Raw genomic sequence first — 144,179 nt, 5'->3', positions numbered from 1 at the left:
TATAATTCTTAGCACCCATGGATCTTGAATATGGGTGACCCAAGCTCTGAAAAAAACCGAAAGACGTCCTCCCACAGGAAGGGGGGCCACAGGGAGCTGCCCCGCGTCAAAATTCCGGCTTCCTCTTGGTGTCCTCCCTGGAAGCACCACGTCCGGAACCTCTAGGACGATATCTGGGACGCCTTTGCTGGGTTGGGCGTCTATAATTAGAGGCGGAACCTCTGCCTCTAGAGGGGGCACGTCTGCCCCTGGCAGCTTGAGGTAAGGACTTCCCCTTACCTTCAGCTAATCCCTCTATGATAGTATCCAAGCCCTGCCCAAATACTCTTCCTGGCTCAAAAGGGAGCGCGCAAAGAGCAGCCTTGGATGCAAAGTCTGCACGCCAAGGCTTTAGCCACAGGGGTCTGCGGGCCGCAGTAGACAACGCCATCGACTTGGCTGAAATTCTCAACTGATGGCGAGAAGATTCTGCCAAAAAATCTGCGGCCCTATGAATATTCTTCATGGAAGCCAAGATGTCATCCCTGTCCACACCGGAATCAATATCCCGCTCCAAGGTGGCTAGGCGGTTACGAAGAAAATCGCCCACAGTGGTAGAGGCTATGGCTACTGAGGCTTGGGCAGAGGAAGCAGAATAAACCTTCTTTAGGGTGGCGTCAGCCCTGCGATCCAAAGGATCCTGAAGATTTGATCCATCTTCAAGGGGCACCAGGGTTCTACGAGACAACTTCGCCACGGCTAGATCCACCTTCGGGGGAGGCCCCCAGGAATCCCACTGAGTTGAATCCATAGGGAACAGGTGCTTAAAGATCCTAGATAATGAATGTCCTTTTTCTGGCTGCTTCCACTGCTGCACCATGAGGTCGGTCAGCGTGGCGTCCGCATGGAAGGCAATATGTCCCCCAGAGGCAGACGTGGAGGCTTCCCCGTCAACATCTCGGCCCACTGTAGACCGGATGGACTTCAGCAGCCTGCCTGTTTGTTCATAGTGGAACACAGGTCTGCTGGAAACTACAGAGTCGTCCTCGGAGGAAACATCCTCTGCCACCCGTAGATGTTCCAGGGGAGGGAGGGACGAGGAACGATGCTCTGTGCATGGTCTCTTGGCGAGCTGAGACAAGGTAGACTGTATGCCTTTGAGGGAATCATCCTGCAAAAAATAAAGAGAGAGTACAAGCAAGGGAATTATCCTTACCCAAGCGATGCCCAACTCACCATCTCCTTGACCCAGGCCATCATATCTCTAGGAGAAGGCTCCTCAGGTGGGAGGCTCTGCAACCACGACAACGGGCCCACTCATAGCCTAAAAATAATAGGCGGGTTATAGGGCCGGTAGTACCCCAGAGGGATAACCTCTTAAGCCGCTACCTACCATCAGGGAGCGGTGTGTCACAGTCAAAACAGGAAAGGTGCTTCCTTTTGGCAGTAGATTTCCTCCTATAATCCCCAGGGGGGGTAGTAGAGGAAGACATATCCTACAGAGAGACCATAGACCATGCAAAATTGTCACCAACATATTCTACCAAATATCAAAAGAAGGGGTAGATCTTACCGTGTCCTAGACCGGACAGCAAGGTGACAAGAAACTGAAGATTTGGTTTGGAGGCAAAAGGAGACTTGAAGCTAAGCAACAACCTCTGATGCACAGCCTTCCGCCTTAGAAAGGAGAAGGTAACTAATAACCGGCCGGCCTGACCTTTAACCCGGCCGGCCGGAAATGGGAGGGGCCATAGTCACATGAACCCTCCAGGAAGAGAAAAAGGTTACCCCCCCCCCTCTTCATACAGCCCCAGCAGGGGCGCCTACCCCCTCAATTCCTGGCCCGGACGTGCGTGCAGGCTAGATTCTGCACTAAGCAGAAAGCCGGAGAAAACATCCTTCGCCGGCGCCAGGACCTTCAATGGCGCCGCTATACTTCCGGGCACAACAGGAAGTGTGCGCCCGGCAAATGCGGACGCAGGAAACTCTCCGCCGGGAACTTTAGTTCCGGCAGAGCACGTCCGCGAGCGACAGCGAGAGAGCCCCGCGGCAGAGTGCCGGGCCAACTCACCAGCACGAGATGTGCTGACAGGTGAGCCAGAGGGAGAAGGAGGGGAGGGGGGGAGGGAGGGAGGTAGGAGGGAAGGAAAGGAGCCACGCAGGCTAAAAAAAAACTTTTTTTCCCAGACAGGGGAAGGAACCTTCAATCAAGAAGGTCAGAAACTGAAGAAAGAAGAATTATGCTCCAAAGGTAGGTAACCCATAGAGCCTAACATAAGAGGACACAAGTCCTCCCCACCTGTCCTTGACCACACAGGACAGAAAAAAACACGCAGAGGGGAGGTTCTTGTGCCCTCTTATAGGGCCAGCCACGCTTTTGATTGGCTAATTAAAAATCCGCCTGTCCTACCAGCACACAGGGGCAGAAATACCCCACATTGTGCCGCTGGTACGGACGACAGGGAACCCCTTTAACCTAGGCCAACTCCACTGCAGGGCCGATGTGGCCTTGCTGCTGTTACAAAACTATAACTCCCATATGTTATTTATGTTGTTAAATATTTTACTAATTTTTTTGGTTTTTTTCCCCTATTTTCCTCCTCTAAAAATTATAATTTTCTGTCAATTTTCAAATTTTCTTAATATATAAAAGTGAATTATATCAACCAGAATGTATCACTAGTATACATCACTTGGATAAGTAAAAGCATTCTCAAGCTATTACTATACAAAGTGACACATTTCAGATTAGAAAAATTGATCTGTACCATAGAGGACAAAATACTGGTAAGCGGTGGCAGCAAGGGGTTAATGCTCTTGATGCATATGTGAAATGGGCACATAAAAGGGTTATCCTCCCCGCCTTCCCTCCCCCAAAAAATCATATATGTAAACGTATTATTATAGCACTATACCTGAGGTCTGTGCCATGTCAATTCCATATGATGGTGGAGGTGGATAAGCAGGGCCACTGCCTGAATGAAAACAAATAAGAAAGTTTTAAGAATTCCAGACCACATTAGGTACTTAAATTAATATGCAGAGATTTACTATAAAACTGTATCATGTCTATGTAACAAAGAAATATTCATATTTCCATAAAATAACTTTTAGTTAGTACTAGTATTATATACAGGTATATTACACATTCTTGTTAAGTTTGATGTTTGTGGTGTGAGTGTAATTTTTTTTGTGTTTTGTTTTTATGACGTTCACTCTACATTAAAAATTATATGGTGATTTTTTTCATCAGGTTGTTATGGTTATGGCAATATCCTATTTATGTAGGAGTTACCATATTCTTTCACATATAGATATATATATTAGAGATGAGTGAGTAGTATTCGATCGAGTAGGTATTCGATCAAATACTATGGTATTCGAAATATTCATACTCGATCGAATACTACTAGCTATTCGCAGTAAATATTCAATTCAGAAACAGCGTTGATTGGCCGAATGCTATACAGTGTATAGCATTCGCCAAATCAACGCCGGTTCTGCAGCAGTCTCCATTGTGGTCCAATCTTAGACTCCGCCTCCTCACAGACAAGCCTCCGGCAGAACCAGCATTGAATGGCCAAATGCTGTACACTGGCCAATCAACACTGGTCAATTCATTCCTATGAGAAAAAGTCAACTCCCTCATTGATTTGCAGCAGGCTCGTCTTTGCTAGTCAGGAGAGCTGGCAGCTTGTGGTTACGAGGGAGCTTACTTTTTATCAGCGCACTGCAAGTGCTGTGCAGTTAAAGCGCACGGACCCTATAGCATATAATGGGGTCCGTGTGCTTTAACTGCACAGCGCTCCTCCTAAACACTCTCCTCCTGCTACTCGTGGACTTGGTGACTCTCCTTTAGTCGAATAGTGTTTTCCCCTGAAATGAGCATTTTTTCCCATAGACAATAATGGGATTCAATATTCAATCGAGTAGTCGAATATTGAGGCTCTACTTGAAACGAATCTCGAATCTCGAATATTTCACTATTCGCGCATCTCTAATATATATATATATATATATATATATATATATATATATATATATATATATATATATACATTTGGGGGGGTAGATTTCCCGTGGGCTTTCTTTGTGTGGTGTACCATTTAGTGATGCATACAACTTTTTTATTTCAGTATTTTTTTTTTTTTTTTTTTTTTTTTTGTGGGAGCGAGGTGATGGAAAATACAAGTCTCTCCTGTATTTTTTTTTTTCATTTTTGTTTAACAGGATAAATAACATTACCATATTTTTCAGACTATAAGACACACTTTTTTTCCCCAAAAATTTGGGAGGAAAATAGAGGTTGTGTGTTAGGATTCAAATGTAGTCCAAATAGGGGAGGCAGAGGAGCAGAGTGGCCACTGATAAAAATTTTAATAAAAAGTGATCAAGCAACAGACATTTCCCAAAATAATATAACTAAAAAAGTACACTTGGCCCACAAAAAAAAGATGCCCTGTGCGTCCCAGTACACCGAAATATATTAAAAAAAAAAAGTTACAGGTGTTAAAATATGACAACATTCAGAAAAAAAAAAAAAAAATTTTGCAAAGTTTTGGATTTTTGTTAAGGAGTTAAAATGTAAATAAAGCTGTATAAATTTGGTATCCCCAGAATGGTACCGAAACATACTGTAGATTTCAGCTGATATGTCATTTTGGCTGCACAGCAATGCCATAAAAAAGAAGCCTGTAAGAAAGGCGCCCAAATGCACTTCTTCTCCAATGCTACCCCATTCTGAATTTTTTTTTCCAGCTTTTTCCAGTACATTGTATAGAATAGTAAATGGTACCATTATGAAGAGCAATTTGTCCCATGAACATTAAAGAGGACCTTTCATGTCCTTCTGTACATGCGGTTTTAAATACCGCTAGAAAGCCGACTGAACTCAAAACACTGTTGGTTTTCCCGTTATGCGTCCCCGGGCTGGAGATATTGGTGCTGTTAGTTTCAGGACCGATCTTTGCCCAATGTCAGAAGGGCATTCTTGACAGTCTACCTCAGGGGTCCTCAAACTTTTTAAACAGTGGGCCGGAGGCAGAGCAGGTCGCACAGACATCGGGAGCGGTGCCCTCCAATAGGTAAAGTGAGGTATGCTCCATGCCCTGGCCCGAGCTCCCCAGGAGCTTCATTATAAATGCACGCCTGCCGGCGTTGTCGGCGGGGCCAGACAGAAGTGCTTGGCGGGCCGCATGTGGCCCTCGGGCCGCAGTTTGAGGACCCCTGGTCTAGCTGGTCAGTAAGGAACGCTCCCTCTAACAGTACAGGGTTATGGATGAGTACTGTTGAGGGCATCCTGGAGGATCTTGCCCGGTGTACTACACCACTGGAATCATACGGCTGTTATACAGTCTCATGTACATGACTCTGCAGAAACCTTAGCTCACATGTTTCTAGTAAGCTTCTGGATCTTACTATAGCCTCCTTATTTGTTTGGAATGGTTGTCTGTGGTACTAGGTCCAGTGATAATATTATTTGTATCCCCTTTACCAAGCTCTGACTCATGTTATTAATATATTTTTATTGGCTCACTATGTTTATATAGTCATTATGGCTGGTATCACTGGGTTGCTAATGGTGATACTGCAAACCTTTGTGTTATACTATTTTATATATTGGTTAACTAAAGTGTCCCTCCCAACTCAAATTTTTTTTTTTTAAATGTCTAGATTTACACAAAATGATTGCACTATACCTGCAATCTGTAGACCTCCAGTTGCATATGGTGGTGGGTTCAGATAAGCTTCTGCAAACCCTGTATTGTAAAAAAAAAAAAAAAAAAAAGTATAACAGTTTTAGGAGGACTAGGACTAATAATGGATGTTCACACTGATATGCAAAGCCTTACGATGAGGTAGCATCATGTACATGTAACATACACTATTAACATTGAAAGATAATATTTCCATAGCATGATAGAACTTAAAAAGAGTCCGTCACCAGGGGACGCTTAATAAACCAGCAACTCAGGTCAGGCTCACCTGAATGTAACAACTCTTTCCCCATGGAAATTCATATCTCTGTTGTGGATATTAATTTATTTCATAATATGCAAATGAGCACGGGAACACGGTGCATTTTAGTGCAGTATGGGGAGTAGCAATTTGGTGTAACAGTGCTGACCTCAGGGGTCCGGACTGCTCATATGCATATCGGGGGAAAAAGGCGAGCCTGACTTATCTAATATGCTTCACCCTAGTGACAGACTTCCTGTAACTTCAAATGTCTAGAAAATCCCTTTCTACTATAGATAGAAATGCAATCCTATAGAGAATGAATTAAGTCACCACTGCTCTATTCAGGTGGATGGGGATACCTTGGCTAAACGTATTAACACAGGACAGCTAGGAATTTCATCCTAAAGTGCCAGGTCTGTAATATCTGAAGAAGTACAGAGAAGCAATACTTCTGGATGCAATTATGAAAATAAAGGGTTACAATCATATATTTTTTTATTACTTCAATTTTAAGCCCTCCTATGGGGCTTTAACATGAGATCATTTGATTGATTATATATTACACTGCAATACGTCAGTAAATCAGCTGACTTTCTATTAAGCCATACCCCAGGGCTCCTGGCATCCATTACAACAAGAATGCTCTTGCGATTTTGTCATGGGAGTGTCATTTGGGTGCCGGAGAGAGCATGATAGAAACTGTAAGTGGATGTCTGCAGTGTAACACCTACTGGCTATGGCTCTGGATCAAATCCCGATCTGACATTCTATTTAAACATCTGCACTTGTACAGTGAATGATACCCTGGTCCTCCTACATGCTCTTAACCCCAGCATTCCCACGGTTTGCTGGATATGCCTTACAGAAGAGGGCACATTGTACCACACCTTTTGGAGCTGCCCCTTGATACATGTTTTCTGGGCAGAGGTTAACTGATGAGCTCTTTCTCCAGGATGTCCCACTGGATCTTTTTGTCTATTTACTTAATTTGCCTCCCCAACAACTCTAAACTCTTGTTGTATCTTTGCATTGCAGTGAAAACGCTTGTGGCCCTCCACTGGAAGAGTGTGTACCCGCCTATTGACCCTGCCCTTGTGGCCCTTATCAAGGCTGTGCACAGCCTGGAGTACCTTACTGCCAATAACACATCGGATGTCTTCCAGTCGGTCTGGTCCCCTTGGGACACGTACTGCGTTCTGCATAGTCTCTGATATCTTTCTCCCTTCCCTCAACTTTTGTTGTCCCCCCAATCCTGTGTCTCTAGTTTCTCTACTGTCTTGTGTCCTGTTAGTCCTTGTTCAGTCTGGTTTTTCCTAGTTTTTACGCATTTTAAGATGCTTTTTAGAGATGAGCGAGTACTGTTCGGATCAGCCGATCCGAACAGCACGCAGGCATCGAAATGAATGGACGTAGCCGGCATGCGGGGGGGTTAAGCGGCCGGCCGGCGTCAAAGCGGAAGTACCAGGTGTTTCCATTCATTTCAATGCATGCATGCTGTTCGGATCGGCTGATCCGAACAGTACTCGCTCATCTCTAATTTGCTTTTCCCTGAGGTTATCCCCCCCTCCTTTTTTCTCCCTCCCCTAACTATTTTTGTACTTACATATTTTCTGCATACATTTTCCTACAGTTTGTATTCAAAAACTTTGTAAAAACTTAATAAAAATTACAGTTTAAAAAAAGAAACGGGTTAAAGAGGAAATGATCAGTAATGGCGCATTAATACTTCTTATGCTATAGTGATGGGCGAACTTTATGAGATTTCTTTCACAGTTCACACAGATTGAAGCACAGAGTGAAGTTGACTATAACAATCTGAAAAAGAATTTGCCTTTCTTGGCTCTGCCATATCAACCTTTGGCAGTCTTCTTGCCGGTTTGTCTGCCATCTTCTTTTCCCCCAGGTCACTGCTTGTATGGTTAAGCAGCTGCACAAAATCAGCACAATGCAGCTGTAAGATCAGTATACCTGCTTTTAGGCTAGCCAGATGATCCATAGGGAGGGCAGGTGTATTACTGTCCATGCCTTCCCAATTGCTATGTACATAGCGGTCAATGAGTGCTGGATGCACAGCTATGGGAGCTGCTATGATATGTCTCCACTTCTGGCCCCGTGGTCACATGAAAGCTAGGACCAGTGACGTGTGTGAGCTGCTGGGTCTTAGGACACCCAGATAAGCTCTATATTGTTACACTGTAACAGTTATAGTAGAAATCAGCAAAAAAATATCACCTTATGAAGGGCACAATGTAGAAAACTAATAATAAAAAACAAAAAAAAATAATAATTAAAAAAAAAATCCACACTCACTTCACTGGATCTAGCCCCACCCCCAGTGATACAATACTGGTCACCTATATAAAAATTACAATAACAGAGAGGGCAAAAATGTTTAGAGCGATTTTTAGTAGCATCTGGTGCTATTAAAGAATAAACATGAAAAAAAAATTTTGGTTGCCTTGTTTTGCCAGAACGTTCCAGTCAGAGCACAGTAGCTGCACGGAGATCGTGCAGCTACTGAAGCTGGGAGCCGGCTGTAACTTCAGCCACAGCTCCCACAGAGATGGCAGGGAAGGTTTATTCCCTTCCCTGCCATTTCGATCGCTGTGTATACAGCGCTGAATGAGCACTGTATACACAGCTATGGGCGCTGCCATGATGCGGCCGCCCTCTGACCCGGTGGTCACGTGATCCGCCAGGAGCAGCGTCTTGCAAGAGCTGCTGGGTCCTACAGGACCCCAGATCAGCTCAGTAAGCTGTATATACAGTGTGCAGGAGGCTGGATTCCTCTTGCAACTGAGGCTAAATGTACCAGCCTCAGTTGCAGGGGAAATCAGCCTCTGTAACAAAAAAAAAGTGATCAGATGTCCCCAAAGGTCCCTTATGACGTTATGGGGACACAATCTGAAAAAAATAATAAAATAAAACTATAATAAAAAAAGTTTTTAAAAAAATGTAAATAAAATAAGAATAAAAAAAAAATACGCTAATAAAACGTTGTTATTAAAGGATATAGCCCCACCCCTGACGACACCATACAAAATAAAAATTACCGTAACAGAGAGGAAAAACTATTTAATAAAGTTTTTCAGTGACACTTTGTGTTATTAAATAAAAATAAAAAAAAATGAAAACCAGACACAATTTCCCTCCTATTATGTTTATATTTTCCCAGATATAAAAAAAATGAAAACACATTCGAAAATAAAAACAACATAAAAATAAAGCCCTATGTGTCCCCGAAAAAAGACACAAAAATTAGTTGACTGAGACATACGGGAAAAATGTTACAGCCCTCAAAACCGCACATACAAAAAAAAAACGAAAATGTGTCTGGTCCTGGACCACAAATTGGCCTGGTACTAAAGTGGTTAAATTTTCTCAGATATTAAAATAAAGAAAAAAATAACTAAATAAAAATATATCCCAAATTATCACCAAAAAAAAAGACTCAAACATTTTTTGGGTTAAACCCAAACCAAAGAAAAAAAAATGTTATGAAACCTCAAAAACGTGTCTATGAAAACCCCCGAAAATGTGTCCTGAACCAGGAAAACAGACCAGTCCTGAAGTGGTTAATGGCCATAAACATACAACCGTACAAGTCATGATTTTGCATAAAAAATATTTTCAACCATGAAAAAACAATATGTGCAGTTATATAACAGTCTAAATAAACGCTAGATGTGTTAGACATTTATACACCCACCTGGTTGTGAGGAAGGTGGAGCAGATGGCGGGTTCCCTTTTTCTGGCCCGTACATGATTGATTAGTTTTGACCTATGTGAAGAGGGGTAAAAAAATCAGAATTTGAAAAATCAACATTTGATCACTTAAATGAGTGACGGCATATTGCTAGGATACAAGTGGTACTTCCTTATATAAATGTATAATTCAGTGCATGAAGGGGTTAAAAGGAGTCCATCATCAGGAGCATAGGATATAATCGATTTTTTTTTTAACACCTATCCAGATTAGCAGAACATAATCTGAGATATTATTAGTTAAGGCGGGAATGTGATTTTATTTGCAACATGAACAAACTGCTGCATTTCAAGTTGAAATTATCGACCCAATTTTTAACTAATCATAGCTCAGCTTATGTAAATTTTGACATCACGTGAAAGCTGAGAATCTCATCTTTCTTATTATACAATTTTTCTAGGTGATATAAAACCATAGATACAGACATTTGAAGTGACTGCCCCCCTTTGGTAAATACTTCAGTTCTGCATATTAGCAATATACCTGTGTATGGACTTATCTAGTAACAGCTCAATTAGAGAGTTGCTAAGGACAAAGTTATAGTATGTTTTATAATAAAAAGGAATTTAGATAGGATAATAAAGTAGATTACAAAAATGGTATCACCAAACACCCCCCGACACAATAGTGAAAAAATAAAACGGGAGTTATACTCAGGGATGTAATTAACAAAGACTGGGCCCAATAGTAAGCTTTTGATTTGGGGGCTCCCTTCACGGCATTGTGCCCCCTTTCCTGGCCCCCACACAGTATAATGCCCCATTTACACACACTATAATGTCCCAAAGTGGTCTCCACACACTATAATGCCCCATAGCAGCCCCTCTACACAGTATAATGTCCCATAGTGGCCCCTCCACACACTATAATGTCCCATTGTTGCCTCCTCCACACAGTATAATGTCCCATAGTGGCCCTTCTACACAGTATAATGTCCCATAGTGGCCCCTTTACACAGTATCATGTCCCATAGTGGCCCCAACAGTGTACTTTGTAAATAATACAAAAATTTCAGGTTCAGCAGAACCCCAATTTTTTGTGGTACACCATCCACAAACTATTATTATAATCTGGTGTCTTTTCACCGCATCTCATAGCAACCAATACAGCTGCTAAGGTGGTATTTACATCCCCGGCTAGTCATTAAAATATGTCTTTGTGGTGACTGTATCCTCTTCATGACTGAGACATAAATCCAAAAATTAAATATTTACAGTTGATGAGGATATGGTACATGAAAGCCCCCTCCCCCATGCCAATTAGCCTTCCATCAATTACATCAGCCTTTCACTAAATTTGACAGATTACTCACTAGTAAACTGTTACATTTTAAATGAGATTTCCTAGAGGAAAAAAATCCCACAAATTGTATAGTGATTGGTGGGACTATAAACATAGCAATATAAAATAACAACTAGGGTCAATGGCATCAATATCCATAATAATTCTTCTCTAGCATCTTATGCTGATGCCAAAAACTCACAGATGAAACACAAAATATTAGATCTCACATTCCATCAGTTACAAACTCTAACCCTCATAAATCCTAATATTCCTCTAATAGAGCCTGTTACCCCAGCCCCGATATTGATACCAATCAACTTAGGGGGACGTATAGAAGGTACATCCCAATCTGTTGTGAGATTAGTGATTACTCTATTCAGCACACCCACAACACAAGACAAAGTTTGCGTCAATCTTTCAGGTACCACCATTCCAAACAGTAGCAAGGATTCTAGTCTTACTTTGGACACTAGTTCCACATTTCCCAGCTCATGTACAAGAACCTTCTTGGCAATGTCGCCTGTATCTTTTGCTTCAACACCTTATGCCCATCAAGATCTTTAAGTAAAGTCACCCATAGAGGTAGACCCATCGGCCTTATTGGAAGATTCATTTCTTACAATCTACAATACACCAATGCATACCACCCAATATGATTTTAGATCTTCCACCCGTGTTAATCCCTCAGGCTTCATATCACACCCAGAGAACATATGTCTGCAATAACACCTCAAGTGCATAATCCAGTTCAACTTCACAATCACATGCGCCCAATAAAACAAGATTTCATACCGATCGTGACCCGCAAGAAAATTACATCAAATAGAAAGCCAGGAGGGGATGTAGGTGAGGTAGAAACTGGGTGCATTAAATCAAGTGGCACCAGCCCTAAAAAAAAATCAGGTGTGATAGACAACTATATTTTCAATTTCTCCCAATATGCTCAACAGATATAGCGCAATATAAGAATCTGATTGACATTGCAGATACATATGGAATACTTAGTAAACATGAGAAACAATCCCTTACCGTAACCAATCCAAAGATAGCATTATATCACCATCTGCTCAAAAGCCATAAGGACCGGGAGAATCCACCCAGTTGATCCATTATATTGTGTATCAATTCTTAGACATGCAATCTTTCCAATACATAGACCATATGCTGTAGTGGTATGTTGTAAAACTACTATCATACCTCAGAGACTTGGCAAACTTGATCTGCGAAACCTGAGTATATGTGGGTAACCATGGATGTGTCTGCCTTGTACAGTAATGTAGTAATAAGGGTGTGACAACAGTCCGTGAAGTTCTAGTGAGAGACTTAACAATGCCACAGACACAAAGGGATTTTATTACATCTAGTATCCATTTCATTTTAACCCATAATCTTTTTCCATTTGAAGAGGTAATACTGTATATTTACAAAAAAGTGGAACTGCCATGGGCACTAGGTTTGCAAAATTGTTTATGGGGGAATCTGAGAGTTGTTATATTTACAATACACATTGGTGGACTGATAAAATCATTCTTTACCGTGGTTATATGGATGATCTTATTTTCATGTGGCAAGGGACACAAGTTAACCTTCAAAGATTTGGATTAGAACTCAATAGTAACAATCGAGTCACGAAAGGGATGCAATCCCCACAAAGACATCTTAAAGAAGTGGATTGTAATAATCTTTTAAATTTTGCAAACAGCCATTATAAGAAATGGAAAACGATTCAGTCAATTTAATGGGATCGGACATAACTGCTCTAAGGTAAATGATTATAAAACCCAGAGCAGGGTATTACCGACACACTTTATAAAGAGATACCCATACAGGCTTATGAAATGAGATAGTGATAAAGCAGAGTCACTTACTGAAATGGAGTGTTTACAACCTTAGAAAACATGATGATAATATGTCTTACCAGCTTAATTTTATCACTACATATAATTGCATAAAATTATAAGGCAGGCACTGGAAATAAAATAATCCATTTCCTACTTGAAAGAGAGGATCCCACAAGGACCAATAATCACTTTCAGAACTTGTACTATCAAGGAGATATAAAAATATATGACACAAAAAAGTCTTTCAACCGTAACGTTACTGCTGTATAAGGCCTTTGAAATTCAAATCTATATGTCTTGCGTCCCAGACTTTATTTATCTATTAGAGTGTACCTAAGGCCTACAGTATGGCGGTAGGGCCTCCATGTGTCTGAGGGTTCGACTAAACAATCACAGGCATAACTGAAGGCTATATTAAATACAGCGCTATCATAAAATTGTGAGCTGAAGGGGTTCATGATCACACCTATCGAACAAACACCATCCAATGTATACGAAAAGCATTACCGCTTACAAAAGTGGAAGATGTATTGGATATTTCAATTAAACACACTGGCCTCATTGGGATTAAATAAAACGCTCGACAATGTCTATTATGTATGGGAATATAGCTTTATATACTTAATAACATACAATCCTTTACTTATACACCTATTAGTAACCAATAATTAGTAACCTATAATTACATAACCACTGTTTACTTATTTATACTAATGAGATCCCATCTCTTATATATGGCTAAGTATTTACATATGTTATCATTGATACTTTTTACTGATATATTTATTCATCTATTTATTATACCATTATGGTTATAAAGTCTTGCTTTTATTTATACTCTTCAAATTGTTTTCATCCATATATTTTACAACAGTTTATAATTTTTTAGTTTATTTTTATAATATATTTATTATTATTTTATTTTTTTTTATTTATTTTTTATTTATTTATTTTTTAGATATATATATATACAGTGTATCTGGAAAGTAAGTACCCAAAATGAAAGGGTGGATTTTAGATGGTGCTGCAGGTGGACCGAGATGTCGGTTTCCTATCCCTCACTGCACCATGTGAAAGGAGAAAAACAAAGAAGAGAAAGTGCTTTAATGGGAAATCAGTTTAATCACTGTTACTCATTACTAGAATTGCTTGAAGTGGTGGCCGCCTGCCTCAATGCACCAGGAGATGGATTGCCACACCCGTTCACAGACTCCTGGCATGGCGCTCACCGTGACAAACACAGCCTGGATGCGGTTCACGAGCTCTTCGGAGGTTGTCACAGGCGTTGCGTACACAACATACTTGACATGTCTCCACAAGAAAAAATCAAATCCAGCGAGTGAGGGGGCCACAGCATAGGTCTCCCAAGTCCGATCCACCATCGGTTGTTGATGTGTTCATGGATGATGCAGTCAGATTAGGGAGGTGCTCCATCTTGCTGGAGCCACATCCTTACCTCATGTTCAAAGGCACGTCTTTGAGCAACAGTGGCAAATCATCCTGCAGAAATGCCAGGTAGTTGTTGGCGTTGAGTCTCGGTGGGAGGAAAAAGGGTCCTAAGATGTTGTTTCCCAGAATTCCCGCCCAGACATTTGCAGAGAACTGATGCTGGTTCTGGTGAATAAAGGGGGATCAACAAAATGCCTGAAAGCGAATACGCTTACATTCATTGTGTCGGTCTACCTGCAGCGCCACAAAGGTGCATTTCTGGTCACATGTTCATTAATAAAAAAATGCCTCATATACTGGCTAAAGTCCACCCTTTCATTTTGTGTACTTACTTTCTGGAAAAAAATTAATAGTGGATAAATATACAGTATATATCTATCAACTCCCCTCCTCTACACATACAATATAATGGTTCATAAGTATTAACCCTACTCCCAAAGGGCAATGACTCCAAATAGTTTGGCTATATAGTCATTTATAAATATACGTAGTAGCAATTTCTCCACACAGTATTTTTAAAGTATAGAAGCATTGTTTCCAACTAGACATATCTGTAATACCCAGGGACCCGCAAGAGATTTTGTCTTGACTGACACTTTGTGCCATGGAGCACGACGCATGTGTGAAGAGCTCCTGGCAGCATACATTACTCTGTGCATGCGCGGTTTAGCTCTGGATTGGCTGGTGTGTATGACACACGAGTGTGCACATGCAGGGTGATACCTTAGATACCTTAGATACAGCCCTACTAGCAGTCTATTGACTGTGACGGCAGGCTAGTTGAACCTGATGGAACTACTATAATTGTAAGATTTACTACCAACATATTCAATTCGAATAGCCCCTCAATATTCGACTATTTGAACGAATATCGAATCCCATTATAGTCTATGGGGAAAAAATGTTTGGAATGCAACTGGGACAGCAGGGGAAGTATGCCTGGGGGCATCTAACACGCCCAATCACAGTATTATCCCACTATCACAGCCTAACAACTAGACAATTTCCACATTCAAAAAAACCTCTATGAAAGTGGAAAAATACCTGGAAACCTTCTTTCCTCCCCAATTGTATGGACAGAAACACAAATTTTAAGTTAAAGAAACATTACCAAGCATCCCTTTAAATCACATTGCCCATGACAACCACAGATGGAATAGGCAATGGGAAATCCAACATACCCACCCTTAACACAGTGGATGTGTGTGTGTGTGTGTGTGTGTGTGTGTGTGTGTGTGTGTGTGTGTGTGTGTGTGTGTGTGTGTGTGTAGTTCATCACAAGGCTGACAGACCCAACTCCAAATGCTGCAGCACAAGCAACCAGCAGTCAGCCTCAGATTGTCTCTTCTTCAAGTAAGACACAAGATTCTTTGGAACCAGAACAGGAAAACCCAGTGATTGCCATTGCAGCAGTGCCTAGGCCATCTTTCAGAGCAGTTCATTCAGAGACTGAATTGGAGAAAAATAAGAACATTTACTGTGATCGAGTCTTCATGCACATTAGTGGGCATGGACAACCTAACGTAGAAGATCCGCATGATGAGCTGGCCTCATTACTGAACAAGATCAACCAGGATAATCAGCACTGGAAACAGCCGTCAGATCTTACCGAAAGAAATCACCCTCGGTTTGGAAAGAAGCCAACTAAGGCCGGGGCCCCACGGGCCGTAAACAACACAAAATCGCGGCGTTGTACAGTGCAGGCAATCTCATTTGAGCCTTGTAGCAGCAGTTTTAGGCCCTTAAATTGAGTTAAGCCTTGTAGCAGCAGAGTTTTAGACCCTTTGGGTGACCCCTAAAAAATCAGATTTCAGGCCCTTGGGGAGAGCCCTAAAACATCAATTTTCAGGCCCTTGGGGGGAACCCTAAAACATTAATGGGGGTTTTTAAGTATTAAATTACGGTGAAGGTGGTGGTGTTGGAGGAGGAGGAGGACGAGTAAATTGTGTGCTGGCAGCACTACACCCTGCACCCCGCTTGATGTTGTGGCACTGCTGGCTGCCCCTCGCAAAGTATATAATTGGAGTCGAGGTAATGTGGAATTGATCCCCATCAGGATTTCGACATCCATGTCCTCGCCCGCTTGTGCTACTGATGAGGGGCACTGCTGGCTGCCACTCTTCAGTACTTGGACTGTGGACTGGATGCCCAGCTGGATTTCCACATCCACATTCTTGCCCCTGTCCCTTGCTGTTACCCTGATGCATCATTGGCAGGTTCAGTGTATGTGTACGATGTTCCTGCAGTGTAGCTCTGAAAAGAGCTGTTGTTTCAGAATGTTTTCCTGCCTAGAAAAAGCTAAAATCTCTTTATCACCCTCAGAACAATCTCTCCCTATCTCTACAAACCGCAACTGAGACAAACATGGCTGACACTATTCTTATGAATCAGAGGTCACCTGATTTCGGCAGCCAATGACTTTTTCCTATTTTTTCAATGCCTACGTCGTTGTAGTTCTTGTCCCACCTCCCCTGCATAGTTGTTGGTGCAAAAAAAAGCGCCAGGGAAGGTGGGAGGGGAAATGCTGTTCACTGATCGCTAATCAGCTGTAATTTCTTTTGGGAACTTGGTGGTATACATATATAAACAGGCTGATTGTTTATGTTAATATACATGATATAGATCACTAATCTTGGAACCGCTTAAATTTGTGCAATATGACTTTTTGTAACCTTTGGGTCACACAAGCATGAGCTGTAAGAACATCAGTACACAAGTTGATGAAGGAGCAGTTGTTCCGAACCACATTACTATCTGGTTATTTATTTTGTTGAAGTAATAAATAGATTCCCGGACGTCTGTCTCTAACTGATCTGCTGATCTCTACAATTACAGCCACAGCAGTGCCTGGAGGAAGTTCAGTGGCCATCAGCAGAACAAACAATGGCCATGGACAAGTCAATGCCAAGCTCAGGTAAGTAGTACCGAAGATGCTGTGGTCATACATGGGTGGATGGCAGAATGGAATCAGTATCAAAAGCGTGGTCAACAATAATCCACAAGCAATGTAGTACTTCTGTTGTCAGCTGGGTGGGCTCAGAGCAGAAGAGGCAAGTGGCCCCTGACCAGTGGCGTAACTACCGTGGTAGCAACAGTAGCAGCTTCCACAGGGCCCGGGACATTAGGGGGCCCGGTGACAGCCGCTACCGCTGCGTTTTTTGTTTTTTTTAATAGGCCGTTACCGGCTGGAATTACTCCAGCCGGTAACGGGCCCCATATACTTACCGATCCTGGCAGGGGCCGGGATCGGTAAGTGACACCACGGGCCCCACAAGCACTGTTATACTCGGGGGTCTTTTCGGACCCCCGATTATAACGATCGGAGGCCCGGAGAGGTAAGAAACATAAAAAACACTGTTACTTACCTCTCCAGGCTCCGCGCAGGCTTCGGCCTACTTGCATGACATCATATGACCCGCGACGCAGGGCCCTGTCACATGACGTCCCGGAAAATGGCCGACGGAGAGGAGGGGAGTCGGGAGAAAGGTAAGTAAGAGAGTTTTTTATGTTTGTATCCCCCCTTGGGTCTCCGATTATTATACTCTGGGGTCTGAAAAGACCCCAGAGTATAATAATTGTTCATGGGTGTCCACTATAGGGACATAATACTATGTGCAGGGGCCACTATAGGGACATAATGCTGTGTGCAGGGGCCACTATAGGGACATAATACTGTGTACTGAGGCCACTATGGGGCATAATACTGTGTGCAGGGGCCACTATGGAACATAATACTGTGTGCAGGGGCCACTATGGGGACATAATACTGTGTGCAGGGGCCACTATGGGGACATAATACTGTGTGCAGGGGCCACTATGGGGACATAATACTGTGTGCAGGGGCCACTATGGGGACATAATACTGTGTGCAGGGGCCACTATGGGACATAATACTGTGTGCAGGGGCCACTATGGGGACAATACTGTGTGCAGGGGCCACTATGGGGACACAATACTGTGTGCAGGGGCCAATATGGGGGCCAATATAGTGTGTGCAGAAATGCGCGGGGGGGTGGCGGCGGTGGTAGGGGTCAGTTGGTCGAGGTCTTCAGCGTCGGTCGGGGGGGGCATGTCTAAAGTTTCCCACGGGGCCCCGCCATTCCTAGTTACGCCACTGCCCCTGACCTCTTGCCCCTGCCTGGACAGTATCAGTTACACCTCCCTACCTGCTGCTCCTTGACTCCACCCACTTGACATTAGAGAGATTATTTAGCAGATCAAGTATCAAAATTAACTATATTGATTTGTCTGGAATGGTGGGAGTTATAGAAAAATGATCAATGTACCAGGATCAGTGGAGAGCATCTATTGAAGGATGTCAAGAATTGGTGTTAGTGGAAGGAGTGAAATGTCTCCTTAAATGTTTGTGAAGTGTACAGCGAGTGCGTGTAATGTGTATTACGTATATGCAGGTGTATGATCTAACTTTGCAGAGCATTTTCACACAGAGTGGGAAGAATCTATCATGCCTTGTAGATCTTCTTGCTTACAAGGCATGAAAAAGTCAGAATTTTTTGCACATATTGGGGTTTTGTATTTGTATTGTTCTTTTTTTTTGTTTCTATGCCCAAAAGTGCTGTGGTCACATAGTGAAATATAAAAATCCCTACAAACGCCGTACTGAAATGACCGCTTTATGCCAGTTCAGTATAGTAGTACACCGTCCACGCTTTCTGCATCATTTTTCACTTGATGCGGTGATTTCCTATCACATGGCCATGGTCATTGTCATATAACCCATACACGAAACTGTGTTTCAAGAATAAACACAATCATGTGAATAAGGTCTTTAAAGAGCCTAGCTATGTAAATAATCCTTTTCATTCCATACTGTGGGGGAAAGCGCGACGACAGTCATTGATTCCTGCACGGTCTCTGGTTTTTAAGGGCTTGTTCACATCAAATTTTCAATCCATTTAAAGGGAGTTTATCTCCAAGCATATTCAACTTCACATTACAATGATAAATACAACATTTTTATAGAAGCAAGTACTGTAGATCTGCAGAGAAACTACCGTATATACTCGAGTATAAGCCGACCCGAATATAAGCCGACCCCCCTAATTTTACCACAAAAACTGGGAAAACTTATTGACTCGATTATAAGCCTAGGGGGGGAATGCAGCAGCTACTGGAAAATTCCAAAAATTAAAATAGTCGGAGTTTTTGGGTGCAGTAGAAAGGGGAGGGGGTGTTTTGGTTGTCTGTCTGCCCCTTCCCTGAGCTTGAGGACTGTTTTTTCTTCCCCCACTTGGAACTCAGCCTGGCTGAATATAGCTTATCTGCCGTGCTCCTATTAACCCCTTCCCAATGGAACAGGAGCACTGCAGATCCCCTATATTCAGTAGACCGGGCACTTTCAGACACAGGGATACCTGATGTGAATGTGTTTCACAGTAATTTTCTACTTCTGTATGCATTCTAGGTAAAGAAGGGATTTAGAACTTTTATTTTTTTATTTTTTTTAAATCTTCTTTTTTTTTTTGTCCTATTTTATGCGAGATTCTATACATTAATATTGTGGCTGGTCATAGACCCCCCCCCCTACCCTAAAAATAAATAAATAAATAAATAAATAAATAAATAAATAAATTTTTTTTTTTTTTTTTTGCTGACTCGAGTATATGCCGAGGGGGGCTTTTTCAGTACTAAAACTGGGCTGAAAAATTTGGCTTATACGCAAGTATATATGGTTCTAAATCTTATGTAAATATAGCAGTTCGGGCACTGGGGATAGGCCCTATACCCCAAGGAGCACTGCTCTTGCTACTCAAGTAGGATGGGTGATGTCATAGCAGTGGGAATATAAACTCTCACTCCACAGAGTGGCAAAAGCAGCCTTCATCCACGCACCACCTGCCGCATTTGTAATGTAAAAGTTGTTTTTCTCCAAACCTACAATAGTGACATTCATAACAAAGGTAAGTCTGTATATCACCGTAATGTGCTTTGTCACACGGTAACGGCAGTTACATATGCTTTGGCGGAGGTGGTAGACCCCTTTAAAGTATAAAGTGCTGAGTTATACAAACAAGTATTTTTGCTGACAGCTGTCTAAAGGACTAATAGTAGTGATTAGAAAGAAAAGCGCCAAGGGCGACATGAACTCTAAATAAACTTCTAATAACTAATGGCCCTATATTATCTGTAATGGCGCTTCATTATGTTACATGTATAAAAATACAAAAATCAATAGTCTAAGTTTATGAATTACATATGAAATTAATAACTATTGAATAAACATAAAACTATAAGTCCCTATAATTACCTGAAAGATGAGATCTAGTGACTGAATTTCCTTGTAGTGACAACAGTACACTTGAGCTTCCAGTATATCAGCTAAGAATGCAGTATTGATGAAAAACAGGTAAAACGAGGTGGTGTTTAAATATGCAAATTTTCTTCGAATTCTCGACATCATTGCTTTTTTGTTACAAGACAGGTTTTCAACTTAACCTTTTAATGACCAGGCCTGTTTTTAACCTTATTGACCTAACAATTGTTATCTTTTTTATCCTTCATTTCATGCTATATATATATATATATATATATATATATATATATATATATATATATATATTGCCTAGTAATGTCAGGCATTTGGGGTTATTCATTTAGTTTCAGTAACTCCCTGTGCCTCACATTAATAACAGTTAACCCCATCATGTCCCTCATATTAACCCCTGTGTGCCCCATATAAGGGTTACTAATATGTGAGACACATGAGGGGACTAATGAAGGACCTTAATTATGAACATACCTAATTATTACCCCCATATGTCCCACATATCAGTAACTCTTATGTAAGGCACACAGGGGGTTAATGTGAGGGACATGATGGGGTTAACTGCTATTACTATGATCCCCATGGAGTTACTAAGCTGCAATGCACATGGCCAGACTTTTTATCTGCAATGGTGCATTGCCCCCCCCTCGGCTTATACTCGAGTCAATAAGTTTTCCCAGTTTTTTTGTGGTGAAAATTAGGGGTCTCGGCACATACATACACACACACACACACATATAGAGGGTAACTAGCAAATACTGGGCCCCATAACAAACTTTTTGTCTAGTCCCCCCTGCCCCCCACATGGCATAGCGTTCCCTTTACTGGCCTATATTTACACACACTGTAATGTCCCACAGTGGCCCCTTCATCAAGTATAATGTCCAAAGTGACCTCCACACAGTATAATATCTCATAGCGACCCTTCCACATGATATAATGTCCCATACTAGTCCCTTCACACAGTATGATGTCCCATTGCAGCCCCTCCACACAGTATAATATTCTATAGCAGACCCTCCACACAGTATAATATTCTATAGCAGAACCTCCACACAGTATAATATTCTATAGCAGACCCTCCACACAGTATAACATTCTATAGCAGAACCTCCACACAGTATAATATTCTATAGCAGACCCTCCACACAGTATAATATTCTATAGCAGAACCTCCACACAGTATAACATTCTATAGCAGACCCTGCACACAGTATAATTTCCCATAGCAGCCCCTTCATCCAGTATAATGTCCCATAGTGGCCCCTATGGTGTTCACTGCAAATACTGAAAAAACCTTGGTTCAATGGCATATGAAGATAAAGTAAGAACTATACCATGAAAACATGTTCTTAGGCCTTAGCTATACATAATTGTCTGTAAAGTGGACATTTTTTTCCTAATTGCAAATCACTCTATTGTGTAAATTGGATGTAGAATTCTCTTTAAGGACCAGGCCCAAAAGTATGTTAAAGACCAGGTCTTTTTTTCAAAACTGACATGTGTCACTTTAAATGGCAATAACTTTGAGACGGTTTAACTTACACAAGTGGTTTTGAGACTGTTTTTTTCGTAACACATTACACTTCATGTTAGTGGTAAATATTAATCAATATTTTTGTATTTATTTATAAAAAAAAAATAGGAAATTTGATGGAAATTTGGAAAAAATTGCAATTTTCAAAATGTGAAATTCTCTGCTTTTCAGGCAGATAGTCATACCACCCAAATACATGAATAAATATTATCTCCCATATCTCTGCTTTATATCGGCATCATCTTTTGATTGTCTTTTAATTTATTTTGGACGTTACAAGGCTTACAAGTGTAACAGCGATTTTCTAGATTTGCAAGAAAATTCCCCAAACCAATTTTTTAGGGACCGCTTCAGTTCTGTAAGGAATTATAAAGGCCTGTATAATAGAAACCCCCATAAATCACCCCATTTTCAAAATGCACCCCTCAAATTATTCAAAACAGCATTTGGGATGTTTGTTAACCCTTTAAGTTTTTCATAAGAATAAAAATAATATGGCAGTGAAATTTAGACATTTCATTTTTTTTCATTAATACATTCATTTAGACCTAAAATTCACGCATTCACAAAGGGTTAAAGGAGAAAATGCATCTCACATTTTGTTATGCAATTTCTCCCGTACACAGAAATACCCCACATGTGGGCGTAAACTGATTTTTGGGTACACAGCACTGCATGGAAGGGAAGGAGCGACACTGGGTGTGTGAACAGCAGATTTTGCTGGAATAATTTTCAGGCACCATGCCTCATTTGCAGAGCCCCTAGAGTACCAAAACAATGGAAACCCTCCAAAAGTGACCCCATTTTAGAATCTACACCCCTCACAGAATTCATCAAGGGGTATAGTCAGCATTTTGACCCTACAGTTGTTTCACACATACTAACATTGGGATGTGTAAATGAAAAAATTACTAAAATGTCATTTTATCCCCAAAGTTTTAATTTTCACAAGGGGATAAAGGAGTAAAAGCCCCCCACAGTTTGTTACAAAATTTCTCCTGAACACGGCAATACCCCATATGTGGCCATAATCTGCTGTATGGGTACATGGTGGGGCTCAGAATGGAAGGAGCGCTATTTGGATTTTGGAGGGCAGATGTGGCTGGAATAGTTTTCTCGTGCCATGTCGCATTTGCTGAGCCCCTAAAGTACCAATACAATGGAAACCCCTCAAAAGTGACCCCATTTTATAAACTTCACCTGTCAAGGAATGAATCAAGGGGTATTATCATTTTGTGCCTAAAATGCTTCCAAAAAATGAATGTCCAAAATGAAAATTGAAATTTTGAAAGAAATATGCCATTTCGGTGCCCAATACGTTGCACCCACTTTGTGTTGTCAGAGACCTGCACTCCTAAAACTATTAAGGGGCCATCCCGAGGGGCAAAAAAATATATATGTGGGTGTAAACTGCTGCTTGGGCATACAGCAGGGCTCAGAAGGGAAGGAGCACTGCGCTTTTTAGCTTTTGGGGTACAGATTTAGAGGAACTTTCTGGGGGCCATGTTCCTTTTGGAGAGACCTGGAGGTAACTGTAAACCCCATTTTGTAGGGGCAAGTTTAGGGTCTCTGCAAAAGTGTCATGGCATCCAAAAACCAAACCGTCTGTGCTCCAAAAACCCAATAACCCTTCTGTGTCCGTCTGTGCCCTAATATCAGTTTATAACCACATATGACATTACGTCCGTTATCCCGGGTACACCAGTGTCATACATGTGGCATAAACTGTAGTTTGGGCACACAGCAGGGCGCAGAAGGGAAGGAGCGCTATTTTGGTTTCTGGAGCACAGTTTGGTTTTTGGACGTCACTTTTGCAAAGCCCCCGAATTGTCAATAAAGTGGAATCCGCAGACATGTCACCCCATTTTGGACACTACCCCACTGATGGGATTTATCAAATGGAGTAGCGAGCATTTTTCACCCTTGAGTGTTGCACTTATTTAGTTTCCAGAAATGAAATCGCAACTGATAATGAGAAGTTAAAAATGAGAAATTTCCAGAGATTCGCCATTTCAGTGCCCGATATGTTGTGCCCAACTTATGTCAGCAGAGACACTCCAAAAACTGGTAAGCGGGTATCCTGGGCGTTTCAGCTCTGCAAAAGTGTCATGGCATCCAAAAACCAAACTGTCTGCGCTCTAAAAACCCAATAACCCTTCTTCCCTTCTGTGTCCGGCTGTGCCCTAATATCAGTTTATTCCCACATATGACATTATGTCCGTTATCCTGGGTACACCAGTATCATACATGTGTCATACATGTGGCATAAACTGCAGTTTGGGCGCACAGCAGGGCGCAGAAGGGAAGGAGCGCGATGAGGCTTTTGGAGCACAGATTCAGATGTTTGGTATCTGGACTCCATGTCATGTTTGTAGAGCCTGTAAGGTACCAGAAAAGTGGATTCCCCAAAGGAGTGACCCCATTTTGAAAACTGCACCCCTCAAAGAATTTCTCAGGGGATGTAGTGAGTATTAGTATCCGGACGTGACTGCACAGCGGATGGCGAAGAGGGAATATATAAGCAGTGCGGAGAACATTGCAGACACCAAATTCCCTACTATGTCCCAGTAGCTCCTATGATTGGGGGAGTCACTCTGGGGTCATTTTGGGGGTCACTTCTGGTGTCTTTCCCTTGTAAGCTGTAAATCTGGGGTGTCTCCTGATGTACACTCACACAGCTTATACATTCCCTTCCTGACGCCGCCAGTTGTATTCTAATAATTTGGCGATTTTGGGGTTTTTTGTCTTCACATTGGTAGATGCTATATTTTCTTTATTCTTTTGGTGACGCGGCCATATAAGGGCTTGTTGTTTGCGGGATGTGATGTATTTTGTAATGACACCATTTTTGGGTGCCTACAACATACTGAATACATTTTATTAACTCTTTCTTGCTGGATTTAAAAAAAAAAAAAACAATCCTGGCATTGAGTTGTACCCTTTAAATTTTGCGCCATGCAGCGTACAGTATAAGTGACATGTGTCCTTTATTCTGCGGGTCGGTACGGTTACGGCGATACCTCATTTATAGTATTTTTTTATGCAATACTAATTCTGCAGAACAAAAACACATTTGGGGACATAAATCAGTGATTTTTGCATCGCCATCTTCTGAGAGGCGTAACATTTTTATTTTTCGGTTGACAGTGTTGGTTGAGGGCTTATTTTTTGCGGGACAACCTGCGCTTTTTATTGGTATTGTTGTGGGGTGCATATGATTTTTTGATCACTTTTTATAGCATATTTTGTAAGGTGATATGGTGAAAAATCATTACTTCCGGCGGGTTTTTTCTGTTTTTTTTTTTTTTTCAGATGTACACCGTATACATTAAATATTATTTCAGTTTTATTGTACAGGTTGTTACGGACGCGGCGATACCAAATATGCATTGTTTTTATTAATTTTTAGTACTTTTTTTATATAGTTCATTTTGTATAGAGAAAAAGGGATTTTTGGTCTTTGTGACCGCGGGGGGTGCCGATCACATTCAATTGCCGGCGGATCCCTTTCGATCGCGCCGTGATGTTTCACGGCACGATTGAAAGGGTTAAAACGTTCAGTCGGAACTGAGTCCGACTGAACGTTGTTGAGGGGATGGTTAGGTGTTAGTAACACCTAACCCCTGCCCTCCCCCGCCCCACCCCCTGCCTACTGAGTCTCTGAAGACCAGCCGTAAATTTACAATCAGCTGGTCTTAGAGACCAGGACTGCTGGCCGTAAATTTACGGCCAGCGGTCCTTAACCGGTTAATAATGATTTAGCAGAAAAAAAACATTTAACATATAATATAATAATAATATCTCATTCACAATGGATATGGTTAGTAAAGCAGATTATTTATTCTCAGGAGCTCATACAAGGTATCCACTTATACAATGAATATAACTATATTGGTGTAAAATATATTTATATTCCAAGGGATAAATATTCTTCTTTTTCTGCACAATTGAGGGATCACATTCAAAGCTTTTTGTATTTGGATAGGTGATGGTTGCAGCTGGGACAGTAATGGTCAACATCCTTACAGCTGTCCATACAGAAAGGAATCAGGCAGCATCCTAACCAGCAACTATGGAAGAAAACACAATGAGATAATACAGAAAGCAAGAGTTCATAGAAAACAAGTCATCCAGGTATTGGTTGGGATTCATTCATATGAGGATATTGTTTATCAAACACATGACAGTAATACAATAGGTAGTTACTAGTTAAGAGTCTAAGCATGACTAATCCACTAATAGAGCATAATTCCCAAATCCCCTAGATTGTCCTGGAGGTTCTTGAAAACAGGAGTTATTTCCTGGACGTCCAAAGAACTGGCAACTCTCCCGGGCCTAGGTGAATGTTCCGGCATCAGCTGGGCTATCAGTCTCTTTATATATAGTACTAGAGGGAGGACCCGGCTTCGCACGGGTATATTACAATTTATGTTTGTGTAGTGGCCCCATAAGAAATGTCCAATTTTGCACTGGTGTATTTTGTATGTGGTTTGTGTGTATGTCCATAAGCATCATGTGATTATATGTATCTCATTTTGGATATCAGTGAAAAACCTGTGATCAGTTGTTATGGATACCTGGAGTAAAGCTGTATCTAATCCTTCCCCGTGTAGTACTGTGTTTAGACGCAAGTATCTAATCCTTGTTGGTGTGGTACTGTGTGCAGATGCACATATCTAATCCTCCGGCGTGTGGTACTGTGTGCAGATGTGTGTATCTAATCCTCCCCCATGTGGCATTGTGTGAAGAGGCACATATCTAATCCTCAGGTAAGTGAAACTGTGTGCAGACGTGCATATCTAATCTTACGGCATGTGGTACTATGTGCAGACGCACATATCTAATCCTCTGGCGTGTGGTACTGTGTGCAGACAGGTGTAACTAATCCTCTGGCGTGAGGTACTGTGTGCAGATGCACGTATCTAATCCTCCCCCGTGTGGTACTGTGTGCTGAGACGCGTATTTAATTATCTGGCATGTGGTACTGTGTTCAGAGGCATGTATCTAATCCTCCAAAGTGTGGTACTGTGTTCAGACGCACGTATCTAATCCTCCCCTGTGTGGTATTGTGTGAAGAGGCACGTATCTAATCCTACGGCATGTGGAACTGTGTGTAGACGCACATATCTAATCCTACAGCATGTGGTACTGTATGCAGACGCGTGTATCTAATCCTATGGCGTGTACAACTGTGTGAAGATGTGCGTATCTAATCGTCTGACATGTGGAACTGTAAGCAGACGCACGTATCTAATCCTACAGCATGTGGTACTGTGTGCAGACATGCTTATCTAATCCTCTGGTGTGTGGAACTGTGTGCAGATGCGCGTATCTAATCCTCCCCTGTGTGGTATTGTGTGATGAGGCGTGTATCTAATCCTACGGCGTGTGGAACTGTGTGTAGATGCGCGTATCTAATCCTTTGGTGTGTGGTACTGTGTGCAGATGCGCGTATCTAATTCTTCCCTGTGTGGTACTGTGTGCTGATGCGCGTATCTAATTCTCTGGCTTGTGGTACTGTGTGCAGAGGCATGTATCTAATCCTCCAAAGTGTGGTACTGTATGCAGACACACGTATCTAATCCTCCCCTGTGTGGTACTGTTTGAAGAGGTGCGTATCTAATCCTACGGCATGTGGAACTGTGTGTAGATGCGCGTATCTAATCCTACAGCATGTGGTACTGTGTGCAGACGCGTGTATCTAATCCTCTCTGTGTGGTACTGTGTGCTGAGACGCGTATATAATTCTCTGGCTTGTGGTACTGTGTGCAGACGCGCGTATCTAATCCTCCCCTGTGTGGTACTGTGTGCAGATGCACATATCTAATCCTCTGGCATGTGGTACTGTGTGCAGATGTGCGTATCTAATCCTCCCCTGTGTGGTACTGTGTGCTGATACGTGTATCTAATTCTCTGGCTTGTGGTACTGTGTGCAGAGGCATGTATCTAATCCTCCAAAGTGTGGTACTGTGTGCAGACACACATATCTAATCCTCCCCTGTGTGGTATTGTGTGAAGAGGTGCGTATCTAATCCTACGGCATGTGGAACTGTGTGTAGACGCGCGTATCTAATCCTACGGCATGTGATACTGTGTGTAGACGCGTGTATCTAATCCTCCCTGTGTGGTACTGTGTGCTGACGTGTATGTAATTCTCTGGCTTGTGGTACTGTGTGCAGAGGCATGTATCTAATCCTCCAAAGTGTGGTACTGTGTGCAGACACACGTATCTAATCCTCCCCTGTGTGGTATTGTGTGAAGAGGCGCGTATCTAATCCTACGGCATGTGGAACTGTGTGGAGATGCACGTATCTAATCCTACGGCATGCTCTGGTGTGTGGAACTGTGTGCAGATGCGTGTATCCAATCCTTTGGCATGTGGTACTGTGTGCAGACGCATGTATGCAATCCCCCAGCGTGTGGTACTTTGTGCAGATGCGTGTATCTAATCCTTCGGCATGTGGAACTGTGTGCAGAAGTGCGTATTTAATCCTCTGGTTTGTGGGACTGTGTGCAGACGCGTGTATCTAATCCTCTGGCATGTGATACTGTGTGCTGATCTGTGTATCTAATCCTCTGATGCATGTATCTCAGTTTGGATATCAGTGTTGTATTGTGCATGTGGAGTGACCGTGTGTATTGCAGTTGGAATATGAGTGAAAGACTTGCAGGTTTGTATTGGCTAAGGGGGGGGCATTGTGTTTGGAATGCTGTATCTCAGTAACGGTACATCCGAGCGAGTTGGAGTCTCGTCTTAAACCTTCCCGGATACCTGAAGTATCTCTGTGCCAAATTTGGTGAAGATCGGTCCAGTCGTTTGGTTCACATTAGAGCACAGACAGACAGACAGACAGACAGAAATTCATTTTTATAATATAGGGAGACTAGTAGGAGGACCCGGCTTTGCAGGGGCATATTTCATTTTTTGTTGGTGTAGTGACCCCATAAGAATTGCCTAGTTTTTCACTGGTCTATTTTGTATGTCGTTTGTGTGTATCCATAAGCGTCATGTGATCATGTGTATCTCAGTTTGGATATCAGTGGAAAAACCTGCAATTGGTTGTTATGGATACCTGGAGTAAATCTGTGTGAATGTGACCTTGTGTAACAGTGTCATCCGCAGTGCCCTGCCCCTTTAAAGCTGACATACAGCAGTGAAGAAAATGGCTGGGTTGATCTGGAAACCTGGGGTAAAGCTCTGATATGTGGTACTCTGTGAAGAGCCGTGTATCTAATCCTCCGGTGTGTGATACTGTGTGCAGAGCCGTTTATCTAATCCTCCGGCGTGTGGTACTATGTGCTGATGCGCGTATCTAATCCTCCAGCATGTGGTACTGTGTGCTGATGTGCATATCTAGTCCTGCAGTGTGTTGTACTGTGCGCAGAGGTGCATATCTAATCCTCTAATTCGCGTATCTCAGTTTGGATATCAGTGTTGGATTGTGCATGCGGAGTGACTGTGTGTATTGCAGTTGGAATATGAGTGAAAGATTTGCAGGATTGTATTGGTTAATGGGGGTCAATTGTTCTTGTAATACTGTATCTTCGGAACGGTACGTCTGAGCGAGTTGAGACCTCATCTTAACCCTTTCTCAGACACCTGAAGTATCTGTGTGCCAAATTTGGTGAAGATCGGTCCAGTTGTTTGGTCGCGCATAAAGAACAGACAGACAGACAGAAACTCATTTTTATAATATAGAGAGATTAGTACTTTAAGTGCCAGCCACATCCAAAAAAGAGACGTGGTCAGCATATTAACTGCTCACTTCATGAAAAAGATGGCATGATAATGCCCAATAGGGGCACAGGAATGCCTATATAGGGACTGGCCTCGCCTACAGGAGGCGTGGCACTGGTCAAAATTTTTTACTGTGCACTTTATGCATGGTTTTCCTCAACCTCTCTTGCCAAAAGCTGGCAAGTATACTATAGCGGGGTGAAGTGGTAGCAGTCTCAGCCAGGCCCTACTAGTGTTTAATGATGCCTGATAAAGTCCAAAGCCCCCATCATCAGAAAGCAAGGCATTCACATGGTGATTGTATACACATGGTAGAGATTTAGTGCAAGGGTATAACTTTTTTTAATAGAAATAGTAAGCACAATCACATAGCTTTTTTTCTGCCTATGTATTCAGCCTCTCCATTTAGCACTTACCCAAGAAAAAGCAGGGTGCCAAACAATGCCCAGACAAGGAGCCCATTCTTATACTCTATACGTGACACTATTTGCTGGCGACAGACAGGACAGGTGCACGATGCTGGGGTGTCAGCAAATGTTGTTCCCACCATCACTGTTGTAGGTGCAGGAGCGACAACCACTGTGATAGAGAGGACAAAAAAAAAGGTATGAAAAACTTACACAGAATAATTTCACTACATGGTTGTATCCAGCCGTGACACTCAACCAGTAATAAAGGAAAACAACAGGTGTAAAAATAACAACAGATAGGAAAAAGTTTCCTCCTATACTCCGAAGACATACTGATAGGAAATATAGATTTTTGGGGGCCACATGGTGGCTCAGTGGTTAGCACTGCAGTCTTGCAGTGCTGGAGTCTTGGTGCTCAAATCCTGCCAAGGGCAAAAAAAACATCTGCAAGGAGTTTGTATGTTCTCCCCGTGTTTGCATGGATCTCCATCCCATATTTCAAAAAAAGACATACTGATAGGGAAAAAAGTACATTGTGAGCTCTATGTGGGGCTCACAATCTACATTTAAAAAAAAAAGGAAATATAGATTTTGAGCCCTACTGGGTACAAAAAGTGATGACAATATCTGTAAAGAGCTGCGGAATGTGTAAGCACTATATAACCAAGAGAAATAAAGAAAAAAGTAAAGAAAAAAAAGTTTACATACTACTGTATGTATCTTTATTACTAGAGATGAGTGAGTAGTATTCAATCGAATACCTCCCCGCCATAGGTATGCGTGTAAGCGGCCGAACACCAAGGGGTTAAGCACATCGAATATTAATGTAAGTAAAGCAATAGTAGACTTTTTAGGCTACGGCTACACAGCGCATTTTAGATACACAGCAGGAGTTGTGACCAAAGTTAGTATACAGACTTAAAAAATTGCCAGCCAGATAAATGATTTATGATTTATAAACATGCAATATCTATACATATATCTTCTGTATAGGTTTACAGAATCGGACAGGTCAGGTCACTCATATATATGTAAAAGGGACAGAAATTATAACTGTACATGGGGGATAGCCACAGCAACCACCACTGCAAAGAAATGCTTTCATTAAAACACAATAAAATCACAAGTGGGGACCCAAGTGGCTTAAACGCCATGGTTTGGCCACAGCGGAAACATCAAAGAAAAAAAACACAGTGTTTTATTGTTACTGCAAAGTGGATGGGACAGGGGTCTTAGCCTAAAGGCCGGGACAGATGAAAAAAAACATGCCACTGCTATCTAATGCTCACCATCCCTTTGCAGGTGGAAGCCCTGTGCCGCACGTTACATAAGCCGTTGACATATATTAGTGATCTCACCGGTTCATCTCCCATGGTCCCTGATTGGCCCCAGCGGTCAGATGCAGTGTAGGATAGGCAAAGGCTCGGCGCTCAATTTTTTTAAATTAAAGTACCTTTTATTGTTGCATATAATATTTTATGCAATGGATAAAATTATTTGTGAGGTGCAATGGGAAAAAGAACACAATTATGCCATTGTCTTTTGGGTTTGGCTTTTCCACTGTTCACTAAGTGGTACAAACGATATATTAACTGTATTCTGCAGATTAGTGCAATTAGGGTAAGTTCACACGGTGGAAAAGGTTTCCATTGTGTGGCTTTTTCACGAAGCAATGACGGGATGCAGTGCATTGGCGTTCAGTCGCGGCATTCCACTCCTTGAGTCTTGAGCCACGGAGTCTTTGGCACTGCCAAAGCCCACCCAGTCCCTTTGTGTTCCCACACAATATAATGCCTCTTAAGTGGCTCCTAGGTGATATAATGTTGCCTTAAATGAGTTTTCTGTCCAAAACCCTTTTTTTTTTTTTTTTTTTTTTAAATGTCTGTTAGTGCTAGTAATGGGTTAATAGGTACACCCATATACCTTTAGCAGTGTTTTCAGTTATGTCTGTGTCTGTTGGAGCTCCTGGCATCCTCTGCATTTGTTTACTTGGTGTGGCTTCCTGTGTACCTTCCACACTACCTCCCTCTCACTGTCCCACCTCCTCTCTCACTGCATTATAACCACCTCCTCGTCTCCCTAGCTAAGCTATCCTGCCCACTACTAACTCAGCCCACCTCCCCATTGCATCATACTTAACTATCCTCCACTCTTGGAGACGACTCCTCCTTTCTCCTTCCACTCTCTTCCACTCTCATAGTGTGTGCACAGACTAGAAGTACCTGTGACACTTGTGCAGTAGAGATGAAGTGCCATTCCCAGAAAGTCAGAAAGTGTCTCTAGGGTGGTCACGTGACCGTCCCAAGGATATAGGGAGTTTTTTTTAATAGAAGTCAATTAGAAGTTAGGCAGGGGAAGAGATTTAGTTTAAGGGTTAATTCTGAATTATTCCAGACAACCCCGTTAATGCCCCCATACAGTATCATGTTGCCTTGTGGTCCATACACAATACCATGCACCCTTGTGGCCATACAAAGTATCACATTCCCCTATTGGCCCCCTGACAGTATAAATCCCACCAGTGGTCCCCACATCACATAATAGCTTACTTGTGTCCTGCACAGAGCATCATGTTCATTTGTATCTTCACACAGTACAATGTTCTACTTCTAGTCTCATACAGTTTCATGTCTCTTTTGTGTCCCATGCACAGTATAATTTCCTCCTTGGAGTCCCTACAAAGTATAGTACCTGCGGGTGCTGCTACGCCAATGACAGCCTGTGGTTGGGTTGTATAGGCTACTCCAACACCTCCATAAAAAAAAAAGTAAAAATTCAAAGACAACTAAACAACACAGGATACTTACACTGATACACAAAGATTCATTAGGAGACTTCATAATGTCCATATAATAATTAAATGTTAATTATTCCAGAGTAAGAGTATCCTGGTGCCACAGGACACAAAGCAGAGTGGCTCTAAGTGTTACTATAGCCCTTAAGACAAGGCTCAGCAGGGGGCTTTGTCCCATTCTACTTACCTCCTGGATCCTACTATGGGCTCATTGTTAGGTCGGTTGCAGACAGCCATGCTGTAACTGGTCGGCCTTGAATTAAAGGCACAGGCCGCAAATGGGGGACACGGGGATGTCACCTGTGTACCGCCCATGCACAGACCATACTTCTGCAGCTCCTTTCATGAAATGAATAGGAGCCATTGAAGAAAGGGCCGCACAATAGGACAGGAATAGGACCTTTTCTATATTTTGCATCCCAAACTGTTGGCCCGCACACGGGACAGTGAAATTCACGGTCGTGTGTACAGGCCCGTTGAAATGAATGGGTCAGTGTGCTATCCGGGAAATACAATAGATAAGCATTTCTTCCAATTCCTCTACCATTAATGGTCATGTTATAGTCTTGACCACTCAGCCCCTCCCCCAATGCTACTATAAAAACTGTAGGGGCTGTTGTTTGGTAGTCTCGGTATGAATGATGAAATAGATGCCATGCACCTTTTGAAGTAAGAATGATGGGTATATATCAGTGCATAATATATAATGGGGCTCCCCATCCAGTGAGCGATTCCATCATTTGTAACCACAGCTAAGTATTACATCTTCTCATGTATGAAACACTTATTATTTTATTATATTCTGGTGTATATGTATATTCTGTATATTCCCTATAGTCTAAATTCCGAATATATTCTAGTATGTCTTTTGGAGATTTTAATTGTCTTTTCAGGTTACTTGGTGTAAGGAGACAAAAACTTCAAGAGATTTATGTGTGGCAAGTGTCTTCTATTTTATATATTTGTTTAAGAAAAACTATGTACTCGACCACCATATACTAAATAAAAAACACATATGAACAAGTAACTATAGCACTATACCTGCGGGCTGTACAGGTTGTGGTGGATAAACGGCTCCAGCTCCTGCAATAATAACAGGCAAGAATGAATTAGACAATAAGGGATATTATCGCTGACATGCAGAGATTTACTGTCAGCTGCTATCACATTTATGTCTCCATTCAATTTTAACAGTTTCATACTATGATACACATGTGGGCAAAACTGTTGGTACCTCTTGTTTAATGAGAAATAACAGAAATAACTTGAATCTGACAAAAGTAATAAAAAATAAAAATTCTATGAAAATGAACAAATGAAAGTCAGATATTGCTTTTGACTTCAACAGAATTATTTAAAAAATAAAACTCATGACCAACAACCTTTTGAGGCAATCGCTGCAATCAAACGATTCCTGTAACTGTCAATGAGACTTCTGCACCTCTCAGCAGGTACACTGGCCCACTCCTCATGAGCAAACTGCTCCAGTTGTCTCGGATTTGAAGGGTGCCTTTTCCAGATGGCATGTTTCAGCTCACATCTCAGGTGTAGCAGAGCTGTGCGCTCAACACTGTTACATCTGAGATCGGACTGTGGACCGATCTTAGACTCCGCCTCCTCTGACACTCAGCTCTGCTACATCTTGGGTGTAGCAGAGCTCAGCACACACTCAGCTTTGCTACATCTCTGGTGTAGCAGAGCTCAGCGCACAGCCAGCTCTGCTACATCTCGGGTGTAGCAGAGCTCAGCGCACGTCCAGCTCTGCTACACCTGTGCGCTCAACACTGCTACATCTGAGAACGGACCACAATGGAGACTGCTGTGGACCGATCTTAGACTCCGCCTCCTCCAGCAGAATCAGTGTTGATTGGCCGAATGCTGTACTCTGTATGGCATTCGGCCAATCAATGCTGGCCAATGCATTCATATGGGAAAAAGTGAGCTCGCGCATATCGCAAGCTGACAGGGATCCCGACCAGATAGAGCCCCAAAGAGCTGTTTGAGTGACATTCCCACCTAAATAAAGGTAATCCCTAGCTAACCCTGCCTGTACATCTGTCCCTGTCTCACAGTCACACAGTTCACAGTCTCATATGACCTGAATCTGAAATCGACCATTCGTATAAAATGGAGGTCACCTGATTTTGCCAGCCAATTACTTTTTCCGATTTTTTTTTCGATGGCTCCGTTGTCGTAGTTGCTGTCCCACCTCCCCTGCGCAGTTATTGGTGCAAAAAAAGCTCCAGGCAAGGTGGGAGGGAAATCCAATTTTTAGTGCGTTTGCCTCGTGGTATTCGATTGTAATCAAATACCTCAAACAGCCTGATATTCTATCGAATATCAATTCAATCAAACGCCGTTCGCTCATCTCTAAAAAGCAATGTCTGACTTTCATTTGTTCATTTTCATAGAATTTTTATTCATTATTACTTTTGTTAGATTCAAGTTATTTCTGTGACCGTTGTGGGTTTTTCTTTCATTAAACAAGGGGTACCAACAATTTTGTCCACGTGTGTATCATAGTATGAAACTGTTAAAATTTTGTTCATGTGTATAGATCCAATGAAAGCTATCACTGATCCTCAGGATATGTGATAAGTGTCTGATCAGTGATGGTCCGGCTGCTTGGACCATATCAATGTATCAATACTTCCACTAATTTTGAAGATTGTGAAGCAACTGTTTCCAGCCTTATAGGCTGACCAAGTCCGATAGCCAATATTAGTCCAATATGATAATACATTAAAGGTCTTTTGCAGAGTTTGCAGAGTCAGGAGAAACATGGCTTCTTTTTTCTAACAACAGCACTAAACATATCATTAGGTTATGTACTGTTTTGCATCTCAATTCCATTCACTGCAAATGGAGCTGAACACTAATTTTGTAGCTAGTCAGCAGACTAGGTGTTAGGCTTGGTTCACATCTGTGTTCAGTATTTTGTTTGGGGAGTCTGCTTAGTTTTTTTTTTACCCAATTGCAAAAGATTGGGTCAACTCTGCTACATAGACATATACTGTATATTGCACTTTACCTAAGGGCTTTGTCGCGTCAACGCCATATGATGGTGGAGGTGGAGGGTAAGCAGCGCCACTGCCTGTATGAAAACAAATATAAAAATTGTATGAATTCTAGACAACATTAGATTCTTACAATGATATGCAGAGATTTACTATGAGACTGTATCATGTCCAGGTAACAATTAAATATCAATACTTGCTTGAAATGACTTTTAGATAAAACTTGCTGGCATTTCCCTATTGGTATAATTGAAGCAGAAAGTCCACAGAGGAAAACACTGTGGACTTTATGTGAGAAGCAATGCATGAAAAAATGGTGTTGAGTTTCTGCTGCGTTTTTTCCTACGTCACTTTCTTGCTGCAGCCTGCTATGTGGGGCCTTAGCCTAAAGTGGTTTTCTTACAAACTTAAAGGGGTATTCCCATGTCGCATACTCACCAGTCTTCGTTGCTGTAAAATCTTCTGTCTTCCTGCTTTTTTGTGTCATTGGTGGGCCGGGTTACATATGCAAAGCCAGCGGCGAGATGCCGCTGGCCCTGCGTGCACGCTCATAGATGGTGAGACCAGTCTAGCCTTCACAATGCGAATACGGACCCGGCATCCGCTGTAATAGAGAGGCGGATGACGGGGAGGGTTAGACGCCGGCACAGATGCCTGCAACATCGCTATGCTCCTGCCCTGCATGAAGCCAGCAGCGGCAGGAGCGATGCTGTTATTCCCCCCCCCAGAATAGCAGCATCGCTCCTGCCGCTGCTGGCTTCATGCAGGGCAGGAGCATAGCGATGTTGCAGGCATCTGTGCCGGCGTCTAACCCTCCCCATCATCCGCCTCTCTATTACAGCGGATGCCGGGTCTGTATTGGCGGCACCCTTACCCCACAAAGGGTAAACTAACCCCCCCCCCTCCAGGCTCGCTCCCTGCACTTAGCCCCTCCTCCCTCCCCCCTGAGAGCAGCAGATACATCACTTGACTTATGACCAGATAAGTCAAGGGATGTGTAAAAAAAAATGAATAAAGTAAGATAGTGGACAAACAAAGCAGTTTTGCTGAAGCAGTGTATTTAGGAAAAGTCTTACATTCACATTAACAAGCAGTATAGATAGGATCCTTGTGATGGGACAACCCCTTTAAGTATATATATATATATATATATATATATATATATATATACATTAGCATACAAATAAAAGTTAACATTTTGCACAGTTTTAGAATTCTATTTTTTGTTTATAACGTTTTCTATCTTGAGGTGATAGTCTTTTGTCTTGATAGACCGCAAGTGGATACGACCATAAATGCAGGAACTTTTTATGGTCTGGGACTTGTCAGAAACTCAGCCATGATTTCCTTATTGAAGGACAATGAGGGAGATTTATGAAGACTGGCATGATCAACATCAGTCTTCATATTCTTATCGATGGCAGAGGGTGCACATAATATTTAACACTTCATATGTTTGCACATAATATATGCCTGGAGGGAAATCCATGACAGCTCATTTCTGGCATAGTTTTCTAGTATAATGTATGTAATATGGCAGGGCTAATGGTCTAGCCAAATAATAATTTTGAATTATTTTTACTGTCCTTGGAAATTATTTTCTTTGCTGCCTTTATTGTGCCTACATAATTTGTTTTTCCAAAATGCTTTGGAAAAAAACCCTGATGCATTTCTGCTGTGTTTTTTGCACAGCCTTTATTAACTGTGTTCCACAGCATAGGGCCTCAGCTTTAGACAGGTTAGAGTCAACTAAACCAATCTGCAGGGGTCAGATGTAGAGATGAGCGAACAGTGAAATGTTCAAAGTTCGATATTCGATTCGAGATAAAACAGAGCTCTGTCAAGTCTGCTACATCTGAGATCGGACCACAATGGAGACTGCTGTGGACCGATCTTAGACTCTGCCTCCTCCGGCAGAACCAGTGTTGATTAGCCAAATGCTGTACACTGTACGGCATTCAGCCAGTCAACGCTGGCCAATGCTTTCCTATGGGGAAAAGTCAGCTCCCACTCAACTCTGCTATTCCGGAGATGTAGCAGCGCTGTGCGGTCAACGCTGCTACATCTGAGATGTACAGAGCACTGTCAACTCTGCTATTCCGGAGATGTACAGAGCTCTGTCAACTCTGCTATTCCGGAGATGTAGCAGTGCTGTGCGGTCAACACTGCTACATCTGAGATTGGACCACAATGGAGACTGCTCTGGACCGATCTTAGACTCCGCCTCCTCTGGCAGAATCAGCGTTGATTGGTCGAATTCTGTACACTGTACGGCATTCGGCCAATCAACGCTGGACAATGTTTTCCTATGGGGAAAAGTCAGCTCCCGCATAACGCAAGCTGACAGGGATCCCGACTAGCATATAATGGGCTGCCATGAGATAGAGCCCCAAAGAGCTGTTTGAGTAACATTCCCACCTAAATAAAGGTAATCCCTAGCTAACCCTGCCAGTACATCTATCCCTGTCTCACAGTCACATAGTTCACAGTCTCATATGAACCGGATCTGAAATCCACTATTTGTCTAAAGTGGAAGTCACCTGATTTCGGCAGCCAATGGCTTTTTCTGATTTTTTTTTGATGCCTCCGTTGTCATAGTTCCTGTCCCATCTCCCCTGCCCAGTTATTGGTGCAAAAAAAAGTGCCAGGAAAGGTGGGAGGGGAATCTAATTTTTAGTGAGTTTGCCACCTGGTGTTCGACTGGAATCGAACATCTCGAACAGCCAGATATCTGAACGAACATATACACGGTCAAACACTGTTCGCTCATCTCTAGTCAGATGGTATATTGTGTTGGTGACAGATTCCCTATGACAAATATTTTCAGCTATGAAAAATATGTGCAGAATCTAAGAACTTAAAGATGTTCCTAAACCCACCTGGTTGTGAGGAAGGTGGAGGTGGTCCATACATGGTTATTTATTATCTGCATAAGAAGAGAAAAAAATCAGAATGTGAACAATGGTTGGTCATATATTTCTAGGATACAAGTAGTACGTCCTTGTGTAAATGAGGAAAATTGTGATCTAGCTTGACTGAAATGGGACCAATCATGTGTAAACATTTTGCTTAACTAAGGCCTCCTGCACGTGATTGTATTCCATCCCAGAAACATGGTCTGTATGAGCCAAATGTGTGGGACTGACCAAGGCCGTGTGCATGGAACTCACCTGCATCATAGTGAACAGCCCGATCACTACTGTACTAGGCCTCACAAACCACATCACACCTTGTGTCTTCTCTGCCACATACAACATTATGAACAACTTACAATAGATATGATAGTACATGTATGTAGTGTGTTTGCGAATTTTATGACTTACAACAGTCCAAAAAATGGATGGGACTTAGGAAAAATTTACACAAGTAAAGGTTTTCCTAGGGATTATTTGTAGTGTCCCAGTGGGATAACTGGAAAATATTTTAAGAGTATTACTGTACTTGTGTATTTTACTATGTTTACACAACACATGTCCTGTAACTTTAATTGGGTTGAACCTTTGAGCTGGAGTTGACAAGATTCCTTAAAGAGGACCTTTCATCAGATCGGGCACAGGCAGTTTTATATACTGCTGGAAAGTCAACAGTGCGCTGAATTCAGTGCACTATCGGCTTTCCCGATCTGTGCCCGGTGTAAAGCGCTATCGGTCCCTGTACCGTAGCGCTTTACAGTCAGAAGGGCGTTTCTGACAGCCAGGGACGCCCTTCTGCCCAGCAGCGTCTATCGCACTGTACAGTGTGAGCGGGGAGGAACGCCCCCTCCCCTCCTGATAATACTCGTCTATGGACGAGCTGTGTGAGCAGAGGGAGGGGGCGTTCCTCCCCACTCACACTGTACAGCGCGATAGGCGCTGCTGGGCAGAAGGGCGTCCCTGGCTAACTGTCAGAAACGCCCTTCTGACACTAAAGCGCTACGGTAACGGGACCGATAGCGCTTTACACCGGGCACAGATCGGGAAAGTATATAAAACTGCATGTGCCTGATCTGATGAAAGGTCCTCTTTAACATTCTAGTTGGGGTGAGTGAGGTGAGGTGAGGAAAGTACCATCAACTAGCCTCAACTGTCCTCAGAAATATAATTAAGAAATGTCAGTTACTGGAACAGAGGAGGTCAAGGTAAGGGATTGCCAGAATAACAAATCAGAACCTCCGATCGACTGCAAAAGACCTTCAGGAAGATTTAGCAGACTTTGGAGTCGTGGTACATTGTTCTACTGTTCAGCGATACTTGCACAAATATGGCCTTCATGGAAGAATCATCAGAAGAAAACCTCTCCTGCGTCCTCACCATAAAATTTAGCATCAGAAATTTGCAAAAGAACATACAAATAAGCCTGATGAAAAAATGGAAAAAAATCTTCAAAAATACATTAGGAATGGGTCATCTTTAACCCTTTCCTAACATCCACCGTGCTAGTATGGCGGATGCTGAGTGTTTAAAGATGGCAGCCGCTCGGGAGCCGCCAAATGTGCCGGGTGTCTGCTGTTTTATACAGTGGACACCCAGCACTAATACCTGTGATCAGTGCCCACATTGATCATGTGCATTAACCCTTCTGGCCCCTCGGTCAAAGCTGACCAAGGCGCCATTTTACCAGCGTCACGTGGGGTCACCACTTTGCCAGGGATTGCTAGCACCCAGAGCAAGCTTTGGGGCCAGCGGCCCATTGTCATGATAGCCGAGAGTCTTGTGAAGGCTCCCAGGCCTGTCTGTACTCTATGTAATCTGCAATAGAAATGCCAGTATTTTGCAATGCATTGCAATGCATTAGCATTGTAATGCATTGCATTAGTGATTAGACCCCTGGGGTTCCAGACCCTAGAAGAGAGTCTAATAAATGCATTAAAACAAAAGTTTATAAAAGTAAAAATGATTTTAAGAAAAAAGTTCAAATCAACCCCCTCTCCCTAGAACACATATAAAGTACTTAAATAATGTGAAACACATACACATTAAGTATCCCTGTGTCTGAAAATGGTTGGTCTACAAATCTATAAAAACATTTTCCCCATATGCTAAATGCCGTATTGGGAAAAAAAAAAATCAAAAGTATCAAGCCGCTATTTTTTCACTGTTTTGCCTTTGATAAAAATTTTAATAAGTAGCGATCAAAGAAATAGCAATTCCCCAAAATGGTATAACTCAAAAGTACACCTGGTCTCGCAAAAAAGACGCCCTATACATCCCCGTACAAGAAAGTTCCGGGTGTCAGAATATGGCAACTTTTAGAAGAAAAAAAATTTTGACAAAGTTTTGGATTTTTGTTAAGGGGCTAAAATGTAAATAAAACCATATACATTAGGCATCCCTGGAATCGTAGCAAAAACATAGAATACAGCTGACGTCATTTTGGCTGCACAGTGAACGCTGTAAAAACGAAGCCTGTAAGAAAGTCGCACAAATGCACTTTTTCTTCAAATCCACCCCATTATGATTTTTTTCAACCTTCCCAGTACATTGTACAGAATAATTAATGCAAGCGTCATGAATAAAAATTTGTCCTGCAAACATTAAGATCTCATATGGCTCCGAGAGCGGAGAAATAAAAAAGTTATGGGGTTTTGAAGAGGGGAGTCAAAAACGAAAAATGAAAATTGAAAAATGTGGGAATGGGCTAATGTTATTCCTTTTGAAGATCATTTTATCTTCAACTTGTTTAACTGTTCACAATAACAGTCATTTTGACCAGGGGTGTCCAAACTTTTGCATGCAAAAACACAGCAATAAATACATAGATTTCATGAATTATTTAGAGGGCGTTCACACTACTGTTGGATTCCGTCAGCAGTGTCTGTGGCTATTGTCCGTTACAAGATTTTAGCAACTAACTGAACCGTCAGAAATTTCCATTCATTTCAATGGGATTTTATCTGGTGTCTGTTAGTGTCCATTTACACCCAAGTCCAATTTTTTCCAGCGGACAAAAAAATCCTACATGCAGGACTTTTCTGTCCGTTAGAAAAAAATGGACGACAAGTGTCCGTCATTTTTTTAACATTGAAGTCTATGGTCAACGGACTTATAATGGACAGTAACTGATAGCCATCTGTTACTGTCTATTTGTGTCCGTTATGAAAGGTGTCCGTTTTTGTTTTTTTTGAATGGACACCTTCATAACAGAATCCAACAGTAGTGTGAACCCTACCTTACACAATTATGAACTATAGAACAATCTGCATCGAGAGCTCATCATAACGGATAAGTCCCTATAATTACCTGAAAAGATGAGATCTGGTGACCGACTTTCCTTGAAGTGACAACAGTACACTTGAGCCTCTAGAAATATCAGCTAAGAATGCAGTATTGATGAAAAACAGGTAAAACGGGGAAATGTTTGAATATGCAAAATTTACCTAGATTTCCTGGCATCACCATTGCTTATGACTACAATGCATTTTTGGAGCTTAACCCCTTAATGATCAGGCCTGTTCTAACTTTAAAGGGGTCATATAGAACTAGAACGTGGCTGCTTTCTTTTTCTCCAGGAAGTGACCACACATCCATTGGTTACATGGTGATGCTACAGCTCATTTCCATTAATAGTAATGCCGGACAATGGCACAAGTGTGAACGCCCCCTTAACTTTTAGAAATTTCTTTGAATTATCGTTGCGAAAGAATGTAAAAAAAACAACAGTTCCGTCACTGTTTTTATGTTTTTCTTTCACTATTTACTGTACAGGGAAAAGAACAGGTTAGTTTTGCACTACATACAATATGTACAATATAGTTTTATTTATACATTTAAGTAGCAAAATCTGCCATTTTTACCCCATGTTTTGTTAGAAGCAGGTCTACATCTGTTTCCAGTAATCACATATTATCTAGACTTTACTGATAAGGAAAGGAATAGGGCTTCTTCCATACTCAATAAAGATAGTACTTCTTTTCTCTGTTCACGTAGTAGTGGTATAAGCCAAGTACAAAATGTTTGCTTCTAACACAGACAAGAAATGTAGGCGCTAGTTGCTGTGGCTACAAAATCAAAAAGTTGCAATAGCACTCTGCTAGCACCGAAAGCATTACTGCAAATACCTACTGTATATATGGATACTAGCAGGAGGACCCGGCTTCGCACGGGTATATTGAATTTTTTGTTTGTGTACTGGCCCCAAAAGAATTGTCCAGTTTTGCACTAGTGTATTTTGTATATCATTTGTGTGTGTCCATAAGTGTCATGTGATCATGTATATCTCATTTTGGATATCAGTGAAAAACCTATGATCAGTTGTTATGGAGACCTGGAGTAAAGCTGTGTGAATGTGACCTTGTGTAACAGTGTCATCCACAGCGCCCTGGCCCTTTAAGGCTGACATAAAGTAGTGAAGAAAAATGGCTGGATTGCTATGGAAACCTGGAGTAAAACTCCAATATGTGATACTCTGTGCAAAGCCGTGTATCTAATCCTCCGGTGTGTGGTACTGTGTGCTGATGCACATATCTATTCCACTGGCATGTGGTACTGTGTGGAGTGGTGCGTATCTAATCCTCCAGCGTGTGGTACTTTGTGCAGTGGCACATATCTAATCCTCCAGCGTGTGGTACTGTGTGCAGATGCGTGTATCTAATCCTCCGATATTGTGTAGAGATGTGCATATCTAATCCTCTGTCATGTGGAATTATGCGCAGACGTGCGTATCTAATGCTGCAGCATGTGTAACTGTGTATAGACGCACATATCTAATCCTCTGGCGTGTGGAACTGTGTGCAGATGTGCGGATCTAATCCTCTGGTTTGTACTGTGTGCTGACTCGTGTATCTAATCCTCCAGCATGTGGTACTGTGTGCACATGTGTGTATCTAATCCTCCAGCGTGTGGTATTGTGTGCAGTGGTGCATATCTAATCCTCCGGCATGTGGAACTGTGTGAAGATGGGCGTATCTAATCCTGTGGCATGTGTAACTGTGTATGGACACACGTATCTAATCCTCCGGCATGTGGAACTGTGTGCATTGGCGCGTATCAAATCCTCCGGCGTGTGGTATTGTGTGCAGTGGTGTGTATCTAATCCTCTGGCATGTGGAACTGTGTGCAGACGTGCGTATCTAATCCTCTGGCGTGTGGTATTGTGTTAAGACGTGCTTATCTAATTCTCAAGCTTGTGGTACTGTGTGCAGACGTGCATATCTAATCCTCCGGCGTGTGTTACTGTGTGAAGACACACGTATCTAATCCTCTGGCATGTGATATTGTGTGCTGACCTGTGTATCTAATCCTCTGGTGTGTGGTACTTTGTGCAGACACACGTATATAATCCTCTGGCATGTGGAACTGTGTTCAGACGTGTGTATCTAGTATCTTGGCATGTGCAACTGTGTGCAGATGCGTGTATCTAATCCTCTGGCATGTGATATTGTATGCTGACCTGTGTATCTAATCCTCCAGCGTGTGGTACTTTGTGCAGATGCACATATATAATCCTCTGGCGTGTGATACTGTGTGCTGACCTGTGTATCTAATCCTTCAGCGTGTGGTACTGTGTGCAGACGGTGGTATCTAATCCTTTGGCTTGTGGAACTATGTGCAGTCATGCATATCTAATCCTCTGGCATGTGATACTGTGCGCTGACCTGTGTATCTAATCCTTCAGCGTGCGGTACTTTGAGCAGACATGCGTATCTAATCCTGTGGTGTGTAACTGTGTGCAGACACGCGTATCTAATCCTCTGGCATATGGAACAGTGTGCAGACATGTGTATCTAATCCTTTGGCTTGTGGAACTGTGTGCAGACACGCATATTTAATCCTCTGGTGTGTGGAATTGTGTGCAGGCACGTGTATCTAATGCTCTGATATCTGATACTGTGTGTTGATCTGTGTATCTAATGATGTGTGTATCTCAGTTTGTATATCAGTGTTGGATCGTACATGTGGAGTGACCATGTGTATTGCAGTTGGAATATGAGTGAAAGACTTGCAGGTTTGTTTTGGCTAATGGGGGGGTCAGGGTGTTGGGAATGCTGTATCTCTGGAACGGTATGTCCGAGTGAGTTGGATTCTCGTCTTAAACCTTCCCGGATACCTGAAGTATCTGTGTGCCAAATTTGGTGAAGATCGGTCCAGACGTTTGGTCGCGCACAGAGAACAGACAGACAGGAATTCATTTTTATAATATAGAGAGATAAAGCACCAAAGAGCTAATTTTTATGTATCCTTTGTTGAGTAGGTAGCTCGGTAGCAGCAATGGTGCGGACCCAACCAGAGACAGGGACACAACGTATGGTGTAAATGGTTTATTTAGAAAAACAGCAAAATAAATACACCATCACTTCAGGTACAGAATAAGCAAAATAAAATACAGCCTTAACTTCCGGCAAAAAAACTCAAACAAAACCCTGCTCATCCAAGCACTATCTAAACAGTATAATTCTAACTATACATGTGGCTTACTACCAATCACATGAACAAACAAAATAGCACCATATGGTCTCACCGGACTCTCAGTATTTCAGGACAGACCCAGGCGCCTCCTTTTACTCTCAGGATCTGCCCTGAAGTGCAGTCTCTGCAGCCTTTTATGGCCCAGTAATGAGGCCAGAACCCACACCTGAGGCTGAGATTTACTTAAGACCCACCCTGGACCACACATATGTCAGAATCCTGGGGTTGATATGGCGGGACTCCAGCACCTTGTATACAGTAGGTATTTGCAGTAATGGTCTTAGTGTTAGCAGAGTACTGTTGCAACTTTTGGCCTTTGCAAAGGTATTTGCCTCTCTCTGCTCTTCATTAGCAGAAAAGGCATGTTGTGGAATGAAGTAGAAGACAAACTTCACAGGATGGGCTTTTCCTCGTTTAACAAGCTGATCTTCCCCAGGCCACTCTCAAAGTACCTAATCTATCAATTACTGTCAGCCACAAAAGCTCGGATTCCTCTCCTTTGGCTACAACATATTCCACTGTCAATCACACAAGAACAAGGTAAACCAAATCTCCAGATTTGAGGAGTTGACCAGCTGGATTAAACACCCCCACTTGTCCTACCTGAAAATGTAAACTCCAAGCTCAGTGCTAAACGGACCCTTGGACCCTTATGTTTTTTGTATTTATACTCTGTCAGTATGTCTTCTACCCTGCTGATAATTCTTGACCATTCACCACAGCGCTCACACAGGTTGCCTTCTTCTTTCTGACCTTTGTTTATACATGCGGTCCATTATGTCCATGTCTGTACATTTTTGATAAATACATACTGGATGTTATTTATCTACTATTCATTGTGCAAAGAACTAAAAAAAGGCATTTTGAATTGCTCTCACATACCCAGCAATGCTGAAATTGTATTGTTAGGAGGGTAAAGCTTCACAGTTCAAGTCAGCACAAGAGATGACCTAATTCCTTGCAAGTGATCCTCCTCTTCAAAGATGGAATGTAGAGAACCTTTGCAGAGTCAACAAAGTCAGAATAATGAGGTATGCCTAAATCTGTGAGCCTAGTCTAAACAGAAGGAACAGGGAAGAAAAACAAGAAAGGCACTCTCTAGGTTGTTGTTGAGCTATTCTATATTAGAGATTGTTTGTAGTATCAAGGAGTCGCAGGCTTGACTTCTAGACAGAGTTCCACTGCCAACCAAAGGAACATAGCAAACCATAAGGCAGAAAAAAGGAAAAAGCAGTCCATTAGCGCTGCTCCTAGTTGCATGAAACACCAGGAACTGTCCATACCTGTGCAAGGTTAAGGGCAATAAACACGAATTTTATTTAATCTTACAAAAGGCCAATACAAAAAATACATTTCTGGCCCCTTCAACAAGAATAAATGGAAGCACATAGACATAGCATAGACATAGCCATATATCCTAGAATCACAAATAAGCCTGATTGGGCCATAGCAAATAATACTTAATGGTAAAAATGCCCAATCACTTGCACAAAACTGTAAATTTTCTGAAACGCCAGTATATTAGAAATGGCAAGAAAACACTTACCCATGCTCTTACCCAACACAACTCAATATCTAAGGCACCTAAGTTTTGGAGAAGGATAGGGCAGGATTGCAGAAATTTAGGATGAATAATATAGGCCTATCCCTATGATCTAAGATCCTAGGAAAAAGCCATCAATACTATAAACTAGATAACGCCTTTAATAATAGATTTAGCAGTTAAAATCTTCCCATAAACATGATTGCAGATTTTTGTCTACGTTCTGGGACTTTTAAGAAACCCAGCAATGATTTCCTTATTGTAGACAGATTATGAGGCAGGGACACTACATATATGAGAAGATAACCAGCCATAATAAGTAAATCATGACTGGGATTCTCACAAATCTCAGACCATTGAAAGATCCTTCTTTCATGCTCTTATCCATTGGCCCCCTATCAAGACTAAATACTGTTACCACTTAGGCTATGTTCACATTACCGTTATTACAGTCCATTGCTGAGCAGTGGCATTACTAATGTCTTGTGGGCCCCAGTGCAAACTTTTGAAACCCTGTAATAATAGTTCATGGCTGCTATAAAACAGATGGAGTGTGATGCAAACAGTGAAGGGGCGCCACACAGTATAATATGCTCCGCAGTGGCGCCCTACACAGTATAATATGCTTCACAGTGGCCCCCACGCAGTATTATATGCTCCACAGCAGCCCCACACAATATGCTCCACAGTGGCCTCCATACTATATAATATGCAGAGGCCCCATATAAAATGCTCTCAAGAGCTCCCCTTGAGCCGCTACATGTGAACTCTTCCGATTAATATTTGGGAGGTTCGGTCCTCCGCTTTGGTGCTATTATTATACTCTAGAGTCTCCTCAGACCCCAGAGTATAATAAGTAGAGGCCCCAGGAAAGTGGTTAAAAATATCAAACACTTATTCTCATCTTGCCTCACCTCTACTGAGCATCCTTGCTCCATCTTCTTTTCTTCAGCATCTTCTTCTGTCCTTTTCCGGTCTGTGACTTAAGTAACACACTAGACACTGCTTGAGACTGTGATTGGGCCTCAGCAGTCACATGGGGCAGTGACATCTAGGGTGCATGACTGTCTGGATCAAATTAAAGGGGTTGGCCGCTTTCAGTCCAAAACTTGAAGGAATATTTCTCTTAGATTGCAAATGACTACTTAGATATGGGATCTGTGTCAGTGAAGATGTAGAAGACTTGGTTGACATTGCAGAAAGGCAGTGTGATAAATTATGTACTTCAACAGCAGAAGAGGAGGAGGAACATACAGAATCCTACTGTGACTGAGATGAGCAAGAAAAGTAATAAAAAAAACTTCTCCTTTATTCTCAGAAGGTACAACTACCCTGTGTCTACTGGTAATGCTGCCAAGACTAGAAGTAGTGTTGCTGTTGCCACCCTCAACTTGGATTTTTGCAGTGGTAATGGAAGTTTTTATGTATTTTTTAACAAAAACACAATGCAAAAAAAAAATAATAATACCAAGAGACCTTGCCATTAAAGGGTGACTGTGTTAGTCAAAACAATGTAAGACACTCTGTGGACAGTCACAGATCATAATGCAGCAACTCTAATGGCAGATCAGACAATGTATTACAAATAACTCTATTGCAAATAAAATTTAGAAACAAAATAAGATTTTTGGAACTGAAAGGGTGACCTTTATGTGTAACACAGGAAACAGTGCAGAACCTCTCCCCCTACTCCAATGATTGCTCCTTGCTGTCTAAAACTGATCAAATCAAATTAAACTGTGCTCCACTAGTTCTACTCCTGTAATTCTCTGGTACTATTGCAATGTCGATATTCTTTTTCTGATAACAAAGTAGTACAGTTGCTTTGGATCATGCAGTGATACAGTGTTTCCCCGAAAGTAGGACACCTCCCGAAAGTAAGGCATGCGGGGGGTTTCTGTTGAATTGCCTAATATAAGGCACCCCCTGAAAATAAGGCATGCCCAAAAATCTTTGCAGCCAACTGAAAACTGTGTGATGTGCTCGGTGTGCACAGGAAATCCAGCTGCTGCCTCTGCTGTTGTGTCCACTGTCCCTGCTGCTGTAGGATGAGCTCTCCCAGGTCATCCCAGAGGCAGAGGCAGCAGCCGGCAGACAGAAGAGGCAGCTTTCCTGTGCACACCGAGCACAGAGTACAGCATCCAGCCGGCTGCTGTCAGTGAAGTGAGGTCGCTAAGCCCCACCCACAAAATGCCTGCTAAGCCCCGCCTCCAAATGCTCACTAAGTCCCGCCCACCACTGCCGAGACAAACAGCAGCAAAGGGAAAGGTAAGTATGATACCTTCCCCCCTCCCCTACACTACACTACCTACAACCGGCAGTCATGCTGATGCTCCACTAAGGAAGTGCTGGCATGACTGCCGGTTGTAAAAAGACGTCCCCCGAAAGTAAGACAGGTCCTATATTTAGGCCGACAATTTAATATAAGACACTGTCTTATTTTTGGGGAAACACGGTAACACTGTATATCCAAATGTTGTTCAAATAAAAAAGTAATACAATGTGTTTATGGGGTAATTAGAATCTCTAGGGGAGTTACAATGTGCCCACCTTAAATAAGGGAAGTGGGGGAAATATAATAGCCTATGGCTTACCATATTTAATGCCTGGAAGACTTGACAGAAGTGGAAGTTTTTTTAAGAGATAGAAGGAGATGTGTCAAAACAAAAAGGGGAACTGAAAAGAGTGAAAAAGGAAATAGATTTATAAGAAGAGGAAATAAAGGTTGTAGCGGTAATGTGCCTGTAAATCCAAAAAATAGTGGAAGAAGTAAGATAGTACTGAAGATACAACCATCAGGTAAACAGGGGGAGTGGTGTTTAAAGACAGGGGGAAGATATAAACTCATAAATGACTGAGAAGTCTATAGGAAACTAAGAGAAAGCCTCCCAAATCAGTATCAGGCCATACTAAGAAAATGTTTGGGGAAACAGAATATTGAATATGAAAGAATATGATTATTTATATGCAGAGTACCCAAGATTGCCAGCTTTTCCTGCTGCTGATTGCCTGCTTTTCCACAACATGTGGACTCAGCCTTCATGTCACTTGCAACAAAAATTACTGCAAGTGGAATTTTACACTCCCCTCACCATTTTTGGAGGCATAAATGATGACTTAATATCTATGCAGCAATGCAGTGGAGCAGATTTCAGGCTAGGCCCAGAGTGTGCATTCTTTGGAATAATATTAGTCCAGTTTCGTCTTCCTAGATATTTTCTGACACAATTAACAGTTATTGGATTATTAAGGAATAGACACCAGATGGTTTCCACCTCCTTTACTCAGTACTATGCTCCTTTTACTACAAACGTCTTCCCTTCACACTTCTAGCCAGTAAAATGATAATATTTTGTCTGCCTGCCACTAGAGGGAGCTCCCTCTATAAGGATATAGAGCTCAATAATAGATCAGTGAGCAGTGAGCACTCCCTAGTGTCCACACAGAAATTTTCTACACACCCGAGATTTGGTTAAGAAAAATTACGAAAAAAAATTTCATACAAATTTAGACTTCTCTGGTGCAAAAAAAATTGAATAAAGCAGACAATATCAGTAACTGGGCTGCTAGGTTAGATAAAGGGGGTATCGGGGGTAACAGCCTGCTCCTGCTGCTCACCAGGAATACATACATGAATCCCTATTAGTAGCCTCTAGAGATGAGCGAACACTAAAATGTTCAAGGTTCGAAATTCGATTCGAACAGCCGCTCACTGTTCGTGTGTTCGAACGGGTTTCGAACCCCATTATAGTCTATGGGGAACATATACTCGTTAAGGGGGAAACCCAAATCCGTGTCTGGAGGGTCACCAAGTCCACTATGACACCCCAGGAAATGATGCCAACACCTCTGGAATGACACTGGGACAGCAGGGGAAGCATGTCTGGGGGCATCTAACACACCAAAGACCCTCTATTACCCCAACATCACAGCCTAACAACTACACACTTTCCACATTCCAAAAAACCTCTATCAAAGTGGGAAAATACCTGGAAACCTTCTTTACTCCCCAAATGGATGGACACAAACCCCAATTTAAGCTCAACAAACAGTAACAACCACCCCTTTAAATCACGTTCCCCATGACAACCACGGATGGAATAGGCAATGGGAATTCCAAAAGCCCTCACCCTTAACTGTCATTTTGTGTGTATGTGTGTGTGTGTGTGTGTGTGTGTGTGTGTGATGTGGTAAGACCTTCCAAAATTCACTTTTCTAGCCCTTAACATGAGCCCTTCCAAACAAAGTTACAGGACCTTAAGCTGAGCTACCAGCAGAGATTGAGGCCCTTGGCATGAGTAGAGCCTTGCACCAGCAGTGTTTTTGGCACTTAGGGTGAGTTGAGCCTTGTACCAGCGTGTGTCCCTTAACATCAGGCGAGCCCTAAGTTCTGCACTTTGCACAAAAGTTCAACATTAACCTTAGTAGCCTTAGTAGGCCCGAGAACCAGGAACAGGTCTTGCAATGGCTGTCGGATAACGCTTAAAGCACATTGTCCACCAGCCAGTCAGCCTCTACCTCCTCTTACCCAACAGTCTTGTCCTCCTTCCACCCAAAATTCCCAATCTTCCCAGAACAATAACCCCAACTGTCCCTGCTCCCCAGAGCTGTTCTCCCTTCCTTTGACTGTACCGCAACCTGCCCCTCCATTTCACGATTCCACGGACCTAACAGACGAGTATCTGTGTCCAGATGCTCAAACACTAGAGTCTCCTCCATCTCCGGTCGATTTGGTGGCGGATGACCAGCAACCCACCCTCATCGACGACGATGAGATGCAGTTGCTGTCAGGGCAGCCAGCTGACATGCGCATTGTGCAGGAGGAGGAGGCGAGACAGGAGTTGGAAGAGGAGGTGGTGGACGACGAGGACACCGACCCCACCTGGACAAGGCGGATGTCAAGCTGGGAAAGTAGTGTGGATGTTGAGGCAGGTGCAGCACCAAAAAGGGTAGCTAGAGGCAGAGGTCAACAGCTTCGCCGAAGCCAGGCCAGACCCGGAATGTCCGAAGATGTTCCCTTTTGTACCCAGCCCAGAAAAACTCCCCCATCGAGGGCACGTTTCTCGAAGGTGTAGAGTTTTTTCAAGGAATGCGCCGAGGACAGATATAGTGTCGTCTACACAATTTGCCTCTCGAAATTGAGTAGGGGCCCTGAGAAGAGCAACCTGTCCACCACTTCAATGCACCGTCATTTGGAATCCAAGCACTGGAATCAGTGGCAGGCAGCAACGGCAGGACAAATGTCGCCCGCCGTTCATGCCACTGCCTCTGCTCACAGTGCTGGCGATGCACTCCAGAGGACGAGCCAGGACATCACTTCATCTGCCTCCGCCACTTTGTTGACTTCTCCCTCATCCTCCCCTGTTTCTGTCTTATCGCCTTCTCCTGCACCATCAAAGGCACCATCAGGCGCTTCTTTACAACAACCCACCATCTCTCAGACATTGGAGCGCCGGCAGAAATACACCGCTAACCACCCACCCACGCAAGCCTAGAACGCCAACATCGCTAAACTGCTGGCCCAGGAGATGTTGGCGTTCCGGCTTGTTGAAACTCCCGCCTTCCCGGACCTGATGGCAACTGTGGCACCTCACTATGCCGTCCCTAGCCGTCACAACTTCTTCCGGTGTGGCGTCCCCGCCTTGCACCAGCACGTGTCACTCAACATCAGGTGGGCCCTTAGTTCCGCGCTTTGCTGCAAGGTCCACTTGACCACCGATACTTGGACAAGCGCATGTGGTCAGGGATGCTGCTTATCTTTAAGGACAGGCAGGGTGAATGTGGTGGAGTCTGGTCCCAGGGTGCAAACTGAGGTACCCTATCTCCTCTCCCAGGCCAAAATTCATGGCAGGAGTAGACTGAAACCCTACGACGCTGCAACCTCCACACCAGCTACTAGCGGCAAACGCTAAAACACTGGTGTGGGGAGACGTCAGCAGGCGGTGCTGAAGCTCATCAGCTTGGGGGACAGACAGCACAGTGCCTCCGAGGTCAGGGATGCCATCCTGGCTGAGATGGCATTTTTTTTTCCCTGCTACACCTGGGGCCTGGCATTTTTGCGCCTGTGATAATGGCTGGAACCTGGTAGCAGATCTGGAGCTTGCCAGACTCAAACACGGTCCACGCATGGCCCACGTTTTTCAACTTGTTGGTGCCATGTTTCTTTGAAACCTACACCATTGTGCATGATATACAGGTCAAAGTGGGGCCATTTTCGTAAGTGAGAACTAGCCTCTGCTAGGCAGAAAACATTCAGAGCACACTCCTCTCATCTTCGCACCGTTGGCTGGCGGAGGAAGACGAGGGGGTTGGAGTGGCTTCTGATGTCCCTGTCCCACACGAGGCTAGAGGGTGCACTTCAGTGCATCCCATTGCTTCACCACAAATGGTGTGAAGGGGAGTGGAAAATGGAGGAAATGGAGAGTGACCCTTACAGTTGGGGCCAGCAAAGGCATGCCAAGTAACACACTGGCACACATGGCTGACTTCATCTTGGGTTGCTTTTCAACACATATTTCACATCATGAAGAACAAATAATACTGGATTTTTACAAGCCTCGAACCCCGGTCTAGGTCTAATGTCTGTTCCTTTCTTATATTAGGGGAGAGGGAAAAAAAATTACTTCAGTGATACGTTTAGCGTACATAGACTGACTATTAATGTGCATCCCACTTAGTGTTGTTAGGGTTACACACCGTCACAACCTGGCTAAAGCTTCTATAGCTGTTAATAAAGTCAACATAACTTTACGGTATCCAAAAAGACAGCTGGTACCGACAGAGAGCAAGACAAATGTCAACCAAAGCTGTGAGCTCTGAACACCCACAGTGACTTTGGCGTCATCATCATTACAAGGGAGCGGGTGGTAATAAATAACTTGGCAGTGCCTAAAACCCAAAAAGCTTATACAACTATATTTACATTAAGATACACAAATGAAACTTTTTAGTAGCATGTCATGAGACAAGCTGATAAGATCTTCCTTTGTGCAGTGCTATTTGAAAGTTAAACCCTGCCTTTATTTTAATTCTGGAGAAGGTGCAGACATTAGATTTAGAACATGTTGTCTTCATTGTCCAAATCCTCTATATAGGTAATGTGTTTTTCGGGCCGAGCTGTCTGGGAACGAGCTGGTGCAGCACTGACAACCTGGGTGAATATGGCAAGAGCCTGAGATGTAGGGTGAATGAATCCCCAAATTATTTGGGGAATTTCCACTCAGAAACTGGCACTATATACCAGTAGCAAAAATTGTGGGTGCACGTAACCCCAATATATTCTTTGAATTCCCAGTCAGACACTGGCACTATATGGCAGTAGCAAGAAATGAGGGTATTTGTAAACCCAATATATTCTTTGAATTCCCAGTCAGACAATGGCACTATATGGCAGTAGCAAGAAATGAGGGTATTTGTAAACCCAATATATTCTTGGAATTCCCAGTCAGACAATGGCACTATATGGCAGTAGCAAGAAATGAGGGTATTTGTAACCCCAATATATTCTTTGAATTCCCAGTCAGAAACTGGCACTATATGGCAGTAGCAAGAAATGAGGGTATTTGTAACCCCAATATATTCTTTGAATTCCCAGTCAGACAATGGCACTATATGGCAGTAGCAAAAATAGTGGGTGTATATAGCCCCAATTCTATTGCTAGGGGACTTGCAGGGTATTTCTGAGGTGAAGGTGGGGGGGGGGGGGCACACCGTTGGAACGGGGATTTGGGGTGTATATATGGGGTATACGGGAATACACTGTCAGTGTATTCCATTCAGGATCCTGGGAAAGCTGGGTTGCGGCGATTGAGCCCGTCAGTGCCACGTTACACTGACAAGCTTCTCCCTGTAATTTAGCTCTTATAAGAGCTGTTGGTTGTCTTCTCCTTCCTATCCTAGCCTGTCCCTGCCTACTCAGAATCTAAGCCCTAGCTAAATGGACGGAAACCTCCGTCCCCAGTGAATTGCAAGCTCAGAATGACGCAAACCTGGGCGGCGCTGTTCTTTTAAATTAGAGGTCACATGTTTTCGGCAGCCAATGGGTTTTTCCTACTTTTTTCAACGTCACCGGTGTCGTAGTTCCTGTCCCACCTACCCTGCGCTGTTATTGGAGCAAAAAAGGCACCAGGGAAGGTGGGAGGGGAATCGAGTAATGGCGCACTTTACCACGCGGTGTTCGATTCGATTCGAACATGCCGAACAGCCTAATATCCGATCGAACATGAGTTCGATAGAACACTGTTCGCTCATCTCTAGTAGCCTCCACATGGTAAAATACAGATGACACACAGTTGTGTATATAAGCTTTAATGGACAAGATCTAAGACAACTATATTCCCCACAATCAATGCAGCAGTCAGTAGTGGATGTTTCTCTTCTCAACCAAAAGTCAATAGGAAGACCACCACCCACTCTAGAAGACCTTACACATCCATTCAATACATACAAAGATGACTCATTCACTGGGTGTCATGTAAAACTTCATTTCACCTCTGGTGGCGCTGCAGGAAAATTGTATATTTCCTCACTCATCACATAATTTATTGTAAAACGTAGCTATTCATGTTAAATATATTGTTTTAAGAATTTTTGATTCTGTTTCAGTAGACATCTCAGGTAGGAGTACTGTGATTAGTATCTTCTATATATACTGTACATAAGGGATGGTCCTGTAAGGAGGTCAGATCTTATAGGTATCTTTTCCACTCTCACTGGTATATCTGGTGCCTTGATCAAGAATGAAGCAAACATTCAGATGGGCTCAGACTGAGAAACAATTGGCATATTGGTTCCAAACAGTCTCACCAGTGGCATCTCAAATGGTTCACACAATGTTTCTTAGCAGCAGCAGGGGCTATCTCCCTCTTAGGCTGCTTTCACACAGTCAGTGTTTGGTCAGTGATTTTCATCATTGATTGTGTGCCAAAACTAGAAGTGGATTCATTTTAACACATTGGTGGGCCCAGTACCAGGGCCACCATCAGGAATTTTGGGGCCCCATACAGCCTAAGTGTCTGCCCCCCCCCCGCCATTTTAAAACGACCTTATTTTGCGTCATACCAATTATGTATTACATTTCCCTTTATTTAGCAGCATTACGAGGCTTCATCAGATTCTATTTGCAGGTAAAATCTGCTCTGTGTGACAGCGCCTATAGAGAGCCAGCACCATTTATAAGAGCTCTCCTAATAAATCCTCAGGGCTTATTCACATTGCGTTTTTGGCCTCCCTTGCCGGGATACGTTGGTAACCAGTCAAAATCAGCTGTCAACTTATCCCTGCACGAAGAACTGGCCATTAAAAAAAAAGGGGGGCCTGCAGTTCTCCGTGCAGGGATAAGTGGGGAGCTAATTGTGACTGGTTACCAACGTATCCCAGCAAGGGAGGCCAAAAACGCAACGTGAACACTCCTTTACAGTGAAAGTCCCACCCCCAAACAGGCTGCTATGCTAGTAACATAGCGGCCTACATCATTATTATTCTCCAGCTAAAAACTTATATATTATATATTATTGCCCCAGTTCCCTCTCCGCAGTGCCGCACACCCGATGTCCCAACAATCCCCCCCGTCCACCCTGTAACATCTTTCCATTGCCCCCTGTACCCATACCTCCCAACTGTTGAAGAACCAAAAGAGGGATAAAATGTGCGGCGCGCTTTGCGCGCCGTGGGAAATTTAGCCCCACCCACTGTTATGTTGACTCCGCCCACTCATTAATTTTCATGTGCCCGCACACTGTATAATCCTCCTACAGTCACCCGTAAATTATATGTCCCCCCTCCGTCTCTCCCCCAGCTTCATATACACCCTTCATCTGCCCCCAGATTCATGTCCCCCCATCTCTGCCCCCAGATTCATGTCCCCCCATATCTGCCCCCAGATTCATGTCCCCTCCATTTCTGCCCACAGATTCATGTCCCCCCATCTCTGCCCCCAGATTCATGTCCCCTCCATCTCTGCCCCCAGATTCATGTCCCCCCCATCTCTGCCCCCAGATCCATGTCCCCTCCATTTCTGCCCACAGATTCATGTCCCCCCATCTCTGCCCCCAGATTCATGTCCCCTCCATTTCTGCCCACAGATTCATGTCCCTCCATCTCTTCCCCCAGATTCATGTCCCCCCATCTCTGCCCCCAGATTCATGTCCCCTCCATCTCTGCCCCCAGATTCATGTCCCCTCCATCTCTGCCCCCAGATTCATGTCCCCTCCATTTCTGCCCACAGATTCATGTCCCCCATCTCTGCCCCCAGATTCATGTCCCCCCATCTCTGCCCCCAGATTCATGTCCCCCCATCTCTGCCCCCAGATTCATGTCCCCCCATCTCTGCCCCCAGATTCATGTCCCCTCCATTTCTGCCCACAGATTCATGTCCCTCCATCTCTGCCCCCAGATTCATGTCCCCCCATCTCTGCCCCAGATTCATGTCCCCTCCATCTCTGCCCCCAGATTCATGTCCCCCCATCTCTGCCCCCAGATTCATGTCCCCCCATCTGTGCCCCCAGATTCATGTCCCCTCCATTTCTGCCCACAGATTCATGTCCCCCCATCTCTGCCCCCAGATCCATGTCCCCTCCATTTCTGCCCACAGATTCATGTCCCCCCATCTCTGCCCCCAGATTCATGTCCCCTCCATTTCTGCCCCCAGATTCATGTCCCCCCATCTCTGCCCCCAGATTCATGTCCCCCCATCTCTGTCCCCAGATTCATGTCCCCCATCTCTGCCCCCAGATTCATGTCCCCTCCATTTCTGCCCACAGATTCATGTCCCTCCATCTCTGCCCCCAGATTCATGTCCCCCCATCTCTGCCCCAGATTCATGTCCCCTCCATCTCTGCCCCCAGATTCATGTCCCCCCATCTCTGCCCCCAGATTCATGTCCCCCCATCTGTGCCCCCAGATTCATGTCCCCTCCATTCCTGCCCACAGATTCATGTCCCCCCATCTCTGCCCCCAGATTCATGTCCCCTCCATCTCTGCCCCCAGATTCATGTCCCCCCATCTCTTCCCCCAGATCCATGTCCCCTCCATTTCTGCCCCCAGATTCATGTCCCCCCATCTCTTCCCCCAGATTCATGTCCCCTCCATTTCTGCCCACAGATTCATGTCCCTCCATCTCTGCCCCCAGATTCATGTCCCCCCATCTCTGCCCCCAGATTCATGTCCCCTCCATCTCTGCCCCCAGATTCATGTCCCCTCCATTTCTGCCCACAGATTCATGTCCCCCCATCTCTGCCCCCAGATTCATGTCCCCTCCATCTCTGCCCCCAGATTCATGTCCCCCCCATCTCTGCCCCCAGATTCATGTCCCCCCATCTCTGCCCCCAGATTCATGTCCCCTCCATTTCTGCCCCCAGATTCATGTCCCCCCATCTCTGCCCCCAGATTCATGTCCCCCCATCTCTGCCCCCAGATTCATGTCCCCCCATCTCTGCCCCCAGATTCATGTCCCCTCCATTTCTGCCCACAGATTCATGTCCCTCCATCTCTGCTCCCAGATTCATGTCCCCCCATCTCTGCCCCAGATTCATGTCCCCTCCATCTCTGCCCCCAGATTCATGTCCCCCCATCTCTGCCCCCAGATTGATGTCCCCCCATCTCTGCCCCCAGATTCATGTCCCCCATCTCTGCCCCCAGATTCATGTCCCCCCATCTCTGCCCCCAGATTCATGTCCCCTCCATCTCTGCTCCCAGATTCATGTCCCCCCATCTCTGCCCCCAGATTCATGTCCCCCCCATCTCTGCCCCCAGATTCATGTCCCCTCCATCTCTGCTCCCAGATCCATGTCCCCTCCATTTCTGCCCACAGATTCATGTCCCCCCATCTCTGCCCCCAGTGCCATGCCGTCCTCTCCATGTCTGCCCCCAGATTCATGTCCCCCCATCTCTGCCCCCAGTGCCATGCCGTCCTCTCCATCTCTGCCCCCAGATTCATGTCCCCCCATCTCTGCCCCCAGATTCATGTCCCCTCCATCTCTGCCCCCAGATTCATGTCCCCCCATCTCTGCCCCCAGATTCACGTCCCCCCCATCTCTGCCCCCAGATTCATGTCCCCCCATCTCTGCCCCCAGATTCATGTCCCCCTCCATCTCTGCTCCCAGATCCATGTCCCCTCCATTTCTGTCCACAGATTCATGTCCCCCCATCTCTGCCCCCAGTGCCATGCCGTCCTCTCCAGCTCTGCCCCCAGTGCCATGCCGTCCTCTCCAGCCAGCCGCATATGTGTCAGCGAGAGAGGCCGCAGCGGCGAAGCGAGGAGCTGACACAGGTCAGCTCCTCGCTTCCAGCTCCTCGCTTCAGCCGCATGTGTGAGCGAGAGAGGCGGGCAGCGGCGAAGCGAGGAGCTGACCTGTGTCAGCTCCTCGCTTCAGCCGCGTATGTGTTCAACTCAGATCTGCGTCCTCTGGACGCAGATCTGAGTTGAAACAAGCAGGACATACAATGACTGCTGCCGGCGCCAGAGGCCCGGGCCCCCCCAATTTTTAAATTTGGCCGGGCCCCTGACGCCAGTAGCAGTAGTACTGGCCTATCGGCGGCCCTGCCAGTACAAACGTTTGAGTGGACCCCCCCTCCCCTTCATCACCATCCACTATTATACCCATCTGAAACCTGGCAAAAACGGAAATTTTATATTGTCAGAAATGTTTTATACGTTCATCTCTAGTAGTAATTGTTATTGCTGTTATTATAGTGTGTAATAAATATCACTAGAGAGGCGGGCAGCATATTTCACTCTATAAAGATCAGGTATGGACAGGACAGGGACAGTCAAAAAACGTAAACTTTATTGATGACTTTGTGTATGTCTTGTGTAAGTGTTTGGTGTGACTCTTCTGGTGCTGCAACCTGGACAATGATAAACATTTGGATCACAGCACCAGAAAACTTCTTGGTTATGTTCAGAGGGTTATTAAATAAGAATACCCCTGTGATTAGGCTCAGATGGGTATTACATTACCTAATATATATAACAATCAGAGAACAAAAGTATAGTAGGTTCTCTGATAGCAGAGGGGATAACATGGACAGACGTCCCTGCTACCCCCAACCCTTCACATGCAGGTTAGGCAGAGACAATGATGATTTATCATTCTCTGTGCAGTCTGCAACTCTGCTCCATCCCCCTCCTTCCTCCTTCATGCTGCTCTAAGATGCTGACTAAGGCAGGAGAGGGGAGGATATTTTGGAGCCCCATATCTCATAATCCAATATGGCTATGAAGAATCTCGTCTTTAAAATGATACCAAGATCATCATGATGGTCCTTCAGATTCTCAGCGATTTGATGTTAAAAATGTTGTTGTTAATTGAAATCTACATTGGGATTTCAATGCTAGACAGTGTTTTAATCAGCAAATCGCTCAGGTCTATCATAATGATCTTGGTATGATTTTAAAGAGGAGATTCTCATCTTTAACCGGTTAAGGACCGGGCCCAAAAGTATGTTAAAGACCAGGCCTTTTTTTTCAAAACTGACATGTGTCACTTTAAATGGCAATAACTTTGAGACGCTTTAACATAGACAAGTGATTCTGAGATTGTTTTTTCGTAACACCTTGTACTTCATGTCAGTAGTAAATTTTGGTCGGTATGTTATGTCTTTGATTATTAAAAAATATGAAATTTGGCGAAAATTTGGAAAAAAATGCAGTTTTCAAACTTTGAAATTGCATGTCTTTCAAATAGAAAGTCATACCACCCAAATTTTTTCATAAATATAATTAACCATGTCTTTCATTTATGTAGCAATCAAATTTTAATCACTCTTTAATTTTTTCAGATATTATAAGGCTTACAAATCAAGCAGTAATTTTCAAAATTTTCAAGAATATTTCCAAAACACATTTTTCAAGGGACCAGTTCAGTTCAGAAGGGAAATTGAAAGGCCTCTGTAATAAAACCCCCCATAAGTCACCCCATTCTAAAAACTGCACTCCTGAAAGAATCCAAAACAGCAGGTAGAAAGTTTTTTAACCCTTTCAGCATTTCACAGCAATTAAAACAAAATGGAGGTCAAATTTACATTTTTCAATTCCTATCACTAATATATTCATTTAGCCCTAGAATTTACACATTTACTAAGAGTTAAAAGAGGAAATGCACCCCACATTTTGTTGCACAATTTCTTCCGAACACGACAATACCCCATAAGTGCTGTTACCCTAATGTACGGGCACACAATCGCTCTCAGAACGGATGGAGCGCTAATTGGATTTTGTAGGCCAGATTTTGATAAAATAGTTTGCAGGCACCATGTCCCATTTGCAGAGCTCCCAAGGTGCCAAAATAGTGGAAACCCCCCAAATGTGACCCCATTTTGGAAACTAGACCCCTCAAGGAATTTATCAAGGGGTATAGTGAGCCCTTTGACCCTACAGGTGTCTCACAGATTTTTTTACCATTTAGACGTGAAAATGAAAAATTACTTTTTTCATAATAAAATGTTACTGTAGCCCCAAATTTTTCATCTTTACAAGGGGTTAAAGGAGAAACTGCACCCCATATTTTGTTGCACAATTTCTCCCGAACACAACAATACCCCATATGTGCTGGTACCCTAATGTACGGGCACACGGTCGCTCTCAGAACGGATGGAGCGCTAATTGGATTTTGTAGGCCAGATTTTGATAAAATAGTTTGCAGGCACCATGTCCCATTTGCAGAGCTCCCAAGGTGCCAAAATAGTGGAAACCCCCCAAATGTGACCCCATTTTGGAAACTAGACCCCTCAAGGAATTTATCAAGGGGTATAGTGAGCCCTTTGACCCTACAGGTGTCTCACAGATTTATTTACCATTTAGACGTGAAAATGAAAAATTACTTTTTTCGTAATAAAATGTTACTGTAGCCCCAAATTTTTCATCTTTACAAGGGGTTAAAGGAGAAAATGCACCCCATATTTTGTTGTACAATTTCTCCCGAACACAACAATACCCCATATGTGCTGGTACCCTAATGTACGGGCACACGGTCGCTCTCAGAGCGGATGGAGCGCTAATTGGATTTTGTAGGCCAGATTTTGCTAGAATACTTTTCAGGCACCATGTCCCATTTGCAGAGCTCCCAAGGTGCCAAAATAGTGTTTCACAGAATTGGCCCAGCAAATTGGAAAATGACATTTTTTGCTATAAAATGTTGCTTTAACCCAAAATTTTGCATTTCCACAAGGGGTTAAAGGAGAAATTGCACCCACATTTTGTTACACAATTTCTCCCGAACGTGACAATACCCCATATGTGCTGGTAATCTAATGTACGAATGGATGGAGCGCTAATTGGATTTTGTAGGCCAGATTTTGCTAGAATAGTTTGCAGGCATCATGTCCCTTTTGCAGAGCCCCCAAAGTGCCAAAACAGTGGAAACCCCCAAAATATCACCCCATTTTGGAAACTAGACCCTTCAAGGAATTTATCAAGGGGTATATTGAGCACTTTGACCCTACAGTTGTTTCACAGAATTGGCCCAGCAAATGGGAAAATGACATTTTTTGCTATAAAATGTTGCTTTACCCCAAATTTTGCATTTCCACATGGGGTTAAAGGAGAAATTGCACCCCACATTTTGTTACCCAATTTCTCCCGAACGTGACAATACCCCATATGTGCTGGCATTCAATAAGTGCTTTAGCATCTTCTTAGAGTATCCAGATTTTTTGTGAAATGTTGAAAAAGATGCAAAAAAATGTAATTAGTATTTTTGTTCCCCAATGTATTCATCTAGGGGTATAATTTAGGGAATTTAGAGTTTATAACAATAGGAATTTGCAGGTTTATGCAAAAGATGGGGCTTGGTGGCAATCACAAAATTAGAAGTGGAATTTTCTGGGGAAGAGATCTAATAATGAAGAACAGTGTGGTATCTCTCAAAGCAAGGGACAATACACAGGCCTGGTTTTGAGGGGCATGAGGGACAATGGTAACGGGTATCTCTGCGTCGCCCATTTTTGGTGCAGACACGGCATTTTTTTTGCGCGTTAGCTCGTGTTGTTGTGGAGGGAAGTAGACTAATAAAATGCCTTTCAGTGAGTCGTTTGACATCTTCAGACTGGGGGGTCTCTATGGGGTCCTGAGGGTCAAAAAGGAGGTTGTGAATTATTTTTTCCTGGAAATCCAGATATTTGTCGGTGCCTCCCTTCTTTTTATAAAGTAAAAAGGCATTTTGGATTCCAATTTGAAAGAGGTAAATGGCCACTTTTTTATACCAGGTTTTGGTTTTTCTTTTTACTAAATAGGGCTGTAAGATTTGATCACTTAAATCCACCCCCCCCCCATGTGTTTGTTATACTCGGACACACTTATTGGCTTATGCTTGTCTGCTGTTGCCCCTCTTTCCCTCACTGCCACTGTTCCTGTGGGGTGTATTGTGCTCAACAAATAGACATCTCTCCGATCTCTGTATTTCACCGCCAACAGCTCCTCACAAGAATAAGAACAGGACTCCCCCTTTTGTATGCCCTTCCCCACTAGCTGCTGCGGAAAACCAATTCGGTTTTTGCGCATGGTTCCACATGCTCCTGTGCTTGCACAATGCAAGTGTCTAAATAGGGCCACACCTGAATAGAAGTTGTCACAATACAAGTGGTACCCTTTGTGTAGCAGGGGCTGCATTATCTCCACCACTATTTTACTACTGATGGGAAAATTTGGGGGGCATCCTGGGGAATTAATTTTTTTATCTCGTCCCTCATATATTCTGAAGGCGGCGGTGTAGCCAGAACTGCTTTCGCAAAGCTTATATAGCTTTATGCCATATCTTGCCCGTTTGGAAGGGAGATATTGGCGAAAGCTCAGTCTACCGTGAAAACTAAGGAGGGATTCGTCCACACTGACGTTTTGCTCTGGGGTGTAATGTTGTAAAAAGGAGTGGTTCAAATAATTTATGAGGGGTCTCAGTTTGAATAACCGATCACGGTTTGGATCATCACTTGGGGGGGCCTGTGAATTATCACTGAAGTGAAGGAACCTCATTATTCGCTCATAGCGAAGCCTGGACATGACTGCCGAATATATTGGGGTTGACTGTGCGGGACTTTTTGACCAATATGATCTGATTGAGGGCTTTTTTACAATACCCATATTTAGGGTGAGGCCCCAAAATTTTTTCATTTCCACCAGATCTGTGGGTGTCCAATCTTTGGCATGGGCAGAGGAAGGTTTTTGGGTTATGTACTGGGTGGCATATAAATTCGTTTGAAGGACAATTTCATTGAGGAGGTCATCGCTTATAAATAAACTAAAATAATTCATGTGGGTAAATTGGGAATCATCCACTGTTATGCCAGGAGATGCAGTAAATGGGTGGACTCTAGGGGCAAAAGATGGAGCAGGTGCCCACTGGAGGGAACGCACATCAATTAGTGGGAAAGTGTCACTGTCTGCTGCCGCACTGCTAGTTCCGGCACCTTCACCATCTGAAGAGTCAATGTCATCAGGGAGAACGTCCCCTGAAGACAAATCTGAAATGACACTTGTATTGTCATTTTCATTGTCTGCAAATGTTTCAGTGTCAGACGCATCTGATGCATCTGACCAAAGAATGGCGTATGCCTCCTCACTAGTATAAAACCTCCTCGCCATAATGTCACTGATTGCGAGCCCTCTTTGGTAGAGTGGCTGTAAAGCGCCGCAGAATATGTTAGCGCTATACAAGTCACAGATATATATATATATATATACCTATATGGTGGGTATATATATGTATATATATATCTAAAATTTATACGGTAGATATATATATAGTGCTAGAGAGCTGATTATTGTGAGCCCTCTTTGGTAGAGTGGCTGTAAAGCGGCGCAGAATATGTTAGCGCTATACAAGTCACAGATATATATATATACCTATATGGCGGGTATATATATATGTATATATATATATATATCTAAAATTTATACGGTAGATATATATATAGTGCTAGAGAGCTGATTATTGTGAGCCCTCTTTGGTAGAGTGGCTGTAAAGCGCCGCAGAATATGTTAGCGCTATACAAGTCACAGATATATATATATACCTATATGGCGGGTATATATATATATGTATATATATATATCTAAAATTTATACGGTAGATATATATATATATGGTGCTAGAGAGCAATTTATTGTGAGCCCTATAGGGTACGGTGACTAACACTTTCTGTAAAGCGCCACAGAATATGTTAGCGCTATACAAGTGACAGAAATATATATATATACCTATATGGTGGGTATATATATATATATATCTCCCTATCTAGCTCTGATATACACAGATATATATATATATATTTATTTTTTTATATATATATATATATGATCTATATATAGATTTGGGGATAGGGGATTAGGAATTAGGGGATCGATGGGTTTGGGGGCAGGATTGGGCAGTGGAAACTGTGTATATGGGTGTTTTTTAGCAAGCAATGTCTCAAGTCTCTCTCCTTCTTCTCTTCTCCTCACAAAGTAACAATGTGTAAGGAGAAGAGGAGAGGGAGGAGACTTGAGACGCTGCCTGTACTGTAAATAAAAGAGATCGCTGTGACTTGCTGTCACAGCGATCACATGACCGGGGACCAATCAGATCGGTCCCCGGCATCTTCACCAAGTCCCGGGCTAGAGGTAGGGGCGGGACTGTTACCAGGGGGGGGCGCGATCTGCTCCGAAATGGCACCTAAAGACCGGACGTATTTCGACAATAGTCCGGTCTTTAGGTACCAGCACATGAGGCCGTAAATTTACGTACGGCGGTCCTCATGTGGTTAAAGTGAATCCAAGATAATCTTCACAGCCCTAACTAATCCTGAGAAATCGGCATTAGTAGCAAGGACATATTACATACGTCCTCTGTAACTAAAGTGCCACTCACAGTTTAATGTCCCCCTCCTACCACACAAATATAATAATAATAAAAAAAAACCTCTGATACTCACCTCTCCTTGCTCCCCTGCTGTATCGGTTTTGAGTCTTCAGGGAGTTGTAGGCACTTTGTAAGTGACATCATTACATCAGACCTACAGCTCCAGGGGAGGAGAGGATGAATGATGAAGTAGGGAGCGCACGGCTCCCTGCTTCTTTATTCTATGCAACAGGTGCAGTCTGGAATGACAGCTTATGCAGGCTGTCCAGTGGCGTAACTACCGAGGTAGCAAGGGTAGCAGCTGCCACAAAGCCCGAGACATTAGGGGCCCGTCAACAGTTGCTAACGCTGCGGTTTCTTTCTTTTCTTAATAGGCCGTTAGCGGCTGGAGTTAATCCAGCCAGTAACCGGCCCTATTTACTTACCGATCCTGGCAGTGGCTGGGATCAGTAAGTGACACCACGGGCCCCACAAACATCATTATTATACTCAGGGGTCTTTTCAGACCCCCGAGTATAATGATTGGAGGTCCAGGGGAGGTAAGGGCCTACTTCTGAACGCTCCCTGACGTCACATGGCCGGTCATGTGATGTCCCGGGTCATGTGACATCCCGGACGTCATTGATGAAGGCTGACACCACTGAGGACTGCAGCGGAGCCGGAGATAGGTAAGTAACATTGTTGTTTATGTTTGTATCCCCTCTTGTTCTCCGATTATTTTACTCTGGGGTCTGAAAAGACCCCTGAATATAATAGTTGTTCATGGGTGTGGACAGTGGGGCATAATACTGTGTGCAGGGGCCACTAGGGAAATAATACTATGTGCAGGGGCCACTATGAGTTATAATACTGTGTGCAGGGGCCACTACGGGGTATAATACTGTGTGCAGGGGCCACTATGTGTTATAATATGGTGTGCAGGGGCCACTATGGGGCATAATAGTGTGTACAGGGGCCACTAAGGAGAATAATAGAGAGCGCAGGAATGTGGGGGAGAAGAGAGCCGGTCGGAGTCTTTGTCGAGCGTTGGTTGGGGGGGGGGGGGGACAAAAGTTCGCCACGGGGCCCCGCCGTTCCTAGTTACGCCACTGAGGCTGTCCCAACGGGCCCCGCTAAGATAGGTGCAAGTGCACCTTTGACTCTATGGTTAAAGCGGCCCTGGGTGGATTAAAAACACAGAACAGGTTCAAATATTTCTATTATACCTGTTCTCTGTGTAGTCTCCACTCCTAATTTTGCTTACCTGCTGTTTTCCCATTCATAGACCTTTTGTTGTTGTTGGATGATGCCTTTATTGCTTTTTAACAAACTTTTATGATTTTATGCAAAATTACATTTTCATAATGTGTCATGTGGCTGTAATAATATATTTTATACCATTTAGAATTTAGGTTTGATCAGTATATGGGATTAGTATACGTCATAAGTGTAAAACTGTCTCAAATTCCCTGGCAGCAAAAGGGTTAAAAATACTAAGTGGTTTATGAACTAACACAATATCAGATCATATGATCTACTTTACCTGTGAATACTGACTATGTTGTCATAGCATTTTAGTGCAATGCCAAGGTTGTATGAATCCTATGTTCTGCTTTATATCTGATTCCTTTGTGTAGATGGTTTCTATATATTGGTAATTTATAGGTGCTGGTGCCACATATCATTTGCTAATGATTTTTTTTTATGCTATAACACATTTTATCCAGTATGTTTTATTGTTCTCTTCTGCAATAAATCCAAGGTAGACATTGGATAGTACCAAAGTTCTCTACCTGTTGCTGTCTCTTATCTAGATGTCATTATTGACCTATGTCATTGTGAGTTTACATGTACAAATTACTGTTCCAATTGTAAAGAATTCCCTTGTTGATACACAAGTGGACAAAATTGTTGGTAGCCCTTGTGTAATGAAAGAAAAACCCATAATGTTCACAGAAATAACTTGAATCTTACAAAAGTAATAATTAATTCTATGAAAATGAACAAATGAAAGTCAGACATTGCTTTTCGCTTTAACACAATTTCAATGAGACTTCTGCACCTCTCAGCAGGGATTTTGGGCCACTCCACATGAGCAAACTGCTCCAGTTGTCTCGGGTTTGAAGGGTGCCTTTTCCACATGGCATGTTTCAGCTTCTTCCAAAGATGCTCAATAGGATTTAGGACAGGGCTCATAGAAGGCCACTTCAGAATAGTCCAGTGTTTTCCGCTTACCCATTCCTGGGTGTTTATCTGTGTGTTTTGGGTCATTATCCTGTTATAAGACCCATGACCTGCGACTGAGACCAAGCTTTCCGACACTGGGCAGCACATTTCTCCGTAGAATCCATTGATAGTTTTGAGATTTCATTGTACCCTGCACAGATTCAAGACACCCTGTGCCAGATGCAGCAAAGCAGCCCCAGAACATAACAGAGCCTCCTCCATGTTTCACAGTAAGGACAGTGTTCTTTTCAAGATATGCTTTATTTTTCCGTCTGTGAACATAGAGAGAGATTTGTTCTGAGACACAGTAAGACATCATCGACATACGCCAGGTGCGGGCCTGAGCTAACGTGGCCACATCACCCAGCGTGTGTTGTAACCGGGAGAGGGGGGCCGGGACTGGAGCGGAGGCCCACTGCAGCGAATCAATACGGTCGAGTCAATTAACGTATTGACTCAAGTGGTAACTTCACTGGTCCGCAGTAAAAGACATCTGTGGGAGGCCGCTGGAACAGCGCTGCTGCCGATAGGTGGTCGGTGAGGCAGCGCTGTCTCCAGGACCGCCTTAAGATGTTTCCAAGGCAGAGAAGATGCTCTGGAAACATCTTGGGGCGGTCCTGGAGGCAGCGCAGCCTCACCTATCGCTACTCCAGCGGCCTCCCACAGATGTCTTTCACTGTGGACCAGTCATGTGACAATTTCAATTACCGTATTGACGCGAGTATAAGCTGAGGCACACTTTTTCAGCACAAAAACTCGAGTATATGCGCTATTACTTTTGTCAGATTCAAGTTATTTCTGTGACCATTGTGGGTTTTTCTTTCATTAAAAGATGGATACCAACAATTTTGTCCACGAGTGTAACCATAAATGTTTGCAACCATGTATCCCAATGGAGGTGCATAAATCCGTAAAAAAAAATCTGTTTATTAATGAATTCACATTATTATGACTAGTGAATATAATTGACTAATCAAGATTGAATTTTAGACAGGAATTTGTGTTCTTTCTTAATACATTCTGTAAAATACTTAACTGGTTCTCTCCCTGTGGTATACTATTATGATAGTGGCAGGAACACTACAAACTCAGGTAATGATTCGTCATGAAGAAGTATATCCACAGTATATTATTCCCTTTACTGGCTCCGTCACTGTATACCCCCCCCCCCTTTACTGGCTCCTATACAAATGAACACCCCTTTACTCGTCCCCACACAGTATGTTGCTATATTGCCCCCTTTACTGGCTCCCACAAACAATATTGTCCCTTTTAGCCCCGCACACATAATATTGGCTTCCACACAGTATATTTCTCTCCTCTTTTTTGGTCCCTACACAATATATTGCCCCCTTTTTTGTCCCCAACACAGTAATATGATAGCCTGAAATTTTTATCCAAATTTTGTCACCAAGGAAGCACCATTATACTGTCAGACCCTAGAGTGCAATAAGGGGAGGCCTGAGGATGGTGAGTAAAAATAAACCCTTATATTCACCTTGCCTCACCTCTCCTTGGCGTCTCTGAGGCATCCAGTGGTCCCTTCTCCAGACCTCCTTCTGGCATCACACGCCCTGGGGTCACTACTGAGATCATGACACAGACATCAGCGGTGACCCCGGGGTGTCCTAAGTTACCTGTCCTAGGCCACTCAGGATCCCAACTTTAATTCCCACTCCCTAAAGCACCCAAGGTCCAAACATAAACCCCCTCACCACCCTAGACAACCCGGGGGCTCAATATAAAACAAGGACCAAGGATCTAGACTTTTAGCCTCCTAACGGTTGGGACAAGTGGGAAATGCTACGTTTTAGCAAAACATGCTCTATGCACCCTTATGCACTGCAGGAAGCCACTGCAGCAGCTATAACATGACACATGTGACAGTAGAGTAATACATCGCGCAATAAAAAGTCACACTTTCCATTCTGTATTAAGTCATTTGATCAGTTGGTTGAACATTGACTCGCCTCTCCTTACTTTATGGTAGGAAATGTTGAACTCTTCACATTATTCAGAAGCCATCTTGGACAGAGGATCTAGAATACTGAAGGTGCAAATCTTTTTATAATTTATTGACTTGTAAAATTGTGTTATGTTTTTTGTGACTAATGTTATAGAAATGTAAATTTACTGTCTGCAATACTGAATACGGTATTTATTGAGGCATCCAAGCCTACTGTGAAGCCAAAGTTACAATATAGGAGGCCTAACAGTTTATTATTATTATTAATTATTATTATTGTTATTATTATTATTATTATTATTAGTAATAATAATAATAATAATAATAATACTATATACCTACATTTACAATTGGCAGATTTACTAATCATTTACAAGGCAGCAGATTTACTAATGAATATGTGCCAGAATTCTGGTGTCATTTGGTATAAATGCCCAACACCTCATTTATTAAGTGGCCACACATTGTAGAGAATTATTGTTTTGATGCAGATTCTGCTGCGTTTTTTTTTGTTTGTTTGTTTGTTTTTTGAGCCAAAGGTAAAAGTGAATTGAAAGGAATGGGAAATATAAAGGAAACACTTAGGTTTAGCTAAAAAAAAAATTAAAAAAACCCCCCAACAAATCCTGCAAAAAAAGCAGCTCTTCTGCAATGTGTGACCTCAGCCTTAGACGCTTTTTAACTGCTCATCTGACAAGGTCTTTGAATATTCAGGCCAGTATGAACCGATTTGCTCCTCTCTATTTGGAAATACCTACCTTACGCTGGTAATAGTTTTTGTGGCAGTTTTTTTTTTTTTTTAAAGAAAAAAGTGAATTCCAAAGCAACAAGAAATATGTGCTCAAAAAGCAACTATCAGAGAACCGAGACATTCCTGTGTGCATCAAGAAACTGAGAATACATTTATATAATATTTATATACCTAATATTTGTCATGATTGTTATTTTGTGTCAGAACGGGTAATGTCTCTCATTGGGGAGAGACATACAGGGACTTATAAGACCATGCATGCCCTGCTAACAATTCTGGCACATGCTAATAAGACCTATAGGGAGCCTCCTTTCATACGGTGACTCTAGGGGCACGTTCCTCTTTTTCTTTTTAATTAAGCCTCACTTGCATATTCTTTACCCAAATTTTTTGTGGTCAGATGATCTTTTTGGTAATTTTATGTCTAAAGTCGACCATACACAATAGATTATTAAAAAAAAATACCTAAAACATTCATTAGCGACAGCCAACTACATGTTTTTGTCTGCCAAAAATAGATGTGATGTAGTGGAAATTCTTGGACTTTGGTCGAATGAAGATTGGAGGGTTTGGCGTGATCCGCCATTTTTGGCCATTTGTTTCAACTGAAACAGACCCCTGGCATTTCTTAAAAATACTAAACTACCTATTCATTGGACGGTCTGGTCAGTTTAATGTTAATAGTGGGATCATTCGTAGAAATAATCCAACCACTGGTCAATTGGCAGCATCATGGCCCTGCTTCAGACTACCTTCACTTTAGAGGGGCTTTACAGAAGAGTGCAATATTCTTATATTTTTTCTACTCTGTGAAGTGCCCTTCATGCTTTTAAAAATTTTTTTTTTTTTTGCATTTTCAGATTCTTATGTTAGATCACTGTATATTAATAAGTATTTGGTCCCTGTTATAATTATTTGTGCATTTTATGGAGGTATTATTGGCAGGAATAGCAGTGATATGTGAACATGTTGTAAAATATCGATTGAATATTCACTCCCAGGAATAATTAACTTGCATACCAGCTGTCACTGTCCACACTATTACCTCCTGAGTCCTGACCCTTTTCATCACGACAGTGGCTTGGAATAACATTGATCTCCTGACCGCTGTCCTCCAAGAACTGATACCTTACAATAGTGGCAGTGGTGATAGGCCAGTGTCCCTGTGCTCACACAGTAGAGTGCTTATGGGCAGGCAGGAGGGACGATTACCGATCTCTGCTTAAATGTTTGTAGGGTCCCTAATAGTGAAATATAGTGCGTGTGTGTGTGTGGGGGGGGGGTGCTGAAGAGCATTATTCTGTGTGTACCCATAGTTCAGTATAGGATGTGCAGGCCACTAGTGGGGCATTATAATGTCCCATTAGTGTCCCCACACAGTATAATGATCCTTAATACCCTACACACAGTGCAAAGCTTCACTACATTACAATCCTGTTTTCCAAACAGAGAGGACAGATCTAGGACAAAGTATGACTGATGTAGAAGACTTATCCACCAAACAATTCCAAAGCGTTAGTGCAGACCTCATCCTGAGCAAAAAGTCGCTGCGGCCCTATACAGCTTATATAGGTGCACAATGATCCTTTTCTCGCCCCATTGTTGCTTCAGGTTTACCCTTAACCTCCAGCTGCCTGGTTTGTCCTAGGAGATCTAGCAATTCTATTAAAATTATCAGTGACACAATCTGATGAACCTTTAGATATGACCTACTATAGTACCCACAAGACTGTAGCTGAAAAAAGACTCATAAAAGTCATGCGATCAGACTGGAGATTTTTTTTTTCTTAGGAATATAGCCAGGAAGTCATGTGAAGTTTGCTTGTATGCAATGCTTTGTCCCACCTGACGTGCTAAGGATATGGAATACTAATATGCTGCTTAGTACAGGTACCAGTTACTAAGACCAGTCTGACAGATCAGCACCTATAAATCAGATATATAGACAGAAGATGATAAGTTACCAATTGTGGTTACATATTACTGATATGCCTTGTATAATATGCTATACTGATACATAAATGAAATATGGTGGATTCAGCGCTGGGCAGGACAGTAATATAAATAATCAGTCATGGAATCAGAGCGGATATGGCACAGATAGCTGGCATTGCACAAAAACATTTAATATAAGTTATATTTGTGTGTCAGGTGTTCTTTCTTCTTATCTAAAGATATAGCTTGATAAGCTATGTGTCATAAGGACAGGTGTTCATTGGTAGCTAAGCATACCAGCGCCCATCCCTCTCCTCTATAGGGTGTATACCGTGTCACCATCCTGGTGTACTTTAAGCCTGATCTATGAGTCCAGGAGAACAGATGGGGGTTTAAGGAGGTGTCTTCATATAGAGGTAACGTCAGTCTCTGGCGAACCTGCAAGTAGTGACCACATGTGAGTATTACATATACCCAAAAGGGTCCTATTCACATTCTTAATATATGTGTGCAGTAGTTATAAGTCACTCCCTACAGATTATGTTGGTAGTCCATTGTTCGTATGTGCTGATTTTTAGTTTTGGTACCGTTTTGAGCTATGACCCAAGTTTTTAGTTTTGGTACAGTTTTTATCCATGGCCCCAACTTAGTTCTATCTGTTTGGAGTCTGAGAACAAGTGGTCGGTCTATTTCTCCTCCATTACAGACATCTGATAATTGTAATGCAGCAGTGTAATAAGATGTTGTCCTATGTATTAATACCTATTGTTTGTTTCCAGCAGCCTTGTAAACATGTCTTCCAATGAAAACCAAGAAAAAATGCCAACACCCGTTAATATGGATTATTCAGTGCAAGTTCCAGGAGCAGGTATGGGTTACATACAATGCTTATACAGGGTTCTCGTCTATGTGACAGGGCATGCTATAATAGGATTATAACATTGACTGTGTTGTCACAATGGTGTATGTTCATAATGAGCAATAAAATATTAGGCTCAATAGTTATAAGCTTGATGTGTTGGAAACAGGGAAAACCGGCAAACACAAAAATCTAAGCAACTTTCATATGGGCCATATTGTGATGTCTAGAAGACCGGGTCAGAGCATCTCCAGTATGGTAGATCTTGTGGGGTGTTCCCGCTATGTAGTGGTTAGAATTTACCAAAATTGATCCAAGGAAGGACAATCTGTGAATTGGTGACAGGGTTTTAGGTGTCCAGGGCTCATTGAGACACGTGAAAAACAAAGGCTAGTCCATTTAGGCCTATCGTACAAAACAGACACTGCAGCGCAAACTGCTGAAGAAGATTCTTCTGTCTCTGATGGAAACATTTCAGAATGCACAATACATCAAAGATGACAAAGATGAATCAGGGTGCCCATTCTGAACCACTGCCAAAAATACCTTCAGCAAGCATGAGAACTGGACATGGAGCAATGGAAGATAATGGCCTAGTCTGACAAGTCATGTTCTCTTTTACATCATTGGTAGAGTCGGAGGCACTTACCTGGAGAATGGCACCAGTATACACTGTGAGAGAAAAGGCAAGACAGTGTGATAGACAAGAGGTGATATACACCAGGTACTGGCCTGGCCTGAATTCTAATGATATGTATTATCTACTAGGATAATGGATGCCCTACCTCAAAACTTACAGGACCTCAGGATGTTTTCCCATTGATGAATTTATTCCCTATTTACTGGGTAGGGAATATATGGCTGATTGTTGGGGGGTTTGAGTTCTGGTGACCTCTGGTGATCTGGTGAGAATGGGGTTCTAGCTGTTATCCCGAATGGTCCATGTAAATGTGGTTAGGCACATACGTACCCACCACTCCATACACTTCTAAGGGACTTCCAGATGGCATGGCAATCTCAAGTAGTCCCATGGACATGAAAAGGGATGTGACAGAGAATGCACACAATCACTCTATACAAATGCAACACTCAGGGGAATTTGTGGCCCCTTGTTGTCCTACTCTCTGGGGTCCGAGCAGTCATACGCTCAGCTATCAGATCAGAAACTTCATTTGTGTTTTACTCACCAAAATACGTTCATCTGTAGGAGACAAATGGATTCTCTCTATTGAACTATAAGATGGTCGCCTGCATTGACAGCACTCTGGAGTGGGGGGGGAGGGGTGATTTTTTTTATAATATCAAGAAAAAAGGCACATGTACACCTCTAATAAGTGCAATGATGTCCACTAGTCTATCACAAGTCTCTAAAGCCAAGAAATCGTTTTCTTGAATTTTTCAAGCTATTTGAGGCCACAGTCAGCTTGGTGTATGTAAGATTATGAGCCACTGGGAAATAATAAAGGGAATTATATCAATTGTAAAACTTGCTTGTATAAAGTGCAAAGTAGATATATACAAAACAGCTTGTTTGAACTAGAGTTTGTTGGTATTGAGTTTGTGGTGGGAATAAATATGAGTTTTGTTAACTTCAACCTAAGTGTATGTAAAATCTATGACTGTACTTGTAAGTGATCAAAAGCAGCGCACTTATGATTAATGACACTTGATTTTCAATCTGCTCAGTATATTGGTAATGTTAAATGGGTCCTTGATGACCCAATATTGATGGTCTATTCTTAGGATAGTTCACCAGACATCCCAACTTATCAGCTGTACTCAGCACAGTGTACGGAGCTGGAAGGAGTTGGCTCCATACACTGTGTACTGACCACACTGCATTATTGTTGCTTGGCCTGGCCACTGCACAGTGTACGGAGCCATCCTCTGTGATCCAATACTGATGACTATCCTAAGGACAGGCCATCGATATAAGCTCTTCAATAGCCCTTTAAGTGCTTCACCCTCGATAAGTAAAAATGAATCTGTATTGAAAAAATAATACCTATTGGTTAACATGTTTTTAACAATTAAAACAAAAAAACATTAACATTCATCATTATTTTTTTTTTAACTATACACAGCCACTACTGCAGAAGCCCCTTTAAATTTGACAGCTCCAGTATACCCAGACAATAATGAAGGAAGCTACCAATTTCAACCAGCAGGTAGGATAGAAAACTGGAATAATAAAGAATAATTATCTCTTCTTGACGTGCTTTTCTTTACACAGGATGTATCCAAAAGGGTCTGTTTCCATAGGTATAATTGACATGATGTGATTTACAAAAACGCAACCGTTTTTTAAATTCCAGCGTATCCGCTGTGGATATTTTTCTGCAATGTGTGGATGGGATTAGCCAGAATTACATCCATTTTGCAGGTTCTATAAAAAGCCCCGGTTTGTGCATGGCGTTTCTGCCACAGTGAAAATAGCTGCATTTATGCTATGTGGTGTCCTGGCTTTACCCACATTTATCAATAATTTTAGACACTTTTTAGGACCGATCTTACAAGTAGCCTGGAAGGAGACGTGACATAAGATGTAACATAATTCCTTTCTTCAGTGATGATTATTACAGCAATCTAATAGAAATGTTGTATCTTTGTCATAGGCTGGAATCCAGCGGTTCTTCCACCACCACCACCATACAATGATGGAGGAAACCAACCACAACCAAGTAAGTCTGCATTACTCTAATATATAATACACAAATAGAAATACAAACCTAAATTTGTATGCATATGAAAAAAATTAGATTTTGGGAAAGTAAATCACTAAATTTAGATTTTTACCTCCCAAATAGTTTTTATGCCTCAAATCATTTTCAAGACTGACTTGGCAGATAACCCAGGACTGGCTGTGTGTCCTGCCTGCAACCGACAATGCACTACAAGCGTCGAATACAAATCCGGATGCTTAACCACCCTCTTGTGCTGCCTTTTGTTCTTGTTTGGGTAAGAGGGTGTGAATTTCAATATTGTAATGTTATATAGACAATGATTACATAAGCTGTGTGGTTGTCAGACTAGGTCAGTTGTTTTCAACCTGAGGAATGCGTACCCCCGGGGTATACTGTGCATCCTCAATGGGTACATACTGTGGCTGAGAACCAATGCTCTGGAAGTAGAAGATTTAGTGAGTACTCCATTTCCGAGGCTCCTCCGGGGGAGCTAGTGCCACAGAAACATCCCATTGTCTTCGATTACCATGGTATGGTGGTTGCCGAGCACAGGCAGGAGTCAGAAGACATCAGGTCAGGGTTAAGGGCGCCGGTAGTCTCTGATAAATAGACAGATAGCTTCAGATTTATGATCCAATCTATGAAAAGCAGGTAGGAAGGTAAAAGACCCCCCTAGAGGTGCCACCATAAGCAAAAATATTTGCTTGACGTGTTATTTGTACCAGTTTGTTTCCCCATTTGAGATTGGAAGAAGGATCTGTCACTCGATGGACACCGCCATAATAGAATAATAGCTACAGGGCCGCCATCAGGAATTTTGGGGCCCCATACAGCCTAAGTGTCCTCTGGACGCAGATCTGACTTGAAATCGGACATAAAATGACTGCTGCGGGCGCCAGGGGGCCGGCACACGGTGGCGGGCCAAAACCGGGCCCCCGACGCCAGTAGCAGTAATACTGGCCTATCAGCGGCCCTGAATAGATATACCAGGAAAGTCAAATATAATAGTCATATTAATGTTTTGGTCATTTTTTATTTCTTTAAGACAACTTTTTTCTTTTCTTCCAGGTGTGTATTAGGTTGTTTCCTAATACCTTTGTGCGTCAACAGTTGCAAAGACGTGAACCACTACTGCCCCAACTGTAAAAGCCTCATCTACAGATACAAGCGTCTATAGGAATGACAACAACTTCTTGTGTTATTACTTCTTAAAGAAACTATAATTCTTTGATAAATGATGTACAATTAAATTGTGTAATATTGAAGTAAGGGACTTCCAGGGTGCCCTAATAAATGCTGGAGATGGTGAAGGCTTCCTGTCACTTTATGTGATAGAAATGGAATATTTATAACTGGGGCTTATATGAAGAGTAGAGATGAGCAAACTGAATTTTCCAATGTTTTGGTGACATTTTTTTGGGCACAATTCGCCTCCAAATCAGCACCATATTCCCTAAATACCTGAGGAACCACACATAGCCATACCAGGCAAAACTAACCCAAGCTGTGGAGTTTAATATCAAGAAATTGCATGAAAACATAACATTTTCCAAAAAGTGCTGTGCTGAAAATTTCACTTCTCTTGGAGTTCCTAAGTAGAAACTGGCCAATGGATTTGCGGTAATAAACTTACTATATTGATGATTTCCAACTACATTTGCAACCAGGCCTAAGGGCCTTAGGAGGTCCATAAGGTGTCTCTTTATAATGTGAGATCAGTACTATATATGATACATTATAGTTGGGGGCCAGTTACAAATTTTGCACTCATTTTACGCATCTGAATATAAGGGTCATGATGACCATTTGACAAGTATAATTCGTAATAGGTCGTCGCCTATGCAAACCATGGTCCCGGAATATCTAAACTGTATAAGTGTCTAACACCATAGCTTCTTTTGTGTAGACTTTTAGCCAGAACCATGACATACACCAAGCGTAACACAAGAATATTACACGTCATCGCAGAGAATATTAGGGCTTTCAATGGATAGGCCTCCAAAAACAGTAATTAATGTCAAAAGTGAAGTCTATTTTTGTTCTTAAAGGCAAGTATCAAACATGATGGCTAAATATTACAATCATACAATAAATAGCACTGGAGCCCTAGGTTCGAATCCAACTGAGGACAATATCTCCAAGGAGCTACCCCGATTCTACCTTTATGGAAACAGTGTAGTCAAGTTTTCTCCACTGTATTTGCCTTTGACCTCTATGGGTGTTAATAGCATAAAGCAGCGTTGCTCAGCTGTTCAGATAATTCCCAACCTTAGGCCTTCACATGACTGTACTTAGATCCGCAGTTGCAGATACATTTCTATGGGCTCATACACACAACTGCCTTTTTTGTGGCCAAGGACCGCAAATTAGAAAGGAATTAGGATGTCCTATTTTTACCCACATTTGCGGCACCGACAGGTGTAGGGGATCATACAAGTCTTTTTATGGATTAGTGATTGCAGATGAGATATGGACTTTTTTTAAAAAATTATTATTGTGGATTGCAGATCAGTGTTTGAAAACCGTAAAAACTACTACGGTCAAGTGAAGGAGGCCCAAGTATCTGCACTCAGGTGCAAGTTTTTCCCATCTTGGTAATGATTTTAAGAAATGGCAATAACCCTTTGCTATAATTCAATGTTACTGTTCCCCAGGGCACAGTGCTGAAGGGCTTTAGAACCAGACAATGATCCACCTATGTTTATAGCGGAAATGACATGTGACTTATAAAAGTTATCAGTCCCGTCATACTTGCAAAACAGATAAACAGGTTACAGAGTCCATGACGTTGTTTGATAAGATATCTCCTCTTACCTTGACCCTGTTCTATTTTAAAATGCCAATGTGGTTTATTATTCCGTTTCTATGGAAGAGTTTATCATCTCCTCCTACTTTTGCCCCATGGGGTGTTTAGCTCTCATAAACAATGGTATAAATGCGTTATAGTCTAGTATATAGTCTGTCTAGAATATAAAAGTAACATGATTTACATAAGCAAGAGGTGAGCCAGGACTGCATAACCTGTATCTGAATTTACTCTTCTGTTATCTGTAAAAGGTTCCTTAAAGCGAGTCGATCATCAGAACCCAACCCGTCACCTGAGCCCTCTAGGGTGAATAGGCAAACTGTATTAAAATCCTTGACCAGGACTAAGTCATATCCTACAAAGTATTGAACATCCTGAAGACTATTGCTAGCTGATCGACAAACTCCATAACTAGACATAGATCAAAGCTCAGAGTACACTACAACACTACAGCTCTGCAGAACTCTCACTTAGCAAACCAGATGCAGAGATGTACACAATTGGGATGGGGGGGGGGGGGGTACTTATTAAGACTGGCATTTCTTATGCCAGTTGTAATTCATCTTTCTACAGGTGCAAGATGTGCCAGAATTACTAAGAGCCTCCGACCTCTTCATAAATCTTGCATGTGAACTCAGATCTACACTACTCAGGGACTCGCGTAGATTCCTAGTATAACTCACACCAATTTTCTGATATGAGGTTTCCCTACTGCACCTGCCTAGATTTGTGCCATGCTGCACCCACTATCAGCTGAAATGCACCATCATGCACCAGTTGAGACAGGTTTTTAGGAACTTTCTAGTGGCTGCCTAATTCGTACATCTGAGCCAGTGTCTTTTGCCTGGACTCCTTTGTCTTTTGCCTGTCCTTTGCCTGGACTCCTTTGGAAAGTGTGCATTCACTTCATGAAAACAAATTTACGTCCAGCACCAAAGCGCACTTACCTGCCTCAAAGAAAGTCACAGATCACCTAAAACAGAAGTATAAGAATGAAAAAGTAATACTTTATATATGAGTGTAGCGTAGAAGTAATACAGCTGGAGAAACCGCATTTCTGTAATAGGTGTCATACTGATGTCATATTCTTGTAAAAGCCTAACAAAATCTAGTTCTAGATAAATTCAAAATCTTAAATGGTTTTTCAAAACTAAATTGTGTGCAAATGGTTTATTTTAACCATTACGCAGGGTACTTTGGGCCTTAAGGCTCAGTTCCTATTTTTCAAATATAACATTTTTTACTTTACATGAGGATCGCTTCATAATGCATTTACCTATCCAGGCGATTCCAAGATTGGTTTTTTGTGACACATTGAACTTTATGTTGGTGGTAAATTTTGGTCATTATACTTTGCGTTTGTTGTTGTTAAAAACGGACTATTTACTGAAAATTTAATAAAATTGTCACTTTTGAAAGTTTCTGTTATTCTGGTAAAAACAGTCAGATCATACAAAATTCTTCCTAATTAACATTTTCCATAGGTCTACTTTATATTGGCATTGTTTCTGCAATGTCTTTTTACTTTTCTAGGAAGTTAGAAGGCTTATCAATTTAGTAACAATTTGTCAGATTTTCTAATAAAATTTAAAGATTTTGTTTTCTAGTGACTGTTTCAGTAATGAAGTGACTTTGAGGCGCCTATATTATAGAAAATTCCCATAAATTACCCCATTTTAGAATCTGTACTTAAATTATTCAAATCCGTATAGAAAAATTATAATGTCTCCAGTTATATGTAATTTTTGGTCATTTTTTTCCATTTTACCAGGGAATAAAGTAGCTAATCCTGATACACAATTTCCAGAGTACAGCGACGCCCCATTTGTGGTCAACAACCACTGTTTGGGCACTGAGGAGGGCTCGGAAGCCAAAAAAAAAAAAAGCGTCTTTTGGAGCTCAGATTTTACTGGAATGGTTTATAGGTACCATGTCACATTTGTAGAGCCCTAGAGGTACCACAACAGTGGAAGATCGCCAACATTGACCCCATTTTGGAAACTAGACCTCTTAAGAAAATCATCTAGGGGTACAGTGAGCAGTTTTACCCCACTATCTTTTCTAAGTGGCACTGCACAACAGATGGTACAGAAGGAGAATTGCACTTTTTGAATCTTTTATGCCATTTCAGTGCCCGATATATTGTGTCCCGCCCATGCCACCAGAGACATAGAGCCCATAAATTGTAATGTGGGTTCTCCTGGATATGGCAATACCCTACAAGCGGCTGTTGTGCGATGCCTGACCACATGGCAGGGCTCAGAATGAAAAAGAACCAGGGATTTGGCAGTATAAAAGCATTCCCGCTAAGGCATGTATGTAAGGCCCCTGAGGTACCAGGACTGTTTAGAACCCACTTCTGGTTTCTTCGCTCTCATAAACTCTAAATCTGGATGTACCCTGATATACACTCACACAGCTTATACCCTTACTGCCGCAGCAAGATTTGTTCTAATGATTTGGCGATTTTTGTCTTCACATTGTACAAGCTACATTTTCTTTATTTTTTGGGTTATGTGGCCATGAGGGCTTGTTTGTTAGTGGGATGGGATGTATTTTGTAATGACACCGTTTTTGGGTTCCTCTAACAGACTTTTTTATTTTTAATTAACTCTTTATTGGTGGATTAAAAAAAAAAAAAAAATTCCATCAATTCTGGCATTGCATTTTACCTTGTAAATGTTTTTCCACACAGTGTACAGTATAAGTAACATTACCTTTATTCTGCGGGTTGGTACAATTAGGGAGATGCCTCATTTATATTTTTTTATGCATTACTTATTCTGCAGACCAAAAACCCATCTGGGGATATAAATCAATTATATTTGTAACATCATCTTCTGAGAGGCGTAACATTTTTTTCGGTTGACAGAGTTGGTTGAGGACTTTTTTTTTTGGGACAACCTGTGCTTTTTATTGGCTCTATTTTGGGGTACATGTGACTTTTTGATAGCATATTTTGTAAGGCAAAATCATTACTTCTGGTGTTTGTTTTTCACTTCTCCCCCCTTACCCCAACATTCACTGTGTAGGTTGAATAATGTTTCAAGTTTTATTATATAGGTGGTTACGGACGCAGCGATACCAAATATGTATTTTTTTTTTCTTTATAGAACTCATAGGAAAAGAGAATTTTTTGGGCTTTTTTCATTTCACACCCTTTAATTTTTTTTAAAACTTTTTTCATTTGTCTCATAAGGACCCCTGAAGCAGCGATCACAGCATCGCTGGTTCAGTACTATAGACTGCACAATACATGTGTATTGCAGTCTATAGAGGAAGTCAGCCTATGTTTGACCGTGGCATCCAAGGAGTTAAAGTCCATAATCAAAGTGGAACTCTGATCAGGGCTTAATGGGACAACTTGTCAGAGCTCTCGGCTGTGTAACACAGTCGAGAGTAATGTCGCAGGCACAGCTTCTGTGCCCATGGCATTGCAGTGCAGAAATAATACTGAGTTAACCCTGCTGTTCTGTTCGGGTCAATATGACCCGAAATGATTTTTGAGACCCTGCAGATTTTTTAAAATGAGGATTTGAAACTAGTGGTTCCTTGACTTTTCCTCATTTGTGGAGCTCTACATTTTTTTTTTTTTGTCTTTTTTTTTTGTTTACTTTTTCCTACACGCTGATTGTTACACTTGTACTGTTCGGGTCAATATGACCCGATAGCATTTTATACTGTTCTACAGGTCTCTGATTATTTCTGACTGCAAAAGTTATGTTTTTTTATATGTACTTCATTCCCAAATGGTGGTGGTTTCACTGTTCTTATCAGTAGGCAAGTAATTATCTAGTCTGTTTGTGAGAGAGGAGACTGGTTATCTATCATTCAAAGGGTAAAAGTTTGTGGAATTGCGAAACCGGTCGCCACATATTTAGAGCTACAATGTGTCTTGAAAGGTTTCATGACATTTCGAGAGTACTGCGGTTTGATTCTAAAACAGATAGAATGGAAAGAAGAGCTAATGATAAACTAGCCCCTATTAGAAATGTTCGAAATCAATGGGTAGAGATTCTACCAAAATTGTATAACAGTGGTGAAAATGTAACTGTTGATGAGCAACTGGTGGCATTCCGAGGTAGGTGCCCATTCAGACAATATATACCAAGTAAGCCAGCAAAATATGGCATCAAGATCTGGACACTTTGCGACAGCAAAAGTTCATATGCTCTAAATGTTCAAGTGTATACAGGAAAAGCCCCTGATGAAAGACCTGAAAAAAATCAGGGTATGCGTGTTGTTCTAGATTTGACTCATGGACTAAAAGGACAAAATGTCACATGTGACAACTTTTTTACATCCTATCAACTAGGCCAGATGTTGAAGAAAAAACAACTTACCATGCTGGGTACTATGAGAAAAAAGAAACCTGAACTACCGCAAGGTATCCTTAGCAAGAGAGAGGTTACAGTTCTACTTTTTATTTTTCTGGAAATACAACTGTTGTTTCTTATGTTCCAAAAAAACAAACAAACAGGTAATTCTCATGAGCACAATGCACCATGACAATGCCGTAAGTGATAGAGAAGACAGAAAGACTGACATTATTTTGGATTATAATGCCACAAAGGGAGCAGGTGATACTTTAGACCAAGTAATATCAACATATACATGCAAACGCAAAACCAATCGGTGGCCAATGATTTTATTTTATAACATACTGGACGTTTCTGCATACAATGCATTTGTCTTATGGGGAGAAATCGACCCCGACTGGAACCGGAATAAGCTGCATAAAAGAAGATTATTTCTTGAGGAATTGGGGAAATCCCTGGTGAGGCCATATATTGAGAGCAGAAAAGTGACCCCCAGAAGTGAGGGAGCAGCAGCCATTGTAAAAAGTGTCCAGCATGCTGAAGAAAGAGACTCCACATCCACGGCCTCCACCAGCACAGCTACCAGCAAAAAAAGGAAGAAATGGAGCTTCTGTCCATCTTCCTGTGACAATAAGACTAATCTAACATGTGCTGGATGTTCAAAAGATCTGTGTAAAGGACATGGGTCTTATTATTGTGTTCAGTGTAAAAACGCATGAACATGTTCAGTTTTTTTCTTTTTTCTTTCTAAAATGGTTGAAGTTTTTATGATTTTTCATTTGTTGATTTAGAAAATTTGTTTTCAAAAAGTTAATTTCATGTTTTAGTAATAGTAATGTAAAGCTTCTTTATTATTTGTGTGCAGAATGTCAACAATCGAAGATAATTGCAAAAAGCCTGTGTAACCTTTTTATGAAAAAAAAAAAAATAATTAAGTTTGAATTTAAATTTTTCTTTTGTTTATGATCAAACATGTTCACATACAGTATTTCATTGAAAAAAAGTATTCAAATAAAACAATTAGAGTAGCTAAAAATCAAGAGTTAATAGGTCGGGTCATATTGACCCGGGAACAGTACAAGTGTATAGCAAATGCGAACAGAACAGCAGGGTTAAGCGTAAAAAGATATACATGCCGCGATATACTATTACAGCACGGAGCGTTAAGGGGTTAAAGACGTTGTGCATTTATAGACCTTGTCATCTGTCCTGTGGATACGGAATAAGCGTCCATTTATCAGTGTCAATCGGCGGAATCAAAAGTCCCCTCACAGTTTCCTTGTGAATGGAACACCAGAGCACTTGGGTGACCAATGCTCCATTCACTGCTATAGGGCTGCTGGGACTAATCTCTGGCAGCCCCAAAGAGGTGAATAGAGCACCAGTCATGCAAGTAAACTGGTGCTCCATTCACAAAGAAACCCACCATCCTCCTGATCAATGGAGGACCTGGTGATCAGACTAAGGGTGAATTCACACTGAGTAAACGCTAGCTTATTCTGAACGTAAAACACGTTCAGAATAAGCGGCGTCTAAAGCAGCTCCATTCATTTCTATGGGAGCGGGGATACGAGCGCTCCCCATAGAAATGAATGGGCTGCTTCTTTCACTCCGTGCAGTCCCATTGAAGTGAATGGGGAGTGCCGGCGTATACGGCAAGCTCTGCTCATGCCGGAGCGTACACGCCGGCACTCCCCATTCACTTCAATGGGACTGCACGGAGTGAAAGAAGCAGCCCATTCATTTCTATGGGGAGCGCTCGTATCCCCGCTCCCATAGAAATGAATGGAGCTGCTTTAGACGCCGCTTATTCTGAACGTGTTTTACGTTCAGAATAAGCTAGCGTTTACTCAATGTGAATGCACCCTAACAGCAATATGACACTTATCCCCTATGTACCAGACAGGAGATAAGTGTACATAACAGCACAACTTCTTTAAGACTAGAAGTCACCTTTTAGGCTGCGACCAGATATGGCGGTCTTCTGTAGGATATACTACAGCAGACCCCTGCTGTTACACCAGTTTTTAACCTTTGCCATGTAAAGTGTCAGAGCTCAGAATCAGACCCCTTGCTAGGCACTGCCCTTCCGACAGTACAGAGCCTAAATAGCATATCAGGCACCAAAACTAACAGCTGTGAATGTTTGGGAACGGTGGGAGTCACTGGAGCAATGACTATTAACAGATTTAAAGATCTTGAGTTGGTGGGAGGTGATGAAAGGTCCTCTTTAAATGGGGCTTTTCAGGATAGATGATGAGGTGTGGATCGGTAGTGTTAGATTACTGGGATCCCCATCAATCACAAGAATGGCAGTGCCTTGCACCCTAGTCTGGACATAATGTTGATTGGGAAGACGTGCTGCCAAAGTACCCCCTAACAACTAAATCCTGTTCCAAATCATAAACTTTTACATCACAAAGCTCACCTTCTCTTCATGCCCCCGTTATGATATGACAGGGTTCACTACAATGTTCCTACAGATACAGCTGAAAATAGTGTTTGTTGCATATCATTCACAGAAATATCGTTTTTATAGAAAATTTTTATTCAACAGACAACATTTTCCAGCAAAAAAGGCAATATACAGGTAGAGTTGTACACTGCTGCTAACAGGAGAAAAATAAAAGACCAGGAAACAAAGTAAAATTAATCTGAATGGCTGTAACCTATTTACCGCACTCAAACTAGACACGCTTCTGTCCTTAGGTGTGATGGCAGGAGAAAACCAAGAGATGAGGACCAAAAAAAGAAAAAAAAAAATTCTTGAAGCAAAAATAAAAAGGAGGAAAAACTGGAATAGGAAATAAAACTACACACAAGAATATCAACATCAGTGAAAGACCGAGACTCAACCAACAATATGAACCTCCATGTGTTAATTTGTACATGTTCATTAAATATACATTTTAGGTCTGTAGTTTTTGTACAAAGTTATCCTACTAAACACTAGTGAGCATGCCCTCTGTGCTCAAGGCGGTTAATGAAAATGGTGTTTCAATCAGCATCAACAACTATATATACACACACGTGGGTATACATAGAATTTTATTATTATTTTTGTATTCCCCTCCCCCAAAAGTCTGGATGTCTTTCTACATTGCAAACAGGGACACCTGGCTTCATCCCAGCAACTCTTCTCATTTTATATGGTGGACCACTTAAAATAGAAAGACATCTTTTGATGGTATTGTGCGGTAGATATTTGACGATTGCCAAAAAAGTGCCAACAATGTACACGATGAAGTAGAGATTGCTATTTATTGAAGTGAGGGTTTCTGAATTTACAAATGCACAAGGAAGTAATTTAAAGGGAGGAAACTTGTTGTGAGTGTAAACATAAGAGTTACTCGCTGCAATGACGGTAGAATAGGAACACCAGGGGTGGCGGGCAGCCAGCCATCTTATGCCTCATACAATATATTCTATGAGCAAATTTGGGCCAAATCCTTTGTTCTACTAAATTTACCCCACGTTCTCCTTTCTGTCTTGCTTTACAGTTACCATAAAATATTACATTGGCATTCAAGCTTTATAAAAACACCTTCATTTTCCTCAAAAAGGGCAGTCAATAGATACAGAGAAGCCAAACGGAACAGCCTCAACAAAATAAAATTAACATCAGCAGCAAATCTTCTTGCTGTAGACTTCAAATATAGTGCACGTGTACCAAAGTTCTAGCTTTGTTAGAAAGGTGCACACACACACACACATTTATATGTCCCTTGGTTTTGGATAAACTTGGTTACGGCGAGTCAGTTATGAATCTTAATTGCTTTCTCAAGGTATGTGTAGCGGCTTCTCTTTGGGGCTTTATTGAAGTGGTCAAGCCCTAGCCAAGGCCTTGGATGGGACATGTTGCCTAGAGAAAAATCAGAAGACACGATGAGATTGACAATTATGCAATACAATATCAACCTTGGATTCAATGACAAAACAGAACTAGCACAGGGATAGGAAAGTCAAAAGTAGAGAGGGAGGAAGGAACTTAAATGAGTTTTCAAAGGCAAATACAAAATTGTGTTAAAAATGAGAAGGGAAGCCATAGCCCTCTTTTCGTTCCCTCCTGGACATTGACTATGTGCGCTTATCCACCACTTGTAGCAATCTAATTCCATATAACACTGAGGCCAGTGATTGGCTCATAGGGTTGTGGGGTACAGGAGAACATTGTCACAGTCAAGTAAACAATGCCAGGCAACAGGGAGTATCATGGGAAGAAATGGGAGACTATAGCTTCTATTATTTTAGTACAGCTGGATTGACGCTAGGTTTACAACTGCCCCTTAAAAAAGCAGTTACCCATGGAAACCCGCAGACTCCCATAGAGTAAAATGGGGTCCGCCAAGGAAACCTCTGCAAATTTTCTGTCTAAAGCACTGCAGGAAGAACCATGGTTTTTCCTGCAGCGCTTTTTTTCCCCGCTTGCGATTTTTTTCATATACACACAGAAACCTTTTCCGCCGTGTGAACTTACCCTAAGCTTGTATTGCTCTGCAATAGAACACTGGATGGGAGAGGGAACTTATTGGTGAGGGGCTGCCATCAGCTCACTATTACTAGAATAGTATCCTCCATACTGGTAGCAGCATTACTTATGTGGGGGAAAAGAATTATTACCTATGGGTGTGGGGTGCTATCCAATACAATAGAAATGGTGTCCCAGCACAGCTAATAACATTACTTATGGTGGGAGCTATTACCAATGGAGTAGGGGGGAAGATGGGTTGAGGAGGGGCAGTGGCCCTGCAACCCAAATCCCACTCAAAGAAAAACGGTCTTAATTGAAAACGGTCCTTGATGCAAAAAAGGTTGGGGACTGCTTGTGTAGCTCAGTTCTTGGGAGTTAACTTGTATTTCAGAGCTGTTATCTCCTGCAGTTATCAGGTCAGCTGATAGAGAGATAACAGACAATGAAGAAACACCCTATGTAAACACATAACTAACTTGTATTAATTGAAAGCTGTCTTTTCTGTCCTGAAGTATGCAGGTCTTTATCTCTGCAAACCTGTAACCTGTATAATGTAATTTACATTTACTATAAATTTACTAATTTGATCTGCATTATAGATTTCTAGTAATAAATTTCTCATGGTAGAGGCAGTGTCTATATCTACTGACTTACTTCATAGTGAAATGTTGTGCATGTAACATCCTGAGATAGTTATATTTATATACATCTATATTAGGGATACTCACAAATGGTGGTCTGACCATCTGTCCGGATCTATTCCTCCTGGCACTATCAGTAGGACAGCGGCCGGGAGAACCTTTCATCTACCGCCCCGTTCCCTCGTGCCCCTTGGTGCCTCCACGCACCATATAATGCTCCTAAGTGCCCCCACATACAGTTAATGCCAGATTAGGAAATATTCTTTGCTAATTTTTTATGCGCACCTTACAGTCAGACCTGTCCATAAACACTGGACATCTCGGCATGTTCAGCTGCTGTTCAGTTCAGACCTTTGGTGGCCCTTGGTCAACAGACCTTTAGTAAAAGTAGTTAAGTACCCCAGATCTTTTTGGTTCTCTATATACATCCATCTTCCTCTATTTAAACACCTAACCGTGACTTAATTGAAAACCATCTCTGCAAACCTGTGTAAAGCAATATATTATTTGATCTGCATTATAGATTTCTAGTAATCAGAATAAATGTCTCATGCATAAGGCCAGGTCTAGATTTACTGAGGTACTTCATACTGGATCTGCTTTTTAAATATATAATTCATTCTACCTATCCTTATTCATAGAGACATATGAATACGTACAAGGCCACATGAAAAAGGCCGACTAGACATGCGCAGTTGGCTCTGTCCAAGGCAAAATGGCAGAGCCAAAAGAGCACACGCAGGATTTGAATCCCGAACAGAGACCCGGCGGAGAGGCATCAGCCAGAGAAGAGAGAGGCGGCGGCGCTGAATCTTCGGAAGAGCATTTTCTTTGAAGGGACAACCCCTGTACCTTCTGAAGACTCATTTGAATAAAGAAGAAAAATGAAAATTCTCCAGAACGGCAACGTGGAGCAGAAAAATAAGAGGTAGAAGAATAGTCTTTCTAAAGGCTATTCTGATGTGGCGTTAGTGAAAAATGGGTTTCCCAATGATAGAATCCCTTTAATATCCATTTGTTTCAAACTAGAACAGGAGAGCAAAGAGCATTTTTTAACAGTAGTGTGAACATCCCCTAACTGAACCGCTATCAATGTGGTTCATATAAAACCTTTAATTATAGGGCATTGACAACCATCTTACCAAGCTCAGAATGTTTTTCACTTTTCCAGTATAACACTTTTAGGTGAAATGAATTATACGTTTTTCTATTGTCTTGCCTATTTATACAGCGTATGCGTTTTACAACAGACTTCGTAAATGAGTGTCTGATCTGTATCCACTTACCAGGCTGGGGCTCAAAGTCCTTTAAGTTCACTTCATAGTCCTCCTCGTTTATGTATTGATGCCGGCCCATCATTACAATTGCAAACTTGAACTATAACAAAAAAAAACAAAAAACAAAACAAAACAAATGAAACCATCAACCATAAGACACACATGTAACAATCATTTCTTCAACTATACCGCATTACTGCTGCTTGTAGCTCATGTCTATATGATAAAACCAAAGCCAATATACTGGTCTACTAGTAATACTAAAAGCAAAACGCACTATGCATGTTTTTAAAAGGATATTCTTTCTATTAATAGGTTATACATTACTCACTGGACAGGGATAGCCGCTATATCATTGGGGGTCTGACTGATGGAACCCAGTGATCACCAGTGTCCCAAGCCCCCACTCTTTGAATGAAGCAGCACTGGGACATCTATGCTGCTACTCAATAAATTTCTGATAGTCCCACAGACTTTGGGGTACACTCAACATCCCTAAGGATTCATCAACCCAACCCACCTTTTCAAACTCTTTTTCTTGAATTTCCAGCATCGCCTGAATCCTCTTCATCACCTCTCTGAAGGGCTCACCCTAAAAAAATAAAATGTAATTTCTAATAGAACAGGTAGAAAGATTATATATGATCATACATATATGGTAGAAGATAATGAATTTTCCCCTAAAAGCCCCCCCCCCCCCCTGCTGTGTCAAAGATAACATTACCTGTTGTATCCTAAGCAAAAATGGAATCCCAAATGTGCCGAAAACCTCCTTGTGAAAATGTGCAACAGTAATAAGCATTTCATTTTCCTTATCTATGTCCACCTGGTCCAAAGGTATTTCCTGTAATGTAACAAAACATGAAATATTAGGTAGTATAACAAGCGCCAATACTTCACCATTAAACTACTCCTATAAAAGGTAATGGTATAGTCCCAGGTGACCATCTTATAGTAGAAATCTCTACAACTGAATGGCTGAACCGAGTTTTCTGAAGTCCCATTCGGATGTACAAACCTACTGTGTGTGAACGCATCCTTAAAGTAAGATCTTCTTTGAGTAAAGGTTCAATATAAACACATAAAAGAGAATTCACCTCTATTCGAAATGTTCGACTAGTAGCAGGTGATAAGCACTCTAGTAGTTCCTCCTCCTGGTGTACCCCAATTATCTTGTAGCTTACAATTTCTAGCAGCCTTAAAAGATGAAGAAAGAAAGAAGAAAAAAAAAAAGAACAAATAAGTTCCAAGAAGGTGGCAATGTGCGCAACCTACCTCCAATAACTAGCAGAGACATGTAAGATACAATACAGTTTGGATCATGTAAAACTCTGTCCCTCCACTATAAACACAGATCTGTCCTTCCTTACTATAAGCCATTTGCACAGAGTCAATATTTTTCCATTAGTTCTGGCTTTTGCTTACAAAAATGTATGCAAAATACTGACTGCACGAAAATGGCCTTACTGTTATAGCTAGTCAAGAATTTGTGATGTCCATCCTATACGTATCTGCAGTGATGTTTAATACAACCTAATAAGAGTTTTGCCAATATATTACAATATTGCATTAAATTGGATCCCTGATACATTTGAATCAGTACAGGCAGACCAGATGTGTACTGAGAGCTATGCATAGTGAAAAGGGGATTGAAGCAAAAGAGGACCCTTCAACTTTCTGGATAGATTTCAGGAAATACTTTGATTTCGTATAGAACACTGGAGCATATTTTCTGGGTCACTCCTTATGTAAACTTATCAAATTTACATCTGGTTACCATTCCCCATTCAACAGAGTGTGTCCCTGCAAACTATAAAATGTAATTAGAGATGAGCGAATAGTATTCGATGGAGTACCTCGCTCCCATAGGAATGCGTGTAAGCGGCCAAACACCAAGGGGTTAAGCACAATGAATATTTGATGCGCTTAACCCCTTGGTGTTTGGCCGCTTACACGCATTCCTATGGGAGCGAGGTATTTGATCGAATACTATTTGCTCATCTCCAGTGGTAATGTCAGACTGTGTAAGGACAAAAAGCAGAATGATAAGGAATGGTACAATGTAGCGTTCTAAGAAAATATTCTTCAGAATCGCTGTTTTATGGGAATACAGGGATGTGACAAATTTCATAGCAAAACAATCGTAAAGATATTTCGATTATGTATAAGCCTATTTAAAGCCTTCATCATAGAGCAGTCCTAGCAAAATGGTGCTAGAGCCCAGATTAAATGTAACAGGTGAATAAAGACGGGTGCACCATTATTGGAGAATTGTTCCTCTCTCCCTCAATGTGGCACAAACCAAATGGGATTCCCCATTCTGAGAAATTTAATTTTTTTTTTTCTTGCATTCTGCCGCTCCTCTGTTACTCCTATTAGAAATGTATCAACAAACAAAACCACCAAAATGTCAATTTGTTAATAATGTTCTAGAAGAGAAGACAGAGGAACCGCACAAACACAGAACTCCAAGAACATGCTCCAGAATTTCATGGGGAACACAAGTACTTTCTAAGACAGGAGGTCTTAGGAGAAGAATGATACCACTTACCTCAATTTACCAGAACCCTTCTCTGAGAGTTCGACAGCTCTCTTACATTCTTCTAGAAGATCTCTTACACAACCGTGTTTGTCTGGGTATAGTGTTATTTCCTGTGCAAGGGTGAAGACAACGAACATGCAGAACATAATATATTAAAAATAGTCACTTTAGTAACAAGCGATATTATGGTTTCTTACCTACTGTCATAGGAGCGTCCTACCAAGTAGGAAAATCATGACAGCCTAACTTAGACTAAAGCATGGGGTATCATGTACATGGAAGTACATAATTGAGTAATGGGTACACAATGCTGTAGCCTATTCATTTTTCAAATATCTAGAGGTCCCAGAGGTTGGATCCCCCAACAACCATACAATGATTGATACATTTACAAGTTTTATAACATGTATTCTGACAGTAGAATGAATAACCCAATAGGATGCGTACCTCTTCTCTAAATTGGCTGTTCAGCCATATACATTTGAAGCTCCTCCTATTTTCAAAGTCTGTAATTTTCATCTTAAGCTGAAAGAGAAATATATCCTGAGTCACACGAGCTGCCCGTATTGTAGAAGCGTCACCAGTCCTTCATAGGAGAGCATACCTGCTGATAGTAGAGTTTCTTAGGTTGTCTAGGCTTGAAGAATTGCAGAAGGTCCCGTAAAGTTCCTTCATAGTTATGCCTAAGTGGGTTTCCAGGACCATCCCTGTAACTATAAATATCACCAAGTTGTCAGTAACAGCCCACAAAGATGTTAATGGAAGTTTCGGCCGACAGCATCTACAATCACAGACTGATTTTTCAGCTCAGCAATTTTTTTTTTTTTTTTTTGTAGTACAAAACCATAACATTTCCTGAAATGTGTACTAGAATACGGAAGAATATATACAGGTTTTATCCATTTACTATGCACTTATAACCTAGTAAACACACTTCGGCTAGGTTTTCTGCTTAGTGCAGATCTGAACGTATCGAGTCTGTCGACTCAGACTTGTGAATGAATTTCAACCTAGCGTGCACAGCACTCACCCTTGAGATTTGAAAAACTGTAGAAGCATTGGGTCGGTATTGAGCCTTTGTGCAACAGTCTTTGCAACCTGAAAAAAACAAACAAACCCACAATTCAGTCATTTCTAATCTTGGCTATTTCATTCACATAATTCTACCAACTAGGTTAGTATCTACAAAGAGGTTTAAGACTTTGGCTGCCAGTCTGTTCCTTTTTTGAAGCAAATCTTACAAGGGAAATTCAGGCAGGTGATTCTATTTAGAGGTCCCAGACATGTTAGATAATCGCTTTGATTTCCAGGATAAAAGGTCTCTATAGCATGATGGCATGTACACATAGGCAACACAACCCTGCTTCTAAAAGGGGCTTCCCAGCCGCTAACACATGTTTCATACAGGTTACCTATACACCGGGTAGGTCATCAGTACCTAACCTGAGGGGGTCCGACACCTCGGCCAAGTAAAGATCTATTGACGCAGCATAGTCCAGACACTGAGGAGTGAGTGCAGTCTGCTTCTATTCAAGAAACTGGATCAGGGCTGCAGTACCGCGGGTAGACAGGGCTACACTCCACAGCAGTAGCTTCTGGCACCTGGCCATTGCCAAATTAGCAGATCTGTGTGAGGTCTGACCCCCACAATTCAGATACTAATGTTCCTCTACCCTGTGGCTAGGTTGTCATTATGAAACATGTTTATAATTGTAATGTCAGGGAATTTAGCTGTTGGCCCAAATGAAAGCAAGATATCCTGTACAGGAAACCTCTCTAATACTGAAGATGCTTGATGGCTTTATATAGCTTCAAAATGCCTTAAATTAAAGGGACGTTCAGACATTCATTTACTAAAAGCTTTTCGGATGGATTTCACTGCAGGGAAAATTAGCGTCACATGGAGGCCATTCATATGAATGTCTGTCCTAGTCATACATGCATGGATTGAATCTGCCACAACAGGAGCAGGTAGTCTGATTATGAAAAGGAGCTCTGCAGTAGGGGACCTCTTAATAGGGTAACACTTCATAAGAAAGGCCCTTTATGCAATGCTCATGAACCTACAAGTTAGACAATACTGTAAGTGCACTTGGGAGCATAACATCAGCATAAAGTGTTAAATGGGCTGAGTAATGGGTCTGTCCTAGTAAAAGAGCGTCTTTAAAGCCAACCACACTATATTTTACAATAATACGGCAAATAAAGTACATACATGAGAGTAATTCATTCTGTTAGACAATGTGACAACAAATCCTGGATCATTAGGAATTGTCTTGTCACAGAAGATTACATCAACACGGTGATAAAGGTCTCTGAAGTATTCCTTAGCGGTTGCCAATTCACTGTTCTCGTTCTCTGGGTCATCTCTAGGCAAGACCAAAAAAAAAAATTATATATATATATATATATATTAATAATATGAACTGAACAATTCAAATTGCAAATGAGGTTACACACACACATACTTCTATATACACATACACACATTCATTATAAACTCCTTAGAAATCAAGGACCACAAAAAGCTCCAAGTAAAAAGAGTTTGCATGCAGTATAGTCCTATTTCATGGCTTTCTATGCGCCACCTTGTATTCGTGTTTGTGTGTCACAAAGGAGTGCTGCGGCTGTAGGAGTTCCTTAGGAGTTTGCCATAGCCAGATATTAGCACTGAGAACAGAGAATACAGAACGGTGGAGACATCACATGAGACTCCGAGCACCCTGGATTTGGTTCTGCCATTGGGTCTCTTGCAACTTAATCTGATACAAGATCAAAGTAGCTCTTAGTTCTGCAGCCACAAAGGTATATTGAGATCTAGGGATACATCTGGCTCAGTGGTTAGTACTGTTGCTTTGCAGCGCTGGAGTCCAGGGTTCAAATCCAGGCAAGATTTTTTTTCCCCTCTTTCCATAGGCATACTGGTGGGGATTTCAGATTGTGAGCCCTTTATGGGTCAGTGCTGGCAATATCAGTAAAGCGCCGTAGAATATGATTTATTTATATAATGTACACATATATTGCTCTCTGTCTTCCACCTCCCCCAGGCATATTCAACAGCTACTATCTCATTACAGAGATACACTTCTTACACATTACACATATTTTACGTCTTGTTTGATCTTCCTTTCTGGTATATATCTGTTTGCGGAGCGCTGGTGTGCTCCAGTGTCTATAACAGCGTGCCTTCCTGTCACTGTCCCTAAAGTTTGCGATGCCGGTGACAAGGTCACGTGATGCCGCAGCTCACATCATCAGCGCCACAACCAGGGTATTCCAACATTATATGACCGGTAGCTGTGGTGCTGGGCGCCATGCTATTAGGTTCCCTTGCTCTACTATACAGGTATGTTTTCTTTACTCTAATTGGCTTTTGCACATATACTATTATTATTCTGATGAGGCGTCTTATATATCTTATACCCTGTTCCAGAAGACAGAAGCTGGGACTATACTTTTACCATCATGGTATGTACATCAGGGATCTCACAGCAGCGGGGCGAGGGGACACAGCCAAGAGATGGTAGGGGTCTTAGTGGCAAGAGCAGTGCTCAAGTGTCAACCGCCTCATTTACATAAGACTTAAGTTTTTACCAGTTCTACAAAGCTGCCATATATAACACAGATATGTTGTTTATTAGTGTTATGTGCTCTGTAATACATGGTGGAATATACTCCCTTGAAGCTCACATATCTATCTGTTCATAGATTTGCATTCTGGGATATTTTACCACATTCATCTCTGTAATTCAACTGAATCTAAAGTCTTTCAGTATGCTGAAAAAGGATTTATAGAAAACAGCAGCTCTGCGGCAACCACGGACTGATTTCTGCATAAACCAGCAGTAAGCCATAGTACAGGCCAATATATGACAAGCCAATTACTTTAACTATCGTTCAGTTCTGCATCAAAAAAATGGATATTTCATGTCAATGGAGGCTAAAAGGCAAGTTACCAGAAGATGGAAACAGAAAAGTTACTAAACGGCTACCAGTCCAAAAATCACATCACAAACAGAAAAAGTGTAAAATGTACGTACTTCTGGAATACTATAATGTCACCATCCATAAGCTCATCAAGTGCTTTATCAAGAGACACATCGTAATCTTGAATGCGTTCTGTTAAATTCGGTTTCACTTCCTGCAAGCAATAAAAACAGCTTATTAACACACAAAACACAGAAATGAAAAACAGAACCTACAAATCTCAAATAATGTGACAACATTGCATAATACATACACTAGGCAGTTATATGTAGATAACATTTACTTACCACGCGCCTGTTTGGCTTCACTTTTCAGGATAAACACTTACGCAAGTGTAAATGGGGAATGAATAACACTGACATATCAGTTTTTGATGGTTTCCTACTCTGTTATTTCTGGGGTTTGCATTTCTATTGGTTGAAGACCAGCTCCTATAAACTATTCAGGGCAATCTGCTCCATGACTGATACTGTCACTCAGAAACAAGCAGGACATATATAGAGAAGTACTGTACTGATGTGAAAAGCACATATATTTTCAAGCATCAGACTAAGAACACATGCCCATGAATGATCCAGTGAGAAAAGGGCACATTGATCTATACAGACAAACATCTTATTGATGCACTTGGGCCACAAAATGGACAGGACTTGCCTCCGGGCTTTCTGCCCCCATACAGACCCATGACAATACAGGGTCACATATGTACCATGCTCTCCGTTGTTTGTATCTGCTGTGGGATCTGAAGAGAGCACGCCCACAAAATATACGGTTGCCCGCAGACAACAGTGGTCCCTTGTGGTTTCAGTACTCTGCGCAGGTCTTTCTCTCTGCTGATTTTTGTCAGGATCTGTGACAGATCTCTTTCAGAAACTTCAATTCAGATGTGAATGAAGACTAACAGTTAGGAATGGAACAGGCAGGCTAATCTACATACACATGACCATGTGCTTTGTCATTGTGTTAGCCGTGTTTTTATCTCCTGCTCACACCTGACAGAACCAAACCATGGTGCTAAGGAGAATTTAAAACAAAAAAAACAAAACCACCACACACACACGCAAGTGTAAGGGCTAGTTCACACGGGGCACGGAATGGCGGATTTTGGTCCTGATTGTGACGTGGGGAGCTGCGTCAGAATAGGATCAAAATGCGCCTGCCACAACAGTCGTGGCTTCCCGCTCCGGAGTAGGCCCAAATGAATAGGCCTAGCCCAGAGGTTGCTGACACAAGGCGGACGCTGGGGCTGAATTAGCCGCGGAATCCGCCTGAAGAAACGGCAGCTCGTTTCTTTTTTCTGTGAGCGGGGCATACTGCCCACGGAAAAAGCTAGCGGTTTACATAGACCTCTATTGTGTGGGGATGGATTAAGTGTCAAAATCCGTCCCCTCTTGCCCCGTGTGAACGAGCCCTAACAAAAGAGGTTTGCTATTAAAAAAAAAACAAAAAAAACAAAAAAATCACAAACCACACACTAGGCACAGTATGTCGGTCCATTTACCTCATAGAGGATAAGGTTAGTTCCTTGCGGAAATCCAGCTCTCTCGCACATAACTGGCAGTAGGTCACCTGTTTGAGGAGAGGCGGGGGGAGGCAGATTAGATGTTGGACTACAAGCTATCATACTGTGATGACCTCCGCATGCAGCATACTTACGTATTTTACAGGAGATCGGGGTGTAGATATGTCCACAGTAATTTAAGCTTCGACTTTTTGGATCATACATTTTTAAAAACAGCATAACATCATCTGTGGGAAAGAAAACTGAAGTAAGAGGAAGCTTAACTCAGAAAGAAGTGTCGCTCTCCCTGTTAAAATTAAAGTAAAGATAAATAACTAAATTGCATTTCTGGGAGGGAAGGTCTGGGTGTCCCAAATGAGGCAAAACACAGGTCAATTATGTAAAAAACCATCACAGTATATAACATAACATACTGTACATTAAAGGGGGGTTGGAATCATTTACGGCCTATCCTTAGGATATCTATTGCTCACTAGTGAAGGGGCTAACAAGTGAACCCCCACATGCTTAAACTGTATGGGGCAATGTCTGATATGCATGCTATACACAGTACAGAGTTTGAAGCAGTTGGCTCTGATCCCTGTATAATGGCCGGGCATCACTACTGCAACTCAGGTTTTATGTACTGCAGTGGGAGTTCAGCTGCAGGGACAGCACCCGTCCACTTTACAGACTACGGAGCCAGACTCTTCTTGTTCCATGCTGTGTACAGTAGAGGCGTTGGAAATGGCGCCATACAGCTGAGCCATGTGCCGGCCACTTGCTAGCCCTTGTCAAATATATATAGCCTATCTTAAGGGCAGGCCAAAAATAAATTCTTGGTCAATCCCTTTAATCCCTCTAATACAAACAATTCCTCAAACGGTGATAAACCAAAAAGTAAAATTAGTTATTAAAGACTAAACTAAATCCCCTTCCCCAAATAGTTAGCGTAATATGTGGAAAGAGAAATATTTAGAGAGGATAGCCTACACTTACGATCTTTGTCAAACTTGGGAAGCGTCGCCCCACTAGCAGCCATTTCTGGATCTACAGTTTCCAAAAATATTGTCCAGGGATTTTCATTGTCACTCAGCTCAATCATCTACACAATAAATACAATGTAGAAATACAGCAGAAAGAAAAAGTTATTTCGCAAATTCACAGATACAATTGGTAAAGAAAATATAAATGAACTACATGAAGACCCATTCACAGCAAACAATTTTCAGACCCAGAACATAAAGATTGCATATTTAGATATTGGTTGCATGTACATGAGCAAACATTCAACAACTGAGTGGGTTACGTGGTTCTTAAGAGCAGATATGAAAGTGGTGGAGTCTGACTTTTCTCACTATCACTCAGCGAGCACCATGTCCCCTTCACAGTTTTCCAGGCTTTACTTGATAGTTGAATGTTTCTACTCCTCGTAAAGAGGGTATAGTCTGGCGGCGGCGGCAACATCTTTTGATATTCCTAGTGTCAACATCCTAGTGGCCAGGTCTATACCCGTGGTGCGGTGTGCCCCAATGAGTAGAACAAGAGAAGGATTTTAAAAGGAGTGTACAAAAATTCGATCACCATATAAAGCCTGGAAAACTGTGTTCCCCCTCCCCATAATAAAATAAGATAAGCGAGAAATTATAGAAAGGCCAAGAAACCAGAAAGACCAAGGAGGTGGGCACCAGGAAGTTTGCATTATGCATCCGTGAACCAGAGATATACTTAAAGCACGAGTATACAGGCCTTAGGATATCTTCACATACACAAATTTATACATAGAGTGCAGTTAAAAAATAGCGCTTATATTAACCAGAAAACTGCTCTAAAAGTTACGCGATTTGTTAGTAAAGTTACCTGTCCGTTTCTAATTGATTCCACTAACTTATGCAAGAGTTCTCAGATACGTTAACAAGAATAAGAACTTACAAAATTTCTTAGCACAATACCCCTTTCCTTCCTCTAAAAAGAAAGGGGGACTGACCTCAGGAAAAACATAAATAAATAAAAACAGAGACAACAGGTCAAAAAGAGAATAAGAGAAACAAATGAGGTCTTATAAGTGATCAGTTGGACCCCAGAGATGGTAAATGGATACCATGTAATAGCAATGTCTGCAAAGAGTATTTATAACCTTTCTACGTCTCAGGGCTACAGTTCTGCATATAAAGTACAAGCTTGACCTTCCTGGATCACCATGGACTGTGGTCCATGATCTACTAAGACCACAAATAAGTTACATTTAAGAATACTACACGAATTACATTCAGCAAATGACTCCAGGAGAGAAGCGAAGGCTCTCAATATATAGTCAATATTTACAGTTTTGCTGCAATCTGCTTCATAATCCAACATTGCTGGCCTTTTTGTTCCATTACTTCGCGCTTGCATGGGCCATAACCGAATTTGGTCCTGTGGAAACCCCTGTAACACAACACAAAAGTTGCTTATTTACCAAGGTGGCCGACTACAAACTGGATAGAATATGGTGGCCTGAGATGTACTGGCATACGAGCTAAAGGTGAAGTTTAGTCATGGAAAGTGAGCTTCAAGTTGTAGATTTTTGGGGGTGGGGGGAATAAGATGTTTCTAAGACTTCAATTACATCATGGGGGGGGGGGGGGGGGGGTCCTTTTGGAATACGGGAGGCCTGGTTCTGTAGGCACATTTATTCTTTCCCCCACTCCATAGTTTTTCTATGCAGAGGAACATAAGGCAGCTAAGTTCATTAGGTCCATTAAGAGGTCTGTTAGAGACTCGGTAGCAGATTATGCCGAAAAACGGCGGGGAAACAACTTACGCAATACTAGGCGCACTAATTCTCTGGCAGATTTACTTACCATAGTTTGTGAAAGATTTTGAACAAATTCGGCAAGTGTGGAGTTTTTTAATACTTTGAACACAGTGTATTTAACCTTCTCCTCGTCGTACATGTCATTGCCTTGGTGACCACAGAACTGGTCCTCTGCAACAATCTGATAAAAAAGGAAACAGTTCCTATTAAATTGAAACTATTCTTACAAGGCAATAGTTTATAAAAGGATTTAATGAAGACATAGGAACAAACTTTTCAAGGTTAATTTGACACGTTGTCTCGTACAAACAGCCCTTTGTCCATTATGACACTTTCATATGTGATCCATCCAATTATTACACAGACACACATTCATTTGAAAGAACGGCCTATACAACCTCAGTGTAACGTCTGGCTTCTGTTTGTTTTATGAGACAACCCGGTTACATTTCTACAGTAGAATTTTTAAATACTTTGGAGCAAATTTCCAAACTAAAAACGCACCTGGACTGTGGCACAATTTGTGCTAAGCATCTGGCACACTTTTACACCATGTGTGTGTGAAAAAAAATTTCGACAAATTTTGACAACTTTTTGTTGGAAACTAAACCAAATTAATAGTATAAAGATAGACTAGACCAGGGGTGCCCAATACGTCAATCGCGGGATGCAGCCAGGGATCCCCGGTGTCTGCTTGTTCACAGTGCAGGCTGAGAGTCGACTCTCAGCCTGCGCTGTGAACAAGCACTCGACACTTGCAGGCCGCTCTTAGGGATGGAGGGAGCCAGGGTGCTGCTTGTTCACAGCACAAGCTGAGAGTCATATACGGACACTGGCAGGCGTGGCTGCCGCAGCCCCAGCCTGCCAGTGTCCAGAGATAACTCTCCGCCTGCGCTGTGAACAAGCAGACACCGGGGATCCCTGGGCGGCCACAGAACGCCGCTGTCTCCTGCCCTCACGCTCCACCCGACCCACTCCAGCGACGCCTCCATCTTCAACAGCAATTGTGTCTTCTTCCAGCTGGGGTCATACGCCGCTTTTGCGCTCATGCGCAGTACGCTCCTGTAGTTCTCCGTAGAACTACAGGAGCGTACTGCGTACTGAGCGGAGTGTGACCCCAGCCGGAAGAAGACACGGTTGCTGTTGAAGATGGTTCTAAGGAACGGTGCTGTGGAGACCAAGTCTAAAGGTAACAGACTAATAGCCTTTCTAAAGGCTATTCCGTCGTCTAAAGCACAAAAAAAAAAAAAAAACCCACACACGATTTAGTGGCAGAATCCCTTTAAGTGCACCAACTTTCCCTAACCCTATAAACATAACGTGTATCATAGAATATCATCCAAAAGATATATGGGGGAAAAAAAATACATTATATGCACTATGAATGCTATATAATAATTGCTACCACATTCAAATAAGCAAATATGACAGTAAGACAAGTAGGATGGTAAATTACTTTCATAACCTGAAACCTAAAGACTGGAAGGCATCAAGCGTATAGCCCAGACATTGGGCTTCCGTAGCGGTAGAACTGGATATAAAACGTGCTGGAATATGTACCTTAAGTGATTGAAGTTCCAGTGAGTGACACTGCCGGCATCTTTGTATTAAGAGTACACATGCTGCAATATCTCAACGTCACCCACAGTTTCAAGTGCAAGCGTGATACTTACAAGTGGTTGGGAGATCCAGTTAATTTCTCTGTATTTACTGCCAATATAAACAGGCAGGCCATACAAGAGCCACACAATCGTCACCCCAAATAAATTCTCTATATTTATATAGCACCATCATATTTCACAGCGCTTTACAGACCTCACTGTCCCATCTACCTTCCCCATCAGTAGGTCTTTGGAGTATGGGAGGACATATAATCTCCTTGCAGACCTAGGACTCCAGTACTGCAACCATGCAGTGCTAACCACTGAGCCACCCTGGATTCTTTGCCATCTCTATGCAAGTATACTTGGCTAACAACAACATGGGGAACACATATACAATACCATATGGTGTCTTGTCTTTTAGGCTAAGGACCCCCGTTGCAATACAAAATTGGCAGATGCATGGATACTGTGCAGCTGCAAAAAAGGTGAGCCGACCATCACAGACAGCCAGTCAGACTCCTCACATAGAAAGAAGCCACTGTACATTTAATGCATTCATACATCACAGTCACATCAATGAATAAATCTGCCTACCTGAACTTGCATGTAAAGATGAGCTTCTTGGCGCTCTTTTCTTTTCTGAGCCTCTATACGCTTCTCTTCCTGTAGCCGCTCCACAAGCTGTTGAGGGATATCATGATCGGTGACCGCTTGTAGAACTTCATCTAAAAGAGACAAAAGCCTTTTCAGTTCCAATGCAACGAACACAGAAGCACAAACCATTTCGTGGTTTCTACTTTACTCCTCATGCTGGAGCCTGTGTCAAGGAGCTCCAGCTTGTATAGTTAAAGAGGACCTTTCATCAGATCGGGCACATGCAGTTCTATATACTGCTGGAAAGCTGACAGTGCGCTGAATTCAGCGCACTATCGGCTTTCCCGATCTATGCTCCGGGTAAAGTGCTATCGGTCCCAGTACCGTAGCGCTTTAGTGTCAGAAGGACGTTTCTGACACTTAGCCAGGAACGTCCTACTGCCCAGCAGCGCCTATCGCGCTGTACAGTGTGAGCGGGAAGGAACGCCCCCTCCCTCTGCTCACAGTGCTCGTCCATAGACGAGTATTATCAGGAGAGGGAGGGGGCGTTCCTCCCCGCTCACACTATACAGCGCGATAGGCGCTGCTGGGCAGTAGGACGTTCCTGGCTAAGTGTCAGAAACGCCCTTCTGACTGTAAAGCGCTACGGTACCGGGACCGATAGCGCTTTACACCAGGCACAGATCGGGAAAGCCCACAGTGCGCTGAATTCAGTGCACTGTCAGCTTTCCAGCAGTATATAGAACTGCCTGTGCCCGATCTGATGAAAGGTCCTCTTTAAACGTTTCTTATACATACGACGAGACAGTAACACTTACTCAGCTTGGATTCCCTTATGTACACCAACATGTAAGCATTTGTACAGTGCCGTACAGACAAGTCATCATCATGACCGCCGTAATTATGCTCAATAGCCTCCTCCTTTGTACATCTCGACACTACGTCATCATCAAACTTACACCACTGCAACAGACAAAAAAAACAAACCCACATCAATATAGAAATCATCAAAAAGGAAAGAAAGGGCACAGTTATACTCAACCGGATTATGACATGGCACAGCAATCCTTAGTGCAAGAAGGGCCAAATAACACATTTATATATCCAAGGTAAACGGCCACCATTAAGTAAAGCTAATGGTTCACGTCTGCGGCCTTGAAAGCATAAAGCTATAGAGACCCTGAGATCTGGGATATTAAGCTTATAGGTTTGGAGCAGAGTAGATTTCTGAGGAAAACCCGACAGGACTCCTAGAAGAGACAGAGTGGATGATTTCTCCCCCCCCCCCCCCCCCCCAATAATAGGCAAATGTTAGGGTGTACACATGGATAAAGGGAGAGCCTTCAATAAGGGTGTGGGTGAGGTAAGCAGGACTCTCAATGTCTTTCATAGGAGTCCTGTCAGTATTTACTCAGAAATCCTATAATATAAACCTATGGGTCACATCTTCTCTCCCTCATACACTCATATACTGTTCTCAAAACAAATCTCGTCAGGCCATTTCTCCTGACTTAAAGAGTCTGTTACCAGGGTGAAGAACGTTAACCCACCACCAGTGTTCAATAAGTCACACTCCCTCAAATTCAACACTATTTCCCCAGGAAAAGGCACGCCTTTGGCGGAGATATTCATTTATTTCACAACACACAAGTTAGGAGTCCGGTGGACAGAGGATGTAATACAGCAGCAAGATATAGCATTGCTCCCTGCCTGGTCACTCAAAGGAGGAAGGGGATGTATTTGATGAATGTGGGCCACAGAAGTTTTGAGCAACGGCATTGCCCTCAGTGCTCCAAACTGCTCATTTACATATTGTAAAATAAATGAATATCTCAGCAACTAAGGCATGACTTGTGATTGTGAAAAAAGCTTTAAATTCAGGATGGCATAACCTACATAACGGGGTTGCTAATATTTCATATGTTCACCCAAATAACCGTACTTACAAGGGAAAAACAAAAGTGTCATGTGTGATAATAAAAATATAATATAAAATATATATATATATATATATATATATATATATATATATATATATATATATATATATATATATATATATCTCAAGTTGTTCATAGTTTGAAACACCAGTTTGTGAAAATTATTTTCCCGTACAACATTGTTAATCTTTACATCTATGAATAGTTTAGTCAATGTGAATGACTCCTGTATAGCAATTCACTTACTTTGCCTTCTCCTTTAGGGTTTAAATAAACAACGTAATGTCCTCCATGGTTGTCTCCACTGTGCACTAGCACAGCATGCAGTATGTAGTTTGCAGGGTCTTTGACATCAGGCTTTTGCAGGAATTCATCCAGTGGTAATTGTTCTGGAAACTCAAACCTGAAAAGCAACAAGAGGTATAAGATGGCAGACCAACAACAACAGCGTGTCTTAGGCGCGACTCTTTCTTGGGGGCGCTGTATAGAATCTGCCTCAGTACAGCTCTGTCTATGCACACACAAGAGTTCTTTGTCATAAGAAAATCATAATTACAAGAAAAAGAAATTGTCCCTAGCCCAAGAAACCTCCATACTTGCAGTTTCTATTAAATACAGATGCAGAACCCCAAGAAACATATGGGACTACTCTTGATATTCAGTGAAGAGGCCACCACTCTCACCTGATCTACGTGGTCTCTTCAAGCAGCTGATCTGTGGGGGTCCTGGGTGTGGAACCCCTACTAATCAGATAGAGATTACTTATTCTAAGCAAGCTATCAATACTTAACTCTTGGACGTGCTCTGTAAGGACTGATTTATTTTTATTTTTTAATCCTCACATTTAAATAGTCATTGACTGTAGAGATGAGCGAGTAGTATTCGATCGAATACTACGGTATTCAAAATACTTGTACGCGATTGAGTACCACTCGCTATTCTAATGGAAAAGTTCGATGCCGAACCAGTATTGTTTGGCCAAATGCTATACAGTCGGCCAATCAACGCTGGTTCTTCTCCTACCTTTAGAAGTCTTCTCCGTGCAACTTCCCTGCGGCGTCTTCTGGCTCTTCATTCACTCGGCCAGGCATCGGGCCTGGGCAGAGCCGACTGCGCATGCCCGCTTGTAGTGCGGACACGTGCAGTCGGCTCTGCCCAGGCCCGATGCCTGGCAGAGTGAATTCAGAGCCGGAAGATGCCGCAGGGACGCTGCAAGGAGAAGACTTCTCGGAGGATCCAGCCCGACCCTCACTCGTGGACTTGGTAAGTATAATGTTATCGAACGTTGCCTACCCCTGAAACGAACATTTCCCCCCCCCCCATAGACTATAATAGGGTTCGATATTCGATTTGAGTAGTCGAATATTGAGGGGCTACTCGAAACGAATATCGAACATTTTACTGTTTGCTCATCTCTAATTGACTGCAGTATGTAAGATGTTGAAAGGCCAGAATCACAGTTTAAAGGACTGCATCACCAACTATTATTAAAATCATATGAAATATAAGTCACTTATTACCATACTAATCTGTTTTTTTATTTTCTGATTATACATTCTATTGATTCTATTTTCTGAACACTATTGGGATCAGTTCACACGGCGGAAAAGGAAGAGGAAATTCGTCTTAATTTCTGCCGCCAGCTTGTCCTCACGGCTAGCTGCGACGGGTGTCAATGCAGTGCATCAGCATTCCGTCGCAGCATCCCACTCCTGATTAGGAGGGAGGGGGAAGAAAAAACAAACAAAAACAATACCAAAAAAAAAAAAAAAAAAAAAAAAAACGCACTAGCAGAACACTGCTAGTGACTCCCATTGAAATGAGGCATTTTTTAGCCATATTTTGAGGCGGATTCTGCGTCAAAATCTGCCTGCAAAAATAGTCAGTGTGAACTGACCTTATGGGGGGGCTGCCAATATATTTGACCTCCTGCTCTGTCAACAGCATTTGCTGAGATAGGCTTTACAGCATAGTCGCTAATTCATTAAGATCTATCTATTTCTAAATCTGCCCTGTGCTAGGAGGGGAAATAGATAAGCTGTGACCTCATCTATCACTTGTACAGCATGTAATGATGGATGCTGTATAATTATCTATAGACGTTATGCTCTACTGTAATATTGTCTGATGTAAATGAGGTGACTGCTGCAAAGAAACCTGCTACAGAATTCGCAACTGTCAATCTATTAGAATTGGTGGTCAGAATCAAAATTTCAAGATTTAACACTGTAATAGAGAATTGAAAATATATATTAAAAAAAAAAAGAAAAAAAAAAAAAGTTTAAAAATAGTTCATTTTTGGTAAAACATTCCCTTTAAAGGGATCCTATCTTTCCAACACTTTTTCCTGAATAACACGTTGGAATAGCCTTAAGAAATTGCCGCTTACACAGTATTGTAAGTGTCCATTTTCTCTTGGCCTGTAGGCATGCGCAGTCTGCTCTGCCCAAGGCCTAGAAGTCCGAAACCTGCGCCGGAAAAATAGGACATTGCTGACGAAGATGGAGGCGGCGCTGGAAAGAGTTCTCTCACAGCACTGGGGACGCCCTCAGTGCTGTTTGAGCGCTGGGGCCCGCCCCCAGTGCTGCCAGAGAACTCATTTGCATAACAGACAAAAATCGGGATTCCTACGGAACAGCCGCGTGGAGAAGACAACGAAAGGTAGGAGAATAGCCTTTCTTAAGGCTATTCCAACGTGTTACTCAGGGGAAAAAAAAAAAAAAAAAGTGTTTGAAAGACAGGATCCCTTTAAAGTTGTCATTACATCCAACGACCTGCTATTCATGCTTAGTATTAAGAGGGAAGGGGTTCACTTATTACCTGTCGTTAATCTTGATGTTCTGGTCTGTCTGAGGATCATACATGAATCTCATTAGTTGAAGATGTAATACCGGTGGTAATGTTAAAAATTTTACACCTTTTTCTGCCTCCTACAAAACGAGGGGGGGGAAAAAATACAAATAATCAGAACATGGCTGCAAATTCATGAAGAGGTGTTGGAATAATCATATTGCAGAGCTGACATATAGGTATAGTAGCAGCTACCTTTTATTTTCTCTAAGTTACTTATCAAAGTGATGTCTTAAGGCCTCATCAGAAAGCCCAATTATGACAAAGTAGTGTTCCTAGGAAAGCTCAGTCCCAATAAACTGCTCACAACTGTGCTACAAATTATGCACAAAAAAACAACAGGAAAAAAATAAAAACAACCAACCACACAAGAAGGGATGTGCTGTCGATAATACTGCAGAATGAGATAAAACTTTCTATCACCAAGTGTACCACAGCAGTGCAAAGAAGCACCAGAGGATGCCTTTATCATTACTTGATGCTCTACGTGCCTGAACTGTGCAGTCCAACAGGACATTAGTGTACCGAAGGGGGGGAGAAAAGAAACCCCAAAACTGAAAAGAGTGCACAGAACAATCTCTAAGTGAATGCGTTTGCCAACAATTCTTAAGAGTAATATTTAGCACTGCCAAGCAAAGTAATGTCTAAAATACAGAAGGATCTAGCAGCCGCCCAAATGTCAGTTCTCAGCAGTTTATGGAATAATATAACCAGATGACAAACCTGGTTACATTATTCCATAAACTGCTGAGATCTGCCATAAAATAATTTTCCTGCATTAAAAGCTGCTGAAGGCGAGCAATCTGTCCCTGGAGACATGGACGTGTCACAGGCTGCCACTGCAAACAAGTAACATACAAGTCAAGAGTTAAAATCTTTAGTATTATAAAGGTGTTATCTGGGGAGTAACACATTTTACCCAGTGCTTTACCAGCACTGATTAACTGATTAACTTTTATTACTAACATACACCCTGGCCCCACAAAGTCCTAAAGTTACTGCTGCAGTGGCCAAACATTGGCTACTCTGCCTCCCTGGCTGACAAGCCAACTCTCAGTGGCTGCAGGAGTTCGTATACTTTAACTCTGCGAATAACTCCTTAAGGCTAAGGCCCCACGAGCTGTAATCGCAGCGCTAAAGCGCTGTGGAAAGAACCACTGCGTGAACGCATTACGGTTCTTTCCGCAGTGCTTTTAAGAGAAAGTTCAGAGTTTCCCTCTGTGGACTTTTTTTTTTTTAATGTAGATAGTGAGCCCCATATAGGGATCACAATGTCCTTTTTTTTTTTCTCTCTCATTTAAGTATGTCTTTGTAGAATGGGAGGAAATCCATGCAAACACAGGAAGAACATACAAACTCCTTGCAGATGTTGCTCCTGTGGGATTCGAACCCAGGACACAAGTGCTGCAAGGCTGCAGTGCTAACTACTGAGCCACCGTGTTGCCCCCTTTCTCTTAACATTATATCTACGGGAAAGCCGCCGGCTTTTCCGTAGATCTAATAGACATGCTGCGATTTGCAAAGCCGCAACGACTTTGCAAATCGCAGCGTGTCCGAGCTGCGATTTCTTCCGCAAAGTGGGGATGGGATTTGCATGAATCCCATTCACTTTGCCTGCACTGTACAACGCTGCAATTTTTCCCGCAGCGGAGACGTTTGCGTCCTGTGGGGCCCCGGCCTAAAACAACCCCCTACACTGCATACAATGTCAAGGGATTACAATAGCTCTGATCATGGCAACATTATAGGCACTTACCTGTAAGCCATGTTCCCCTGCGTCATACTTGTTGTCTCCATCTAGCTGCTCCACAGCAACATAGTCAATAAAAGACTCAAAGACTAGAGAAGGGGAAAAAAAAAAAAATCAAATCAATGCAAATTATACCGATGATCTAATAAATGGTTGTGGCATGAAGAAACACTGGCAGCATAACCTGTCTATACTAAGACAATTGACCAATATCAGTTTGGCACGGACATGCCTTTCCACATAAAGAAATAGGAACTTTAGATTTTAAGTTTCCCTTAAAGCCCAATCAAACACTGGGCATGGAGAGACGCAAATACACAGTAGGCAATACAGTTGTCAAAAAACAACCAGGACACAGAAGTATTATGCAAGAGACCCCTTAGAATTAGAATAGTAGCCATGTAAAATTTGGTTAGACCTGCCCCTGCCCCAGTCTGTAGTTTAAAGGGGTCGACAAGAAATTGGATAGCGGTTAGCGTGTGCCACCATATTGCAATTACTAATGGCTGCACTTCAAAAGAGGCTCGTGGTGCACATCTCCATAGCTATATCGTGATATAGATCCCCAGGCCGTGTTAAGGCTGGCCAACGCTTGGCACTAAGCCACAAGGCTTTCAAAATTCTGAAAACTGCAATGTAATGTCAATGGCAAAAACAAGCTGATACATCAGCCTGGAAGCTTCCCAACTATTTACAAGAAGTCATTCTCAAAGTCATCAGAAGACAGCGCCATGTTTACCCTCCAACAAGACTAGCTGGACAACCTTAGAAATCCTGTGAGCACACGGGCACTGTACTGGCAACATCAAGAATTAACATTGTAGGGCTGTAATAAAACTGGTCAGCACATTCACTCAGCTTAACAGAGAATGAACTAGGATTAATGCTTCAGCAAAAACAACATTAAAGCGATTCCTATAAAATGACATCACAAAACAGAAACCTGGGTAATAAAAAAAAAAAAAAAAAAAAAAAAAAAGGTGGATATTGCGGCCCCGATTTTCCTCGGTACTCACTGTTTTTCTTTCCTTTTATACTTAATTGAATGTCATAATAGTCTTCTATTCGCTCAGACCGGTAGTCCACATGCTTACACTGGATGTAGGACTGAAACAGAATGAAAGAACATCTTAAAACCTCAAAAAGTCACTGGGGCAGATTAATGAAAACTCCTCGTAAATGACAGGCGCCATCTGCTGGGCAGTGCAGTGGGGTGGAAGGAAACGTACGCCTGCTCAAAGCTGAAACACACCTCCCTCCACATTTATGCTAGTTTTCTGGTGTAGATGTTAAATGGCTGCTACACCCACTTTTCACTTAGTTAGCAAAGGGGGAGCAAAAGTAGAAAATTGGCACAAATTGTTAATTTATACAAAAAAAAACAAAAACTTTTACACCTTGTGCGCTAGAAAACTAGCATACCAGGCATAACAATGTCTGCTGTCCTTCACTCGGATACATACCACCATTTTCCCTCTGAATAACTTTGGGATAGTTCCTTCTACACATGTCCCTTTCATCTTGTTTTCCACGTTGTCCAGTAACTGCAAGATGGAAACGGGGGGGGGGGGGGGAGAACACACAAAAAAAAAAAATATAATTATAATATATATTACACAGATTGATCTGCCTCATTAGAAATATGAGGTTATGCACACGAACACTAGGTGAAGCACATACCCTGTGTATTGCAGATTAATTTCTTACTTGCATATATACTGTCATGCAATGGCCTATCAAACCTTTGTCCTAGGCTTAAAAGTATCAGGTAGAGCCTGGAGTGTACCTTTAAGTAGTGACTATTTGCAGATTCAAGGACATAGGTATTGATATTTATGCTTCAAATAGGATAAAAGACCAGTTTTTGGCTGAGACCACACATTGATGAAAGGCTCCTTTTTTTGCTGATTTTGCAGCTTTTCTTGACCCAGTGCCAAGACTGGCTTCAAAAGGAATGGGAAATATAAAAGGAAGCCCTTAAACATCCCCCAGTCTGGTAAATATGCTTGGCTCAGAGCCAAGAAAAACCATAGCAAATCTGCAACTAAAAATGCAGCTTTTCTGCAACGTGTGGTGTCGGGTTGAAGGGGTTATGCCGGGTCAAATAAAGCTTGCTAGTACCTTCCCAGCATTGGATAAGCTTTGCAATACATACGCAGGACTCCAGAGCCCAGATTGTTAGATTCGCACAGTACAGCAGGGAAGGCTGGAAGCAGCACTCAAGCACACAGACTCATATAGCCAACCCAGAGACATCAGAGAGCCAAAGGACCAGCACAAGGGGCATATCACTGGGACTGCCAGACCCCTGCTGTGCACGGAAAATCTAATCATTGAGGATCTGGCGGCTCTGCATATATAGGTAAGTAAGCTTACCCAGTGCACAGCTTTATTTTTCCCTGCATAACCCCTTTTAATACAAACGTTGCGGCAGCAAACACTGATGAGGTGGACAGTGACAACTTACCACTCTGCATAATTCTTGGACATCATGTTGCATGAAGCTATCTAAAGTCTCCCACCTAATAAACAAATGCATAATAAAATGAGATGCCTAAACATCTGCATATCTGTTAAAATCATTCAGGTCATGGTAAAAATTATCCACAGGTTCAGCATGGGGTGCAATGCTGCATGGAGTGGCGGTCATTACACTTGAGTATCAGACTGCAGGAGATAGTTGGCTGTGTGCGACTTTTCTTCAGTAGTCTCAGAGACTAATAGTGACAGAGTGTATACGAGACTCCCGCAGGAGCCCTGCACTCATTATAAGAGGGTGTCTCAGCAGTCAGTCAGTCTCAAAAGGTGGGGAGATTATAGTGTAAGAAAGCTTTGGGACAACTTTTGAATTTCTGGCAGAATGTGTCATTACTAATCTTTGTGATCTACTTTATTAACACATTTTGGATCCTTTCTGTGAAATCCTGCATTGTTTCACCCTTTCCCTTGGTTGTGTATTGAGAGCTGTTCCATACTCAATAACATTCAGTGAGGCAGGGCTTAGACTTTGAGTACAGGGCTGTGTAACGTAGAGGAGAAGGAGGGCGAGGGAGGGTCACTTCAAACAGTTATATCTCGGACACTATAATCTAGATCGTACTCTGTGAGCCAAGTACACAAGTACATGACAAGTCTCTTCACTCTCTAATGGTTTGATATAATGGACCGTCACTACATGTGTCAGGGACCACTGTTCAGGTTTTTAACCTAGAATAGATCTCTATGGTTTTCACCTTCTATGTGTAAACCAGAAAATGTTCATTCACAGACCTTTTTCTTTATAAAATGACTCTACTTACGGTAATTAACACTTTTGCTGGAATTTGGTTAAAAGATTATACCTGGCTTAATAAGTTTACCCCTATCCATTCATTTGAATGTGAGAACTGGAGATGGAAACAGAGTAACTCCAGCACTCACATTGAAATGAATCTATCCCAACCACTGCTCCATTCAGAACAGGGACAACACTCCTCTGTTCTTCTGATAAGGGTCTCACTAGTCAGGTCTCCCATCCACAGATCTGTATGTTATACCTTCTTAAGATGACAATAACCCTTTAAAGGGGTATTCCCATAACTTTTGTTCTGCAGCCTGCAGGTTGTGAGCTCTCTTCCTGGTTTTCTCGGCACATTGGTGGGCTGGGTTTCACTTGCTCTGCTATCTGCTATGTTTGCAGTCAGTAATGAGGGATTGGTTGTAAATGCATTACCACAGTATAAAGCTGATGTGAAAAAAGATGTAGCAGAGCTGGATTTGAATCAGCTTGCATTACATACAGAGGTAAAGGACTCCTTATCTCAGCCATTATCAGCCAAATTCAATTAAACCGGCTGATAAGTGGAAAAGCTGAAGATAGACAGCTCAGAAATCTCGGAGCATTCACCTCACCCCTCCCCTATCTGAGGAGCTCCGTTGCTTGTCAGACATACACAGCTCAGAGCTGCTCCCAGCACTCAGCCCCTCCCTCCCCCCCCCTGAGAGCAGGCAGCTACATCACTTGGGAATGGAGCAGATAAGCCCCATAGATGGCCATGGAAACGCAGTGTCAACAATGAAGTGAATAAATTAAGATAGCGGCCCAAAAAAAGCAGTTTTCATAAAGCAATGTATTTAGGAAAAGTCTTAAATCCACATAAACTAGCATTATAGATCAGATGCTTTTCATGGGACAAGCCCTTTAAAGGTTTCATAGATAGTACAATATTGAGAAAGGCACACAAATCCCTTTACAAACGGAAAACTTTGTGGCCCTATAGCACACCACTTCGTGATCGACTATCAAAAAATCATGTAGGAAATGTGGCATCCTTACAAAGCACATTACAGGACAGGTAAAGGCACATTAGTAAATTAGAATTGGTCTTCTGATAGAATCTGGAATTTCAAGAATCTAGAAGTTGCCTGACCAGGATAACATCAGATTAAATGAGGTTTGTTTACCAATCACAGACTGTGTGCTGCAGCGGATGACAGACTTTCCTCTGCACTTATGGTGTGGGGATGGCGTATACTATACAAAATGTATCAGATAGGTCACCTGCATTTAGATATTTTGCTCAGCCTAAAATGGTATATAAAAACATGTGAAGGTCTATCCAACATCTTACCCAAAGGATTTTGTTAACTTTTTAGTTCCTACGGGTTTGTCACTGTGTTGTAATTCATAGAACACCCTCTGTAAAGCTAGAGGAACACTTTTGGAGGAGTCGTCACCTTCCGTGGGCATCATGTACACAGCCTGGAAGAAAGAAAAAAAAAATTAAATAAATAATGTATTACCTATACAAAGAAAACCATTCAAAAGACTGATAGTTCACACTAGTATAACTGAATCCCTTTCTAAAACCTGGGAAGATTTTTTTCTTTATTACACACAGCACAGACAGAGCGAAAGAATATTGACTAGATTTGACTTTTTTTTTTTTTTTTTTTTAAATAGCTTTTCATCAGGTGATTTCTTGCAGATCTGCAGTGAATGGATAACTGGCACAGTTTTGAAAATATCCTTACAACAGTTTTGTTGAGTGAAGTATGTGTGTCTGGGGGGTTTAGGGTCCAAAAAAAAAATCACCACCACATACCTTTCGGAGTTGGTTTGTGAAAAACAAGGTCTGGAGCAAGCTGTTCATGTAACACGTTGCTCCCTGATTCTTTAGGCCAACGTAACCAGTGTGCTTCTTGGAATCCCACCTAGAGAAACGGAGGATACAACATTACATTCTAAGTGTTTAAAGACAGCGTATTAAATAGCCAAGCAACCCACCAACAGGAATATTTTCCCAGTACTATAGAAGTTCAATGTGACATAAGAAGGACACACTGCGACTTGTAAAGTTCTGAACCACTGTCTGAACATCAGCAGATCTCAAACTAGATTTGCGGTCACATGCGCCAACATCAGGTGAAACAGTAAGTGCAACCATTTGTGAGGGCCAGTCTTATCCATGTAATACTGTAAAACAATGGGAAGGATACCATCCCCACCCCATGCTACACCTATTCGTACTCTGCCAAAATCTTATTAAACGTTACAAACTGTAATGTGGATCAGTAACAAACGAAAAACTTTCATGAGTCAGAACGGTCTGTATATTACGGAGAGAATTACTCGGATAGTTTTCAATTAGATTGTTATGGCTCATTACACATCTTTGTAGGTTTCCATTAACACAACCCCCTCGGAAAAGCTAATAAAATCATGACAAATGAATGAAGACAAATGCCAAATATTATAGTAGAACTACAAAGAAAAGACATTAGCAATAAAGCAGCATGTGTCTTGGTTAGGGAGAACAATACTTACGCTACACCATGAGGAGCATCAGCTTGCACATAGACTTCAAAAGTCACTTTATCTTCTTCTATGAATCCTTTATCTGGATCTGTAACTTCCTGTAAAACAAACAGCAGAATAAACCAGAATGTCATTGTCAACGTATGCAAAAGAAAACCCGGGAAACCTTAAACGGTTTCATACATTATAGTTGTATTATAGATAGAGATGAGCGAGTACTATTCGAAACGGCCGTTTCGAATAGCACGCACCCATAGGAATGAATGGAAGCGGCCGGCACACAGACTTTGCCGGCGGCCGGCTGCTTAACCCCCTGCGTGCCAGCTGCGTCCATTCATTCCTATGGGTGCGTGCTATTCGAAACGGAAGTTTTGAATAGTACTCGCTCATCTCTAATTATAGTAAATTGTTGCTTTACACTGTTTTGTAACAAATGTATTTATAACCAAAGCAATGCATGGGTGAGAAGTAGCTATACCAACGGCAAGTGACACACAACCTAGTGGTTTAAGTACAGTAGCCGAAAAAAAATGATTGCAACATGAACATATTAGAAAAGCTCTTCTTAGACAGGTCTGGGGCAGGGTTGGCTTTAATCCCTACAGAGCTTGATTTCGCTTAGTCATTGTATTGAGCCATTGAACCAGCAGGGGGCTGGTCCAGACTAAGACTCTGTGCACAGTGTTCAAGCATTTGTTGCATATTGCACAGTATAGTCAATTTTGTAGAAAATAAATATAAATATATCAAGACACTCTCTTTGGCTCTGATCTGCTAGTCCTAGTAGCGAAGTAGTAGTAGAGAAGTTGAATGTATATACTGGAAGCTTTTCCATAAGTAGGATTAAGATGTAGTGTACACAGAGCCTTATGCTCTTAAATCCTTCCATACCTGGGAGATCTTCACATTGGCTGCACAACACCCAATAATTATAAAGATGGGAGGAGGACCAAAAGGTGCACTTATAATAGGCAAGACCATGTTGCATAGTGTTTTAGCAAATTTTATGAAATTGCCCCATTTTTAAAAAATTCTGCGTTTTTAAGGGAGTTTTTGAGACCGTGATCCCTCAAGTTACAACTGCCTTAAATTATGGTATTTTTAAACCTGTTCTAGACTCTTCTGGACCACCAACTTGAAACCAGGCTCAACATACAATACTGGGCAAAAGGCTCCCAAATGACTGGTAAAATCCCTGTATTAGTGAGGTGCATGCACAGACTGGCTGACTAGTAGCGCCTCTCTACATTACAGGGTAGTAATACATGTTCTATACTACTCTCTACCTGTGCCAGGATGAGCTGCTCCTTTGGTTATGTCTTCAGCGGCACAGTGTATACATTTCTCAGAATGCTGAAAAAGCTAGTCACCGTCATCATAGAGAGCAATTTACATCTTCGAGCCACTGTTTTACGTGTCAAGATTGCCTATATCTACATTGCTTACGCGATTGCGTTTCTATCACAATTTTTCATATTTTTGGTGACAATTTGGGGGCCTTAAGAAGCAATTACTAATTTTCCATAGTTATGCTCTCAGGTTACAATGGTTTTGAATACTGTAAGTTGAGGAAACACTTGTAGTGATGTCCTATCTTTAGGCTGGATCATCACTATCAGATCGCTGTGGTCTGACACCCAGAGACTCCACAGATCAGCTGTATGAAATGGCCGCAGCGTTCAAGCACAATGCCGTACATTGCATAGGGACTGCGCTTAGTATTGCAGCACAGCCCCCTATACTTGAACAGGAGTAAATAGCAGACAAGGCCACATGATGAATGAACAAGTCACTCGCCCATAAAGCAGGAGAAGCACTCACCAGACGCAGCCGATCTCTGGGGAACCCCCATATTAGCGCCCCCCCCACACACACACACTGATCAGATATTGATGAACTTTTCAAGGAGAGGTCATCATTATTTAACTCCTGGACAACCCCTTTAATCAAATGGCATAAGTCACAAAGGATGGTACTTACACTCCATGCCATGAAATTGGAAAATCCCCAATCATTCTCCTTGTGAAAAAACAAATGACTAATACGTCTGCTAAAAGATTTCTCGTCGTCCTTGTAATTGATTATCTTTAGCACTGCCTGTGCATGGCAAGACCACGACCTGCAAGGGAGAAAATGAAAAAATGAAAAGGATCTAGAAACACAATATAAAGGAAATACAGCTAGCCCTGCCTGTTAGTTTACGGCCTAGGATACACAGATTTTTGGAGCGTAGTTGATAGATTTCAGCCAACTGAGTGTCTGCTCCAGTTCACAAGATTGTGCACAACTCTGTAGACCATACATTTCGCGTATCCAAGGACCTCACAAAGCAAAACTGCACAGAGTTTGTGAGCAAAATGCACATCTAATACAACAATATTAGTGAATGGAGGTAACATAACCCTTATTACATATCTCTGAAAAACATCTGCATGTTTTGTTTTGTTTTTGCCACTGAAACAGAGAAAAAAAAAAAACAAAAAAAAAACACCACACTGCATAGTAATAAGCAGCATGCTACTTTTCTTCAACAAGTGCCACACAAAAGTGGTAAGGGGTTTCTCATGACATCACCATTTTTAACTCAGTAGAAAAGTAAAGGTTAAACTTTTTTTGCCAAAATAAAATAAAACCTCCTTAAATGCGATAGTCTTTAGTCTTGATAGATACAAGCATTGAGATGGGAATTTTAGCACTTGTGAAAAACCCAGACATAGCATGGTCGCGTTATCTCACAATGCACGTGCTGTCTATCTAGGAAAGCTCCTTTAAAAATGCATCTCTAACGTAGAAGGGTTTTTCCAAGTTTTTGATATTGACAACCTACTGTAAGCATAGGCCAGCAACAACAATTTAGTGTGGGTACAATACCCGGCACAGCCATAGACCAGCTGCTATAGCAGCCACAAGCAGACTGTTCCATACATAGTATAGTGGGGGTGCCAGATTACAGCACATCAGCTCCATATCAAAATCATATTGGTGGTAGGGGTGACACTGTACCCCCACCAGTCAGCTGATGGATAGGTCGTCAATATTAAAAACATTTTTAGGCTAAGGCCCCACAGAGCGTCCTGCAGAGAAAAAAAAAAAAAAGGTGCTGCAGGAAAAGATGGGGCGGCAATGCACAGCGGTTCTTCAAGCAGAACAAGTGGGCATGGGATTCACCATAATCCCATCCATTTTATCCTGATGGTAAAATGACAATTTCTCCCAAGGAGTTTCCACTGCGGGCAAATCATGGTGTTCACGTCACGTGGGGCTCCAGCTTTAAAGTATAAATCCACCCCAAACAATTGCAAATGAAAAACATGAGAGAATATCACATTAGTAATGTTGGAAACCTAAATACCCGTGGCATATAGGATAACATAACACTGGCTGCTTGAGGTCACCAGTAGAGGGAGCATACTGCTTGTTATGGAGGTCAGCACATAGGATGGGCATGTGAGCTCACTGCAGATTACTGTAACTGTACTCATTATGTATTTACAGAAAAGAGTATATAGTCAGGGCTTGTTCACATCTGCGCCCAGGTGTCCATACTGCAGGTTTCCGTTCCCTGCATAAAACAGAGCAGGAGACGGAAAACTGCAGGAGACTCTCTCACCCATTCATTTGAATGGGTGAGAAAGCTGTCCGGCCGTGAGCGGCGGTGAGCGTTTTGCGCTCTCCGCCGCGAAACCGAGTTTTTTAATCCAGACACAGAGTCGGACATGCAGTACTCTGTGTCCGGATTAAAAAATCTGGTTTCGCGGCGGAGAGCATAAAACGCTCACCACTGCTCACGGCCGGACCCGGTCTGCGCTTTCCGTCTTCTGGCATGCAGAAGACGGAAAGCACAGAACGGAGAGTAGAACGCAGGTGTGAACCTAGCGTCAGCCAAACCACAGTCTAGTGGAAATACTCGATTTTGGGCAGCAAGGTGCCTCAGTAGTTAGCACTATTGCCTTGCAGGACGGGGATTCTAGGCTCGAATCTGACCAAGGGGACCAACATCTCTCCTTTAAGCAGGTGGTGTCGTGTAACAGAGTCCATCCTAATAAAATTCTCTAGATGTCTTTCTTAGGCTCTCTCCACACTGGTGTCATGGCTGTCATTTCTAACTACTTATCAGCCATCACAAGTATCAGATTGTCAAAAAATAATAATGAAAAAAAAAAATACTCTGTGTCTGTGTGCAAGGCCTCATACACCACTGCCACAATTCCTGCACAGTGTACAGAGTGTAAAGTAGGACAGCCCTATACCATGTATAGTATCCCAACACAACCACTACACAGCACATAGTGCACAGCGGGGCTAAGATTCCTGTACACCTGATCTTTAGAAGCTATCCAAAGATCATACCATTAATATGTAGTCTTGCATAATTACTTTAAAGAAACTTTTTTTTTTACTTTTGGAGCATTTTTTTATGAGATTACACCAATTGGAAGAATGGTTTCAATCACTTATATGCATGTTATAGTAAAAGACCAATAATACACAGAAGTAAAGGAGAAGAAAAAGAAAAATGTCTTACGTGGAATCAGATTCAGCATTGCACTGAAGGAAGAATCCCACACTTTTCTGATGAGGTCTATCTGGGTAAAATCGTGGCATCACCATAATTTTCCATGGTAAATTTCGCACAAAGCAAGGAGGGCTCAGTACAGATTCACTAAGTCGACTAAAGCGTTCCACTGTGAACTGAAAGGTCGCTTCTGACCGCCAACTGGTGTCTGAAAGCAGAAAGGGAGCACAAACGGTTTCATTATGTTAGAACCAAAAAATCCTAGAAGGATACCATAAATAATGGAATAACAAAAATCATTCAAGTGCATGTAAAATGCATAACAAGAGCCCGGGTATCACAACATGCACCCGAGATAAAGGAAAAAATTACACTAAGTTCTTTCAGTAACAATGGACACACTTAAAATGCACAATATAATAATGGAAGATTCAAAGCTGCTGTAGTATACTATAGAAGCCCAAGTCTCACCAATAAATGAAGGTCCAAAAGAAGCCCCCAACTCAAAAGATAAATACCCAGTGAGTTAGGCTAAGTTCACACGTGAATTACGTGTGGCGTAATTTGGCCCGGGAATAAAAAAAAAACAAAACAAAAACTACTTCCTAATTAGGAAGGTTTTTGGACCTTGAGGCATTTTTTGAGCATTTTCTGGAGTGGTTTTTGGTAAAAAACCGCTTCAAAAAACACCAGGTGGTTTTTCCCTCCCGGACAGTGAAAGGACAAAAAAAAAAAAAAAAACGTTGCGGTTTTTGGCAAAAAAAAAACATGGTGAAGTTTCAGCCTCCCATTCACTTCTATTTACTTCCTGAGGCGGAATCCACCTTAGGAAAGGTCATGCCACTTCTTTTTTCCGTGAGCGGCATGTTGAAGCCTGGCGGTCTCCATAGACCACCGTTGCGAGGGGGTGGATTATGATGTGGATTACACACCATAATCCGCCCCCACTGTACCCGTGTGAACGGGCCCTAAAAGACACAATACACAACAAAGACGTTGTCAAACAAACAACCTAGGAGACAGACCTGATGTGGCCAGCAGTAATGGAGGATGACCACACATAGGAGAGCCTCGAGCTCTGTAGCAGCCAATGCTATACTGAATGTATAAGAGCTGTGCACATGACTTACCGTCTTCCATTTCCTCTTCTGTATTATTGTGTCCGTCTGCCATGGCAACATTGCCATTTATTACAGGATTAGGTGTGATTCTTGGAGGGTCATCAGCATCTCCGGCTAGAAAATAAGTGAAAAACAAAATTACCACATTTACAAAAAAAATGGGCGTATACATATTTATATGAAATTTTAGCAAAATGCATCAGTCAGAACTTAAATACCAAACGGTATCCATAAAAACAGAGGGTCAAAGGGGCATTTTCACCTTTATAGCTCTATATGACAACTGCAAACACTGATGTTTAGAGACACTTGTTTTGCGCCCCCTCCATTTGAGATCGGTGATTAAGTGGGTGCTGTGAGGGTTAAACTTCCCAGTTCGCTTTATCCCTGGCATCTCCCCATGTGACCCGTGCCCAAGTTGTGAAACTCACCAGGTCTTTGACTGATCCAAAACTCAGACTAAAAACATTCCAATGTCCCGGCTCACTAGAAATGAGAGTGATCTCTGACAACTCAGACGTAGATCATATGGGGCGCTAGATTTGGCAGGAGTATCAAGAAGTTTAACCCTCACAACACCACACTGAACCACCCATGAAAAATTGAGGGGAGCAAAATAAAAAAGATGGAGTGCTTCTTTAACATTCTTTGTCTACTCTGGTCTACTGTAGCTATAGGATGACTGGTGGAGTATTCTTGTAGGCAGAGTCCACTGTAGGACACCAAGGGATTTACAGTTATCCTGGTAGGCGCAGAGAGACCGCTCCAGGTCATCAAACCTGAAACTACACGTCGCAGAAAAGCGGTTTTAGGTTATAGATTTTACATCAGTTTTATGAACCAAAGACAGGAGTGGATTTAGCAGAAGGGAGAAGTGCAAGAAAATAAACCAGCTACTCTGCAATGTGCGGCATCAGCTTCAGACTCTAGCCAGATGACCAAGTAATAACTGAATAAAAGGTCACAGTATATATAATATATATATGTCGCAGAGGAAGAAAAGAAAAAAGTAATGAACAAGTTACTATATAAAGTCCCCTAAATGTAACCACTAAAATACAACTGTGCTGGCAAAAAAACCCTCATACAATTAGATGAAAAAAATAAAAGTATGCCTCTTAAAATGCAACAATAAAAACAGACTATGCCATAAATGTCTTGGTAGTCGCTGTGCTGCCAGAGGTGGGACCCTCACCCATCAACAGAACAGGAGGTCCCCTGTCAGACCAGTCTCACCAGCTGGATCAGTGCACCCTGTTGCATCTATCAGACATTTATTACATAACCTGTCAGTATACGGCATACGCAAACCAGGTAAAATAGTAAGAGATGCAACAACTCTAAAAGGTCTATGGTTTGAAACTCCCTTTAAGAAGATGGAACTGACATTCTTTTTAATGTGGTCACTTTAAATGGAACCTATCACTAGATTTGGGACCCCAAATCAACAACAGGGTTTATGGACTGCACAAATAGTAGGAACAACCCAGATTGAGGATGACAGGCCACAAACTGAACATCTCAATATTTAATCCCATCCGAATCAATGTGCCAGACGGACATACACTTATAGGTGTGCACTTCAAGGGGAAACACTTCTTCCATTTGTACTATTTGGGAACTGCTCCTAAGTGTAGGATGGTGAGGTGCCGTAGTAGTCGCCCTGTAGAGAGGAATGAAAGCTTTGGCTGCAGACAAGAGGCGAAATCATAACTGATATGAAAAGATGATGAATGTGAGAGACCTCTTCCATCATACTGGCTTATGATCCAGTAGATCCTGGACCTGGGAGCAATACTGTAAGATTCCCTGACATTCCTGACCATACGGAGAGAATAGGCACTGGGAAACACCATAGGTGTCTTGCAAGTTTATAGGTAGACGCCTGAATGATTCACAGATTTATTTATTTTTTTTGTCAGTGAGTGTATATAGCTGTAAAGTACTAAAAATAGCAGCTTTCTTTGGCACATCAACAGTTTCCCTTTCCAGGACCCGCTGAGGCTTAATAATGATGTCGAAATATTGGTGGAGTCACATTTACATGTTATCTGAAAACTGAAATCTACAGCAGATAATATAGAACTGCCTATCTGGTTGGTCAGGTATACGGATCTCATTCATTACTGAAGTGATTCATAGTACTGGGAATGATATAGTGTCAGACATCACTTGTGCAGCCATGAAGTGAGCAGGTCTGGACGACTATGCTGCCCTAGAGAAAAGCAACACCGAGTATGAACAAATACCCTCCCCAGTTATCCAAAATGTGCACCAATTGGCTAAGGCTTAGTTCAAATCTGCGTTCCGTTTAGGGACCTCCCGTACGGAAACCTAACCCACATAAAAATGTAGTTACTTTAGGAAACCTGCGGACCCCATAGACTATAATTGGGTCTGTGTGGTTTCCACCCAAAAAGGACAAAAAATGCAGACTAAGAGTACACCAGACAGTTTAGGAGTCCAGTGTATTCACCCGATGTGCATGTGTTTGTTGGAAGGGGGGGGGGGGGTGTCTACCCTCCATCTCCAACAGATGCTTTCTCATAAAACATACTGGACGTAAAAAGAAAAATTAAAGAGAAAAAACAAGAAAACAAGGAGGTGTATGGGCTCAAAATGTAGATCCTAATATCGTATCGGAAGGGGTGTAACAGTTGTCTGCTCCCTGTTCCACACTCAGCTGTAGAAACAGTGGGTATCAGACTCCTCCACACCAAACTCCTCACCATTTTCCTCTGTGTGAATGCTCCCTAAGGGCTCGTTCACACGGGCACAGAGGGGGCGGATTATGGCACGGAATCCACGTCATAATCCGCCCCCTCACAATGGGGGTCTATGGAGAGCGAGCTGCCCTTCAGGCGGATTCCGACTCACAGCAGCAACCTCCGGAGTCAGCCCATTCATTTTAGCCTACTCTGGAGAAAGAAGCCACATCTGTCAGAAGCCGTGACAGTCGGATTTTGGCCCGAGAGTGACGCAGCTCCCTGTGTACTCTCTGTGCCAAAATCCGCCCTTCCGCTCCCTGCGTGAACTAACCGTTCGGCTGCGTTCACAAAGTTTTCCAGTCAGGAAACTGACTCAAATCCCTCTTCCTAAAAACGCCTCACCATAGGACTGTACAGTGAGGCGATTTTTTGGAGGAGGAATTTGAGTCAGTTTCCTGACGAAATTACTCCGTGTGAACGCAGCCTTAAGCTCCCATAGTTCTCAGAAGAGAAACGCCTAGTGATATTTACTATGAGAGATAGATATAGGCCCCCAATGACCAGGACACAAGACTAGTAGCGGGGAGTCCATCACTTAATACCAGGCCGGCCCAGTTACTGGAAACCTCTATAGACTACTAGGTCTCGGCTGATGCTCCTATGCCGAGTGTAATATACAGCATACAAGCAGCAGCCAAAACTTAATAAGTGTCCATGGAATTCATTTTTGAGAGAGATCTGCTAGTCAGGCCACTTGTCATTCACCAGGTCACTAATGCAGCCACTGGGACCAGAATAAATGGTACACACATCCTGTGTGTCAGAAGAGATCCATCAGTAACCAGGTGAGTGTAATGTAAATGTAATTATAGGAACAGAATTACCATTAATTAAATGAGGGCCCCGCCCTACCCACACTTTTATTAAGGGAGCTGTCCGTACCGCCAATAAGATAGGCATGATATGGAGAGATAGCTCCATTAATAAAGTATACCAAAATGTATAAAGTATAATTAATATGTACTTTATATGCGTTTTCTTATGAACGCCCAGTTGCCCTAACCTTGCCCTGCCCCACACCCCTCCAGGCTATGGGAAAATTGACTTGCATGAAAGTGGTCCTTCGTACAAAAACCTTTTGAGGACTGCTGCCCAAGAATACACATAAAAGTTTATAGAAAAAAAAATAAATAGAAATACTGTGAAACACATACACGTTAGGTATCGCTGTATCCTAAAATGCCTGGTCTACAAGCTTAGAAAGATATTTTACCCATACAGTGAACAAGTCCTGAGCACTCATGCTTGTCTATTGTGGTCATGAATGAGTAACCTACGTTTATTAGCATAGATACTTTGTTTTAAAGGACAATCCATGCTTTAAAAAAAAATTTAAAAAAAATGGATGACCCCTTTAAGAAGCCATGACATGGATCAAAAATGCCACACACACACAGAGTATATGTACTGTGCGAAGGTGACAGGCAGAGTGCTGGAGTCCAGATATATCAGCGCCAGGTTTCTGACACGTGTGGTCCAGGGCAGATCTGGAGTAGGCCTCAGATTCTGTAGATTCTGGGCTCATTACTGGGCCAGAAAAGGCTGCAGCTCCTGCATTGCAGTTCCATGAGGTGAAAGGAGGAATGTGGTTCTGTCCTGTAACCCTGATTCCGGTGAGACTATATTGCTCCCACTTTGTTCGTTTGGCTGGAAGTAAGCCACATGTATAGTTAGGTTATCTGTGTTGTTTAGCTAGTGGCTCAGACGAGCAGGTATTTATTTGGTTTTTGCCTAAAGTTAAGGCCATATTTTATTTTGTGCCTGAAGTCAAGGTTTATTTTTTTTCTTATTTTTTTTTCCTAAATAAACCAGTTTGCTGCATGTTTTGTGTCCCTGTCATGACTGTTTGGGTCCGCACCACTGCTTCTACTGAGCTAACTTCCCCACAGTACGTATCTACATATAGCCCATTTTTCTACCGCTCATATGCAGAACTGCATGTCTCCATGGTTCCAGACTACAAACAAACCCTGTGTATAGTTTGATGGCAAGGGATCTAGGTGTCAGACCCTCAATCTGATATTGATGATCTATTCCAATGGACATCAATAAGGTCCTGGAGAACCCTTTAATACTTTCCTGCACCATGATGTAATAGTAGGCCATGTGTCATTATAAAACCCCATAACATATGTCCTCCAGGATATCTTGCTCACCTAGTGGACAAGCACCATTGGCAGGAGGCGTCAACTATAAAATACAGCTGACATTGTGCTGTAATAACCTGAAATCTGATAACTCTGGTCAATGGTATGTAACCCCTTAGATGCTGTGGCCAGTGACATCCGCTACATCTGAAGTGTTCCAGACATTTAGATCCCTTGTATGAATATAGTCAATCCTTTTGTTGTCTGGAGCAGCTAACACCTCTCCTTAGTAATATACATGTACACTGGGAACAGCTGAGCGTTTATAGATATATACATTGAGGTCAGGAGAAAGAACAGTAAACCCTAAATCTTTATGTTATTCTGCGGTTTTGATACATCTTGTCTTCTGCTATTGTTTGTATCCAAAGGCTGCAAAACTGGACAGATGGAAACCTTCCACGCTGCATTTGCTACAATGTTATTCATGAACTAGATATTCTGACGGACAGTTTGCTACAACGGGTGAGAACTTATTAGGACTGGTGCACTGCATGCCAAGCTTAAAGGGGTTGTCCAGGAGAAAGGGACAAGACTTCACAACCAGCAAGGACGTCCGCCAAAAGAGGAGAGTTGAGCAACAGGACTGGACCGCACCAGGGGCAGGAGAAAACACTTTTTTTTTTTTTGCCTCCCCCAGCCTTATTAAAAATAAAATAAATCAAAATTTTAGCTTAGAAGACCTCTAACATTTTATGCGATGGTGGCAAAATTGGGGCCGGTGTTGAGGTGAGGTACGTCCTCAGTTTTCTGTAAGGAGGATTTTATATTACCATTAGTAATGTCCATTGCTGTCTTCATAGGATGACAGCAACGGACATTGCAACCAGCGACAGAATGATTCAGAGCCCGTTCCCATTGACACTAATGTAAACAACATGAGAGAAGCCACCTTGTCAGGTTTGTTTAGTTTTGTAAAGAAGAAAGTCCTGCATGCCCAACTTTCTCTTTCATTACAAAAGTAAACAAACATGCCAGAAGATCGCTTCCCTCATTTTTAGATTAGTCATTGGGAACAGGCATGGAATCAGTCTGACAGCTAATGTCCGCTGTGGTCATCCTATGACGGAAGACAACGTACATTACTAACAGTATTGCCCCTGATGAAGCCAGAGTCGGCGAAACGCGCGTTCTGTACAACAAGGATATAGAGGTAATATATACACAATGCTTTAAGGTCCATATATTCTTACAAATTGTTTTTTTGGGTGCACGATCATGCCTTTATCTGCCTTATAGGCAACACTTTGCTAGAACTACACGCTAATATTCAAACTAATCTTGCTTCATGCATCAGATTTATGGAGTCAGTAAATAACATGTGCATAGCTAAATCATCCCCCTGTATTATTTATACCTGTGTATATAGGACCAATCTGAAAAATAACTAACTTACCATTTACCTTGTATGACTTATTTGGATGTACTATTTTTCTCCCTTCTGAATTTTCTTTTGTATGTTATAATGCTTTTTAATGTGATTTAATAAATATACAATTTTTATTCACGTTCATGTGGTAGTTTGCCTCCTTTTGGCATCTAGTGTAGTTGGTGTACGGTCAATCTGTAGAGGTGGAGGCCCTCCCACCCGGCTCCATTCACATTTCTCAGAAGTAATGAGCAGGCAGGAAAAAAAAAAAAAAAAAAAAAAAAATCCTGACGCACTTTTGGTGCAAATGACAGTGTAACAAAAATGCCAGCTTGTGCAACAAAAACATAAATCTGCATATACAATGATAACTGAATAGTTCATGTGAGCCTAAGAGATTTTGTAAAATATCTTGAGAGAAATGTCACTTTTTGTTCTTATCAGGCCATTTTTCTGCTCCCCCCATGTCAAGTCAACTTTCACTGTGAGAAACCCTGCTCTATCCCTCTCCAGAGGGACTAGATCACACAAAAGGTTTTTTTTTTTTTTTTTTTTTTTTTTTAATATTAATATTTATTTTATTTATTTTTTTGGGGGGGGGACTAATGCTAGAATTAAATATAACACAACCAAAGTGTTTTGCTCACTTCAGTACTTCTCTATATATGTCCTGCCCAAAAATTGTGTGTGAGAACACTCACAAGCGCTTATTTTGAAAAGTGAAATGACAGGTCAGAATAGTAAGGGCTTGTTTTTCAATAGGAATGGTTGGCTGGCATAGCTAGAGCGTACCACAAACTCCTCTGACCAAAGGGCTCTGCAGGAGCCGAGTCTTACATTTCAACCCAGTCTAAGAAGCGAAAGGAGTGGATGGGCAGAAGCAACACTATGGAGGAAGAAAGGCGCCCAGTGATAGAGGACAGCTACCTACAGAAGAAAGAATATAGGATTGTATAGCAGGGAGAACAACAATAGGTTTTGTATCATAAATGCAAAAGCAGATGTCTAATCCAGGAGACTATAGATAAACTTTAATCCCAAGGCTGGCAGAAGACGGAAACCTGTCATGCCAAGTCCGGCCATGAGCGCCGGTGAGCATTTTCTGTGCTCCGTGGTGAAAGTTTAAAAAAAAACAAAAAAAAAAAACTGGACAGAGTGTACTGCATGTCTGACGGTTTTGCCGTGGAGAGTATGAACCGCTACCCGGCGCTCACAGCCAGACACTTTTCAAACCCATTGAAATGGATGGGTTTTAAAGATGCCGGCAGGTTTCCATCTCCTGTCCAGTTTTGTGCAGGAAACTGAAACCTGCAGAACGGAGTCCCGGACGCAGATGTGAACGAGCCCTTACAGATGCAGAAATGCTGAAGGTGACCTGCATCAGGTAATGTACAGAATCTATGGCAATGAATATTTGCATCACTGACACCTAAGGGGAAGCCCTCTTTATTCTATGAAGCACTGCCTACTCACCACTAACGCCTTCTAAAACACTGCCATTGGGAAAATGGCCACTAATGGGAAAACAGGTGACTAAAAAAAGATGTATTCCCTGTGCATGGGGCAATGGTGCACCTGCAAGAGTTGATGGAAGCTGGCAGTACCTCACAATGACCAAGAAGTGGTCAATGACACCTGCAAGGGCTGGTTTGGAGACCGGACTGTACGACTCTTCCGTACAGGAGCCGCGACCCATAACTCTTTAAGAGTAGTTCAGAAACCGCGACCGCCAATTTAGAAGTTTTTAATCTTACAGATACTGCAGCAATGGATGGAGTCTACAGGTATAGCTTTATAACCTTTGCTAGAATAATGCCATGGCGGCACTTTCTTTACCTAAAAACGTGCAACAGGTTTCCTTTAAATGATCACTAACTTTTCAGGAAACAGTATCACATTTTGGAGAGCATGTGAAGCAGGACCAAAATGTAAGGCCTTTAATTAAAAATGTGGCCGCCTCCTGCATGAAAACCTCTCTTACGTTCCTGCCATCAGGTGTCCCCCCTTCTAGCTAATTTAGAGTAGTCACCAGAGAAATTTGTCCATAGATACGGAGATTCCATCTAATGTGAGTGGAGGGGTTGATCCTCCTCACAGCCTCAACACACATCTGAAAACTGCTCTGTGCAAGGGACAGAAGATTCTGCAAGTCTCACAGCTTAGTTTATGAAAGGTCTTCTATGTACTTGTATCTACTTCTATCTGTAGATGCGACTATAGATGGGATACTATTCACAGACAGCTTTACAGGCTGTGGTCAGATTTTTATTTATCTTCCCTCCCCCCTTTTCTTGTGTTTTAGCTGGTTACCTACTTGTATTTGTCCTGAATTTGTAGTCCAGTATTCCTGGATCTCATATTATAGTCACTTGGGCTTTTCTCAGCCATTTGTTTGTTATTATACAGTTACTCTGGGCAAAATGGCAGCTCAGTAATGGGATAGGGGAGGGGGCAGGCTGCTTCTTACTGAACACCCCCCCAGCCTCTGAGACAGATGTAAAATGGTTTCAGCCATAGTGCGATTATTAGCAGCATAAATGCTGATAGGACAATATGTACGAAGGCTTATACAGTCATAGAACAGTATGTCTCAAAAATTGAGACATACTAATAACACTCAATATACCAAACTATGTATTTTAGGGTTTTCAATTAGGTCCAAAATATATTTTCCTATACATGTCAAGTCTAAACACAGGAGATCCCAAAAGACATCATCATTATAGTAATCTAGCAGAGGTGTGAGCTCAGTGGTGAACATCACCTGAACACAGGGTTCATTCTGGCGTTGACGTCCACAAGTCTAAATCGGTCCACGTAAGGGTGCATTCACATTGTTTAGCCCATTCTTCATTTCAGCCATAGATACAAATAGTACAGACTGAACAATAAGGACAGATCCATTTTATGATGAACAATGAATCCAGAGAGACTACATTGACTATAGTGGGGTCTAATTGGTGGTCTCTCCCTATGGAGTGACGATATCCCCTCTACCCAGTCTAAGCCTCTCACCTCTGCCAGGTCAGTCCTCTCTGAGCCAAGCTGATGAGATGCAAGAAACAGCTGCCTTGGCTGAGGGGCTGTACCTGGTAAAATCCCAACATCATTGCAAACAAAGGCCTCTGAGAAGGTCGACATGATGTTAAAGGGAGCGCCCTCTATTGGTTTGCTTGACTGAGACTCTGCCTTCCGAATTACATCATAGAAGATAAACTTGCACATTCTCAGTCAGCGCCCTCTATTGGTGTGCATACTTGAAGCACTGGCATCCTAATTACATCATGGAAGTCAGATTAGCATATTATTCCCGTATAGTGAGTTCTGTCATGTCTCCCTGACTTTGTTGTATGAAAAGACAGACTTGCAGAACTTTTACACCCATGAATTTAGACGGACTCTACAGCGGAGATGTGACTTTATCCTAATATGTACAGTACATGTCTGGCTTACGCTAGGTTCACACTAGCGCCCGGAGTCCGTTCTGAGCTTTCTGTCTTCTGCATATAGAAGACGGAAAACTGTCACACCGGGTCCGGCCGTGTGCACTGGTGAGCGTTTTACGTTCTCCGCCGCGAAACCGGTTTTTTTTAAACCGGACACAGAGTACTGCATGTCCGACACTGTGTCCGTTAAACAAAAAAAACAAAACAAAAACAAAAAACAAACAAAAAAAAAAAAACACACACGGTTTTGCGGCGGAGAGCATAAAACGCTCACGGCCGGACATCTTTCAAACCCATTCAAATGAATGGGTATGAAAGAGTCCTGCAGGTTTCCGTCTCCTGCTCAGTTTTGTGCAGGAAACGGAAACCTGTATGAACGGAGACCGGGCGCAGATGTGAACGAGCCCTTAGAACATATAAGCTGTATAATGTACTCATAGAGCATGTGGAGCTCTGAAACTGCACACAAAAGCAACATGATAGGAAACTGCTACAGACAAGAAAGTGCTCAGAGCGAGTCCAGAACTATCAATAGCCAAGTCCATTCTGTTTGGATTCAAGAATAACTGAACAGATTATATTGGCATTTGGTGACTTTCACAGAATAAAGAAAATCAATGTCCTTCAACAGACTGGACCAACAAAGGCGGCAAAAATAATTGGTCATCTCTGATTGTTCCTTAAAAGGACTGACCACTAGAAGGAAGTGATGGCATATTTCTAGGGTTCAGGGTTTAAAAGAGATTTTTAAAGAGGCCCTGTCATGTCCTCAAAAAATGTGTGGCGTTACATATACCGCTAGAAAGAAGACTGAAGTGCTGAATTGCTCGAGTTTTGGAGAGATTGGTGCTGTCAGTTTTGTTACAGATATCTCTCCGATTAACCCTACACATTAAAAGGGTGATCTACCAACTCTGCCAAGCATATACAACAGCTACCATTACATTACAGAGCAGAGCCTGCATGAACAGCTGATGTGTGTGGGGTCAGGGTCCGGGTGCCAGACCCCACAGATCACATACTAGTGACTTATACAGTGGTTAGGTCATCAGTATAAAACCTTTACTGAGAGACATCCACAATTCTTAGAATGAAAGGGCAGATTTGCTAATTAAAAAGAGTTACCCTGCTACTACATCATAATGGTAAACATCAGAGTTTTGTTGTGCATGTCACTTTTGTAGATCTGGAAAATTTTTGACTTTAAAGTCTTAAGCAAATGAAGCATCTGATGCACTGGAGGCGGGCCTTCAGCTCTGGAGCACTGCTCTTGCTGCTCAAGTAGGATGGGGAGGGGGATTCTCTCAGAAGTGGGAGGGTCAACCATCGCTTGATGGGGCGGTGCAAACAGGAGATGTAGACATCCGAGTTGCAAGAGCAGTGCTCCAAGTAGCTGAAGGTCCACCCCCAGTGCACCAACTGTCTCACATTTGCCCTTTTTTCCCTCCAGAATCTATCTACTATCTACAATAGTTACATCCATAGCATGTTTATCACTGTAATCTGCTTTCTAACATAGTGGAGGCAATTAAACAGTCTCAAGAGAGGTGGTAACTTCCTTTAAAGGGGTTTTCCCCCACTAAAACTTACGCAATTGCTGGGTCCCAGTACCAAAGTGTGTTATTGTCAATGGAAAAGTGACAAACACAATTGGCCACCGCTATTCACCGTGGTTATTAGGACTGCTAAATAGTGGTTTCATACTCAGCCCAACTAACCCCCAACTGTACTGGAGTGCAACGGCTGTCAAAACCAATAGTAGCACCAGGGGGTGCTGCTGTACAGGGCAAAAAAAAGTGAAGGTACAGCACCCTCATTCTCAAGATCAGTGGGAATCCCAAAGAACAGACCCCATCAGAATGAGATGACATATCACTAGGCACTAGCACAGGGGTTTCCTGAACCACAGCAGCAATAACTTCTACAGTACAGATGGCAAACTGACTTAAAACGGGTTTGTCCAGGCTTAATTTTTTTTTTTTTTTTTAATTGGCCTCAGGATAGGCCATAAATTCCTGAGCGATAGAAGGCAGATCAATGATCTGAATGAAGCCTCTTCCACATCCTGTATGTTATATTAGGCCAGAAGCAGAAGACTCTGTCCACTGTATAGCAGCCAGGCATTTTCACTGCTGTTGGAGCCAGTGGGTGCCAAGCTGCATAGAAAAGTGCTTGATCTCTATACAGAAGATGGAGCTTTGCGCTTCCAGTCCCGGACTGTTTTATAGGAGAGGTGCTGGAAGTGGCTCTGTACGGATGATCTGTCCAGGGGCTGAGTGCCTGCCCCCCTATCAATCAGGCATTTATGACCTATCCAGAGTATAATTAATATATATATATATATATTTTATTTTTTTTTTAGTCTGGACACACCTTTAAATCTTCTGAAAAAATGGTCAGCAAAAAACAAGTTGTGTGTCAGGATCCAACACAGAACAGGAATCATAGTGATTTACTTATACTACACCCGGCTGCTTTGAACTAGGAGTCCTACTTCTATGCTACCAAAGTTGGGAGGTAACACTTTAATAGCTCCTATAATTTTCAGCAGACAGTAATTATTTATGCAGAGAACAGGGCAAATTCTGTGTTAGCCTTGTACTAGCCCCATGAGTGTAATGCCTCATGCAGATAGACTACAGCAGATACCAAGTGTCCCAAAATTTCCATATATTATATATATATAGTAGTGTCATAGACTAGTACCACTTAGGATACATCGTGTACACAGTCAACGAGAGTGGATTAAAACACACCCGACAAGCACCATCCCATTGATCAGGGAATAAAAACACTCCTTAGGGAGTGGGCACCTTTACAGGCGTATGGAGACTAACAAGCCACTTTCGCTCCACTGGGGGATTATGGGAAAAATATGCAAATCTGTTTTCCAGAATCCCATTGATTTCAGTGTGAAAACGCAGCTACAAAAGGCAAGCAAATTTAATTTTAGCGTGACAGACGTGCCTAAAAGCGGTCTTGTTTTGGCATCAAGAATTGTGACACTACACCTTGTATCAGTGTCTAAGCATCCTGGCATGGAGACCACCGTACTCAACAGATTATAATGCAGGTAGAAGGAGCAAGTCTTGAAGTTAAAACCAGTCCATAATCTTGGTTCTTAGCAAATGAAACATTTGTTTATAGGTGAAATAAATGTCATCGATTGTACATCTAAGGGCTCGTTCACATCTGCGCCCGGTCTCCGTACTTTAGGTTTCCGTTTCCTGCCTAAAAAAGAGGCAGGAGACGGAAACCTGCAGGAGACTTTCTCACCCATTCATTTGAATGGGTGAGAAAGCTGTCCGGCCGTGCGCGGCAGTGAGCGTTTTACGCTCTCCGCCGCGAAACCGGGTTTTATAATCCGGACACAGAGTCGGACATGCAGTACTCTGTGTCCGGATAAAAAAATCCGGTTTCGCGGCGGAGAGCCTAAAACGCTCACCGCCGCGCACGGCCGGACCCGGTCTATGGTTTCCGTCTTCTGGCATGCAGAAGACGGAAACCATAGAACGGAGACCAGAACGCAGGTGTGAACCTAGCGTAATAATTCAGGTTAAACCCTGCATAACAATAAGCTGCTGCTTGAACTTAAACCCTGGAATACAATGGTGGTGTTATACTAAAACTGGTGTTTCCTACATCAGACTTCAAAGAAGTTTTCTGGGTCAAATTGATTTTTCATACTAATGAGCTACATACAGAATCATCAGATCACCGGTATCTGATCTGTGGGGTCCAACACCTGGACTCCACACCGATCAGCCATTGCAGCAGCCATCAGGGCTGCTAGTTGATGGTCAGGACTGCTTCTATTGAAGCCATAGGAACAGGACAGCAGCCCCATCCACTGCATAGAGAGGATTCTGAGGAATAGGGGAGACTCTGCATGTGTTCCACATCCACTGCAGCCGCTTACAGTGCCTGGAGGCTACTGCAACAGATGACCCGTGTGGGGTTAGCGTTGGACCTCTTTCATTACAAATCCTGATATCTTAGCCTGTGAATAGGTCATTGATATGAAAAAACTAATTTGGGTCCAGAAAACCCCTTTACATTCCCTTCTGGCATTGATCTGCCACAAATAAGAGGCTCCAACCTTGTAACAAGTCTGACATATCTTAGTTTTTTTTGTTCACCAGAATTGAAATGTATATATGGCATGGGGCTGGTGTAGAGTTCAGCTAGGGCTGGTCAATGACATTAGATTAGTTGGCCATTTCCAAGACTGGTAACATGGTATACTTGGTTCCGGCTACAGCCACATCCAGTCCCCAGGATAGCAGTGGTTTGACGTCTGTGTAAGGGAAATACTGGATATCAATACAGACTTTATGGTAACATCAATACCACACATGCTGGAATGATATCTAGCTGAAATTCAATGGGGTTTCCCTTACACAGAAGTCACTGGATGCAGCTGTAACCATCCTAGATACAGTGGCCTACACTAATAGTTATAGAGTGGAAACTTAGTCCAAAAATGTACCAGGTTTATCAGTGACTGATGCTGGATGAGAAGTCTGAAGTATCTTTAGGCTGTCCAGGATATGTTTAAATCAACTTTTAGTTGGCTGTGCTTGAATTTTATGGTGCATTGAAGCCACGTCTCGCAAATCAAAATTTTAGCCCAAACCAGGTGTGCCAGCGTTACGCCAGTGTCTAGATATAACCCCAATACTAAGCCTGGGCCAGTGACTTCCCACCAAAACTGTGGAATTGATATTAGCCCCACCCAGGGGTCCAATAGTCTGCATGGAATAACAGAGTTTCTTCTCAGTATTTCGTAAGAAGAGACCTGCATCACATCCGCTCAGTCAACTGGTTTTGGAAAAAAATGTATTATTTATTTTTTACATCAATGTAACTGTATAAGGGGTTGTCTTTTCACAGAACAAGTGGTAGTATTTACAAACTAATGTCACCAACATCTCTGCAACCGGGACAGCTAACATTGTGCGCTGAATTTAGCGCAGTCGACTTTGTAGCGGTATACAACACATGATGTTTGACACAAAAAGGTAAAACAAAAAAGGAAAAAACGAGAACTGAGGTTAAGAATCACTCAAACTAGAAAGAGGAAAAAAAATACTAATAATTAGAGATGAGCATTAAGTGGTTCACAGGCCTAGGGGGCGTTCACACTACCGTCTGTGTCCGACAGGTAGTGTCCGCTCAAAATCTTGCATGGACATTAGGAGCGGACACTAGCTGTGTCCGTGACACCTGTCATTTATTTAAATGGGCATCGGGTGCGTTCTTTTGCACTCCGTGCCCTTCCTTCATTGTCTGCATGTAAAGATGTCCGACTTTTCAAGCGGACAGAAAAACCCTACAATAAGAAAATCATGGCTGGGTTCCTGACAAGTCCCAGACCATAGAAAGTTTCTGCATTTGTGGTCGTATCCATTGGCAACCGATCAAGACAAGATTGTCACCACTAAGATGGTTAGAGAGAATCTTTAAAACTGCAGAATTTTTAAAGGGGTTGTCCCATCAGAAGGATCCTATCTATACTGCTTGTTAATGTGAATGTAAGACTTTTCCTAAATACACTGCTTCAGCAAAACTGCTTTGTTTGTCCACTACCTTACTTTATTCAATTCATTGTTGACACAGCCCTTGACTTATCTGGTCAAAAGTCAAGTGATGTATCTGCTACTCTGAGGGGGGGGGGGGGGGGGGGGGGAGAGAGGGGAGGGCGGAGGAGCGGAATAGCAGCATCGCTCCTGCTGCTGCTGGCTTCATGCAGGGCAGGAGCGTAGCGATGTTGCAGGCACCTGTGCCGGCGTCTACACTCCCCGGCATCCGCCTCTCTATTACAGCGGATGCCGGGTCTGTATTGCATTGTGAAGGCTGTACGTCCGATGCCTAGCTACATCGGCAGCGCACACGCAGGGCCAGCGGCATAGAAGTGACGACTTCTCGCCGCTGGCTTTGCATATGTAACCCCGCCCACCAATGACGCAACAAAGTGGGAAGAAAGAAGAATTTACAGCAGCGAAGACTGGCGAGTATGCGACGTGGAAATACCCCTTTAACTACTTCTATGTGCAAAAATGTTTAAACTTTTAAATTATCTACAAGTATAGATCTGATTATGTGCATGGCCCTTTAAGGGCGATTCTCAATTTTAATTTAATTTTCACATTTTTGCTTAGAAACACTAAAAAAAAAAAAAAAAAGTTCAGGGAGCTGGCATAGGAGCCCAATATATTTGATGTAGGCTTCTTCATCCTACCACCTAACTATTCATACAGAAAGCTGGCACGAAGCATCTCAGACTCTGGGGCAGGGCACTTTTTTTTTTAAATGGCAAATTAAAAGGTGTTGTCCAGAATAAAAAGAAATCCCTACACCGGTGTAGTCGCCCTCCCCCTCCTACTTTCTAAATAGTTTATCAAAAATGGAAGTTACCCATATCCCTGGGGCAGTCATGTGACCCTCTTAGGGACATTTTCTCATGATCTGGTGACGATCCTTTTCTGGAAACGGGTTGTCAATACTTCCCCCCCACTCCATTATACTTACTACCTAGGCCTCATCCAGAGAGACGGCTCCTCCTACTGTAATGATGCTGTCTCTGCGGGCTCTTCTCCATGGTGTGCGCCGCTGCCAGTAATTCACCTCTACCGCGCTTCCACGCATGCGCAGTAGAGGTGGATCATCGCTGCTGAGGAGTATGGAAGCAGTACAGGAAGAGCGTCTCGCCGGTTAAAAGCGTGGAGGGCAAGTTGATAATATGGGTCGGGGGTTGGGCTGAGTAGGGAGGGAAGGGCAGGATAGTCAGAGGGACAGGGAGGGTTGGGGAGGATTGCGGAGTAAAGTAAGAGGGGTTACTGTGGAAGTTACATAGCACGAAGCTGAAGTCTGTAAACAAATGCAGGAGATTCCAGGAGCTCCCAGACACACAGAAATCACTCAAAACACACTAAAAAGGTATATGGGTGCTCTTATTAACCCATAAGTAGCACTAACAACAGAATACCCCATTAATTTGATGAACCGCACAGCCCTACAAGTACTGAGATTTACTAGATATGTAACCATCAGTTCCAGGTACTGCGGCTGGCATCCTAACATTAACCCCTGTACCACTTGCATCTTCATAGACCTTAATAATCGTATACAATATACCCTAGAGTCACATCTGCAACTGGCAAAAATCCTGGGCAACAAAGGTCTGCAAGCACGACACCAGGCAACCCCCATTATAGATTTGGGATCATTGTGTAGTCCATCAAAAGTCTGACCCCTTTTCCATTGTTCTGACCCTGTAACAGACCAGTAGAACGCATACCCCAACCCAGATATGAATCCAGCCTTACAATGTGAGAACTTCATTTTGAGATGAGCATTGTAACTTGAGACGGTTACTCTAATTAAACTAGTTATTGGTTGCAAAGTCCCCAACATGTCACCGAAAACATGAAAAAAGTAAAATCAAATAAGTGTCATCAGATCAATTACGTTATCGATTACAGAGGAAATTTGGAAACTAAATATTTAGTAAATCTTTACATATGAAGGTCAGAGAGTGCAGCTGGAAGCTATATATCACTTTCTATGATGTGTCAGGAGCCCTGAGAAGTATATACAGATGAGGTGCAGCCGCTGTCACCAGGAGGCCAGAGGAGCAGCTCATCCTGACACAGGACATGTAGTACTGCACTATAGTGTAGAGAGGCGCTACTAGGCAGTGCACGTACCTAATGATCTGGTGGAGCCCCCAGCCCAGCATTGTTCGCCCGGTCTGGTTTCAGGTTACAATGGTCCAGAAGAGACAACAGTACATAGAAGACACAGTAAGCTTTGGGGCTGCTGTATCTTCCCTCACTTACTATGTATTAGCTGTATCCACAGGCCAGGGAATGTGTAGGATTAATCATGGCCCTCTGTATACACCCCCTCCCCCTGCAGGGCGATGATGACTCTGCACCATGGTGGGGTGATGCTGACAAACAGCAGGACACATGGCAAGCTAACCCTTCAGCTGCCGGCGGCCACTCAGGTCTGTGTTTATCAGGCAGCGCCCTCCATCAGGCCTGGACACTGCTGCAGCCCCATTAATAGCCCTGGGTGTCTGGAGGGGGCACAGTCACGTGGCCAGGGCTACATACACATCCAGTCACCGGCACTATGGCGGGGGAGGGGGGTGCGTACAATGACTGGCAGGATAGGGCACTACATGTGCGGGTACACAATGATGCATCACGCTGCTCCCTTACCTTCCATCTCCATGTCCTCGGGTTCGCTGAGCTGCTGCTCCCCGGGTTTCGGCTGCTGCTGCTGTTGTTGCTGCTGATGGTGGTTCATGTCTCTGTCTTCGGCCTCGAGAACCTCGATCAATCCTGCTCGCTGCGCCGGCGTAGATTTGGGCTGAAGGCCCGGTTGGGATGGGGCGGAGAGCGGCCTTGGCAGGGCCTGCGCAGCGGCTGCAGCCTGGGCCTTTCCCGCGGGCGCCTGCAGATGAGCTGGAGGAGGGAGAGCGGAGGGAGCCGGCGGCAGGGATACGCGAACGTATTTGCTCGCTATTCGCCCAATTTCGGCGCCTTTAAAGGGGTAGACGCAGGGGATGCTGCTCCCCGGGGGCTCTCAACGGCGGCAGCCGGTCAACTGACACACGCTGCACCGAGGCAGGCGGGTCTGTTGGACCGTCACTGGGCCTGGCAGCTCCGGGCCGCGGCCAGCTCTAGTGCTGCTGCTCCTCGCCTCAGGTTTCGCCCCCCTGCTCATTGGCTTGATGAGAGCACAGCCGGTGCAGCGGGAGCTCTGCGGCCTGACCCTCTCCTGGAGCCCCCGCGTCTCATGTAACCCGCTCCCCTCACACACAATACGGCCGACCCCCGGGCCGCCTCTTTGCCGAGTGCAGGGCTGGAGCAGGCGGCAGCCACCGTCACCCAGTCCCCCTTCTCCTGGCCCTTTAGTGCTTTGCTCTTTCCCTCTCCTCAAGCCTGTGTGTGGAGACGCCAGGCTCTCAAAATGGCGGCTCAGTGAAATGTCACATCCGCATGGGGCAGCGTGAGAGGAGGGAGGGGAGGAGGGGGAGATAATCAAAGCGTGAGACCGCCACATCCCCTCCTCCTCCAACCTCCTCCCTCCATCACCTCCCGGTACATAACAGCCACTAGCACCGTATACAGGAGACACTATACACTGCCAGCTGTATATATGTACAAGGCTGCAGCTATGGCTGCCACCAAAGTCACACTCCTAAATGATAACAGATTTATCACTGCAGCACATCACCCAGGAGAGCCCCATCAATGAGGCAGCAGGTATATGGCCAGCTCCGCATTATTACCTCCAACTTTAGGGGGCAGCACCATTACATTTTTTTCACCTTGGTTCCAAACATAAAATGCTATCATCCCCTGCTCCGATTACAGAAAACGGATTAGATCATCTCCTTAGAATTGGGAAATCCTCCCAACAGAAACCTCAGTCTGACTCTGCACAACAAGACAGATTTCATTTAGCCCCTATACCACTTTTGTGGCATTAAAAAGTCATAATCCTAGATTTTGGTTTTTGTTTTTTTTTTTAAAGTATCACAGCAAAAATTGTAACAGTGTTTTTATGCCATTTTCTGAAAAAGGATATAGCGGCGGCCTGCTGTAAGAAGAACCATCAGCCCCACCAATTTTATCATCATATGACAAGTGACGCCTGAACTCCACGCCAGTTACAAGCGGGTATAAATACTTAGTCTGCAAGAAGATGCACCCGATTTATGGTGAATCCTCCAATAATACAGGGATCTGCTAAGACTTATATCCTCTATTATCAGAACCTCCCACGCTCGTATATAAGACTTCTGAGCTGCACCACTTCTCTGGAATGCTCTATCCCAGACAATCAGATTAACTCCCAATTTCTACAGTTTCAAGCACAAACTAAAGACAGGCCTATCACAATCCCTAATGTAAACCCTTCCATACTGTAATTAGAATCCCTAAAATGAACCCTCCTCTGTTACCACTCCCCCACATGATATGGTGCCGTTTCAGGCTAACTTTATATGTCCAGGCACCATCTGCACGGTAAAGGACATGACTGGTGACGGCTCATACAGTTTTATGTTTCTGTAATGACAGTAACCTCTATAACAAAATTGTCTGACCCCTGTATAAGCAATGCTACCTCCGATGCCACCCCTGCTACCTCTTGTGTCACCCCCTCTACCTCAGATTGTAAGCTCTTGCGAGCAGGGCCCTCAGTCCCATCGTGTGAAGTAACTATTTCTATTGTAATGCATCTCTTTATGTGTACTTGAACCCCAAAAATTGTACAGTGCTGCGGAATAGGTTGGCACTATATAAATAAAATTTATTATTACGGCCATACAAGTGATAGATCCCTGGAGCAATGGCCTAGATGTACTAGTATTTAGGGGCCATTCACATTACGTTTTGTTCATCCATTTTACAAATGCTAAAAACAGATGCAAATTGACTCAATGTAAATGGAGGGCCATCAATCTTAAAGGGAGCTTTCACACGGGGCAAAATGGCTTGCGTTCTGGCGAGAGTTCCATGCGGGATTGCCACCAGAATCCGCGCGTTTAAAAAGCCTCTCAATAGAGTTCTATGGGGAGGCTATTTTACCGCGCGGATTCTGGCGGCAATCCCGCAAGGAATTCGCACGGACACCGCGTGAATTCCGCTCCGGAACCCGAGCCATTTTGTCCCGTGTGAAAGCCCCCAAAGGGGTTGTCTCATGAAGTAAAGACTGCAGGACCTTTCTCTCAACACAGCTGGGCTGAATGGGTAGGACTGGTGGTGGCCAGCACTTCAATGGGAGTGCTGGAGACAGCAGGGAAAGCTCCAGCAGTCTTCACTTCATGCGACAATCCCTTTAACCCTGCTTTTCTGTTCGGTCAAAAATGACCACATTTGAAATGTGATATTTTTAAAAAATATTCATTATGCGGTTCTGAAACTTGTGGTTCATTGACTTTTCCTCATTTGAGGGGTTCGTACTAACAGCAGGGGGGTTTTTTTGTTTACTTTTTGCTCCACGTCTTTTTTTACACTTGTACTGTTCGGTCAAAATGACTGATAGCCTTTTATACTAATCTCCAGCCATTTTTTGAAAAAATAAAGGAGTTATATCATTTTGGTCTATATAGTTCATTTACTACTATTTATCAGTTTATCTAGGTCCTTTTGGGCCATGTAGAGTTACACATACATACATTTTCAAATGATGATACTGTAGATGGATTCCTTATGTGCTGTTCTTATAGAAATGGTTCAATTCAGTTGTCAACCTTTCACATGGTAAATGTGAATCCAAGGGTTTGACAAAGTAGGTATAGGCAGGATTGGGACACTAAACTGCCACATAGTAAACCAGCAGTGCATAAGAACTTGGTGGTGGTATGCAAGTAGTTTTGGATTTGATACATGGACTCAAAGGACGAAATGTTACATGACAATTTTTTCACATCACACCAACTGGGGCAGATGTTGCTGAAAAGAAAAATGACCATTCTGCGTACTGTTAGGGGGCATTCACACTACGGAACGCCAGCGTGTATCACAGCCGTACACGCCGGCGTTACAGCAGGGCTGCCGAACACTTCCTATTCATTTCTATGGGAGCCGGAATGCGAGCGCTCCCCATAGAAATGAATGGACTGCTTCTTTCACTGTGAGCAGTCCCATTGAAGTGAATGGGAAGTGCCGGCGTATACGGCAAGCTCTGCTCATGCCGAGCCGTACACGCCGGCACATCCCATTCACTTCAATGGGACTGCTCGCAGTGAAAGAAGCAGTCCATTCATTTCTATGGGGAGCGCTCGCATGCCAGCTCCCATAGAAATGAATAGGAAGTGTTCGGCAGCCCTGCTGTAACGCCGGTGTGTACGGCTGTGATACACGCTGGCGCTACGTTGTGTGAATGCCCCCTTAGAAAAAATAAGCCAGAACTGCCGCAAGGTATCCTCAGTGAGAGAGACATTTATAGTTCTACGTTTTATTTTACTGAGGATACAACAGTAGTTTCTTACGTTAACAAAAAAACACAAACAGGTCATTCTGATGAGCGCAATGCACCATGATAATGCAATCAGTAACTGACACGACAGAAAGCCAGGCATGATTTTACATTACAATGCCACAAAAGGGGCAGTTGATACTCTAGATCAGGGGTCCTCAAACTGCGGCCCACCGAACACATCTGTCCGGCACCGCCAGCAGGTGCGCATTTATAATGAAGCTCCTGGGGAGCTTGGGCCAGGCCATGTAGCGAGCTTCACTTTACCTATTGGAGGGCACCGCTTCTAATGTCCGCCTGTCCGCATGTATGCATACCTCCCAACCGTCCCGATTTCCGCAGGACAGTCACGATTTGGGTGACATGTCCCGCGGTCCCGGTTGGAGGGAGGGATGTCCCGATTTCAACTCAGATCTGCGTCCAGAGGACGCAGAGCTGAGTTGAACACATATGCGGCTGAAGCAAGGAGCTGACACAGGTCAGCTCCTCGCTTCGCCGCTGTGCGCCTCTCTTGCTGACACATGCGGCTGAAGGAAGGAGCTGACACAGGTCAGCGCTTCGCCGCTGCGTGTCTCTCTCGCTGACACATATGCGGCTGAAGCGAGGAGCTGACCTGTGTCAGCTCCTCGCTTCGCCGCCGGCTCCTGGCTTGTAGAGGAGCCGGCGGCAGCGGCGAAGCGAGGAGCTGACACAGGTCAGCTCCTTCCTTCAGCCGCATGTGTCAGCGAGAGAGGCGCGCAGAGAGTGGCGAGGGAGCGGAGGAGAAGGTAAGTTTAATGTGGAGGTGGAACGTGAATCTGGGGGCAGATGAAGGAGAGGATGGCATGACACTGGGGGCAGAGATGGAGAGGACGGCATGACACTGGGGGCAGATGAAGGAGGGGACGGCATGACACTGGGGGCAGAGATGGAGAGGACGGCATGACACTGGGGGCAGAGATGTGGGGACATGAATCTGGGGCAGAGATGGAGAGGACATGAATCTGGGGGCAGAGATGTGGAGACATGAATCTGGGGGCAGAGATGGAAGGGGGACATGAAACTGGGGGCAGATGAAGGGTGTATATGAAACTGGGGGAGAGATAGAGGGGGGGATATATAATTTACGGGTGACTGTAGGAGGATTATACTGTGTGCGGGCACATGAAAAATTAACGAGTGGGCGGAGTCGACACAAAAGTGGGCGGGGCTAAATTTGCCGCACATTTTGTCCCTCTTTCAGTTCTTCACAAGTTGGGAGGTATGTGATGTAAGGAGGATACCGGTGATCTGACTCTGGTATCCTCCTTACATCATATATATGGTATGTGACAGGTGGACATTGGAGACAGAGCAGATCGCGCAGACATCAGGAGCGGTGCCCTCCAATCAGTAAAGTTAAGCGTGCTGTCTCCATGGCCTGGCCCGATATAGTCAATTGTGCCCCTCCGCCTATGCCCCTGCACGTCACTTCGTCAGTCAGGTCACCATAGCAACGTGGCCTGAGGCAGCCCAAATTACAGTGGGCAAAGCCACCTCACTGGTTTGGTTTAGTGCCTGTTGACTTCCTGGATGCCAGACCCTCTCTGTGCCCCCTGAAGTAAGCACTATAATATCTTATTGTAGGATAAATAACACCTCAGGGGGCATTCACACTTGTGTTTGGTGTGTGCATTCTGCCGGGTTTCCGTCTTAAGGCCCGGGCAAAAATGGACAGGCGACAGAAACCTGGCGGTCAG

General features: G+C 42.6%; 4 protein-coding genes across 5 annotated transcripts in view; 1 reads left to right on the top strand and 3 right to left on the bottom strand.

The window, feature by feature from the left end:
* Positions 1–9,723, bottom strand: part of LOC142216793 (uncharacterized) — a 22,565-nt gene extending 12,842 nt beyond the window's left edge. Inside the window, exons 1-3 of the mRNA XM_075284823.1 lie at positions 9,650–9,723; positions 5,679–5,738; positions 2,895–2,954 (exon numbers count right to left, since the gene is read on the bottom strand). Of these exons, the coding sequence (XP_075140924.1) occupies positions 2,895–2,954; positions 5,679–5,738; positions 9,650–9,704 (175 nt within the window). The 5' untranslated portion in view covers positions 9,705–9,723. The remainder of the gene's footprint in view (positions 1–2,894; positions 2,955–5,678; positions 5,739–9,649) is intronic.
* A 16,320-nt stretch (positions 9,724–26,043) lies between these two features.
* On the bottom strand, positions 26,044–34,105 carry LOC142216791 (lipopolysaccharide-induced tumor necrosis factor-alpha factor homolog). Its single transcript, XM_075284822.1, has 3 exons — positions 34,087–34,105; positions 30,258–30,420; positions 26,044–26,173 (listed from the first exon to the last, which is right to left on the bottom strand). Exons 2-3 carry the CDS (start codon positions 30,389–30,391, stop codon positions 26,065–26,067), a joined length of 243 nt encoding a protein of 80 aa, XP_075140923.1. The 5' UTR covers positions 30,392–30,420; positions 34,087–34,105; the 3' UTR covers positions 26,044–26,064.
* Positions 34,106–72,972: 38,867 nt separating this feature from the next.
* Positions 72,973–80,381, top strand: LOC142216901 (lipopolysaccharide-induced tumor necrosis factor-alpha factor homolog). Its single transcript, XM_075285004.1, has 6 exons — positions 72,973–73,132; positions 73,455–73,543; positions 75,619–75,702; positions 76,150–76,215; positions 76,342–76,492; positions 77,287–80,381. The coding sequence occupies exons 2-6, from the start codon at positions 73,468–73,470 to the stop codon at positions 77,393–77,395; spliced, it is 486 nt and encodes a 161-aa protein (XP_075141105.1). The 5' UTR covers positions 72,973–73,132; positions 73,455–73,467; the 3' UTR covers positions 77,396–80,381.
* Positions 80,382–86,584: 6,203 nt separating this feature from the next.
* Positions 86,585–139,469, bottom strand: USP7 (ubiquitin specific peptidase 7). 2 transcript variants are annotated; one of them, XM_075285946.1, is made up of 31 exons: positions 138,690–139,469; positions 120,741–120,845; positions 119,620–119,818; positions 117,075–117,213; positions 115,104–115,192; positions 114,382–114,490; positions 113,908–114,038; positions 111,765–111,819; positions 110,761–110,841; positions 110,314–110,404; positions 109,304–109,386; positions 107,518–107,627; positions 104,944–105,100; positions 103,576–103,720; positions 102,758–102,888; positions 100,606–100,740; positions 100,088–100,189; positions 98,756–98,867; positions 97,918–98,010; positions 97,763–97,830; positions 96,315–96,415; positions 94,490–94,643; positions 93,305–93,372; positions 92,879–92,987; positions 92,722–92,799; positions 92,284–92,384; positions 90,830–90,929; positions 90,457–90,576; positions 90,253–90,324; positions 89,742–89,832; positions 86,585–87,205 (listed from the first exon to the last, which is right to left on the bottom strand). In XM_075285946.1, the coding sequence occupies exons 1-31, from the start codon at positions 138,775–138,777 to the stop codon at positions 87,099–87,101; spliced, it is 3,324 nt and encodes a 1,107-aa protein (XP_075142047.1). In that variant the 5' UTR covers positions 138,778–139,469; the 3' UTR covers positions 86,585–87,098. The 2 variants fall into 2 exon arrangements, with proteins under 2 accessions (XP_075142047.1, XP_075142048.1); XM_075285947.1 differs by having other exon boundaries at positions 98,762–98,867.
* Positions 139,470–144,179: the final 4,710 nt, after the last annotated feature.

The sequence above is a fragment of the Leptodactylus fuscus genome, chromosome 8 (assembly GCF_031893055.1).
Source record: "Leptodactylus fuscus isolate aLepFus1 chromosome 8, aLepFus1.hap2, whole genome shotgun sequence".
Lineage (NCBI taxonomy): Eukaryota > Metazoa > Chordata > Amphibia > Anura > Leptodactylidae > Leptodactylus > Leptodactylus fuscus.
The sequence above is the reverse complement of the archived record's forward strand: the minus strand, read 5'-3'. Positions and strand labels throughout refer to the sequence as shown.

Excerpts from the sequence above, each read along its gene's own strand:
- LOC142216901 (XM_075285004.1), top strand. The coding sequence starts at position 73,468 with ATGTCTTCCAATGAAAACCAAGAAAAAATGCCAACACCCGTTAATATG. Across the intron at positions 75,703-76,149 it reads CTACCAATTTCAACCAGCAG|GCTGGAATCCAGCGGTTCTT; the intron begins GTAGGATAGAAA and ends TCTTTGTCATAG. Across the intron at positions 76,216-76,341 it reads AGGAAACCAACCACAACCAA|TTTTTATGCCTCAAATCATT; the intron begins GTAAGTCTGCAT and ends CCTCCCAAATAG.
- USP7 (XM_075285946.1), bottom strand. The coding sequence starts at position 138,777 with ATGAACCACCATCAGCAGCAACAACAGCAGCAGCAGCCGAAACCCGGG. Across the intron at positions 92,800-92,878 it reads AGAAACTCTACTATCAGCAG|CTTAAGATGAAAATTACAGA; the intron begins GTATGCTCTCCT and ends TTTCTCTTTCAG. Across the intron at positions 90,577-90,829 it reads GTCGAACATTTCGAATAGAG|GAAATACCTTTGGACCAGGT; the intron begins GTGAATTCTCTT and ends GTTACATTACAG.
- LOC142216791 (XM_075284822.1), bottom strand. The coding sequence starts at position 30,391 with ATGGTGGGAACAACATTTGCTGACACCCCAGCATCGTGCACCTGTCCT. Across the intron at positions 26,174-30,257 it reads GGCACCCTGCTTTTTCTTGG|TTGCTGGTTAGGATGCTGCC; the intron begins GTAAGTGCTAAA and ends TTTCTTCCATAG.